The 144,179-nt window shown below is 39.1% G+C and overlaps 1 protein-coding gene across 1 annotated transcript; it reads right to left on the bottom strand.

The window, feature by feature from the left end:
• Window positions 1–11,044: 11,044 nt before the first annotated feature.
• On the bottom strand, window positions 11,045–118,646 carry brinp1 (BMP/retinoic acid inducible neural specific 1). Its single transcript, XM_022768066.1, has 8 exons — window positions 118,292–118,646; window positions 93,138–93,405; window positions 68,830–69,020; window positions 58,875–59,044; window positions 43,522–43,627; window positions 27,537–27,773; window positions 23,031–23,253; window positions 11,045–13,920 (listed from the first exon to the last, which is right to left on the bottom strand). Exons 2-8 carry the CDS (start codon window positions 93,353–93,355, stop codon window positions 12,780–12,782), a joined length of 2,286 nt encoding a protein of 761 aa, XP_022623787.1. The 5' UTR covers window positions 93,356–93,405; window positions 118,292–118,646; the 3' UTR covers window positions 11,045–12,779.
• Window positions 118,647–144,179: the final 25,533 nt, after the last annotated feature.

Raw genomic sequence — 144,179 nt, forward strand, 5'->3', positions numbered from 1 at the left:
GGAGTGTTAATATGAAGGTCTCTCACACACACACAGACAGACACACAGACACAGTTGTAGACTTTTGGACTTTTACCCCTAGGGAATAATGGATGTTCAAAAGCTTTATCAAAAAGCATAGTATAGTACATGCTGTTTGTACTATGTTTTTTGTACTATACTTTTGTCTTGAAAGAATTAAAGATTATATAAAGATTATAGAATTTTTCTTGCCATTTTGTCTTCTTCTAAGTGCCTGAAGCTCATTTGAAGCTCATTAGAACAGTCTCATTTGGGACTGTCCTTTAGTTCTGTGGCTTTGTTAACTTAAAAAAGATACGTCCAAATAGGCATAAGCTGTGATGGTTTTAAGTAAAATGGAGAAGGGCCTCATACTGGTCTTTGCCTAGGGGCCTCCAAATCACTACAACCACCCCTTTTCACCACAGCAGTGTTGGTGTTGTGGTGATGCTCCAGGTACTGAAAACAGGCAGGATTTGAAACAGCCACTGCATCATTGGCGCTTTACGGTCACAAAGAAACCCGCCAAGCTCAGAACTTTGAAGCAGTCCTCTAAGACACTGTGTCCTAAGTCTTTCATCTGGGTGATGAACTTCAAAATTCCTCCAAGGATTGAACCACAGCCTCAAACTTCAAAACAGATCTTTTAACACACTGAGCCATCTGGTCAGACACTTATGAGCTGTGTGTCTTAGAGCATTTGAGTGTTTGGGTGTTGGAATTTTAAATTCATACTAAGGACAGAACAAACATCTATTAGAAGATGGAGATTCTGACCATACATGTGTTCATATGATCAGCATCAATAGTCCGAGTGGCTGTGACATTTAAACAATGATTAATTGGTATGGAAGGGGCCCCTAACCAATAAAACATCCAATGGCATCCGTTGGAAGCTAGCTAGCTAGCTAATTCACTAAGGAAAAAAATTGTCACATATGTCACTGACATATGTTTGTAGCTATGTAAATCATAAATTTGACTAATGCCAAGGCAGACCCGGCAAGCTCCCAAGACACACCAGAATGGAACGGCCCACAGTTTGAGAACCACTGGTCTAGCTAGCTTGAACTCATTTTCATTTTGATTTGGAAAATGGGCTGATGATAGAAAGAAAGTGAGGTGACCTTCCTTTGCCTTTGTAGAATCCACTTAATAAGTCTTCAAGCCATGATTCATTTCCCCTGAAGCAAAATTATGAAACACAGCATGCCAGCAGAGTGTTTCACATTTTCTAATCTTATATTCAATTTACTGTGAAATAACCTTAAATTGGTGCAATTATCAGATGAAAATCTAAAGATTTCTGGGCTGGATTAGGCCTCTAAAATCCTAACAATGCCTCTGATTGGGTTCATGGATTCATGTTGACACCAAACTCTGCGTACCTCAGCAGAAAGCAGTATTCATCAGACCAGGCTTTGGCTTTCCAGTCTTGGTGAGCTTGTTCCCACTTCAGCCTCAGATATCTGTTCTTGGCTGGCCGGAGTACAACACAATGTGGTCTTATACTGTTGTAGCACATGCACTTCAAGGTTGGACGTGTTGTGCATTCTGAGAAGCTTCTATGCTCACCACAGTTGTAAAGAGTGTTTGTCTAAGTTACCGTAGCCTTTCTGTCAGCTCCATCCAGTCTGGTCCTTCTCCTCTGACCTCTCTCATCAACAAGGCATTTCAGTCCACAGAACTGCCACTTGCCGCTTGCTTTTTGTTTTTTCCATCATTCTGAGTAAAAACTCTACAGACTGTTGTCAGTGAAAATCCCTGGAGATCAGCAGTTTCAGAAATACCCAAACCAGCTACTCTAGCAGCAACAATCATGTGTTTTTAGTGACTAATTTAGATTAAGTAAAATTATTTCACTGCTGATGCTTTTATTTCAACTTTATTCTGATTGCTACACTTTCTCTTTTCTCACTTTTTAGATTTTAACACGTTTAATTCCCTCGCCTTCTTGTTAGACCTTCATTTTAATATAGTGTGAAGCTTGAAAGTAGTTAGGACAACCACCAAAGTAGGGTTTTTATGTTAGAAAAAGACAGTAACCCCCCCCCCCCCTCCCCCATTTTTAAGGAGGTTTATTACTTCAGGGTGTAGCCTGTTAAATAGCCCCCCTGTAGTCTGAAAGCCTTCCTGGAGCTGCAAGCCATTCACACTGTGGAGGGGTATGAAAAAATGACATTTCTTGGCTAAAATAAAAATAACTTCACCAGAGGTTTTTAGACATGATAGCACAATTTAAATCATGGCCAACAGGGGACCTCCAACATGTCCCCTGTTGGCTCAGCGGTCCCTGTTGGTGATTGTGTAAGGCCGTTGAGGTCCACTGTGAGACAGCTACACAAGTGCACATGCATAAGGGTCTGGGAATAGAAGTCTGCCCACTTGATAGATGGATATTTCCCTAGATTCTTAAATTTTATACATTTTGCTCTTAATTGTAGTTTTACCCATTCATTTACTATGGCCACTCATACGTATGGATGATTACATATATATTTCAGACACTGTATTTGTTAATTGGTGTTATGTCAGTTGTAAAAAAAAAAAAAAACCCAACTATGCCCAGTAAATTTATTTCGCACATTATTTACATTTTTAATTTTGCTTATGTAAACTTGTCTATTTAGTTATACATTTATATTGGTATTTGGTCTTGGTGTACATGTGTAGCTGCTGAAAAACTGTCAAATTTCTTAAATGTGTCAACATGCAATGCACAACATAAAAGAGGGTCATTTTGATTCTGATTAGTAACTATGAGACACTGATTGTTTACTGGCTACATCTTAAAATGAAAGCCTCTACTGAATGTTAGAATGTTCATTCATTCATAGTTACACAGTACAGTATTGTTTAAGATGAGTAGTGTTATGGCTGTAGGTCTAATAATGCGGTCCAGTTCAATGTACAAATTTCCTCAGGTCAACAGAAATCTCATTACCAGTCTCAGAGGTTTGTAATATGCTTGTCATATATGATTTAGGAATGTAAAGTTTAGTTCATTCATAGGTTCAGTTACCACCTGCGAGGACGGTCTTAACGGTGGAAGGAGCTCTTAATTGAATTTGGCAGGGAGCTGGTTTAACAGGTGAGATCTTGCTTTAGCAGCATGTTGCTAATGGCAAACGTGTTTGGTGAGCTTGTCTCTCACTGAGAGAATGTGCTGGGGGCACCAAAGCAGTAGGTGTGCGTTCTTAGAAAGAGCAAAGATTTTGTTAGGTAAATTGATCATTTAATTTCTCATTAAATCAATTATTTGTGATTGAAAAACATTAAGAAATCTAATGTGTGTGAATGTGAAGAAATCAGTGCCAGTAAAGATGTGAAGATAGAAGGGGGTCACTGAGGAGGTTTTTTGAAAAAAAAAAAACAAACAAACAAAAAAAAACTATGACTTATGTCAAAAAGAAATTAATGATCATCTTCATTCGCAGTGATGAGTTCTGAGGTTTAGCAGGGGGAGCTATCATTTGTAGCTCTCACTCAATTATCATGAGTTCATTTACTCAGATTGCAACGTTGCTCGGAAATTCAGAGAGCCTCTAGGCAGAGATACAACTATTTGAACTGCATGAGTGTTGGTGCTGTAAGTGTGGCTCATGTGCGGCACTTCATATTAGAATTCATGTCATAGGGATCAGATGCAGTGGCTGGTGAGGCGAAAGTGGCAGAAACATCAGAAACAGTGATATACGCGAAGATCAGATCCAGCTTGATACCATTACAATGGGTCTTTTCATGTACAAAGCAAATCATGTCTATTTAGTGGCAAGAAATCTTACCAAAGGGTTCAGACGCGATATCTATATGAATACCGAATATGCAGATAATAAAATGTAAGGGTTACAATAAAGCCGCTGAAATCCTTTATGATCATCAAAGCTCTTCGTGTTTCCAGTGTTACTGATGCTTTGGTCTGGCTGTGTGTCATCCATGGATTTTTCTAATTATGTGACACTGACATATTGAATTGTAACATATCATATTTGCATTTAATGAGGTGAAAAAACAACATGAACAATGTGCAAGCTCACAAGAATATGTTATGGACAGTGTAAGCACAATGAGAGTTGGGCAAAGACTGATATTTATGTTCTTCCACAACCACCCAAAATTTATCCGACCACATTTATTCACTGTAATCAAACTCTGAATGTTCCTTCTGAGCTTTGAATAGAAAAGTTCTTTGAAAGTTCTTGTTAGGGAATTGAAAGGATTGGGCACAGCTCCCATTCTTTGGGAAATAATAACCCTTGTGAGAGCATTTTCACATGTGCAGCAATGTGTTTGAATAAGGATACTTTCTTTTGTGTTCCTCTCTTATAAACAGGAACATGTCAAGGTGCGTGTTCACTGCTCTGTCTTGCCATTGCTTTAGTTTTGCAAATGCAAAGTCGGTGTCTGGCTGTGAGGATATTTTCATTCTTTCCCTGCTCAACTGAAAATTTCTGTGGTTCATCTGTGAACTCAAATGTGAAAGGGGATATTACCCTTAGAAAACACCTCTCCGTGCTGCACTATGCATCCCACTGTATGTTAAGGTAAACAATCAGGGGTTGTGACTTAGGATAACTGACACCTTGGATAGCTTATTCTATGACAACAGTCAGATTCGGGTGCAGTGCTCGTGTGCAAAGTGGCTTATCTACACATCATGACATTTTTCTTTCAGCTTACATACCAGGGTCTTCAATCTTAACGGTCTTGGATGCTGAAGACGGGCTGCAGAGGAGGCATAGCGTGGCGAAAAGCATCAACTTCCCTTTCCAACTTGAACACCTCCTTCCAACCTTACCACCCACAAGAGTAGAGTAGCACCCTAAAGTGACCACATTCCTCAGAAATGGCAGGACATTTGAAACACTGTGTGTGATCCCACCTACAGTGAGAAGAAAAAGGTCATGCAGACTGCTGAGCCACAGCAACAGTATGGCATAGATAAGACATCAAACACATACCAGGCCCGTTCATGTACTTGCTCCCACTTAGACATATGGACGCACCAAACATAAATGACGAGGTGCGCACAGATTGGGGAAGACTGGGTTACATGTTACCTGTCAATAACATCTGGTGTGCCACTGTAACATGGCTGTAACATGAAAGAGAAGGACAAGATATATATATCTATATAGATATATAGATACAGATATATATGGCAGCCAAGGAAATTTTAATGTTTTTATATTTTTTATGTAATGTAGCTATTTGAACAGATGCTTGGCTTTCTATTGTGTTCAAATTGAATTATCATAAAAGCTTTTCCTCAGTTTCTATGTAAAAACTTCTAAAAGTTCAAATCACAGCTTGAGATGACAGAACCATTTTCTTTGAAAAGAGGAACTCTGGGGAACTAAACAGTCAGTCATGCCCATCAAATCAAGTTTTACCCTTGAAAATCATTATGTTCATTCCTCCTTCATTCCAGAAGGTAATGTTTTTAAAAACCTTCCATTTACCTACAAAAATGTTTGCAATGCATACGTACAGAAAACAAAGCCAATCTCAGTGTACCCAGCACATAATGTGATAATATAGCGTAACAATAATTAACAAAATTTTGTATTTATATCCTGGTAGCAAAATCTTATGCAAAAATATAAAGTTGTTACAATATAGGCTATATACACTCATTCAGCACTTTATTAGGAACATCTTTATGCCTACTTATTCATGAAATTATCCAATTATTGTACCATGTGGAAGCAGTGCAATGCATAACATCATGCAGACACAGGTCAGGAGTCTCAGTCAATGTTCACATCAAACATCAGAATACGGAAGAACTGTGATCTCCGTGACTCTGACTGTAGCATGATCGTTGGTGCCAGACAGGCTGGTTTAAGTATTTCTGAAACTGCTGATCCCCTGGGATTTTCACTGACAACAGAAAACAGGCTCTAGAGTTCACTCCGAATGGTGTGAAAAACAAGTCAGCAGCTCTGACTTGATTTTCAAGTGAGCGGCAGTTCTGCGGACGGAAACGTCTCATTGATGAGAGAGGTCAGAGGAGAACGGGCAAACTGGTTAAAGCTGACAGAAAGGCGACGGTAATTCAGATTACCACTCTTTACAACTGCGGTGAGCAGCGAAGCTTCTCAGAATGCACAACACGTCGAACCTTGAGGCGGATGGGCTACAACTGCAGAAAACCACCACGTCAGGTTCCACTCCTATCAGCCGAGAACAGAAATATGAGGCCGCAGTGGGAACAGGCAAAACTGGACAGGTGAAGACTGGAAACGCGTAGCCTGGCTTGATGAATCTGGATTTCTGCTCAGGTGCGCAGATGGTAAGGTCAGAATTTGGCATCAACAGCGTGAATCCTCGGACCAAAATGTCTTGTGTCAACCATCCAGGCTGGTGGTGGTGGTGGATCTGAATCCGATGGAAGACCTTTGGGATGTGGTAGAATGAGAGACTCTCAGCATGAATGTGCAGCTCACGGATCTGTGAAAATTATGTCATATAACAAATTTCAAAATAAATATATAAAGATAATAAATAAATATATGTCTAAGTGCCTTCTGAGTGTTTCATTGACACATTTTAGAGTACTTACTTACTTACTTTGAGGACTGAGTTGAGTACTTAAATTGCTTGTGGGTATGAACATGGGTTTGAGTTTACAGAACAGCTGACATGCAGAACTCCAAAATCTGCTCCCCAGTGTATCTGACAAAATATGGAATGTCTGAGCAGGGAGGGGTAGTTAGCAGCTAGGGTTCAAAAACCTCGGCTATCATCACTTTGTCCTTTGCTTTGGCATTGTAAAAGTGATTTGTCTAAACACACCCAGTATTAACATGTAATTATTGTGTTGATGCGGTTTCAACATTGACACTTCCATTAAAAGAACTTAGATGTTTTTAATGATGCCATCAACACTTAAAATGTATGTACCACTGGATCTTTGTTTGTACAATATATGTCACGTGTATTTATTTTTCATAAAATGGCCACCAAAAATAATGCAACAAGAGCTCGGTGTTCTGAATTCCACCCACACAGCCCATGCTGCTGCAAGTGTCAGGAAATGGCTTACAAACCGCTCACATTTCACCATGGGCCCATAGCTTGGATGTATACACGTTAGACTTCTGATGATGCTGGTGGCCAGCACTGCTTTTAGCCACTTGAGTACAAAGACAAAAACAGGAAATGATGAAGTGGATGAAAGGATGGACCGAACTATTAGGTCTGTATGATACCAAATCTGGTGGTGATAAATGCCCCTGACTTACTTGGTTTGAATCCTTGAGCCCGAGCATTAGTTCTTTCTTTGCAGGCAGCAAACAATAAAATGTGAAGTCACAAAAAGAACTGGTTGGCCAGAGGAAGAAATCTTTGTTATCAGCAAACATCAGAGACAGGATAATGCTCATGGTGAGAATCTCCTATAGAACCACAGACTCTCGTTAAGAGAACGTATTTTGTCATACATTGACCAGGACACTAAAATTAGTTGGCTCTTAGGATTTGTCTACACAGAGTATGTACTGCTTTGTTGTGTGCTACATACTCTTGTAGTTCCTATAAAAGGGAAATGGTACAAACAAGCCTTGCTCTTCTTATTAAATATAGCCTTTTAATGAGAAATAGATTATAATATGAAACATTCATTTGAAATAAGCTGATATAATGATCCCAACAGAACAGCAAAAAAGTACATAGGCAAGGTATTAGGTGTAAAAATCTTCAGACATAGTAATGGATACATGTAAGCAACACTGTGGTAGCATAATGCCATACGAGTAAATGTGCTTGTTTTATGGACCTTGCAAGTGGCTCAAAACTAAATTGTAATGTACAGTATGTTTTGACAATATAAAAACAGTCATAAATTGTCATGAATCTAATTAGATACATAAGACATGGGTGCCCTGTACTTTGTGCTAGTGTACTCAAATAGAGGGCTTTTTTTTGAAGTAGTCTTTGTATTCCCTTTCAATACTGTTATATTTTTATAATATCGTTACTGTAGCAGAGCATTGTTACTGTAACAGAGTTAATATTTACAGATATATTGTACAACAGGGGACAAAAAAATAGCCACCATAACTTCAAGTCATCCTTTGTCTCTGTCTGGTGGTTGCATTCCCCACATGCACAAACCTCCTTGAAGCTTAGTCCTCAGGAGGAGATGAAAAGTGTGTTTTTGATCATGTATGGTCTTCAATTCTGAAGCAAATTCAGTGTCACTCTTCTGTGTAACATCTAAATGTTTTCTCCAGCTCTAAACATGTTAAAGGGATAGATAACAGGCACTTAATAATAATAATATTAATAATGAAAATAATAATACTAATAATACTAATAATACTAATAAGGTAACAATTCATTTGGATACTCCAATGTTGATGCTGAACAATCAATTCTCGTATTTACTGCATCTCTATTGATTACAGGATTGTGGCCATCTAGGTTTAGCACCAGTATGTCAGAATTAGCTCTACATCAGCTTAAGCAAATCCATTATGAGACACTGTCATGGCATGCAAATGTTAGCAATGGATGCTAACATATCTGCAAAACTGTAAAAGCACTACAATATTAGCACGAGCAAGCAAATAAGCTCAAAACTGAGCCTGACAAACTTCAGCAACACCACGGATCTTTGAAACGGCTGCCCTCTAGAGAAGTTGGCGTTTGCCTCGGCAGCAGCAGGATGTGACTCTGCGGCCACAGCTGCCTTCTACACCCCAACAGATGCACTAGTCACGATACAGTACATTTTAATTCAATCCACCCGTCCGGGCGCCCCTCTTTCCTCGCTGCTGCTGTTTACTTCAGGCCAGCGCTGTCATCCTTTCGCACATTTGAAACAATATCATACCAGTGATGACTGCTCACTCTTTGAAAAGCAGCTTCAGAGGTATTGAGCTATTAATCTGACAAAGATAAAGACTGATGAAAACTGTGTACGGTGAGATCAATTTAATAACATAGAGCTGAGCCTGACAAGCTGAGCCTTAGTCATCCTAAACTGGCCACCACATATGCACTAACATACAATGGAAATCAAGACAATTGAATCACCTGAAATCCATTAGATTTTGGAGTGATACATTATTGTTACATAATAAATAAGTGACTAAGTTGTTATTTATAAAGCACCTCTCAAGTGTTAAAAGACTGACAACAGTAAAATAAACTATAAGGACAATCATTGTCACACAAAGCCAGACATGATTCCGTTTGCCTACACCATGTCCAGTATGCACATCGAGAGACAACTATTAAAGTTGTGATTGCGGATGTAGTGAATTTTTTCTACTCTTTATCATACTGCAGATTTAACGCTAAATGGATAAAATTGCAATTTCACCCATCGATCTACACTCAATAACCCATAATCACAAAAATCTGTCTGTTTGTAAATCGGTTCTTTACAAAAGTATTCAGACCCATGATTCTGCACTTTGTGGAAGCCCCTGTGGTAGCAATTAACAGCTTCCAGTCTCTACAAGCTTTGCACACCTAGATTTGAGCAGTTTATCCCATTCTTCCCGGCAGATCCTCTTAAGTGCCATCAGATTGGATGGGACGCGTCTGAACTGCCATCTTCAGGTCTCCAAACAGATTTTCTATGAGGCTTAAGTCTGGGGCTTTGGTTTGGCCTCTCACTGACAGTCAGAGAATTGTCCTGAAGCCACTCCAGTGTTGTCTTGGCTGTATGCTTAGTTGTGCTGACAGCTGAACTGTCACCTCACCTGTACAATGCACCACATTTTCTTCAAGGACCTCACTGTATTTGGCTGTATTCATCCTTCTGACCTGTCTTCCCTGTCCCTGCCACTGTCTGGAGGATGGAATGAGCCAGATGATGAGCAGTGCCTGGTCTTCACCAGACATGGTGCTTGGATTTCAGACCAAAAACTTTTGTTTCATCACATAGGGTATCATATGCCTTTTACTCAAAGAAGCTTCCATGTAGCAACTCTACAATAAAGGCCTGATTGTGAGTTGGACATCCTTCAGGCAGGTTCTACAGGGGAGATGCTCTGTTAGAGTGACCATTAGGTTCTTGGTCACCTCCCTTGACCAAGGTCCTTCTTGTCCTGTCACTCAGTTTAGCTGGAGGGTCAACTCTAGGAAGAGTCCTGGTGGTTCCAGTCCTCTTCCATTTCACAATTACTGAGGCCACTGTGCTCCTGGGAACACTCAGAACTTGCCTCACCACTGTTTTATCAAGAAGATCTACAGAGAATTCCTTGGAGTTCATGGTTTGTGTCCTGACACGCAGTGCGAATTGTGGGACCCTGTGTGTGGCTTTCTTAACTATTTCCAACTCAATTTGCCACAGGTGGACTCCAATCAAGTCCTAAACACATCTCAAGGATAGTAAACAAGATGCACCTGATGATTTGCTGTCCCACAGCAAAAAGTCTCAATACTTTATAAGTGAGAGATTTCCTTTTTTAGCTTTAAATCGATTCACAAAAATGTCTAAAAGCATATTTTGACTTTGGGTTATTGAGTGTAGACTGATCAGCAGAAATGGTGATTTTATCCATTTAAAATTAAATCCCTGACACAATAAAGTGTGCAAAAAGTGAAGGGGTCTGAATACTTAACTAAGCCACTGTATGTCCCTAAAGTTTTGTTCCAGAGCTGCTGCAATTTGTTGTTTCAATTGTTGCCCCAACTTTGACCACTGTATTCAAGAGGTGTTGAATCCTTTGAGGAATTCCAAAGCTGGTTTCCAGTTTCGTTGTTGCCCCCCCCCCCCCACACACACACACATTTATGTCACAGCCCACAATTGTTATCCTGAGATATATTACATATCTCTGTTTACAGCTAACCCTGCAAGTAATCTTATCACAATGTAAAACAATTACTTAAAAGTACACAAAAATTAAACAAACAATACCAAAGCAACTGAACTATAGCAACATCGAGAGACCAACAGACACAAAGAAAACAAGAAGAAAAACTGGAAAAGTATGAGTTTTTAGATGTCATTCTAAAAGCTTGCAACTGGGCTGGCAGCTTTTACACTGGGATGGTGTTTGGGTGACATGGCGGAAAATATTAAGTCGCCTCTTTTTTTTTTTTCTTTTTTTTTTAAGTTTAAACCCATGTATGGCTGAGACAGTTAAGTTGTACAACATGGGGGACCTTGCCTTTCTTGTTAATGAACATGCAAATAATGGACTGGACCTACAAAAAGTCATCGGTAATATCAATGTTTCAGCATCGGATTACCCAAATAAAGAGTGACCATAAATAGATACTGTAGGTAGTGTTTCATATTTAACTTTGATGATTGAGGGTGTTAAACAAGTTGCAGCTCTGTTGGTGTTTCCAGCAACATGCAAACAAAAAGTTAAAATTTCATATCTGGAAAGAAAAACAGACATTTTTACATGTGGGCATAAAAGCTTACAGATTACTCACTGCCAAAAAGGTATTTTAAGCTTTAATATAACCATTTCTTCTTCTTCTTTTTTTTTTTTTTTCCTGTGACACAACATCGAAATTCAATGGCTTTCAACACAATTCGTATCCAACATAAATATGCCCTCTCTTGTCATCTGCCTTTTTGCTGTGTTCTTATCTGAAATCAACTGAGAGAATAAAACAAAAAAACACACAAATGGGACATTTTTTTTTCCATGTTATGAAGTAAGTTCTAAGTGAAACAGGGATGAACTTTATGTCTTACTTATGTCTACCTCAGGGAAGTGTATGGCTTTAAGTTGTCTTGCAAATGTGCCCGAACGATGAATGTTTACATTTTGCTCTTGGTGCTGAAAAGCTCCACAAATCAGCAGTCACAACATGTACATTTTGCAAAGCTGTACAAAATAGCATTGATTGTTAAATCTTCAGACCACAATATTGCACTCACGCACCAGGAGGTACTGCCTTGTGAAAAACACAGCTTGAATTTCAAACACGGGAAGAAGCGCTCCAAATGCAAGATTCAGCTTAGACTGGAGTCAATCTCAAATGACACATTCAATTAACGAACAGCAATAAGCATCAAGCCAAAAAAAGGTATGTGCACACTTGCACACTCACATACACACACATTCACCCACATATATATGTATATATAAACAGCTGGCTTTTGTTATTTGACATGACTATCCATTACTGCCCTGCTGTGTGCCTTATGTGTCAGAACAATGACAGAGTGCCTCATAACTCACAAAGAGCAATGCAGATTCACTGTGGGTTTGAAATGTAATAAAGAGTCTATAAGTAATGTGTTGACTACTTATTCTCTAGGGCTATTTAATCCTTACAATGTATAAACATCTTTAATATTAAACTGTCCATTATGTCTGAAATATTTTGCACATTAGCTGAAATAAAAGGATATCTGGTCTGCCCTTGTGTTATGTCATTATTCCTTTAAAAATGTTTTTTTCTCAGTAAAGAATGGCAGTTTCAGATATAACCTTTGATCCCTCAGAGTAAAATCAAGGCCTCTTTTTCACCAGTACATAGATTTAATATTTCTTTTTTTTTTTCTCTCTCTCTCTTTTAAGTTCTTTAAGGGAATGACAGACATGCTGGGACAAATATGATACAGTCCTTATAGTGGTTCCATTAATCTTCGTTATCCGCCTGAAATGCTTTTCATCACTGCCTTTTTCCTTTTTCTCTTTAAGAATTCTGCTTACAAAGTTAATATTACATCAAAAGGCAGAAAAGGTCCAAAAATGAAAAAGAGAAAACAAAATTAAGATTAATATCCCCTTATAGTTCATTTGTTGGGTTGTTTGTGTTTAGTTTGCTGTCTTGTTTTAATGTTATTATGTTCAGCAGAGTTTAGCAGTCAGGTGATCTGATTGTTTTAGTATCTCTGTGCTGTACATGTCCAAGGCATGATTAACTCGAATCATTTCGCTGTTGTTGAGCTTGAGCCTATGCTTTAGCATACAAGAGAAGAGGTCCAGCTGGGGTTTGCCAGGTGCAGATGGAGGGGCTAGGCGGTTAATCCGATCCCTAATGTCCAGTAGCAGGAGCATAACAGATGAGGATGAGTAGAACTGAGTTCCTTGAGTGTACGACTGGTTAACCTGCTGCACAGCACTACGGAGCAGGTCGGCATTAAAGCGCAGGCTGTAGCCGAACACTTGGATATCAGATATTTTTATGTAGATCTGGCGCTTGTTAGGGTCTGCAAGGTCCACTGGGCCCTGTCCTGTGTCATTGCGTAGGCCGGTTGGGATCTTAGCACGGCTACGCAGGTAGATGTGCACGGTCTCGAAGAAGGTCTTCCACCGGTTGCCAAGCAGGAGAGTCCAGTTGAAGCACTGGGAGTTCTGCAGTCGTACTTTTTCCCAGCGTGGGTAACCATGTTCACCAAAGGGCATGCTCCAACCTTCTGAGTGACTACCACTGAATGGGTTGACGTAAACAAAAAACATGGGGTCGATACTGCTGTTTCGCATCTGGCAGATCTTCATTGATAGACCGATAATCATGTGAAGGTAGTCCATCCGGTTTTTGTTACTTTTGAGAGTCAGGGACATGCGCTTACGCCATCGAGGGTCAAAGAATGTCTCTAGGCGGATCTCATTACTGATGAAAGTAGTATGAATGTACAGTCGGGAATCCATTTTCTGTAACAGGTATTTGAGTTCCAGGTCCTGAAAGTCCAGATCAGTTTCAAAGCTGATGAACTGCTCACTACGTTCTGAGTCCACATTCTGGGGCTCACAGCGACCACGGTACAACTTGTAGCCCTTGTTGCAGGAGCCGCATTGTGAGATGTTGGCCAGGCTGCACATGGCACAGCTGTTGTTGCCACCTATGACACAAGGGATGGGTCGTTGGCACAGGGTGACACCTGTGTGGCACACGCATGTCCTTTGGCTCTCCAGGAAGGTTCCCCAGAACCCATTCTCATTGCAGTAGAGGAAGGACTGAACCCTGTTGAGCCACTGCATCACAGATCTACAAAGAGAGAAGGAAAAAAAATGGATAGAGGCATTAACAGTGGTCAGATGGAAAGCACCAATGCTGGCAAATCTTCCATAGCATACCATGGTTTTTGTGCATTTTTTTCCCAGAAGACCTTTGGTTTTCATTCATCTCTGTAACAATGTATTGTTGAACTGTGTTTTAATTTTGTGTAAATGCACTTGAATAAAATGTCAAAACATTTGACCTTTTCCACTGTTATACCACTCAATGGTACAGTAGCATACAGTAACTGACAAAAATAAACCTTTAATGCAGTTAACTGGGGTAGATTACTGTAATGTACCTATGTCAAGTAAGATAAAGTGTGTGCAAGTTGACTTAACCAAATGGCTTCAAGGTATAAAAACATATTAAAATGTTAAAAATCAATGAAATACAGTGCTTGTGGCATTAATGTATATATAAAAAACATCTAGTCTAGATAGTGAATAGGATGATTTCTTCCCTTCAAGAAGGAGGAGTTGGGTTATTTCACACAAGTGGAAGACATTATTTGCTATTCTTATCTTGTCTCTTTATTTCCCCTAAGGCATCTTCTCTTGTCATCTTGACAGTCCTGGAACTTCTTTTCTGAGTATAGGAGGTTAATTCTGAATCCTGATTTTTCAGAGAGGAGAGCTAGTCAAGGTTAGCTTGACATGTTAATGAACCTAAGCATTAACTATGATGGATGACATTGCATTCTCAGCAGGCCAGCAAGCCCCCAAGCTATACCCAAAATGAGCCCAGAACAGATCACCTATAGAGGACAATGGAAGCACAGAGATGGATCCTGAGAACTCTGCCTTCATACTGATGGGATAAAGTGACGGTGTGCTATAATTTTCATGATCCCATATTCCCACACCTTTTCCCAAATATTAAGGCTTTTGAGGCCTGCATTTTCAGTGGTAACTGAATGGCTGGAAATCAGTTCAGTGCAGCCTGTACATTGTTGTCTTGTTAATTTCAAGGACTGCATGTAACAACAATAGCTTCTCAGCTGTGATTGGCCTTTCTTGTATGGCAGGCAAGAATGGTTTTACCTTTCTTTACAAATAATTCAATAGTTGTGTTTTAATAAATACTCAACTTTCTGCACGCAAAGTAACCTAACAAAGATGTAGTGTTTCATCTACCTTTCACAATTCAGGGCTGTATAAGTCAGTGACATTTTTGATAATAGTTAACACCAAGTTATCTGAAATGCTGTTAAACTGTTAAATGAAGGAAACTGAATCAATGCTGTGAAACTGCAGAATTTAAATTATGCACTCTTTCTGAGGTTAAAGCGCTTTGGAAGGGTTTGAAATGTATACCAATAAGTCATCAGCATAACATGATATTTTGTACTTTCTGGAGGGACACTGCACAATCTGAGATTGCAAGTTGCTCAATGATATGCATTAATTGGAGAGGGGAAAGGGGACAATCGTCTCAACAGGGTAACGTGACTAGAACTGATGCCCTTAAACTATACCGAAGAATGAGGTTGGGAATAGAGTAATTCCATTTAAACAAATATACTTAGGAACGAATCAAAACTTTAACAAGGACATAACAACTCATCTAACCTGAATGACTAGCTATGAGTTGTGCTGTAATAGGATATACAGTATACACACACACATATATATATATATATATATATATACAGTATATATAGATATGTGAGTGTGTGTGTGTTGGTGTAAACCGGTTGTTATCATCAACCTTTGGGCTCACTTGTCTGTAAAAAGATTTACTGAATCAGAGAGACACTTGCAAGATTAATTGTTGGGTCAACACCAACATATCAATTGCCATATTATATATATATATCTATAAGTAGATATAATTAGAATAAAGGAGATTTAATCACTAAAGTCTGGGAAAGAAATGGATACTTAGTGCTGCATATTATGTGCAGCCTGAATAATTTCCTGTACAGTGATAGGTTTTTCCAGGAACTTCTTTCAATGTTTGGAACTTTAGAAAAGGAAAAAAAAAGATGAAGCCTTGGTAATATTCCAAAGAACATAACTTTATATATGAAGATTTAAAGGTGTTATTTATCACCTATAGATGAAGTGTAATGTCTCTAATTAATCTACTTCTAGCCATTTCCTTAATTTAGTATGCTTGAATTTTGCCAACTGTCACTGGCAAAAATTTTGTTTTGCATAAGTCACAAGGTTAGTTTTCTCCATGGACAAAAGCAGACTGGAGAGGAACGCTTGTCTTTATATGGAATCTGATGACGGAGAAACAGAACAGATAATGCTGATCTCATTTTTATATTTTGTCAGACTTTAAGTTTGAATTTTCTTTTTCTCTGTGTAGTTTCTTGATTAAAGTGCTGTATAATAGAGGATGTCTGTGAACACATGCTTTGAGTGTCTTTAGTTTGTTGTTTTTAGATTTGCATTGTGAAAATGGCTTTTTTTCTATCTTGCTCTGCAAATATTTTGTGTGATAGAAAGTGCCACATCTTGGTTGTGTACTAAGGTTTTTTTTTGTCGTGATATTTGTTTGCAACATGGCATTACAGACTCTGAGAAAGCCTGAAAGCCTCTGACTCATGCCAAAAACATGAGAGCTGGCAGCCCTTAAATATAAACTACCCTCAGATGTGCATTTTTTCATGTATTTTGTTGTATTCGTGTGGAGCTGCTATTTCTTGAGCTTGTTTGCTTATGTGCACTAGTGTGCTGCTATCTACTTTTGGCTCTTCCTGAGAGATGAAATGTCTTAATCTCCTGGTGCAGGCAGTGTATTTGTGATTTTATATCACTTTCCACTGCAGTGTTGCAGTTTGGCCCAGAGTGTCTTCAGAGAGATGGATGTATCATGTTATCTTCCTCCAGCTCGTGTTTGCTGTCCACTCCAGCATAAATATGAAAAGGAGCTACCAAGTACAGACGTGCCAATACATTGGGTTTACTATATACCGTGGTGAAACATTTGAATGGTAACACTGCCAAGAATATCTGTTAGCGTTATTATTATTTTCAGGGGGCACCGTGAGCACACCGCAGAACTCCTACCTTCTTTTGCAGTTTTGTTTTAATTAGCCATAAGGGAGGCAGAGCAGCAACCATCCTCCATGACTGTCTAGCTTTGAGCTCTATAGGTACTCTTGCCATTACTTGCTAGGCTTACATTAGCTAGTTAGTCTGCTGCTAGTGTTGTAATATTCAGTGAGAGAGTGAGCATGCATTTTACATAACTGGAAAAAAAGAAACTTTCTGCCTCAAGGTTGCGCAGACTATGTTCTTCCTCACAGGTGCGCTACACATGCCTGTGTTGGCAAAATACACCCATTTGACTTTTCGATTCTTTAACAGCTGTTAGCATCTAAAAGAAAATCAGTGTGTATTGTGATGGCACATGCCCTGCCAGTGTGTGTGTGTGTGTGTGTGTGTGTGTGTGTGTGTGTGTGTGTGTGTGTGTGTGTGTGTGTGAAGCCCAGTCAGCTCTGGAGCACCTGGACCCAGTGCTCCACAGGACATGAAAAGACCCAGCCCTCAGCAAAAAAAGAGATGTTTCCTTGTGCAATAAAACCTGTCACGTGTGTCAGTTTACTGGAAAGCCGAATCAGAGCATTAAGCCAGCTCTACTGCAGCCTGTTCCCGCTGTAAGCGAACCACTTGAACATCTTATTGTAGACTGTGTGGCTCTAAATCTGGCTGTAAATATCTTCTTATGGAGGTTACAAGATATCCAGCTGCTTATCCACTGCGGTCAATAACAACTAAAGCTGTTGTCAAGGTGCTGTCTGAACTCATTTCAGCGTTTGGCATCCCGAAATTTATCACGTTTTCTAACGTTTGGCCAGGTGTTAAAGCTTTTATGCATAAACCATAACCAGACCCCTCACCAGCCTGTCTGTGTGGGCGCAAGTGTGTGTGTGTGTTTCCTTCCTTTTGTTGGTATCAGAGGAGCCTGATTGGAGCCACTCAGATCTGGTGCACCTGGGCCTAGTGCTCCCCTAAGGCCCTGCCTTCAGCGTGGCTCTCGCTCGGCCATGCCCGCAACCCCATTCTGTTTTGTTTGGCCTTTGGTTTATTTCTACACCTTACAACACCTCTCACTACATTGTTCACACACACATTCACATTTATACCACTGATGTTACCAACGCATACACCTAACATTCCAAACTACTTTCTACTACTTTTGTTTTTTTGTCACGGCCCACGACAGGGTGCACTGCACATAAAATCTAATAGACACAGACAAATTTTAAATAATTTGTAGTCAACTGTCAATCAGTCTAGATGTGTAGATGTGTCCACCAAACCTGCAATACATAACTCACTGTTCAATTTGTTAGGTTTTATCAAATTTTTTTTTTTTCTATATCTCAGCTCTAATAAACATTTGATACCAGTACTAGCTAATGCAAGCTAATGCATTGTGTATCTTTATAAGTAAGTAGATTTCAGTACACAAGGTCATGCTTTCATATTCATTTTACATTATGTAATTTGCAAATAGTGCAAACGATCTCTTGGCCAACCATAAACTTGGATGTGAGTGACACACTGGACATCTGTTAAGTCAGGATATTGTAGAATACACAACACATTTCAAATATCTTTTGTTTAGAACATAAAAATCTTTGCCTGACAGGAAATGGCACAGAAAAGAGATTGGTTTCAGAGGTGCCTCAAATACAAAAAGTATTCCCATTATTTTTTATTGGCTATTCATTATTGAATTGGACACAGGCCCAGTCATAATGATCCCTCCTTTGAATCTATTTACTCTTGAAATATCCAGTCTGAAATACTGAACTGAAATATATTCTATCAAAGAACTGCCTCCCTCAATAAGCTACTTGAGTGCACCATGCAGCCAGTTTTATTTTTGCCTTATTTGTTTCCATCTGAAGCAATGGCTTGGCTCAGATTCGACATAGGAAATTAAATGAAAACACACTGGAATGGACGCTGTTTGTTTTCTGTGTTTGCTCTGTGTTTTTAATAGGGCATCAAACAGCCCTGGTGTTCTGATAACATGCATCATAGCTCCTCCCTATCTAGGAGCAAGGAAAAGAGAAGAGGGAAAGAAAACATCAGAGCGGGAGAGAAGAGTCTGCCGCTGGAGGAAAACAGAAAAAGAAAGACAAGCAGATGAGGCACACAAATTTAAAGATGTACATTAATGTGAGAGAGACCCATACCCTTGATGATTCCATGTGCATTAAATACTAATAGTTGGTCAGGGTATGTATAAGCAAAAACTGAAAATGTAAGACCTGTAATTGTAGACATAGGCAGAATCATGTCAAAATCAATATAAATTAGGACAAACTAATTCATCATATGGAGGGTACAGTCATATCTGTAAATATGCTTGACTTTGAACATGAATAATTAAAGCCAATGCATAGCCAGAATGTAAATGATTTGGCTGGGAGTGATGCTGCTTCATATCTGTCACTATTAATCATTTATACCAAAGACAAACTGTTATGTTCATTCTACTTGAAGCAAGCCGCTATACTCATTACAGGAAATGCAATCGCAAATCCAATATAGTTCACGTATAAAGTTTCCACACAGTTATTGCAGTGGGTGTTCACAGCAGGAATTTACGATGCTTATAATGAATGGATGCCTTGTGGTGAGGTAAAACTAGAAAAATGATAAGGTGATATGCATTTGTAATTATGGACAGCCAACAATGCATCTGGTGCCTGTCTTTCATTAGCTGATGTAAATATGTTTATTGACTGACCTCATTTAATATGCAACAGTGAAGGGTGATTTAAAACTTAAAATCTTTTTTGGATAAGTTTGAATTGATAACACAAGTTTACATCATAATAATTGCACTGAGTAATAAGCAGCTTCCCCTTGTTTCATTTTGCATCCATAATTTAATTAAACTAAAATGCACCAGGACCGGCATAATATGGATGCCCTGTTAGGGTTGCATGTAAGAAATGAAATGAAACTAAAGAGGAACTGCTCTATTTAGGATGCATTATCTCTGAATGCTTAATACAGTACCTCTGGACAGTTCCTCTATCTTTAAATTAGTTATGAATATACTGTACATTTACACACATTCACAGTTATACCTGCCTGAACAGTGTGTGCGTGATAGACATGAGAGACACATTAAATTGCTAGCTGGTCACTCAAATGAAATATAAAAAACAAAAAAAACAAAAACACACTCACTCTTGTGCATCCAAACTCCATGAGTGAATTAGCTTTCTTATCTAGGTTGCCTAGGCAACAAAGCATAAGCAAAAGCTTTCCTTTTTTTTCAGGCACCAGACATCAATATAACGTAAATTAGATTGTGGTTGGGAATGAAAATTGGGTTGACGTCAAAACCCAGTGTTGACTAATTGACATTGTGATGTTTAAGCAGAGGTTGGGTTTTGCTCATGACTAGAATGTCGATATTGCCGTTGGCATGAGACATTTGGACGACGCTGGACTTCGGTTATGTAACAACACAACTTAAAATCAACAAAATATTGTCAGCTGTTGTCAGTATTCTATGTCAGGCTACGTTTCCAGCACATTGGAAAAGACTGTCTTGGCCACCTTGCAGCACCTTGGCAAAGCCACAGCTCTCTTAGAAAGATACAGTATCAGCCTTCTTTCCCCCCCTTCATTTCCCCTCTTTGTCTTTCATGTCAGAAATTGCAGTCCAAAAACTGATATTACAGTTTTCTTATTGGTTTTAATAAATCTGAAGGCTGACTTCATGAACCATTAGTACCTCATCCTGTTGTCTTGCTTCCCTTGACACCCTTTTCAGAGTCAAGGGAACCAATACAGATGGATGAAGTGTCTTAGTAAGTTGTTGGGCTGCCGCATGCCACCAGAATAGATTCAATGCACCTTGGTATTGATTTTACAAGTCTCTGGAAATCTAGTGCAGGGATGAAAACCCTTCTTCCAAAAGATATTCCCTCATTTGGCGTTTTGATTAAGGTTGGTGAAGATACCTCTCTGACATGTTGATCCAAAATCTCCCATAGCTGTTCCGTGGGGTCGAGTTCTCGTGACTGCAAAGGTCATAGGATATGATTCACATCATTTTCAAACTCATCAAACCATTCAGTGACCCCTTGTGCCCTATGGATGGGGGCACTGCCATCCTGTTTCTCCACTCATTTTTTCAGGTTTTTCCTTTATTTTGTCACCGGTCTGTATTTCTCCTTCCACCCCCTAAAGAGATACACTGCACTATCAACAAGTTTTCAGGGAACCTCTGAAGATGATTTTGAATGGCCCCTTAAGTGTAAGATGTAAAGTTTAAAGCAAGCAAGATAGTACAGACCCTGAGGAGATATTGTTTTTTCCACCTTTTGATCTGACACAGAGTTGAGTAGTGTTCAAAACAGTGGTACGCCAGTGAGGTAAGCTGTGATCCAAGTGACCACTGGGGCTTTTACATAGATAGCTCAGCGGATCTCTCCCAGTAGAGGAGCCTGGATGGTGTTAAAACCACTGGAGAAGTCAATGAACATGATTTTCACAGTGACTCTCCAAGTGGGAGTATGCAAAGAATAGCAGCTGGATGACAATGTCATCCTTCCCATTGTGGGCCTGATGTATGAACTGGAGAGAATCCAAATGGTCTCTCACAGGGGATCTGGCCTGCTGTCATTTAGAACCCTGGTGTGCCCATTCTTGGCCACTGGGGCCAGGCAAGATGTTTTTCACATCATCATCAGCACACTCTAAGCCTCTGCAGTCTCACTGACAGGTTGAAGATGTGCTGGAAGGCCTCCCTGAGGTGGTTGGCACACACCTTGAAAACACTTGGGCTGATGCTTTATGGGCCTTCAGCTTTGCTTCAATTCCCTCATCCTTTGATCAGCTGTTATAGGCTACCCAGAGGAGAGGTGGGACGGGGATTCATTCTTCTTGAATCAGGGACAAAGAAGAGGCAGGTAGACAGTAATGCAATGATAGCACAACTGACTGATGACAAGCACTGGGCAAACACAAATAAGTAATAACACGTAACCTTTTAACATCGTATCTCTCACGATACAGTTAAATATGAACAAATGACCATTTGTTTTCATTACACATGAAGATAAGGCATAATAGGGGGTTGATGTGACTTGGGATGGAATGACACTAAATCATATTCTGGAAAACAATTCATCATACTCATATGAAAACATAACAATATATAAAGTAGGAGGAAAATGAGTTCAGAACCCCTGTGTGAGCTATAGACCACTCACACATGCACCCAAAGCGCACTGTCACGCACAGAGGTGATGAAAACAAATAAGTCCTCCATCTGATGCAAAGCCGTCTCACACAAGCAAGCAAATAAACATGCTGCTCTTATTTCCAGTGCCATCAGGCACCCTTGATGTGTACTCCATGGAAGAGGAAGCGCATACTGCGGCTCTTTGATAACACTTCAGAACAAACCTTTGCCAACTCTCACACACAAATGTGGGTGTGCTCCTTTTCTGTCAGTGACAGTTCACAACTGCTCATTTTCAGACCACTTAAATGAATATTTTACGGATCCTGATTCCATTTACATGGTGACATCCCCTACATGGAACAGTTTTAGGGGGTGTTTCATGTGGCAGTCTGGAACTTATATAGCATATTTTGTGTAGTGTTTTCTGATATTTGCTAGAGCGAATGGGGAAATTCCTGGCATTTCAGGCAGTGCTGACACCACAGCACATCCGCAGCAAGGCTCTTAAGCTGCAACTGCAGTAGGTGGTGACAGATGTGTGCAATGACCTATCAAGAAAACTCCCACAGCTACATTTTCTTTTCAGACTGCAATATGAAATACAAGAGTGAGCAAGAGTGCTTTAGGCATGTGCAAGCCTCAGCACTAAGTTGACTTGATGGACAGAAACAACAGAACCATAAGTTGAAATATATAATGGATGACATACTTACTGTGCATGCTTCAAGAACTAACAATCAATATAAAGCCCCTACATCATCTCAGAGAAGAAATTTCCCTGAAAGATATCACTCTTCTGTGGGATGCATTTTCACATTTACTTTTCCAGCACTTGGAAAAGCAAACCTTTGGTTTATATTGCCGAGTAAATCCACATCCAATTTCCATCATGATATAGAGGTCGTATTTCTACCCACCTCTCCCTAGGCATCTGGTGGTTGGGGTTGTGGTGACAACGGATGCTGAGGCCAAAGAGCTTACGGGCGGTGCGCTGGATCTTGAGCCGCTGTATCTCCAGGGAACTCTGGAGGAGCCTGTAGCGGGCTTGCAGGTCCCAGTCGCTGCCCCACAGGAGATGCACACTGCCGATGGGCAGGAAGTGAGTGGAGGGCAGCCTCTTCAGGAAGGACTTGAACTCGTCTGGGTAACATAGAGAGACGGAGTGAGGGCATATTGCAAAACAGAGAGACAAGGAGTGGGAAGGGAATGTGGTGGTGTGACAGAAAAAGTGACAGATAATTACAAGTGTGGATTTATTTTACTGGAATACTTAGAAAGTGCTGAGTTAGTGAGAAGGGGCAATTACATTCTTCCACTTCTGAATAAAATTAATTCATTTCACTTCATATGAATATTTTTGTATTATACTTCCTAGTAATATAATCATAATAACAATAATAATCAATATATAAGCAAGACTTTGCCAGAGAGGTAAGTTACACTGACGTTTCCAGACCAAATTTGTTCAAATGAGATATAGAGAAATAAACAATCTCATGTGTGTACCTATGGATGTGTTTTAACCAAAGGCTAAGTGAGTAAAACATGAAAAAGTGGTGAGTGGGTTTGTTTTCCAAAAAAAAAACCACTCATTTATTTGTTCAACAATAATCTTGCAAGGCATCCTGGGTAGAATTACAAACAATGAGCAGATTGTTTTGCGGGAGTCATACTGGTGAGTGACAAAACTCTTGAATGTGTTGTCAAAAGACTTAGTCAGTAAGTTGTCATCTAAAATGGATGTTTACTGTAATAAAAATCAATTAACAGAGCAGAATGAACCTTTATTAACTGGTATATGAGGAACCAAGTTCTTTTGTATTGTAGCTTTCATGTATGTTATTGCTCTATATTCAAGCTGACCACTGTTATAATTTGATTAATAACTAAATAAACGAAATAAAATAAAACATCATACTCTTCTCTAGAAGTTTCCAAAGGTTTAGGCACATAGAGAAGACAATTGTCTAAGAAAATAATCACAAAGGAAAGTGCTTTCATGTGGATAATGTTTATAGTTTATACAGTTTATAAAGGACATAAAACTGTTGTCACGAGCAAAATGTGATAATCAATAAAGTTTTGCCTGTGTTGCACTGCAAAAGGATCAAGGATTCTATACCCCTCACATTTTGTAAGAAACTGGAGAAGAAAGTCTATATTTCTATATTTTCAAATGTGGCTGAGGTCAGTGAGCTCCCAGAATCCTGACCCAACTTCGTCAAAAGTTGCTCTTATAACATGTTGTAGAATGTCTCTGGTTTACTCTTTTGAGTTGCTTCTATTGTGAGGATTTTTGAAGAGAAATAAGACCTTGAGAGCAGTAAACACCCTCTTAGTCTGTACTCCCACACACTTGTTGAAGAGCAACAAATCTGTTCTCAGCCGTGCTGATCACTGTCCTTGTGTTCCTCTCGCTGCCTCTGATAATTCTTGCTTGTCTCCTCCCTGGGCAACCCGTGAGCCCAGCTCCCTGACCCTTGTTTTCAACACTAGCTCCAATTTTTACCATCAATGGACATGAAGATAATTTTAAAACTCCAATGGAAAACACACAAGGACATGAAATCTTTTATTTGGTGTGCTAATTAAATGAGTCATGACTCAGAGTTGCTCATTACTATCTCTGAAGATAAATTTAAGCACATCATTAGACATAATAAGTAAACAATTCAATGCCGAAAAGGTCCCCTTAGCAATAGCAGCGGTCAAGCTCAAAAGTAGCCTTATACAAACAAAACTGTCTCTACTCTGGCTATGAATTTTGTCTGCGTACTGTCCACAGCTATAATCTTAAAATTAATGCACCTAATGTTTAAAACCTCCAGGGTTAAACAATATTTATTGTGGAGGAAAAGATAACGCAAATATTCTCAGTGAGGAGGCAAAGCTTCTTCACACCCCAGATCCCCATATTGAAGACATGTAAAGACCTGTACAGTATGGCAGCACCCTCCTACAGACCTATCCAAGACAGTTTAACAGCATTAACCACAGAGCTCAGAGCTCTTTCTCAGCCGCAGCCGAGAAATGTCAGAATTTCCTCCACTCTTCTTCCAGGCGTGTCAAGAGTTCCCTTCCCCCTTTTCTTCACAAGAAGCCAGATTCCTTCTCCTCCCCTGTTTTGAATTTGCCATATTCCTCCACCCAGTTTTCAGAGATGTCAGGTGCCGCCCTCTCCCTTTTCTTAGAAAAGCTGGGTGTCTTCTGCACCCAATATTCAGAATAATCTGATTCCCCTCACTAAAAGAAAAAACCCATTATGAAGTCACTCCCCAATGCCAGGTCAAAAGCTGCCAAGTCCTTTCACATAAGCATTAAAGCCTTCAAGGATCCCATCCATGACATAGATTCCAAAGAGTCCACATAGTCTCCTTGAATGACTCTTATCACAAGTCACCCAGCACACCTTATCTAAAGATTACAGCTCTCAGTCTAACTCCACTTCACCCCTTTGTGCCATTACATCACAATTTGTTGGCTCTCCATACTCCTACCCTGTTTATTCACCATTGAGATTTATGTTGTAATTGTGCCAAAAAATATGCTACAAAGATAAATAAAAAAAAAAAAGAAATGAGGGAGAGATGTACAACCAAATCAACTAAACTAGCTGGCACTCTTGAAATAGCTAGTGCACTTTCTAAAAAATGACATGTGGTAATTTTCACTACAGTGGAAGATCTTGCACATTATCTGTGGGAGTGGAGGATGGTAATATCAGTCATGATAAATCAAACCACCTCTTTTACTTCCTTTTAAAAGGCAACGGACTAGGCCAAAAGTTTCTCCCAAGAGGAAACTGGGAGTCTTTGTAGGGGAGGTTCTGAACATAATTACCATGAGCAGGAGAAAAGTGTCTTGACATGATGTATCTCATTTTCTTAGCATTTTACTTTGGTAATAACAGTGGTTACTTGCCCAATCAGATTTGGTGGCAGTGTGAGTTTTTTTCTTTCTTTTTTTCCCCCGTGCACGAGGTTTTCATATCAGTGCTTACTTTGCCATCGTACAGTATGCTACTTAGACATTAATGGCCCACTCCAACGTTGGTGTAATCATAGTAAGTCAGCGGAATACTAAGTAGGCTGAGGTGAGAGGAAAAAAAGTGATTCCTGATAAAAAAAAAATGTCACTATGCAGAAACACATGTCACATAACATAAAAAGCTGTTCATGTCAATTTGGCAAGTCTACAGCACATCTCCCAGTAGTGCTTCAGTAAGTGTTAAATTTATAATCACCCCAGTTTTTACATGTTCTTATGGTCACATACTGTGAATCATAGAATAGAATATACTATATTTTGGGGTTTTTGAATCTGCCATTGAGTATATAAATCAAGGAAAGTCTGCTGTCCTGTCTTTAAACCAAAGACAAAGGATTAAGAGTTTAGTTAAACACTCCCCACACAGACTCTCTGGCACTGCGAAAGCTATCGATTCCTCTATTTCTTCTTTTGGTAAGAGTGTAAATTGCATTTTGGACCTGCAGTTCAGGCCAGTTATATATTTGGATAAATCCTTTTTTTGGCCTCTTTAGGCGCACTTCATTTTCAAGCACCGCTTCACAGATGCTGTGCACTCAGTGACCTCCATGACTCACATTAACTTTCTTTCTCTATGGGCCATAAATATATTTATCTGTTGCTGGCAGGTTTTATTGGGACACTTGTATATCACATCAATAATACATAGAGCAAGGTGCCTTGCCATGTACCAGCTGGGCACAGTTGTGCGCTTGTCTTCACTGTGTCCAATATTCTACTGTCTCCTGTTGTGTTTGCATTTGCAATCAGTGAAAATTTGCATAGAGGAGAATATTACTTGCCATGACATTCAAGCATCTGACGTATGAAATTTGTCTTAGTCATTCCTTATGTCCAACAAATCCTCATGCTGTACGTAAATAACAAAATAGTTTTTTTTGTCAATGCATTCCAAAGAAGAACGTTTTCTAATCTGTTTCCCCTTCAAAACACTCACAATGATGGTTAAAGAAAATCAATGTTTACCACTGGTCCAAGACAGGAAGTGAACCCCCTTGTCTTTGGTGTGGGAATAACAAGACTGCATTCTTCGCACATTCATGCACCTTGACCTTCACACCTTCACTTTCTGCAGCAAAGCTTTAGTTTCTATTAATTATGTAGATTTGTCAGTGAGCAAGAGATCTAAGATCTAAGCTGCCAAATAATGAAACATGTTTATTTAAGGATCCGAAAGCACAAAGAAAATAGTGAGACTGAGATGACCTTAACTGCCTGAGTTTTATAACAAGAATTATTCCTCTTCTACACCCCCCCCCCCAAAAAAAAAACCAAAAAAAAACCTATACATCTCAATTTTAAATGCAATGTTGCTCCTCACATAGTATTTACATAATTTTCATGGTAAATAAAAATTGGAGGGATTTCCGTCTTACCAGAGTTCTCAAAGTCTTTATAAGAGGCAGCCCATGACTCAGACATCCCCAGCAGGGTGTTCTCCATGATCTGGATGTCGGTGATGGGACAGTTGCACTGGGGATACTCCTCGGCGCACTGACAGATGCACTGGTTGTTACGGCACACGTACTCTCCCTCTCCGTTGCACATAATGTAGCTTAGAGCTGACTGGACAAATTTTTCCTGCAGGTATTCTGGGAAAATGACCTGAAGACCTGAAACCAAGACAAATGGGAGGTTTTAGTGAAACATAATGCATAAAAAAAAAAAAATCTTTACAGAATATTATATGAAGTATAATTTAAGAAAAAATAAAGTGCATTCCAGTGCTTTTTCAATTTTCTTCACATTAGAAATCGATGAAGCAGCTGGACACAAAAGGAATCTGAAAAGTGTAGCCGTCACGCTTTTTACACCATATCGTTCTTTTACAAAAGCTCAAAACAAGGTCTGATAAAAAATCATATTTTATTCATTTTCTAATTAAATGTATCGTATACTTGTGTTCTGATTAAGACCACAACATAAACGGTATCTCTTCACAAATATAATAAACACATGGGGTCCAAAAGTGGGATCCACTGTGTGCGAGAACAAGTTACCAGAAATGAGAAAAGTGGCTGTGAAAGGGTTGACTGCCCTTCCAAGATTGCTCTGTGTTATAAGCACTCATTTATTTTTCTAAAAGATGTGCTTCAAAGTTCGCCTCTGTTCAACTTCAGCTGTCTGTTCTGTGGCGGGTCACTCAAAATTTGACAAAGTGTAACAGTGATTGATGCCTGCTCTCTTGTGCTGCGCGCTGGTTTATTCAGCAAAGAGCGTTTTTTTTTTTTTTTTTTTTTTCATGTGCATGCATGTGTTTCAGTGTGTTACCGTTTGTATTTGCTTCATACATGCAGCATTGTGCTTATTATACACTAATGACAATCGCTGGATTTGTAATCTAGAGGCCAATTTAAGGCTGAGGCTCAAAGTACCTCTTCACTCTCAACACTGACAAGGTATTAATAATTTTTAGACTCTGAGCCAATCCATATCTCACCCTGGGGATCTCATAGAATTGAAGCTTGGAGAGCTAACAGTAAAGGCTTTCTCTTCAGACCAGGCCTGGGAAAATAAATCCCTAGCTCTACAAGCCACTGGATTGGAAAAGAACTAAATAGATTTTTTCCTTGTTGTATGAAACAGCATCTTGGCGAGGCAATATTTTCTTAATAGGTTTACTTGAGCACAAACAGTGCTTCAGCAGAAAATATGCAACCAGGAACCAGAACATAACATGTTATTGAATGATGAATGATTGCATTATTTTCTCCACTCACGTATTGTTTTCACCCAAAGGTGAAAATAGGAATCCATTTATGCAAAATCAACATAATGTTGCTGAAATGAAAGGGAAAGTAAGCATATAATTTCATACTATACACATGAATCATTTTCAGGGTGTTGTCATGGAGTCAAATGGTATCTCTTATTATGCATGTGGCAATTAATGCTCAGCAACAACACTGGCTAAATGGATAACTGTGAGTAATTTAAAGGAAAATGAAGGTTTTTAATATAGTATGTGCAAAGATTGGGCTCTGAAGACAAAAGACAACATCCATTGTCATGGCGACGGCCTCTGAAGAAGAGTAAGACATACCGTGTTTGTGTTATTAATCCAGCAATGTTTGCCAATTTCATATTCAATAGTTAAGTCATATCTATATATAATCATGATATAAATTACATTTTTTTGAAAAAAAAAAAAAGTTCCTCCAGTTCTCATATGAGACTACCACAAAGGAAATGTTTTACCTCTGTATTTACACTTTCAACTGTGCAAAGCTTTTTATACTAAACAACCTTTGCTTGTAAAACCTTGAATATCCGTCGGTTCCCTTCTCCTCCACACCTCATCAGAACCACTGCCCATCAGTGATGAAGGGAACAGACGGAGGGAGGGATGGGGGGAGTAAAGGGGATGGATGGATCATGTCTGACCACAAAAGAGTTGGGTTGCACAGGGCTTTTTCTCCATCAGGCCTGTCTGCGGCCCCTGGATCCAATATTCATTTAGCTTGATGTATTCCTGGGCTTGAAACTTTAATGTGATTTGTGGGAGAATCCAGATGGCAAGTTCACGGATCAACGCTGCTCACTGACAGTGCTGGTGCCAGCGGCCGGGTGCACAATAACACCGAGTGCCTCAGCCCTCCCTCTTTCTCTCTTCTGTCTTACCATACCTCATACCCCCTAACCCTACCATCAACACACACACATTTCCCTTTTTTTTTTCTTTTTTTTTTCCCTTTTCTTTTTTCTGATATCAATGTGTTGGTGCTGGGATATTGCAGAAGGAACCCTTTCATATGCTGACACTCTGGTCAGTACTATCAGTCCAGCGATCTCTTGTTTCCACTCTTTCTACAATGTCTCTGTCTCTTCTCTGTCCACGCCTCCCTCTCTCTTACCTCTGACTGTCTCTGTTTTCTGTACACATCTCGTCTGTCTCACTTTATTACACTCACTCCTACTCCCGCCACACTCATGTGCATGCCCCTTGACTTGCCCCCCCCCCCTCTCCCCATCATCCTTTGGCTCCCATTCACTCCATCAATCACTTTCCTCATTCCTGTTTCTTCACCTCTTCTGCTCTCCTCTACATTCTCCCACTGAGCACGTACGCAGCTATTGGAAATTTGATGTCTTGTCCACCCACTCCAGTATAGAAATGATGTCATGCAATAAAAGTAAATCCATCAACATTTGTTAGTGCAGTGGGGAATGAGTAAGAGAATTGGAGCCCTCAGGCCAAAAATGAAATGAGAACCTAATCAGAGTAAAAAACATTTATCTTGGTGACTTTTCCAGCTTCGCCATGTTAGTGCAGTAACATGTGAAAACACTGAGAATGATTGGACTATAAAGCTACAGTTTATATGGCTCTGAGGCAGGTTTTTGTTGGGGAAAACACTAGATATTGGAGGAGGGAGTCACACTTACCATCATTAAAGAGCTGCTGATGAAATGAAAGGTGCATATTGGAATTCCCGTGCAGCCATTTGATAACCTCCAACTTCATGCTCTGTCAGTGCACATAATTCCCTGCAACCCCTATGCCTGGCTTGCTCTAAATAAATAGCACCTCAAAATGGCAGTTAATCTCATTGCATACATCAGAGGCTGATATATTTTCTTCACGTATGCTGGAGGATATAGGCCCTCAAACATTCCATGAATACAGAAAACGGAGACTCTGCGACTGTGACTTTGCCTTTTCATTATGTGTCTTTCTAGAGTGCTCTATTTTTACATGGTGATAGATGGAGAGTGTAGGCCGCAACTGAGGCTTGTAACTGCCTTGGCAAGCAGTTGCCTGCTTATTGCAATGCCACGCTCCGCCTCATAAGTTACAGTTTCATTAAAGATTAATTGACCATTGTGTGGCCGCAATTTCGCAAAATAATCATTACTTAATCCACCGGTGCAATAAAGTGCATTACTTCAATGGGGGCATTAAATTACCATTGGAGGTTATCGTTGCAGCCATGATACAGAACCAAAGACCTCTGAACTGGAAGACTGCCTGTTTCTCCTCAGTCCAGGCTTTGCCCAGTCTGCCCTGCTGATCCCTGGATACTTAATACAGCAGGGGCATACAGTTTTAAGATTTGCTGCGTTGGCCCATTTCACGAGTGCTCCTCCTCCACAACTATGAGGTAAAGGTGCAGCTAAAGTAGCTATTTATCCACTTTTCATTTCTTTGCATAAATTGCTTTAGGTCTCTGACAGTGTGTGTGTGTTGGGCCTGACAGTGAATAACATGTTCCACTGGAGCTATTCTCAGCTCTCCGAATATGTTAGCATTTTTTAAAGTTCTGAATGAGGTGTACTTAGCATTGAAATGGAGAATGTGTTGCTGTGTCTGTGCTGAGTAGATTATCGTAGATTATCATAAGTGTTCTAAGCACTCTAGAAGGCAACAGCTTGTGTTGTCAAACAGGACTGTCGACTCAAAATGCTGTATTACAGTCTTATTTAAGAATTAGTGTGTAGGACATTTGTTATTTGAACTATTTAATCAGTGTTTTTATCTCAAATATCCTTCCGTGTCTTATGTGCAGTGCTTCTTTTTCTTCCATTAGTTTTCTATTGAGTTTTTATTTTTGGGGATTTTTATGGTACATGAATATTTAGACATGCATGAATTGGGAACAGCAAAACAACAGGGAAATGGAAAATCCCATTTCCTAGAACATATTACAACACGAGTGCTTGCATATGCATATGTGATACATCACACTGTATCTGTGTGCAACAGAAAGACTCGCAGATCACAATGGTTTTCGCACAATATCCCTATATAGCTTTGAAGAAACCTACTCATTGTTAACACAAAAAGCAGAAAGGATGCAGGTGCAGTAATCATGGTAAAAGCATAAATTATATATAAAAATGGTATTGGCATTCAGGGCTGGCGGCTCCTGCCTCATGAAAAAAAAAGGGAAGGGAATTGCTGAAATTGCACGTTGAAGCAGTTGCTGGATTGAGGAGGGCAGGCAGTCTGGAGAGGTAGATGAGCTCTCCATGGTGCTGAGTTATTGCCAGTTGTGTTGCACACTGGACACAGAGACACACAAGTTGAGTCAGAGTAAAAGTAAGTTAGTGATTACTTTTCTCCTTCCTCCCCTGTGCAAGATCACAGTAGGACAACAGCAATTTTGTATTTTATTTCTGGAATGATACCTTCCAAGTGTTAGTCTATGCAAGTTGAATGTAGTAATTTTGTTTTGAAGTTTGCAAGATACTCTCAAAACACACTGGATATTTACTGTGTTACAGATTATGGCTTCAGCATGTAATTATAGATGTGGTTGCTGTTGGCTGCTCGTGCTCTTCGGTTGCACTGTTCAAGCTGTTTCATCATGTGTTGCCATGTGTCCCTGCACAGCAGTAGCACTAGGGCCTCGGCTTGTGAGATTGTACTACTGTTACACATTCATGTGCACGCGCACACACACATACGCTCATGCATGCGCACACATACACACCCTTTGTGGGCTCTTGCAGAAATCACATGTTTTACAAGAACCCTGGAGAGGGGAGGAGAGACGTATGACAAGCTCTGACATTTCCATTTCAGCGAGAAAAGACACAACTGCCCTCAAAGTGTCAAGATGTGCTGTGTGCATGTCTCAGATCAAAAGCCCAGATTTATCACAGAAATTACATCAAACATCGCTAAATACATAAATAATGTTAATCTATCTGTATTGGAAAGCACATATTTGCTTTGCACTTTGTTAAAAACCGAACAATCCGCTGATTCACAAACAAACTGTTGTGCAGTAAGTGAGATCTTGTGCGTTGCCTATTTAGCTATGTACAGTGGCCCTGAGAGCTCGGTGCAGCTTTATAAAACACATGCAAACTCAGGAAACATCTTTTTGTCAATTTGACAACACGTGCGCCGCAAATACACACAACACAATCAAACAGACAGACGTGATACAAAAACACAACCAAATACAGAAATGTGCGTATTATTCAGATATTACTGCACGAAGCATTAAACAACAAGCGCGTCCGTGCTGGGTTCATCACTTTTTTTGTGTCCCCTGGAAACACTGTCGTTGTCGTCGCCTGTGCTACTTGCAGAAGGTGTGACTAACTGGTTGTGCTGTGTGTATTTGCAGCGTGTGTGCTTTCAAATTGATGGAGATGTTTTCTGAACTTGCACGTGTTTTCTTAAGTTGCAGTCCGTTGAGCTTTCAGGGCCACTTTAGGTTTGTGTGGTAACATGTCACTCAAATTGTCAAATATAAGAAACTGTATATCATCTTACTGGCACCATAAATGAGTCATAATTTTAACTGCCTCTCATATCACAAATACATTTTAATTCATATATATTACAGTCTACTGTAAATGGTGTATTTAGTGCTAAATAGATTACACATTTTTAATATTGGGCTTATGGTGCACTAAAGTTTTATAGGTTATTATGACTTTTTAATTATGACGTGCCACTTATGCATACATCATAACACCCAAATGATGTATGCACATTGATTTATCAATAATTTAAGTAATGAATTACACAAAGTGTGTGTAAAAACAGTTCATGCTACTGAGATTTCAAAGCTGCAAGGACCATTCTAAATACAAAGCACAGAAAAGTAAAGAAACCCCCAATCAATTGATGACAGAGAGTCTGTCAGACAGAGAAAAAAGACCGAGTGGAAAACCATGGCACTTGCAGAAATGGCAGCCTGCAGCTGGCAAGAGTGAGTGGGGGAAAAAGGAGATTTATGGTCATGCTGGCCCAAATGGAAACTCACTCTTGATTGACCACTTCCAATTGAAAGCTGACCTCCAGGTCAACATGGAAAGATTTCATCAGGTACTGGGGTTTCAGCATGTTAGAGAGAAGTGAAAAAATATGTGCAGCCATCCATCTTGAAAATGATCCAGTGTTATCAGTTCTCTCAGCAAAAAAAAAAAAAAAAAAAGAAAAAAGAAAAAAAAAAGGCACATGTTTTCATGAAGGCCTCCGTCCGACGCCACGAGCCTGTCCGAGAGGTGGTTCAATACCACCAGACCACCACTGTGACAATCCATGGCGTACAGCCCAAGTTACCCCATTATTTCTAAGTATGATCATATAAATATGGATCTTTTGGTTTTATAGTGTGTCCATGTTTGTATGAAAGAAAAAGAGAAACAGTAAAAAGGCCAGACTATGTTTTTATGTTTCTTGTGTGTGTGTGTTTAGAGAATGACGCAGAGCAAGAGAGAGAGCTGGGTCAGAGAGAAAGATGATTTAGAAAAAAAAAAAAAAGCCTCCGTGTGTTTATTGCTGCTCTTCCAACATTTGCTCTCCGTGTTTTTCATCAAAGACTTTTCTTCCGTAAACGATTCTCTGGTTACCAAGGACGCTGTGTTTACTGATATACTTGAGTCCTCAAATCAATTTCTCAACAAGTCCGTCCTCAAAAACAACTTAATTGTTCTGTATGTTTGTTTGTCTTGCCCATAATGTTTGCAGCTTTTTCACTTGAAAAGAGGGACAGGCATCGAGCGACAGAGCAATGAGTATCTAATTCATCACTCTCCGCACGACTTGCCTACAGGGCCAGTTTAATTTATTTTCACTTCACCACTTTGAAAACTGTTGGCTCAGGCTATTCTAACATATTCATAAATCTTCCGAGATAGGCTCATGGCTCTTCCAAGATAGGCTCTTCAGGAAACAGGAGAAAGAGAAAAGAGAGAAAGCATGTGGTGGGGGTTGAAAGAAGCAAATTAGTTTGCTTTTGTTTTGGTGCTAATTTATGACAGCCATATTGGAGGTGATTGGGTCCTTGCAAGGTAATGGCTTGTGCAGGCCTTTCATCTGTCTTTGGCCCAGTTAATATATGTAACCAATTAGCTATTTTCAGTATACAAATTACACGAAAAATATTCCAATCTTCTTCCTAATATACCAAAAGCCCCTACTGTTTCCTATAAAAAAAACAAAAAAACAGAAACAAACAAATTCAAATGAGGACATCAATGTGAAATAGTGACAGACGGCAGGGAAATAGGATATGAAAAGAATATAAAAATAAAACTGTTTCTCCCTACAACCTGAAACATACTGTATAATAAGAGTTTAAGTAAACAATGAAAATCCTGACAATTTAACTACCACATGCTAATTCCCTCTTTCATTCAATTCTCACCCCTCAATAAACTATTTTTACTTCTAGGTCTCAGTGGAGGCAGAATCCAGCCAAAACCAATATTGTCGGGTTTCTAAGCTTTAGCCAGGAGAGAGGACAAACAAATAAAGAACAAATTAATGTAGGAGAACAAAAGTGTATATAAATCCCAACTGCAGTAAAGCTTAATAGTGTGGATCTTTCATTCAGATTAAACTTGAGAGAATACACAAACTAGAGTTCTTAAAAAAATGAATTAAAAAAAGAGTCTGTTCCAATGATTCACAGGAGCCATTAAAAATGTGAGGTTCTCATTTACGTTTATGGCTTTCTGCTACAGATGCAGAATTCGTCTTTTGTCCAGTTGCTAATTTGAGACACAAAACAGGGCAGTTATATCATGTTCATAGTCATCAGTGTGTGCAAGGGTAAACTGTAATCCATGTTGGGTGACAGGGCCAGGATCAATGAGCTCCTCTTGCATGTCCACAAATAGTCTGGTAATGGCACATTCTGATGCCCACTTGTGATGCACTTGGTTGCCAGTAAAAATGGTGCATATAGCATGCGCCTTGAAGCTAAACATGCCAATATATATATATATATAAACTGAAACCTCCACAGTCATATTAAGTTGGAGCAAAGGAAAAGTTTCATGTTTAATAGATCAAAGCTTTGCTAAGTCATGCATGAAATCTAATGTGAAAAAAAATCGTTCCAGTGCCATCTTTAATTCTGATCATTGTTGGGGGGAAAAAAAGGGTGAAAAAAAGGGAGAAAGCACAAGGTGTTGGTTAATTTGCCAAACATTTTACAAAGCAAAACTGTGGGAGAGAAGCAGACTGAGTTTGGGCTTTGATAGGTAGCTCCCTTGATGTCAGATTCCACTACAGCATTCTAATCTAAATCTAAGTAAAGCAGAGGGAATATCCAGGGAGTGTCATATCCGCATTGTGTTATCTGTAGTTCGCAGCCCCACCAGCTCACAAAGAGCAGACCACAAGGGTGAGAAGGAGAGAATAATAATAATAATAATTAAAAAAAACGTTTCCTTTTAAAAATTCAGCCTAAAGTGTCTCCAGGAGAAATTTGACCACAAATAAATTCACTAGCTTGCTTATTTTTTTGCCTGTTAATTCAAACCAGGATGCTGTCTCAGACCATTCTAAAGCTAATCTCACCAAACCCAATCACTTAAAAAAAAAAAAAACCCAGTGAAAATGTTTGGTTACAGGCTTGTAGTTAATTTCGTGTATATATTTTCCACCCAAAGTTTTGCAGTTACATGTTTGCCTCAAGGTAGATAAAGTGCTGAGGTCTGGAGTGAAAAAATAGAAGTGCAAAAGAAAAAGGCACGATTAAAAGTTTAATTAGAAGAATGAAATGGAGTGGGTTTTCTATTACTGCATCCTTGTTGTAACTCACATGGTGCTGCATACTAATATGATCCCCTTATTTAATTCATAAGCAATTAAAATAGCTGGTCTAGATCAAGGTTTTTACAAGTTTATTCATTTCCAAAAGATGGCGTGGGTGCAGCAGAATTATACATTAAGGGGTTTTTGTTCAATATCTAACAAGTGGTCAAAGATAATCAAAATGACATGTTTAAAGTGTCCAAAATATGGATCATATTTAGACAACAGACAGAGTGAGAACATGCTGTATGGAGAGAAAATGCCAAGTAGCCATATGAAAAACATAATGTTTTGATGGGAAGCGGAGTTAAAAACAGAAAAAGAAGAAAAACTGTGCTGGAAAGAAAAAAAACTAATAAAATAGGTAGAAAAGTCTAGTATGGGATAGATAAAGCAACATGTTGGAAAAGTTTCCAAAAGAACAATTATAGAAACACAAAACTGAGGTAAAAAAATAACTGAAAATCCTGACAAAAAGTTCTTTGCATGGTTTGATCTTGGCTCACCAGAAATGGCTCCAGCAGGGTGGGAGATCATACACACACACACACACACACAACACACACACACACACACACACACACACACACACACACACACACACACACACACACACACACACACACACCCACACTAACACCAGTCTGACATGCCATCTGGTTCACACAAATAGAAAAAGGAGATGTGCATGAAACTGTACTGTATGCGAATCTGCAATTGCACTTTCTAAAAGTATTCAAAAAATTCAGAATTTGTTTGCGATCTTTTCATTCCCTTACTGGCGGTGATTTAGACAGCCTGTCTGAAAAACACTTTCCCAGTCAATCTAAATGCAGGCAGCAGAGGAAAATACATGGAGGCTACATGGAACTGCCATAAAAACCTGAATAATGGAAGTGAGAAAAAAAACAAACATTTTGTGTATGTTATTTTCAGTCAGATGACGCTGCATATTGTACTTGGTTATTCTCACTCAGCCAGGGTTAGGTAGCTTATTGTATGCTAATCTGTCTATTTTTTGTTAGCCAGCAAATATTTAGTTTAGGGTGAATTTGACAAAGTGGCCAGAGGCATCCCTTTGTTTGAGAACACACTGAAGACTCCTCGGGCTGAAAGCTAAAACCTTTTTTCTGCTTTATTTTCCTGTGCTGATAAATGAGAAGAATGAATTTGGAGACTTGAGGCAAATTCAGTGAGCACAGACCTTCGTTTCTACATTTTGTCAAAACTTGTTTAAATGAACCAGAGCAAAGAGGACAGAGATGCACTTTTATGGCTTAGATGCAATCTTGTTATTTCAAATACTGTGAATCAACACTTTTCCTCCTCAGAATCAAAAGCACAAATCATCTGGGTGACATAGTGTCACGGTCCTGTGAAAACCATGCATCTCCGCAACTCACACAGCTGGGGTTAAAGATGATTTATTCAGCTTAAGAAGTAGGAGAATTTCAACAAATCATAAAGGCAACGTTAAGTTCACCTGACAATGTTACTTTAAATGCCAATAGTGGAGATACGTGGTTTTCACAGGCTAGTGAAGATGTGCAGTGTGCGCGCAGCACAGGTGATTCAAATCAGTGAGCTGACAGGGCAATCAAAGTGAACATAGAAATAGAGTTCATGGAGAGGTCACTCGTTCAAGACGGGCCTAGAAAAACATTCAAATTAAACAGTGATTCTGTAAGAAATACAGACAGAAATACATGAAGGCATGTGTAAAACCCAGTAACTCTTCCTTTGTTTATCCTGAAATACCTCAAGTGCCGCTGGGACATGTTTTGGTATTCATGTGCTTGCTTAAGGCTCAATTTAAATTTATACATCAAATACATTTATTCATACATCAATGTACATACATCAATGTCAACTACATTGAGATTTTTACTCTTTTGGTGGTTTTGAATCAACTGGTTTGGAAAATGAAAACATAAGATTAACCTTTCTATTGACCCTGTTTCTGCGATTGTGAGCTCATTCATTTGAAGCACCTGTCCTACACAACATATATGTCGGTCACTATGGATGTTTAGGATTTTTCATCCAAACAAACAAAAATAAAACCCAAAACAAAACAACGAAAAAATATATCTATAAAAATAGTGACTGCATCAGAGTTAAAGTGTGCAGCTCTCCTCCTTTTTTAATATCTACCTGTGAGCTGTTACCTCCAAGGATAGGTGTGCATTTCCCCTCAGTGCCTTATTGACTGAACGCACCAAAATTCAGTTTAATGAGGTGGTTGAGCACTGTGGAGATGTGCAACACAAGTTCAGTGTGTTTGTTTTTTCATATGAACTTGGATAGAATAAACAGGTAGATATCACTGTAGAGAAAAATCTGCAGTAGCTTTGGATAGAACTGTCAAGGATGTTTAATCTTTCTTTAGAGGTACATCTATATTGGGGTAAATTATTAAATTTTTTGGCTTGGCAAGACAAAATGTTGCATTCGGTAATTACTATAAAATATAACATTGAATCTCAACTAAAAATGTTGCATGGTGTGCATATATCATATCAGACAGTGCTACCAGTTATCGTGATCTTCCGTACTAGACAGATGTGACTCCTCCCCACAGTTTAAATACCAAAACCTTGCATTTTAGCTAATTGTCTGGTAAAAGGTCAACAGGCGTTTGAAAATGAGCCACATGGTGGGTGTTCATTAGATGTGCTGAGAGCTGCTAGTGCTTATTAGAGCAGTCCTGGGCTCAGCCAGCATCGCCTTCCTCCAGGGATGGCTTGTGAAGTCCATTTGCAGCGCGCCGTCAAAGGACACAATGATGTTACAGCTGTTACTTTTTGGGGCGCTGGGATACAGTAAATCAGTCAGGAAATAGAACTGTGCTTTGTGTGAATAAAAAGTGATCAAGCCACTTTGGGAGCTACTTTGGAGGTTCACAAGTTGTTCTAAATCCCTCAACCATTAACGCACAATTTTCTCCATATGCAGTTTTTCTAAGTGCACCCAGATAAAGGAGTGTATGTGCTTTTCTAATCAAACAATTGTCACTTTCACTTATCAAAAATCCATTTCTGCTCCAAACAATTGATCAGTTTAATTGGAGGCACAGAAAAATAGAGGAAGCATTTGTAGCTTGGGACCTGTTGGTTCCAGGAATTTATTGTGCAGCGTGCAGCAGCGCACTTGGTGGTGTTTTTATAGAATACGTATGGCACACTCAGAAAGTGGTGTGGGATAAGAAGAATCCATTATTATACATACATTATCATTGGGTTTGTTAAGGGTTGGTAGGGGGCTGGCATCAGTCGTGGCCAATCACATCAGCTCTTCTCCCTTCATCCCTTTAAAAGCAGTGTTCTCCCCACCATGAGGGCCTGACAGTCTGGTTATAGAGTGACTTATCCATTTCCACTAGACCTACATGAAAGCACACATGCTGGGGAGTAAGGTGAAAAAAAAAGGTGTTCTGTCTGGCTACTTCCCCAAATATTCCTTTGGTCAGTCATGTGCATCTCTTGATATTTTCTTACACTGATTTTGTGGATTTACCCCAGAGGGGCTCAATAAAATCAGAAAAAGGAGAACATCACCAAGGAGTACACTTCCTTGTGCCCATTATCTTATATTATCTACATGTTCTGGATATGCATGCTCCAGTTAAAAAAAAAATCTTTTTAGCATGCTAATTATTTGAGAATATTTTAAATTTACAGAGAAAGAGAACACACTACAGGATTTCCTTGGTTTGGATATTCCCCAGTTTGTCTGTGTGTGTGTGTGTGTGTGCGTGTGTGTGTGTGTGTTTGTGTGTGCGTGTTTGTGTGGACTCACTGGGTGTGGCCTCCTGCTTCCTGCTCTCGCCAGTTCTCCAACACACCTGCTCCTGATCACCTCTTCATCTCAACAAACTGCTGCAGTATATTTACCCTGGCTCTTCACTCCACTCCTCGCCAGACTGTCTGTTCACCTTTGTGGTAACAGTACCACAGCAAAGCTCCTAGTATCGCTGCATGAGTTTTCTCTTTGTTTGTTGTTTTTCAGGATTCTGACTAACTCCTGTTTGCCTGTGCCTAAGGTTCATCTTGTGCATATTGTCTACAAGCCTTGACTCCAGTACCTGTACACTGCCGGCCCAGCCATCCGCAACCACCCACCCTGGTCTGGTCCACTTCTCTGCCTGCCTGTCCCTCTCCTCAACCCGATCCCCTCTTCAGCTGTACTTTGATAATAAATCATTCCTGTGCACTGTTCAAACTGTCTCTATATCTTGAGTTCTATGTTTGCGTCCCAAAGAGAGACCTTTTTTGAACATAATGCTACTGTGGAGCCAAACAGACGACTCACTAGTTGTGGCGTATGGTTTGAATGTGACTCCATTCAGACCGATACTTTGTAAAAGGGTGGTGAGGAGGCAACAGTCTGGGCTACGGCTCCACAGTCCCCATTTGTGTCACTGTGATACTGAAACAGTCAAACTCAATGTTCTAATATTATTACTGCAACTTGGTTGTTGACTGTTGCACATATGTAGTACACCTTAGCCTCCAATACTTTTATAGCCCCTTAGTGCTTCCTTGTAACCACCCCAGATCTCATTAGCAACCACGTACAGACAACGCTGTGACACCATAGCAACCAATCTTACTTACAAAGGAACCAGACTCAAAATTACTTTAGGGAATGTATCAACTTCTAGTGCATGGAAAAACAAGTTTCTTTTTGTTTAAAAATAATTAAATGCTTTAATCTTCTCTTAAAAAAAAAAAAAAATGTACACACACGACAAACACACCCTCCAATGTTGTATGAACACTTTCAACTGCGTGTCATTTTGCTATTTCAAATGTTGTTTCATATGCTGGCAGTACTGATAAACATATCAAAGTAAAGACTTTGTCTGTGTTTCTCTGTCATCTGCTTGTTTGTTGACACAGAATGGGGAGAAAAAAAGAAAAAAAAATGGCCCATGGACATCGCCTCATGTATCTTAATGTAAGTGCATATTTTTCAAAAGGAGAGAAGCCTAATGATCAAGAATAAAAAGCAATGGCTCTATAATGTACTTTCCAGTATAGGGTCAGAAAAAGTAGCACTGATTCTGAAGCTGACTGATTTGCCTGGGCACAATGGGGGGGGGGGGGCATTAAGCATTAATCCCACCAGCGTGGGACCCGATGCAAACCAGAGCCCATGACCCAAGTGAATGGAAAAAATTTAACATAACAGCAATTTTATATGCACAGGGGGGCAAATTCATTTCTAAATGCACATGGCTGGCTTGATTTTTAGAGAAATATGCAGTTCACTAAGAGAAAAGAATTCTAACTGTTACTTTTGCTCTTGTGTTAATGACAGAATGGAAAGTGTAGGGTGACTTAAATGATTGGATCTCATTATAAATATATTTGCGCAGCACAGACCTTAAAAGCTCTCCATTGACTACATCGCCGCTTCATGGGCTGTGTGAAGTGCCATCACTTTGAAGAGCACTGTGACTGTTTGAAGAAGTTACACCATCAGCTGTCTGTCTAATTAAAGGCAGAGACCATAATTGCTCTTAAAAGAGTGCACTTTCAGGAGAACTCTCAGCACCTCCGCGCGCCCTTTGACCACACACATAAACACACACAAGCACAAACTCACCTATATAATTTGGCCCATAATACGAAAACTCTAAGCCGGAAACCAATCATAAAAGCTTTTTGATTCTTTTTTTTGGGGCTATTATCAAGTCAAAAGAGAATCTCTCTCAGGCCTGTCATCTATCAATCAGGTGACAAAACAGTCTTCAAAGCACAAGGCTAATACATTTGGAGCATGACAGTAAAGCTTTTCTCAAAACCTATAGAGTCCTTTTGAGTAAGCGGCAGTAGAGGACTTAAAAGTGTTTCTTTGACAAACCACTTAGTTCTCTGATTTTAGAGCCCGAGTTATGGTTCCTTCAGTGGGGAATGAGAGAGAGAGAGAGAGAGGGAGGGAAGGAGGGAGGGAGGGAGGGGTGATAGGGATTGGATTGAAAATATGCCTCTCTGATTCTCAAACCAGTTTTAATAACCTGCGTAAACTGGAATAAATCAAAGAAGCAATCACTCTATTCAAACACTTGACCACGGTGACACAGTCTTTCATCATTCCTTTTCCCCTGGGTGACTGTCACTGCGAGCGATTCCTTCTCTTAGGCTAATTATTACTTGTGTCAATGTTTTAAGACAGAACTATTTTCGCTTAAAAGAACATAACCACTAATGGATAAAAGTTGCTATTTGAATCCACTGATGTGTGATCCGTGAGTGAAATGCTAGTAGATTCATTTTAGAGGAAGCAAAATAAAAGTGACTCATTTATGTGTTGAATACATTTCTTAAGAAATATATTCCTTCTTAAAAATCCTGATGGATGACAAATAAATCTGACCTTAACCCTAATAGGCCTATTTACCTTTTTTGTATGCTGTTTGTAATTGTGTCATTATAGATTGTACTTGCATGGGGAGAGCTAGTTTCTGCTTTAATGTCTGAGTAGTTTGCACAGTTCATGCAACTGGTTTGAATTAGGCCCGTCTTTGATCACAGCCTTAAGAGAGACTTAAGAACACGATCACGTTAGAACATGAGCAGACATCTATAACCACAGAGGATCATATCACAATCCCCAGAGGGGATAGCGAGCCAGATCCATCCCAGTCCTAGCCCCAATTAAAAAATGCACTGACATTCAATTTCTGTGAATACACAAACCATTTCCGTTGTCCACCTATGAGCATTTCACATACGACTAAAGATCTCCTTTAATTTCAGAGACCAAAATGGAGTTTGACCCTGCTGCCGTGTTAGGTCGAACATCGCGGGACAGCATATGGGAAATATTGGTAGGCTGGGTTTGTTTACCTTGCAGATGAAGCTTGCTCTCAGGGCTCTGCAGAAGGATTGAGCTAACTGAGTCCAGATTGTCATAGCTGCTGCATCCCAGTGGCCCCGTCCGTGTCTCAGTCACCTGCAAGAGAATTATGGCTCAAATGAAAGATACATTTGAGAAGCGAGCAAATGCACTCATGGCATGTGTGTGTGTAAAATGTGTGAGTCTGTGCAAATGTGTGCAGTAATGGTGTATGAGTATGTAGCACTCTGTTCTGATGTATTCCTATTACAGAGCTTCACACAAGGCGACAGCAAGGGTTCTCAAGACCAACCAGTCATTAACAATGTCACTTGTTAACAGCTGTTTATTACATAACGGTTATTTGGCAATTTTCTGATTTTGATTGACTTAGACTTTCACATGTGCAAACTGCATGAGTTCACACTTGTATATTTAACACGCTGTGGCCCACAGACACTGTGCAGTGACAGAATGTATGGAGACAGGTTCTCACACACAGGAAGCATGTTCTACTTATGAACCAGCCATAATGTTAGGACAAATCGATTCAAGGCTAAAAAGAAGGCTTAATTGCATTTTAAGCAACACCTTTTTATGTAGTACGTCTTTAAAGCAGCAGCTGGTGACATGTCCAACTTGTAACAAGGATGAATTCTTTTTCTCCCTTCTTTTTAGAGGCACTTTAAAAATAAAGGCTTTTTGGAAGACAAAACATTAATGGTCGTTTTTCTCCAACCACGTCCTTGTTCTGTTCCAAACAAAAGCAATGAGACTACAGCAGCGGTTCCTGCTGCCCATCCTAAACCACTGTCAAAAGAAATAATGACGCTATTCAGATGTGAAGAGGCCGCTTTTTAAAATATACAGCCTCAACAGCTGAGACCTTGAAGAGGTTGCACTTGAAAAGAAAAGGAGTAAAATCTCTCCTCTCTTTTGTTGCTCTTGCTCATTAAGTTCTTCCAGTTGTTCCGATGACTACTTTTTACAAGATTCCAAGAAAACAAAGGAGACAGTGCTCAGCAAAGAACACTAAAGGAGACAATGGATGCATCTTGTCAATAACCTCAAGTGTTTTTTTTTTCTTGCGGGTCTTTGTTGAGCACAAAAGACAAACCATACCAAGTAGCAGACCTCTGTTTTGAACAGACCAGAAAATTAAGAAATAATCCAATAGGAATTGGAAGAGTACTGGTTGTTCCAAACATCTTCCATTTAAGATCTGATCTGAGCCTTGACCTTTGCTCTGATATGCATTGTCAGCTTTGAGACTTTATATAGACGGGTGTGTGTGACTTTCCAAATCATGTCCAATCAGTTGACCACAGGTCTAGAAACATCTGAAAAATTGTCAAGAGAAATGGGAGGCACCTGAGCGTGAAGGGTGAATAGCAAAGGCTCTGAATACTTATACCAATGTGATATTGCTTTTTAATAAATTTGCAAAAAATTCAAAAGTTCTGTTTCCACTTTGTCATTAGAGGCCATTGAGTGTAGACTGCTGAGGGGGAAACATGATATCTTTGGCATAAGGCTGCAACATAAAAAAAATGTGAAAAAACGGAAGGGGTCTGAATGCACTGTATATTGTCTTTAGCAGCAAACACAAACTGTGAACACATTGACCCTTTTTAGCTGATATAGGGAATTTGGTAGCAAAGAGTTGCTTATTGATGTGTGTAAAACATCTGGCTCTTAAGCTCTAATTATGTTCATCAGCTTGTTGCTAACTTTGTCCCTCTTGCAGTTCTGAACAGACAGCGTGTAGTGGTTTTATCATAGCTTTTTGCTGCCAGCAGCAGGCCCGAAAACCAAAACAATGAGCTCAAGGTTGCTGTAAAGCTCTGTAGAGTTGAGGGGCATTGTAGAGACGGATGTGAGACTGTCAGCCATTAAAAAAAAACAAAAAAAAAAACAACCCCATAAGTCTTTTGTGCAAGCAGCTTAGTCTGAACTTATGTTTTAGCTTGTCGCTTAACAAATCGTGTGAGACAGCATCAGTTTATTCGTTTCATCAAATCGAATGTCAACATTGTTTCTTTTAACCATGACTGAAATCATTCTGACCTTAACCACATTTTTTTTTTTTGTAACCATGGCAAAGAAAGTTCTCTCCCTTTCATTAATTCATCCAGTAGTTATTTTTATCCAAACTATGAACTTTCCCTAAACCTAACCAAGTTGTTTTTGTGCCTAAACCTAACCAAAGCTTTGTCACAAGAACATTTTTGTATTATCACCTCAAGCCTTAGGGGCACTAATTCAGGAAACTCAGGGTCATATCAGGAGGGAAAAACAACTTGTATGGTTGTTTAGGTTGGAGGACTTGTTATAATTCTCTGTGGATTTGTAACTACATGCGACCCCTTTCACAATGATGATGCATCCATTTTGAATAAAACGTTATAGTGCTTTAAATGAAACCCCACATGGGAGGGTAAATGGAAAGGATAAATAAATAAATAAAAAACTGTTGGTACCAGTACAAACTGAAAACCTTACTAATGAGTCAGAGGAATGAATTTTTAGAAAATAATAACTTTTGTATAAGAAATTACCTTTTTACGTTAATATGATTAGAGAGCTTGGATACAGTTAGATGGTGTTCCAAACTGATCCACAGTACTGGGAGGGGGCTGAATAATCGGTTTTCACTGCAGCATTGTGCATCAACTGTCCAAACACTCCTTTCCATTCTGTTAAAACACCAAATATATCAGCTACTTTTTAATTGAACTTAATTCAATGTGCTTAAGACTGAATTGATGTCTTGAGGAAGGGTTTAACATCTATACTCACACTGAACCTGACAAAGCATCACACTGATGGATAAACAAAAAATACCAATTTGTCTGTAAGATGTCCACCACTATGGCCTTAGTAATTTGTGCATTCCACACTAGTGTGAGTGTGTGCATTTGTCTGTGATTGATGGTATGATACCATTTTCCCTGTCTTAAATGTTGATACTGCACCAGATGGTGGGCTGACAAGCAAGAAATTAGATAGATGTATATCTTACCCTTGGCATCAGGCTGAGGGGGAAAAATGGAAAATAAGGGGAGAGACAGAAAGGAGCAGACTCTGAGACTATACAATCTTAAACTTCAGTGAATTGGCTCCAGAATAAATCCTGCTACGGTGATTTGTATCATGTCTGGACACATGACAGTGCTGTAAATTCATAACTGTGTGTTCTTTAATCGCTTCCACTGTTCAGGAATGTCTGAATACACTGCACCGAATATAACTGGCATCTAATCTAAGGGTGGTAAATTGGCACCATCAATATGCTACTGTGCATTGGAGTGGCATTCTTAATGCAAATTAGTTAAAAAAAAATAACAAGTTTAGGCTGGAGTGATGGAGAAACACCATCTAATATAGAAAAGCTCTTGTTCATATCACGGAATGATAATGCAGTCTAAATGACACAGTATAGGATGTTTATGCTACCAAGTTCCTAATGGTTGGTGAGATGGCATTTTTTTTTTTTCAAGCAGTTCTGTGTATATGGAAATTTATGCATAATGAAACTGAAACTGAATTTGTTAAAACCTAGAACTATTTCTTAACAACTTTTAGACTGTTAAAATTGTTTACTAGATATTAATGATCATCTCATCTGCATTTTTCATCTAACTCGTCCACACTTCTCAAGCATGTCCCCTTTCTTTATTTTCTTCCAGCCAAGCAGCGGACTTTGAAATGCACCGCATGGCCTTGCATAAAGTGCATGTGCAGATTGATTACAGAGCTAGACTTCCCTATCACGCTCTGCCATCTTGATGGCTGCTGACAGTGCTCTTTTCCCTCCCTTTTTGTTGTGCTTATCGCGGAATGAATTACTTCCTTCAAAAGGTTGTGTTGCATGATCCATGGTGACTGAGCAAAGTGAATATCTGTCCTCTGTCGCCTACGGACATCTTCCCAGGTGGCGAAGCAGGCAAATGCACCAGCTAGCTCAGGCACATTTACATTAATAGCTAACACACGTCACACACACACACACACACACACACACACACACACACACACACACACACACACACACACACACACACAAACACACTCAAATGCATGTGTATACACACGAGTGCAGCTTGCCACAGCCAGTTTACCATACAGTCATTTTTCTCCAAGAATTATTTTTTTTCCAAATTGGGCACAGACATACCCAGCTTTATGGATTAGAGAGTGGCCCTTGTAATCTGAATGACCTTACTGGAGCAGTATGCAGCACTTGTTAGGTTGTCTCTTTTCTTTCTCTCCAGCACACACCATAAGAGTGCTGTGCACCAGATTATGAAAATGGAGTATAACGTAATAAAAATACAAGGAGCAATCAAAGGACTGAAGTGGGCCGAAGGGGATTTAGAGGATTTGGATTATTAAGCAGAACACAACAGTGGAATCCCACTGGACCGAGACTGTATCACAGCCCACAGTCAGAAACCACGGTTCTGGAACATCCCCTCGAACTGTCATCTCTCATCAAGAAAATCATCTAACCAAGTAAATAAGAGATGATGCACATGAGATCCTAAGTTTCCTCTCTTTCTGTATTTTTTTTTTCTGTTAGCAACCAAATATACATGTACTATTCCCCAAGCCCCCAATGTTGGAAAACCAAGCTTCTCTTGTCTGTGCAAAGTTCTTCAAAATGAATGTTCATCCTGGTGACATGCATACAGCTGCAGCTGCAGAACATCAGGTGTGTGTTGGCGAACGTGTGGATACTGGATGTTTGTGTGTGTGTGTGTGTTTGTGTGTTGAGAGTCAATTAGCCCATATTGTTCCTTTCTTTTCATATTAAAATTAATCCTGTGTCTGTCTTAGTTACATGCATAATCAGTTGCTAAGTGTGGCAACAAAACACTGTGACCTTGAGCACTTTTGTTACATGTTTAAGTCTCATGCCATGCAGTCATTATAAATATCCCAAAAGTTAGAAGAGAAATAGTTTGTCACTTTATTTGATTGGAAGCGGCCTTGTTGACCTACTCTAATTAGGCAGCTGAAGCAAACAACATACTGTATTTATCTTACAACTGATCCCAGCGCTGTCTGTGTGTTTCCAGCCTATTCACTTGTATGGTTGACCTCTCAAACGCACGTGCCATTTTAATAAAGCACCAATTAAAAAAAAAAAAAAAAAAAAAATCACATTAGGGATTCTGGAGCTTGACAATTTACAGTTTCTTAAACACAATAAGACAACGTGGAAAGCACAGCCTGGCTCATGACGGGGGAAAATGCAAGCTATTCTTACACGAAGCAATGCAAATATTGTCACAGAGGGTAATTGCAAAACAGACTTAAATTATCATGGAGCACTGTGAAATATCAGGGATAATTGTGGGCTTCTTAGAACATCAATTGTAAAGTAAATGTCGTATGACTTCCTCATGCCTAATTAGAGAATTAGGTCATTTTTAACCAAATGAAAGGTTGTTATCAATTCCTCCTAACCATGTACAAATGAAATGTTATAATTTTAAGAGACTGCATGTGAGTTCTGCACATATGGTCTTATCTAAATCCCCATGTATCGATTGAAAATACAGTAAACATACATTCCTTTTTATTTGCAATACATAACTTAAAATGTATATTTCTATAGACGTCATTGGTATCAGCTTTACATTAGTACAGCAGCCCTGTGAGAACGGAGATAGAGAAATCATGTGCATTAGATAGGCTATCACCCTTGGATGTGTCTGAGCGGTTCACTTGTGCAATGAAACCACTTCTCACCAAGTTCATTAAAATTATCACAGCATATGGAGCTCTCATTATTTCTATAATTCCTGTAACTTGTCATGGGAACAGTGTGTTCTCATTTCTGTTTTTCAAACCACACTGAGAGCAGTGAGTGTTATTCGCAGAAACCAAACTTCACATTATGCTGTGTCCCCAAGTTGTGTTTCAACTTGAAAGGCCGCGGAGAATAAAAAAAAAAGGTGGTTTGAAGCTATGTGAGATAAGGAAAACAAGGGATGAAGGCAATAAGATGGGTGAGTGGGACAGGGGAGAATACTGTAAGGTTGAACTGTCTTCATTACATATCGCCTCTGCTGAGCCTTCCTAATCTGCCCATCACCTGCCATTCTCTTAATGACTTGCTATTTCTGGCTACGCAGAAATGAAGAGACGTGCTCCTCAGTAATTCTCCAAGCCTGGTAGTGGAAGATCTCTGAGGACATTTTTTTTTTTTTCCTGCCTCGTTCAGATCATCTCACATATGGCTACAGAGTTACTGTAAGTCACATTAGAGAGACAACCATATTTTGCAGAACTCGTATAGTAGCACAGTTGTCTTGTATATCTAACATCCATTGTATGAATATTTAAATAAGCATTCTTTGGAAAATTCTGAATGTGTCAAGCGTAAAAAATCATTTTTAATGTAACTCATTTGTTTTAAGTGATACTGAGAATTATCAACTTTGGGGCATTTCTAATTATAACCGTGGCACCCTCAAGTGCAAAACTCAAGCAACACTGCATATAAAATCTGTCATGCTCGCTTGTGGCGAATGCAAATGAGATGTGCACGGTTGCAAACTTGGCTCCTGCAGACGACAAAAATCTGGGTCATTTTGTTTACATGTTAAATTTCCTTTACCTCACACGGGGCACACATGACTGGACTGTGAAATGAGAAAGAGGATAGTGTGGCTGTGGGTGCTACACTCGCCACCGCCACCACCACCACCACTACCACCACCAGCACCACCACCACCACCACCCACAGCACTGCAGCATCATCAGGAAATATGCATATTGAACGCTGGTGTAAATCAGCCCAGAGTCACTGTATGGATAGGTGACCTTGTGAGGGATGCGGTAAGCACACACACACACCCCCCCCCGGCAGGAATGCATTCTTGCACACGTCATGCATGAGTGAATATACAGTAGACACGGCACAGTCAGACGCTCATACCGCATGCACACTCATAGACATAAACACGATAGCGTGCGGGCACGTATACACACAGTCCAATTCCTAATCATAATTCTTCCTGCATAATCACACTTTTCCACGGGAAGACACTCACTCGTAAAATTGACATTTTCTTTTCATTAAAACACTCCATTGGGTATCTTATTTTCATTCCTAAATGACCCTCCCTCCCCGCTGGAGTCCTAGCTTGCAGCAATCAGGTTGAGCCACACCAAGACAAACAACCACATGTCATTTATTTCTATCAGCAAGGTATGATATTGTTCACAGTGGGAAGAGACGTCTATTTGGATTGACTATATATTTTTTGTTTTAGAACCCAGCTGATGAATAATATAAGTGGAGAAATATGATCATGTCCCTATTATTAAAAGATTTATAAGAATAACTGCATGAAGATAGAGAGAAGTAGTATTGGTATCTGAGCTGGGCAGCCTAGTGGTTTTGTGTGCATGGAAGTGTAGAGTATGAAGATGATAATGAATACAGATTTTGGCACAAGAATGACTGACTGACTGACTGAGAGATGATTTATGAACCAGTAAAAATGGATAATACCTCTATACTAAATGGCTTCTGTGATATTTTTTCTGTTTAATAAAAGAGCAGCGATACATTCATGGAGATAAATGTTGCAGCCTGAACCCCCCCCCCCATACTGTATGATCTCATTACATCGTAACCCCAGGCCACATTGTTCAGTCCTGTGGGTGTACTGTGTGCTTGTTTGTTTGTCTGAGTGTAGACATGTATGCTTGCACGCTGCCATAGCTGTATGTGAGTCTGTATATTTCAAACAAGGGAATGACAAGACAGACGAAGGCAGAGAAGTTATTTTACAGTTTTGTACCATCAGTGATGCCATTTACCACTTTGTTGTTATGTCTACATTTGTTCACTGCCTTTTTGTTTTAACTCTTACTTTGTGGTCTTCATTACACCGCTGTGGTTTAGGGTGTATTTTTTCAGTGCATGAGTGGGTGGCAACTAAAAGCATTTCTTTTCTTTTTAGCTGATGTTTTTCTGGATAGGTGGGTCTCGGGTAAATAACAAGACTAAGGTTCTGCTGAGGGCGCCAGCAGCACAGTGGGGCTATGTCTTGGTTTTGATTAAAGTTCCCATGTAGCCAAGACCTCTAAAGCAGTGCAGAGGCTCAAAGAGACAGAAAGGGGTATCAAGAATGAAAGGTTAAATACATTCAGCCAGCCACTATGCACGTAGTCCATCAGTCCTCACTTTTATTGGCAAGCAATTGGATCTAGTCTGCACAGAGCACACACACACACACACACACACAAACACACATAGAAAAAACTATCATTGCTGTTGAAAACATACCTCATGATACGTTGGTTATTACTGATCTTAATTACCACTGAATATTATTTAACAATAAAATCAGTGCTCCTCAGGGACCAATTTTACATCTAACCTTTAATAGTAATGTGTTTTCAGTATTCCAACCATTGCTGCTTGCACAGCATGTGAAACCTGTAGGAGTCCAATAACAATCAAAGAATTGTTTGTATTTCTTGCTGATGAAACGACAACTGTGTTTATAATGAGAAGTTTGCATTAGCGTCTGCACAGATGTCTGATGTCATCAAAGACTGATTGCTATATGTCCTGCTGGCTGCCCTGATGTTCACGTACTGTTCTGCTGCCTCATTAGTAGTCTGATAATGACACACTTAATCAAATAATGCTTTTATACACAGCAAATAAATTATACACAGCTGAAGTTGTTTTTTATATACTGCAGATATATATTTATTCATATTTTCATTTCAATTTTTTTTTCTTTTTTTTTTTTAATTTTTTGTGAACAATTGTTCATTAGTTTTTAAAGTACATAGCACAATGCAAACCTGAGAAATAGAGAATATAATAATGATAATAATAATAATAATAATATATAATTAATAAATAATTAATGAAATGAAAATGAAAATATGACAATATGAGTCAAGTTAAATTACAGAATTCCTTCAAATCAGAATGTTTCAAGAATATGTGCAGTTGATTTAGATGTAACATGAATTGTTTGGTAACAACAAACTATTATTGGTATTATTGGTTTCAGATTTGCCATTCTATTTGTGAGTTTTTCCCATCTTATATAAGCAATCAATGTTAAATTTCTACAAGGGAAGGTAACACTTTTGGTTATTACTTTGTTTTGGTCCTAGGATAAGTGCTATGCACAGGAAACAGTTGTGTGATATCAGGCAAAGAGCCAAACGAAAGTTGGCGGCAAACCATTTGGGACATTTTGTTGAATGGAGGGGGCATTCAGCAGCTTGTCCCTGACATCTGCACAATATGCAGCCATCTTCAAATTACAGCCTCTTTTATCTTCAAAATTCAGATTGGAACATTGTAAAACTACTTTTCTTTATTTGCTAATGGATGCTCCCCAGGATAACAAGTGTTTAATCACCAAGGTTTTCTGACCGCATTTGTTTGCCTGATATTGAAGTCTCCTCTGTTTAATCTTGTTGTAGACAAGATAAGATGAATCTTACACAGTACAACAGATGCAAATAAGGTATGAAAAGCCATTTGTTTGCAGGTGTATTTCCTAATTAAATGTATTATATAACCATTTTAATCTGTATTTTGTTTTAATCCAATGTTTTAGGTTTTCAAATAAATTAGTTTCACTATTGTACTACTAGTTTGTGACCTCAGAAAACCCTATCACTGAAAAAATAAATCTTGTTGGATCAGTTATTGTAATTTGTCTATAGTTTAGAAAAGTGTTATCGGTAGTTTTTGGGGTGTTTGATAATCCATTTTTCAAAGTTAAAATAAAGTTAATAATATAAATAATAATAATTTCAAATGTGAGACAACCTCTACTCTGATTGGCTGTAAATCTCAGGTATCTTTGATGGAAGAAAACATAGATACATGTCAATGTATTAAGTCAGGGAGAAAAAAAAATCTAAATATTCAGCAATTTTATTAATGGCGCCAGTGGTTTTGCATGAAGCCATCTGCATACATTTGCTTATTAAATTCTGACCATATAGAAATGCTGAACAAAAGGAGGCTCTTCTCTCTTTGATCCTCATGGGATCAGGGAAATGAAACGCAGAGTATTGGCAGGAAACCACAAATATGGTACATTGCTGACTTTTAGTGTATTGTACTGACTGATAACATAATATAATTATTTTTCTTTTTATTTCTTCAGAATTATTCAAAGACATTCAGAAATTTCATTGAAAGTATTCGTGTGTGTGTGTGTGTGTGTGTGTGTGTGTGTGTGTGTGTGTGTGTGTGTGTGTGTGTGTGTGTTAAATCACAAATGCTATAAATGAAGTGGGTGAACTGTTTGGCAGCTGGTGAATGAGCTAATCGTGAATAAATGAGTGAAACGCTGAATCCCTGAGGCCAAAGTTACAAGCTGCCTCACAGAATATTTCAGTGAAACAAAGTGGACCTGACTTTTAACCTTCTTACTTGCAGACACAAAATGTCTAAAGCATTGCTGCTGTATTGACACGTGGTTTTCATCCTGATTGTAAGTTTGCACTCCAAAGCAGGTCTCGCAGCCATACTGAATCAATATTGGAGGAGCAAAGCCCTTGTTCTCTGTGTTTATAGATCCACGCCTTCTGCTGGTCTTTGCTTCCTCTGCACATTCTGATCACTGTCTGTCTGCTCCCGACGTGACTGGAGAAATGCAATTTATGCCGCCTTTATCTATGGTCGAGAGATACGCAGAATGCAGTTCTGCCTTGGATGATTTTTGGTCATAAAATATCAGACAATTATGCACATTGTAGAGTAGCACTAGCTCTTTCAACACTAATTTCTGTTACATTTTATGCTATTCAAATTCATATGATGGTGCTGTCTCACAACATAATGATTAATATGTGCATCAATATAGCGCCTTTAATTTTTAAGGGGGTGATATTTGCATAAAGTACTAATTGTGTATGCCACTGTGTAACTTGCAGTCATCAACACAACTAGCACCAGACTTCAAGAAAGTTTTTTGTGCACATTAAAACCATAACTTACAGAATACATGGATACAGGTCTCAAGGTTTATGCAATGCAAATTATTGCATTAAATTCAGGTGGTTTAGTTTGCTTTTAGTTTGTGGTAATTTGATGAAATGCAAATGTACCTTATCAATATGCATCAAATGAACTATTGAGCTAAATGTTGACACTGGGTTTCTCTACAAGACAAGACCTTGAGAGTATATAATAATATCATTTCAGGGAGCTTATCACTGACTTTGTTAATCAAATTACCACAGAGCAATTACACACACAGAACCTGGAGCTTTTAGGGCCCCTGGGGTGGTGGATTGTTTTGCCCAGTTGGTAATTAAGCTTAAAACTGTGCATCATTACACACAGAAAACACAATATGTCCCAAAATGTGGCTTCAGTGTATTGTGAAGCACCATAATAGGTATAAACATTATGTGTTCTTAAGCTACCCTGCCCAAAGTGTATTACTGGCACACTGTAACACCAAACAAAAAACAATGTAAGTTTACAGCCATTCCTACTTTACACTACTTTACGCCCCATTTCTTTCACTTGATGGAACAAACCTATTAAACTTCAATTTTATCCTGTTAGAAGGGCAAGACACATCTATTGGGAGTTTCAGAAAAAACGTTGCTGAGTCTCAGAGGATGCAATATGTGATAGGTGAAAGGCAAGCTATCTTGCATGCACCCACCCCCTCAATCACCAATCCATTCGCAGCTCTTCTCCAAACTCAGACAAAGCCTCACCTCTTGACATATGCTACAGGTCCATCAGTCTTGATCAGCAGATATGCAGTTCACTCAGCTTAGCAGTAAGTTTGTGTGTGTGTGTGTGTGTGTGTGCGTGCGCGCGCGCTTGTATGGATACTCCTCGCCTCGCAACACCTCCTGCCTTCCTTTCCTGAGAAACTGACTCAGCAGCCTCTGTCAGGTCTGCTTAATTTTGTCATGGTTGACTTCCTGCTACCTGGAGTCTCATCTGCCAGAGCCCCTTAATCCACTTGTCACTCACGACAACAAAAAGCTAGGAAGGTGCTCCTTGAATGAAGACAGAGAGGTGGAGCATTGGTGGGTGTATGGGAGAGTTGGATTGGAGGCTTTTGTGCGAGTGCACAGGTGCTTGGCAGCAGCTGTGGCAGTGCTGGAGTTACCGCATGGAAGATTTCAATGCTCTTACCACTGATCAACAAGCAGCCAGTAAATCCATCAATGGAAATTAAAATGCATCATCCCTCCATTGAGGCAAATAAAAAGTCTATAAACTGTCATAATAGTGTTTATAATATTAATTAATAATTAGTTTCAAATAAACAAACATCACTCTGGTTATTGCAATTAAAAATGCATTTTCATCATCACTACTTTTGGCAGACCTTTTGGCAAAGAGGGCATTAAAGTTGTAGTTGTTGCACCCCAGGAACCTAAGATGAAGGCAGGAATGGGCAGTCCTGAGGATGGATGATGATGTACAGTGGTGAGTTAGATTTGAATTAGTTTTCATGGATCTCTGTTCTCTGTGTGTGTCCAATATGCCTCCACGACGCCTACACTCCTGCTGATCTTTAGCTAGAACACCTACAATAACCAACAAAAAGCTTTTTGATGTGCAGAGACTTTTCTGTGGTTATTTTACAGCAGTCTGGCTCTGATTGTGCATGATTTAAATGAGCTAGGCATGATAGATTAAAGTTCTGTAACTGTACTTTGTTTGATTTGAGCATGGATACATATTTCTGTTGCATTCAGATGGCTGTAGGAATTATATGAAGTGAAAAATAAAAGCTTCAAGGAGCCTACATGCAGTTATAGATAAAATATTCTGATATAACCCATTAAACTTTATCTCAGACACGACTTTATTGGCAATTTTGCCATATTCACATTAAAGTTTTTTTAGTGTTGAAAGTAGGAAACATCCAGTCGCCAGATCAGGTGTGTCAAATTACATTAGACAGATTTTTAACCACATGTTAAAATGTTATTCAGCTCACATGAAAAAAATTAAACCATCTATAATCCATACTTAATTGTATCTATACCTTTTTACAAAATTTCAATTACGGTTTTGTGGAGCTTGGTGTGAAAGTCATCTCATAAGACAGTGGTTCACATAGCGTGGGCTCAAAATCTTGCAGGCTAAAGTTAGACTTGAGTATTGAAGTTTAGAGAGTGTGTTTGTTGCAAGAGGTGATGCACTGTTGCAGGATGAAAGTCCATATGATCATGAGGCATTCCAATTTCTCCGTGGTGCAGCCTATTTTCACATCTGCAATCTGTTTTCTGCCAAGAATTGTGTGATTGCAGACCCATGGAAAACCAGAGAAGTCTAAATAATTATGATCACCAGGGCTTGAAATTAACACCGACTAACCCACTCAGTGTTGGTAAAATTTGACTGTGGCAGGTAGCACAATTCTACCTGCACCTTTTGTAGACTGAGGTTTTCAAACTGTTTGAGAAAATAGAGGCATCATTCCCATTGTGTGTATGTTGTTGTTGTTGTTTCTGCCACGACACAGCTGTAAATATATCATTTTTGTTTATCTGTTTCGATTTGCAATTTTTACTTATAATTGAAAAAAATACTCAGGTGGAATAATACTAGAAACACACTGATGCATTTCACAGTCTGCACTCAATGCTCCGTTGTTCAGGGTTATCTGGGTCCCTACAACTATACTGGGAGCATAATAGAGGCAAGCAGTCCCTGCTGCTGAACTGCAAACATGTTAATCAAGTTGACGTCCTCACACAATAAAACATCCCAGAAGCAGTGCTGCACACTAAGGTTCACTCCAACTTAATTTTTTTTTTTTTTAGTGGTGGTGCATGTATTGCCTCGCAAACTAGGTGCATATGAGCAAGGTCATGGCAAACAGGGGATGTTGTCCAAGGCCCCTGGGCCCGGCAGTATTATTTATTTGTTATACAGGTATACACATGGAATCATAATGCTTATCGCTGCCAACCTGGTACGGGACTGATTCACTTTTAGACACTATGTGGGGCCTGAGTTGTTGTGGTCAAGCTTCTTTTCAGTTCTTTGTTTTTCTTGCAATAAAATGTTTTGTTTGAGTAAGCGTTTTATAAAATGTAGCCTCTGGCAGATACACATGAAGAAAAAAAAAAAAATGTAGAAAAACTAATTACATTTCTGACATCACATTCACAAAACTGGGTGTAATAAACAGCTGACAGCAATACTTTGATCTGTGTGTCGGCATGCCATTTGATAGTTCGCATGATTTAGTAAGTATAGACTAAACAGAAATGTATCTGGAGAAAATAAAACCTCAAGCCCTGTTGCGCAATGCATTTTTATCATTATTATGATTATTAATGATCATAGTTATTATTTGAGACATTTTGTGTTTTATTAGTCGGTATTAAATTTTAAAAAGTAAAAGTAAGCGGAAATTTTGAAAAACTTAAAAAAAAAAAAAAAAAGTACTTGAAATGCATGAAAGGGAGTTTTAATACAGAACCTAACCTTAAGCTGATACTGCCTCCCTCCTCCTACGTGAAGCAACTCGGGCTAATTACTGAAACATGGTCACGAGGGAGGGATTTTCCAAAAACTCTGGCTTACTTGGTTTTGCTTGATGTTATTTATATTCTACAATTGCTTTCCCTAGACCACTCTCCTCAGTGTCCCTGGATCCAGGTCCCTGGAAAGAGCATGTGGATGTCTAGAATTGGCAAGCAGTTGCAGGAAGAAGGCCTCGTATTTTTCCTCTCGTCGTCCCAGACAGAAAGAGGAGACTGTCATTTGCTAAGATCAATCCACGTGCCCTGTTCCAGTTTCTTAATGTTCACGGTTAACTTACTTCCAGAGCCTCCCACAATCAAAATGTTATGTTTTGAAACCGTTGTGTTAAAAACCGTTCTCATATGACCCTGACACATAATGAATATGGATACAGGAAATACGTGTTTAGAATCACAGAGACGCATATATGTAGGTAGATGTACATGTGTAACAGTCTGTCCTTGTCTGCATTGGTTTATTTTCACTACGTTCATCTACTTTGTAGTTATCGACCATCTGTCTCTGGACAAAGTGAAAATAAGGTGTTTATCTGATTGTCAAAACACATTGTTCGTGTGGGTGCACAATGTTTACGTTTTCCTGACAGGCAACCACTTTCTAATAACTGTTTCCTCTCATTACCAGAGGTAGCACAGCAGAAATTCTTCAGGTAATACTGCTGTTTACAAGATGTAATGTGAAAGTTTCCCTTACCTTAACCAAGAGGATGACCTTTCCCTTCTCTTGTAGTTTTAGTTATTAACAGTGGCATTCATTTTTCATTGCACAAGAAAAAAAAAAAAAAAAAGTATAGTACGCTAATGTTTAATATGCAGCACCAACCTTGATGGCATTGGTGGAAATCTGGATCTCATGCAGCTTCCTCATCGTGCCGTCGCGGTCAATGAAGTATGACGAGGCCAGCTGATGGAGGGCTTCCACGTTCTGAGTAGCGTTGGCAAGCTTCCTGTCCAGCTTGTTTTTGGCCAGGTACATAGTCAGTGCCTCCTCTCCTACAAGTAGCACAAGGAAATGGAAATATGATTAGGATTATGCTCCACGTGTTAAGTGACTAAGCAGGGGGGAAATATATACTAAAAGAGCGAGTATCTGAGGTCTCAATTGAAGAAATTATCTTTAGTTAAGGTGCAGTGAATAAATAATGTGAGTGTACTGTCGATGTCTTCATTTGTGAGAGTCGTCCAATTCAGGCTTATCTCAGACGCCAATGGAGCTCTTAACATGAGAGATAAGTCAGAGGCCTGAAAACCAAGGCAAGCAGTTTTAGCTTGAGAAACCAGATGCCCCACTTTTCCAGGAACCGTCTCCATATTTGCTGCTTTATCCCCAGCTGGCACCATCCCCAGAAATGTCCCCGGATTTACCCCTATTGGGATGGCATTATTTCCATGAGAGGTCTAGTGATATAGAATTTTTACTTCGATACCACAGGAATTTTTTTCCTGTGGAGAACAAATACAGTTCAGTCCATAAATCTGGGACCACTTTCCGACTGTATCTCACATCTAGCTATCTTTATTCTCAGCTACCCCATGTAGAGGAAAGACAAATAGAATATGAACACACAAATAGAAAATAACATCACTGATTGCAGAGATTTAATTAGTGCCAAGAAAATTAGCAAATAGGGATGAGTACAGAAGCTGCTGCAGCTGGTGTTACAGCTATGTGGAGCCACTTGAGGATTGTACCTTTTTATTTGTGCTGTGGCATTGTTTGGCATCTTCCCGGAATTTTTTTTTTTTTTTTTTTTTAATTTTCATCTGGATGACTGAGTAAAATTACTCATGTGCATGGCCAATTCAAATCACTGACCCTGTCTGGGGATACAGACACTGCCTGGAGAGGTGTTAAATTATATCTTTCTTTTCTATTTCTTTCTCGTTTTACACTTTAAATCATAGAAAAATACCTTGTGTGTCAGGTTGTCATAAATCAACTAGGCTGCACACAATAAACTTTCAGCAGCTAAAAAATATGTTGACATATTCTTAACTGGTCGTAAGATTAATTTGGCTCGTATTTTCCTGACGTAACAGAATGAAGCCAAACACTCCTGATGAGCCATTGTTGTAGCTGATGGTGGTGTTGTTCCCCGAGATGTTCAAATGTGGACTTGGGTCGACCCTGAAATCCTCCATTTGCCGGGTTAGAGATAGATTTCCCACCTCTAATGTGATGTGAGTTTAAAATCACATCACCACCACTGTAATAAGGTCACAACTACTGTGAATATAAAACTGATTATGCACACACACACACAAAAATCAGCATGTCTCTAATCTCTCTCCATAAATAGAGTCCTATGCCCAGACTTAAGATCTAAGAGGTGAGAACCCAAAAGCCCATACAGGACCCTCATCTCTTGTGTGTATGTGCTGTATGTAAAGTTTGACGGTCCACAGGAAATAGAGGGAGGCTGGTTTTTATACAGAAACCCTGACCTTTCGGTAAGTGTCTGAAAAGGGGGATGAATGTGAACGCTTAGAGCAGCAATGGGACCAAATATTTGCAGAGCACCAGACAATCGCTCTGATTTTCATGGCATATGTTTGTTTGTTGATACAAAATAACAGGCTTGAGCTGCTCATTCTCTACACATCATATTTCTCCATCTTTCATTCCTACCAGCAGAAACAGATGCATAAAAAGCAAACACAGATTCACTTCCCCAAGCTCATGCAACCTTTCCTTCGAAGATTACTGCTCAAATGGCAAACCATATGCCTGGAACTCGTTCGAGAGCATGTCACATATGTTCAGGTTTCCAGTGCTGTGAATGGTTAGGTGGCCCCGAGCGATGCATTGGAATTGGTCACTTAACTTGTGGTGACCGTGACTAGGGGTGGGTAGCAGTCAGGGCCAATGTCTCATGCCTGGTTAGAGTACAAGCACTGAGGGGACAAGGCCCCATTCTCTGACGCTGCCATGCTCTCTCTCCCTCGGGGGTTAGCAAAGTTACTTACACACACTTGACTTACACTACTGCACAAGAATAATGGTGCCACATTAAGCCCTTGATCTGCCCTTTTTTTTATTTTTTCTATCCCTATTGCAACTAAGTGTGGCCTAATGGAGGTCTTTTGAACATAAATATGTTGTGGCTATTGCGACTGGTCAGGCAAAATCATTACCTCTGTGGCTTAAAAAAATTAATTTGTGTGCACCTTTCTGTAAGTAATACAATGTGGTACATTATTACAGGGCACCTCCCTGACACTGCCAGAATTAATCAGCTCATGCAGAGCTTATGTGTTTAAGCACTTAAAAACACTGTACTGTTTCCCCTCAAAATCAGCAAAAGTGGATGTGCAAGGGCATCTACGATATAATATACAGTATACATGTATAATATGTATGTGTGTGTACTTGTCTGGTTATTTTTGTGACAACTAGTTTGAGTTTTATACCTTAGGTATCAGGACGTTTTGGGAACCTATCCTGATTTATTCTTTTATGCGATAAAGGAGGTCTTTGTAAGTTTTGCTATTGCTACATAGGCAATGTTAGCATTAACAACTGTTTACTTATCAGTGTAGAGGAAACGTGAGTTTAATATTAAACTTCATTTCTTTACTTGCCAAGAGCAGTCTCCAGTAGTGGAAAGCAACACTTTTGTTTTGCTTCTATTTCTATCACTTCCTTTCATTTACTGAAGTTAGCATGTTAATCAGCTTGCCCCGGCCTGATCGGACTGTCTCGCCACTTTCCGATACAGAGTCACTGTAGCGTTCAGGCTGCTCTGAAGACGTAGCGCTGCTCAGAGGGCATACTATTACCTTGTGTATTGTAAACACAGCAATGGCTGAAGCTCTTGCCAAAGTAAGTAACACTGGCTATGTAGCAATAGCAAAAAAATTGCAAATAACTCCTTTTAAAGCTGTTTTCTTTTTGTAATTTTTGGGGACCACATCCTGCAATAATAATAGTCTATTGTTAAGCAATTACAATAAATTTATGCATTTTTATAGATATGACAAAAGTAAAGAAAATGGTGACAGTGGTTAATTGTGAAAACATCAGAAATATATGGCCACTGGTTGCTGTTATAATTACTTCTTGGAAACTGGTGGATAGGCTTTCTAAAATAAAATGTGTAATAACTGCATACATACAATACATCCAAATAAGCAGAGGAATGAAATGAATCAGTTTTATCCTCAACCATAGATTGTTCATGGTTTATGCAAGAGATATATCAATGCCAAAAACAGCTACAAAAAGTTTCAAGCATGATGTGGTAAAAGCTTCCAGTGTTGACAGACTGTGTATTCTTCCACTACAGCCAAGGGCACAGCCGGAGTTCTGCGTACGAACTCTAGCCTCAGGCTTCAGTGACCGCAAGTCATTTTAATAAACTACATCTTCCTCCTCAGTGCTGAACGCATTAGACTATTGCAGTGAAAAGGTTTGCGATCCAGTCATAGGTTGTGTATTCACTCGAGAGTAAGAGGAGCACAGATGCAGTCTCTACTACATGTGAAGTCTTTATCTCATCAATGTAATAAGAAAAGAAAAAAAGTCATCAGACAGAAAAATTGATACATTTTTAGGGCACTATGTAACCCTTTGAGAAGAAAAAAAAACATCCTATCTCATATAAATGAAATTCAAATGATAAAATATAAAATGCAGCCTTCCACAATTGAATACAGCCAATGACCATAACCTCTTGTGGTATTGTTACACTGTGTATAGCATTCACCATTATCTTACATATGTCACTTGTAGCCACAGTAGCCTCACTTGGGGGTGTTTTTTTTTTTGCCCTCCTTAGCCCTGTATGTTTGTACTCCTGCTCTCCCATGAATTTTTGCAATTGCTTCTCTCAACACTAACGCTATAGACCTTTCTGTGCAAACACCAACAGATTTCACGGTGAAGCAGCAGTGCCCTCACTCAAAGTAGAAAACTGATTTCAAACATATGAGGGAGTGGAAATGACAGATGTGCTGAAATATGTCCCTCACAGCTTTAGCAAAATTCAAATCTGTCCTTCACACTTTTCTTTTTTCTCAAGATCAATACCAAGAGCAATACCTTTCTATTGCGTTTATATACAGCCTTGGTTATGCAGTGACTCTGTTGCCCAATCTTTAAGCCTTGGGCACTTAGAAATGTTTGGGTTTGTCAATAAACTTAAATCCCCAGTATAGTTCTCTGCGGCTACAGGCAAATCGGAGATGTTAAGCATCTATGTCAAACTGTTCTGATGTGTTTTTCCATTTCAGCTTCAGAGCTTCAGTTAAATTCTGGAGCATCGACTCACAGTGGTGGTGTCTTTTGTTGGGAAATCTGAGACGTATTTGTTCTGTTAAAGCTTCAAGTCTCCCACGCGCAGTGTGCACCCAGGATGCAGTCGGGTCATATGTTACACTTCAAAATATACATCCCTTGAAGCCTCCCTTTTTTTTTTTAAAACATCCACATATCCCAGAAAAGGCAGCTCTGGTAGGTATGTAAAATGTTCAGAAAGGAAAAAGGCAGGGGATAATTGATAATTACTTTTCATAATGTCTTCAGCAGACGGTGTCAGTCAGTAGTATTGAGAGAAAGTAACCGACAATCATCGTCTCTTAAAAGCTTAGAATGGAGCTTACCCAGTCATTACTACAGTACCGTACTTCTACACATTTACTACTGAGAGCTACAGTTTGGAACTAACATGGTCCAATTTCCAAAGACAGCTAAAGTTAAAACTGGTGTCATTATTATCATCATTCCAATTATTGCTATGATATTTGTAAATAAATCCGATGTGAGCCCGATCAGCTCCTTAACCATCCTTTTAATCTGATTAATCTCTTAAAATATAAGAACCACAGAACAGTTAGTGCATGATTATCTCACTGCACCCTGGGCAAGTGCCTCATCATAGGTACAAAAAAAACAAACAAGATATATAAACCATAATATTCAGTGAAGACTGTCTCCATAAATCCAGACATAAACAAAGGGTATTGTCACAAACAGTTTTTGTCCTCTAAGCACTGTGTGTTGGCGCCTAGTGCTTCCAGACACCACAGGCAGCGTTGTTGTTTTTGCCATGAAAAGAAGCCAAAGAACATTTACATACAAACAAATAAATAAAATGAAAGAAGAAGAAGAAAAAAAAGAAGGTCACGCTTTATTCGTAGCGTCCAAAAGTAATTCTGTTCTAAACTTAGACATTTAGTTTTAAAAATGGGATAAGAGACAGTGTTGCATAATCAGTTGAAATCATTCAGTGAGTGTCCTCGCTGAAAGAACAACACAGGTCAGCTGTAGTGGCAAGGGCAGAGTTAGTGTGAAGTTTCACTGTCCACATAGTCTTCAAGAGGAGGTCAGGGTGAATGACTGGAGATTAAAAAAAAAAGAAGTGTGACATCAACACAGGAGACTGCGGTACTTGCGTCATGTTCTGTCATGTTACCATGGACTTTCCCTAACCAAAACCAAGTGGTTTTAACTGCCTTAAGTTAACCTAACATTAAAGGTGCCATGTGCAGTTTCCTAAGTTCTGTTTACATCCAGTCTTACTCATCAAAACATATTAAGTGTGTCCTCGAAGCCTAAAAACATGTCGTATGCATTTTCTTCCTCAAAAAAACATTTGTAAAGCTGTTATATTAATATATTAATTTGTCCATTGTTTACTAGTTCTTCGCTGTCTTTGGATGCACTGACTTGCTTCTTTACACGTTACTGCCACCAAATGTCAGTAAGTGGAATAATGTGAAACCACAGTCCTGGTACTGGACTGTGTATCATCAACCATGTGATCTTGCACATATATGTACATCCTTGTGTACATACACACTACAAACAAAACAGGAATCCACTTGCAAATGTTGCTCCATAGCACTACACTACTAGTAGTCAAAAACTCTACAGGGTTCCTTTAACTGTGTGGGCACTAGGGCAGAAAACTGTCATAAGACATTGTTGAGAGAGTATCTTGTCATTCCTGAATGGGGAATTGCTGGAATTAAATATGCATGTGACACCATGTATTTGTCACTTCAGTGCTGCATCAATCAATATGGACAAAAGAATAAAATAAAAATAAGCTAGAAAGTTAGATAAAAATGTGACTTTCATATTAATATGCTTCCAAAATACATAAATGTGATTACTCTATATTTTTCAGTACTTATCAGCTCAGTATTTCGATCAGTATGTGGCACTTGACATGACTAGATCATCCCAATAATACGCCTTTGTTAGCCTTACGCAACCAGTAGGCTCATAACAGGAAAAGTACATGTTATAGCTATATGACATTGGTTAAGCATTGTAACCATTTCTATTGAGTTCACAGGAGGGAAACTCTAATGGGGCTCTTTACACTTGACCACTCAACTTCACGTTGCCTGGGAGAAGAAGACTTCACTTCTTCCCTCTCAAGTGTATAATGAATCTTGAGATCACAAGGAGTAGGTGGCTAAAGAGAGAATTGGCTTCTTCTTACTTCATCACTAGTCCGCTGTGCACCTTTATTGGTTCGTATAACTGTGTTCTTTAATGGGCAATCACACGATTGAGATAAGAGTGTAGTGACCCATAACATGAAACAAAATGGCCTCAAGGTTAAAGATAATATGGTGATAAGTCACAGGTAGAGAAGAGGAGCCAGAGGTGAAAAAAAAAAGAAAGGCCAGAAATGCAAAGCACAGGCAGCAAAAATATATATAGCGATGCAATACAATGAGACTGCCAATGATTCTGTGGTTGAAAATGATACTGATTATTTCTGTGACTCATTTCTTTTTTCCCAACTATTCTCCAATTTTAGCCACCTGGTGAATCTGTGGCAGTGTCTTTCCTCCTAGATTAGACACGCTTAATTACATTTTACCTTCATATAATGTTTCAGCCAAATATTGTATTTCCAATTTCCAAAATAAGTGTCAGAGCACGAATCTCCTTACAAAGTGGTGTACTTGATCTTGCAGCTTTCTAACCCTTCTTAAATGATATTGCTCTGCACTGTTTAGCAACATTATTCAGCTTTGTCTTTAACATTAAGTGGACTTCAAGCTTTTTAAATGAAAGGACTCCTTTCTTTTTTCTTGTAACCGCTTAAGCATCAATGGCTCTAATTAAAGTATCAGTACCGGCATACCAAAACTGTTTTAATTTGTTCTGCAATTACGAGACAAAAGGACTGGACAATACCGGCTGGCTCTGTTCCACTGCTTTTCTAAATACAAAGAATCTCCACTGAATTATAGGTTTAATAGATGTTTTAAAAATTGAAATAAATATACCCCAATTAAACCAGCTTAACGTGCGTTAAGATCCTGTACAGTGTTATATGAAGGAGAGGAAAAAACATGACATGAAAAGTATCATGAATATTTCTCAAAGGCATTTGATTGTGAGATTACAAAGCTACAAACCTCATTTTAGAACAAGTGGAGCGACTACTTGGCAATATTTCATGCATACAATTATATAATACAGGGTTTGAGGAAAAGAGTGGATTATCTTACTAATTATATCTTTAAAATGCAATTGGCAAAGTAATCACAGTTAGCTGCCTCCATGCATCCCTCCGAGCTCGAGATAAGATAAGAGATTTGAGGGAGAAGCCATTTATATTTAGACTTGGACAGCAGGGGTGCTTAACTTTTATTTTGGGAAGTACATTCAAAATACCGCAATCATCCATTACATAAATTCATTCCTCTTCCCGTGGTGAGTATTCCAACTGGACCTTTAATGTGCATTTTAAAAATATATTTGCTTACAATTGTGGGATATTTTTGGGGGGTTATTATTATTATCATTATTACTATTATTGCCAAAAATAAGAGCCTTCATAAAATACCAGCAATACACATTTCTGTTCATGCTCGTTTCTGACAGTGCTTGTTCTGTAATGTACACTATCTCAAGGGTGCTAATTGTTTCTGATATTGTTCTATAATTAGACAGTGCTTGTAGATAAACCACAGCAATACATATGATAATCATCCTCCTCCATTTACCTGAAAGGGCCATAGGTTATCTACAGGTGTAATTACCATGTGTATGACTGTAATGGTCTTGGGATGTTTTGAATGAAAATGGAGCAGTGTTGTAGATTCTTGTGCAGTCAGGGAGCTGATTCAGAGGATGATTTCTTATCAATTTCATACAATTGGCACGTTTTTTTTTTTTAATCACATTTGATCTATCTATCCATTGTAGGAAAAGAAGCATATTGTGTTAGGTAAACATACTGATTTAAACATGGCTACGGGAATTCTTTTTTTTTTTATAGTTGTCAATTTTGAGTTTTGACTGCCAGCTGGTGAAGAGCTGAAATAGCTGCACACAATATGCTCAAAGTCAGTTAGTCATCATGACATGTTTATACGGTATGTAGATCAGTTGGCTGGGCCACCATGTAAAGCTAGTCGTTCTGTGTCTGAATCTGGTTTGTCATACTTTAAGTATATTTACCCAGTTTTTTTCTTAAACCTGTTCTTCATCAGAAAGCGAACATGCATGAGATACAATATATGTATTATTCTAGATAGCAGAAAACTATTCATTGAAAGTCTGACTTCTGTATTTTGGTGGGCAGCTCCCAGCAGCTACAGCTCGCTTCTGCATTTTTGCCGAACGCGAGAATTCACATTATTTCCATGATGTTACAGTATGTTTCCACTTTTCAAATCTCCCCACACATGTTCAGCGGGGATGAGGTGCAGCGATTGATATCAGATAGCCCTGTCATAGCTTTGATGCAAGCTCTGGGTCACTGTCCTGCTGGAAAATCCACTTAAGCCAGACGAGATTGAAAACCTCTGCAGAATAGAGTGGTACTTCTCTTTAGTTAGTGTGGAGCTGATCCTGTGCAGGCCACCCACAACAGACGGCTGACAGATCCACAAACCTGGGCATATCGAAACGTAGGTCGTACATGCTTTTAAGTTGTCATACACTCTCAACTTTTGTTGTTTGACTAAAATGCTGAATGTTTAGACTTGTCGGCGAAGTAATGGTTTGGAAACTGCTACTCATGCTGGCTTTTCTTTTTTCCGTTTGGCTTGGCTTTACGGATGCAGATGTTGCTGTGTCTCAAAGATGTCTTATAAAATGGTTCAGTAAATCTGCTGGTCTTCCACTGTGGTTACTTTAAGATCACCCAAATCTTGCTTTGGCAGAAAGTTATTTGTTTTGAGAGATTTTCTCCAGTCTGCTTTGTCCTGCCCTCTTCCAGTGTAGCTGCAGTTTTACTGTAGTTTGAGTTTTTCATCACCTTGGAGAACAACACGGCCCCAAACTGTTTCACTGAAGCTGTTTTTGACACTGTTGCAAACAGGCAGATGAATAATCCAGGACACCATGCTGTTGCGGTTTCACAGTATAATCATATGGGGTCATTGAATTGTGACATTTATTTGTACAAATATACAGAGAAATATTTATTCATTAACTTGCTGAAAGGGATCTGTCATTTTTTGTAGTATGTTGCATTTATTCTCTATGATTGATAATTATCAATTCAATGATAAATGAACCGGCTTTTAAAGGATTTATATTAATTGTATTTAATTATTAAATTTCACATTAAATATTCATATCAAGAATTAACAGTTTGGTACCTAGTACAACTTTTAGATACACGTCCAATTTGCAGCCTAATAAATTTATTTTCTGAGAGGAGCCTTTCCAACCTCACCTTTAATTGACATGCATGTAAGCAAACCACAAATCATGTGTAAAAAAAAACATTTAAAACAGAGTGTAAAAAGTGGTAATCAAGCATGGGAGTGAGCAAATGAAACCAGTGAACCTCTCTTACCTCCCAGGGTGGCTGAGATGAGAATGTGGGTTCCATATTTCTTAATGATGGTGTCGATGAACTGCTGAGTAGTGGGTCTGCGGCCCAGCAAGCGGACGCTGCGCTGGAACTCAGGCATGAGTGGCACGGGGTTCCGGATTAGGTCCCTTCTCTCGATCGCTGTGTTCCTCACCTTCCAACGTGCAAATTCCCTGACAATCACAGGAAAAAACAAAACAAAAAAACAAATAGCTGTTTACACCACAATTGCTACAGTTCCAGTATTACATTATCAACAATGATAGTAAAACAGCATTAATTCCAGTGCGGTAACACAATAATTAGCCAGACTCTATCTAACCAAATGCATTTGTGGGAAAACAATACACATCTGCCGGTGCACGCTGTGGCCTAAACTGTCAGATGATGTGGATGATAAAAAAAAAAAATACTGGAATATCCTTCCCTATGTACAAAGCAGCTTTGAAAATTCACATTAAAGTTACTTTTGTTACTGGAAAGAACAATAGCAAACATCTTTAATGAGTGTGGTGATTAAGAAGCTTTATATTCTGCTGTGTTGACTGAAAATGACTGTTTTTCGGACTGTAATTTGACCAGTGTCTCGTGATGTCCTGTAGGATAATTTTCTCTGTATGGTGCTCTGACTTGAATCTCATGGAAGACAACACAAAAACCAACAAGGAATCATATTAACCGATATTACAACTTGTTCAACTGCGCCTCATTCTACCCTTGCTGTTTTTGTCTGCAGTTAAAGATGTACTTCACAGCACAGATGTTAAAAAGACCCCTGCAAAATATCTGCGTGGATGTTCATGATGTTTGCCTCCGTACCCACTGAGAAACACATCAAGAAACCATTTTCACAAACAGACATTACAGGAATCTCTGTTACTCTGAGGGTTACAGGAAAAAAAAAAAACAAATCACCCTGTCCCTGAAAACACCAGGCTTTCTTGAGCTGTGTGAAATGCAAAAGAAGACACTGTTATTGAGTCAGAGGCTAATGCTTAGCATATCCAGGAACTGATAGTCAGGGATTAGGCATTCATGGAAGTAGGTTTCTTTTTGCGTGGTGAAATTGTCAGGATAGACAGTTGCATACAAATTTAGATTTTGTTATTGTTATAAGACAGTTCATACATGTAATTCTGTATATTTGGTTGTTCTGGGAGACGCGCAGCCAGAGAGAATTTCTGATATATTAGATCACTGAAGGAGGCATCATTTCAATGCTAATTTAATCAGAAGCTGTGATTTTCATCATCATCATCTGTTCTTTCTGTCAAATGCAGACATGTTTCTATTTCCATACAGATTGTGCAGATTCCCAACACTTCAAACACCTCTACCAAACATATATGTACGTGCACGGATGTGTGATATATATACGCTCGCACTTTGAACTAAAAGGTGTGAGTATGTGTATATTCAGCTGCACACATTCAAATGGAATGAGTATAAACAAGTGTGCACTCTCCACACTACTGAAATGACTTATTTGAGTCTATTGACAGGGGGAAATGTAATTTCCTAATTACTGAGTGATAGTTTTAAAAGGATTTCCTCAGAATTAGATTTATTTTGAATTTAGGTATATTTAATGCAGACTTTAGTACATGGAATGATGAATCCAATTACAGTAAGTGTGTGACTTAAAGTACAACAGACACTCCACCACATCAAACACAAACAAAAGGTTTCATCGTCTCAATAACGCCACCCTGAAAGCCTGCTCTAATTGAAATCCGAGCTCTGCTCAATAAAGGCAGATACATTCAACATAAAGATCATCCAGTACAGAGACGCAGATAAATATATGATGCAAACACACACACACACACACACACACACACACACACACACACAGCACAATTCACACCAGTTTAGAAGATTTGACTTGTTCTTTGAGCTTTACGGATATTGCATTTTAATCCTACTAAAACATGTATTCAAATCATTCTTGAAGAAAGAAAAAAAAATGGAGGTTTGCTTGCTGTCCACTTAAGTTCATGAAAAATAGAACCATAACAATCCAACAAGAAGATTGAAAAAGGGATTTTTCCTGTTCTTGTTATCATCCTAAAAATAGAAGTCAGTGCCTTTTTTTCAGGCAGAGTTTCAAGGTTGTTTTGTCAACAAAATATCCTGCAAACCACTCCAAAGTTCCTCACAATAATTACTTGTGGAAAAAAAAAAAAAATCAAGACTGGTAAATAAACGACTGTTATGTTGTTGCCAACATTGGGTATGTCACAATAGCAAAAATTACAAATAGCTCCTTTTAGACTAAGGATAACTAATAGGATAAAATGATGAAATGATGATCTTCTAACCAAATCTGCAAAAACACTTGTTGCCATTATTCCAGACTGTAATTCGAGGAAGGAGATTGTGACCATATTTCCTGCTACTGGAATGGTTTGCGGCAACATGCATACATTCTAGTTTCTCACTGATACTGTTGGTATGCTCATACTAAGCAACTTTCAAAATATGCAAAGACTCCTGCGCGCTGTCTCGATTGCAATCAAAACATACCAAAAAATACACAAGAGGCTAAAATAAAAAGGCATTGTGGGAGTTAGTACAGGCACATAACATACACACATCGATTGTAAAGGTTTCTTTAAGACACTATGATAGACCCAGCAGCATTATTATCACCCTAAAGAAAGTGATTTTTTTTTCCCAATTCTAAAAAGTAAGCAATTTGGATAAAAGTCACAGCAAAGTGCTTTGTAACAGCTTCATTCAAAGCTTTCCTCTAAGTATTTTTCTTCCCAACCCTCAAGGGCTCCTCATAATGATTCAGCCATGAATAGGTGGGTCCCCTCAAATTGATTGGTTACTTAGTTTGAATTCTCTGACACGCAGTCAGCGATGTGTCAGTCTGCCTGAGCACAGCTTGACGGCAGCACTTTTTAATGCTCTATTCAGCACTCTTCAGTAGCATTTAAAGTTTCATTCCTCTCTGCCAGTGGACTGTTACGTAATCACACAACTTTATAATGTAGCCCGCATTTCAAAAGGTAATGTCTTCACAGCGCCCAAAAAGGAAAGCAGGATGAAGTCAACATAAAGTATTGGAAGGAGTTAATGAATGCTTATAATTTGACAATACGGATTTTCACAATTGCAGGAATGTCATTGTTTTTTTGTTTTTTTTTTTTCAAGCAGATAATCAATAAACGCTTTAGCGGCAGATTTGCAGAAGTCTTCCTTTCTGACAACTTTGCAATTCCTCAACATTGCAGAGACACAAGTTCTCATCTGGCGGGACAGGGCTCACATCTCATACTTGTACATGCTGATTCAGCCTCCACTCCTGTTCCATGGCTTAGCTTCGGAAGAGGTACACGATGCTGTTCTGAAATCTGGAGCAAACATTCAAGCCAAGAGAACTGCGAGAGACTTTCAGATTTCAGCAGCAGATGTACCAGAGTTTCTCTCTTTTCATTCCTTACCCTGGCTCTCACTGTATCCGCCTCTGCCGCTATCTGCGGTTCTCTTAGATATCAATTCATTTTCATTGAATCCTCCTCATGGCTCCGTCACTGCCAATTATTATATAAAACTTTATGTGGCAGCCATATGTACTTGGACCCCTCTGCCCCAGATTAGGCATGCCAGCAGATGGAACCTGCGACATGATTCAGTGCTTTACTTCACAGCTCCAAGACCAGTTTAATGACCTATCAAAGGAAGTTAAGAGGAGATAAATGGCATTGCAGCTGCATAGGAGGAAAATGGGAACATAGGTGATTATTGCTTTATGGTGTTCAAGTAACTTGCGTGGGAGGGTGGGTATGTTACATTTGCCTGCGTGGAAGTGTCTGTGACCTACAGAAAATACAGGATCCAGGATATGGATGTGGAGAGCCATGAATAAATACTTTCATTTATGTATACTTATTGTAAATGACACTGACGACCTTACAATTTTGCTAAAGCATTTAATGGTGAAGCCTTATACTGCTGTATGGTGGGTCCTTATGCAAGGATAATACACTCCTTGCTCCCACACATTCATGTTCTCTAACAAGCAACATTTTGGCATTTTGAACAAAGAGTTTGCTTGATGATGGAGGATTTTTTTTTCTTTGAAGAATCCGCTAAAGTCGGTTAATCCCTCAGTGCCCTTATTGAGACCACCATTTTATCTGATTCCCTTCCAATGTTTGTCTCAGCACAGTTGAGTCAAGTAAACACGGACAGTGGTTGCTAGGAAATACATTACTGTAATCATACGGCCAACTCCCTCATCTCACGTGGATCAGGACGAGAATGTTTTTCACCAGAGATCATTTGCTTTAATGAATGTACCAATGGCCTTATCATGTCTGCTTCTATTTTAGACCTTAATCAAGAAAAGGCCTGAAGAAAAGTAATGTTTTGTGCACACTGATTGTAATGAAACGTAGCTTTTTCCCCCACCTGGAGCTATCACTCTATACCAGACTCCCTCATTACAGAGCAAATGCAAGATAAATATTAAACTCTGCAAAGAGAGAGTATATGAAGGCAAGCAGAAGAAACTCTGTCAAAGTCTGTCAAAGTCAACACCTGAACAATAAAGCCAATAAAAGAAGCTTTGATTTGCTTTGGACTTTTCAGCATGAAACATTGATATGAACTGTATATCATATCTTGTGTCTTCGGTTCTGTCTGGGAACGCTCATACTTTAAAGTTATCTTTTGAGGATCAACTGGATGCAAACATATAACTGAGATGGCGGAATGAAAACATATTAAAAATTTAATAGAATGTATTAACACATTTCTGCCAGTGTCCCGGTTTTATTATTTTGGATTAATTGATGCTTACAAGGGGTGTAACGATTCATTCATTGCATCAATGCATCAACTGTAAATTATGCCAATTCAACTGCATCATTCTGCTAGAAGAAATAAACATGATGAATTACTCCGACTTCAGCAATGATCGTACTTGAAAGGCTTAGAACTCAAATATTTGCAGTTTCAAACGGATGATCATGGTCTCGACCAGGAGATTAACATTTTGCTGCTAATCATTAAAGTTGTAAAAGTTTATAAAAATCAAATGTTTCTGATACTGTTTGGCTGACTTTTTTTCCTCTGCAATAGACATTCAGTCTATATACACTCGGTAATTGTACGCTTCTCCAGGAGTTTGGATTGGTTATTCTTTGTATCTCAACACAGCTGTACTGATAATGCAAACTGGACATTTCCTATTGACGCAGGTTCACATTAAAAGCGTTCACTGGAAAACACAACGTGGCTTTTATTGTAAAACTGTCTCCGGAAAATGCAATGTATTTGTCATTCAGGTTAGCGCTGACAGTGAACGTTTATCAAAATTGTGCCTGCTGAAAGGAGAAAACTGTCATTTTCTGTATTTTTTTTTTTCCTTTTTTTTTGTCAGCAGATCAGTTTTAAATATAGCAGACAGTAATAGAACAAGACAAAAGAGCCACAGTGAGCCGTGAGATGAAGAGTTTCAGGCGACAGGCTGCACACCTCCAGCTGCTCACTAACGTAACCATCTCCATTACTTTGCCCTGCTGCTGCGTGGGAAACTACTCACGCTATACGCAGCAGGAAATCAGTTTGCGGCAGGTTTGTCCGGCTGCACTGTAAACAGAAACGCCAACTGTGGTGGCACATTTGCTTTTCTATTGTATTTTTAGTATATTCCAAAGGGGTATTTGCTGCCACCAGAAATGTGACAAGTTTAGTATCAAACTGCCCTTTATCCACTTGTAACGACTGGTGTCGCCACGTCAAGCAGGACTCTAAGTCTAAAATAAGGACGGGGGAAAAAACAAAAGAGCCTATGTGTACCAAATCACCAGCTTGTTTCATTACTTGTTGATGACCCACTAGACACAAACTGCAGCAGTATTACTGTATGTTTAAAGGACAACATTAAAATACTATATGACCTAGTCACTCTGTAAACTATCCACTGCCTGCCCGTATGAAATGTTGGATTTCTATGAACCCCAAATGCATAATACATTATAGTGCATGTGATTTCAAAGTGCATAAAGCTTTCATTACTTCATCACTACAAATCTTTACAATGACAATCATGTCTTATAATAGTTTCATGGCATTATAAATCTGATCATCATACTTTTAAATGTCAAGTGTTATTTTGAATTGCTGTATAATTGCTAGTGTTGCAGTATTTACTTCACACAGATTGTACAGTATTAGTTATCAGGGGTTATGAATATCATACTGTCTTTATCCATAATGGATGGAAAGTGTGAATATGGCATGTCATAGCACCTTCCAGGCAGCGTGTTGTCTGCTTCAATTAGAGTTAGGCTGTATCGACATCCAGTGAATATTCCCTAACCGCTCTGACAGGGGCAGGAAGTGACCATCATAAAGTGTGTCACCACAGGCACTTTGTTGATCCTGACGCTGGGGCCCAGATTAGAAAAAAACCTTGAGAGAGCATGACAGACATTCAAAGTGGAAGCGCGGCGGCACAGAGCGAAGAGAGGCACAGTCTCGTTGAAAGAAAATCTCTAATTAAGTGAGCGGGAAACTGGCTCGGCAGGATGCAGAGACAACATGTTCTTGGGCGAACTTGTCATTCTTGGCTTCTTGTTTACCTCTTGTCCTCCTCTCATACTGTATCAAAGTCCTCACAGTAAAATACAGTACGTATTCAGAAGGATATGTTGTTCACTTACAGCTTGACCTTTGACAGTCTGTGGTAAAAAAGAAAAAACAAAAAAAGAAGACATGTGACAAAAAAAGAAGCCTGTGCCATTTTCTTTTCACTTGAAGCAAACTACAAGCATTTATGATGAAACAAGCCAAATAAAAAATGTTACATCTAGCTATAAACATGTTAGTGTTATCAAAACACCCTGACTTTATTTGAAGCAGACTAGATGTTGTCATAAAGGGCAACAGCGTGACACTCAGCATTTTACAAGGAAGATTTAAAGGATGCACCTGCTGTAGAAAAAATAGTACAAGAACAAAAAAACAGGCCAAAATAAATCTTACATTATCGTACTTTTTTAGTTCAAGTTGGATTACTTTGTGCTCATCTCCTTCAGTGACCTCAGATGCTTAGCACTGTAATGTAGGGCATAAATCAGAATATCGTTAATGAAGCTTTGTTTATTTACAGCTACCCTTTGTACACAGTGCTTTAATTTGATCTTTCTCAAATGCAAAAGATATTTTACTCCGTCATTGCTGTTAAAGCAAACACTCATAAGTCCTCTGGTATTTTGTACAGTTAGTTGTACGATGGAATATTTGATAAAAGTAACAGAAACATTTCGATCTCTTGAGCCTCAACTGATGAAAGAGTTATGAGTGAACACAGCTTGTTGCGTATTTTGGGCTCATTAGTTACTGAAGTGAATCATGATTTTAGAAATTGTAAAAAAGAGAAAATAAACTTGCTCTTGAATCAACCTCTCATGTTCTATATATCCTGTATGCTTGTGAAGCTTATAACGATGTTTTTTACACAGACTGTGTTAGAGAGGTGATGATTTAAGTCTGTTGTAATTGAGGAGTCTGATGGTTTATGATGAATTATAGATTAGTGTGAAAACCACACGTTAGAGATATAAAATTATAAAAGATACAAAATCTGTGTGGAGCAAACCCTAAGAGGGTATTTCTTTATTTTTAGCCTCACCGTTTTAATTTATAGATAAAGATACAGTATTCATCATGCTGGAACTCTCACTATACTCAAGGATACAATATTTATCCTGCTGCGGTCACACCAAATGTTTAATTTAGAGTTACATTATTTGGTTGTTATTCCATTGCCACTGAAAAGCCTCCACATCCATGGAGGCTAAACATACTTGGTGGCTCTCGCAACTTCCCATTCATTCTGGAGTCTCTCTCTTCTGCATGCCACCTTCCACACAGTACATGTTTCATCTGGTGAGTGACTCAGCCCATATTCCCATGACAGAAATTTGAATTAAAAGACAAAAAAAAAAAAAAGGCCTAAATGAGAGAAAAGCTCATGCTTGCACACTGGATGGTTGCCAGTAACTGTAGTGTATGAATGTGGCTTTGCATGAATCTGAAACCTAATGCCGTAGGCTAAGAGAAGAGTCAGTGGAATCAGCAGTGCAATCACTAAAGCCGGGCTCAGACTACACGAGTTTTAATATCCCAACAAGTTTTGAAATCGGGTTGCATCACGCACATAAGAAGAAACTTCACAGATGTTCTTCTCTGTAATCTCAAACATGCTCACACTACAGGATTTGAAAATAGTGGCACATCACATGCTACAGGATATTATTAAGATTACTGTGCCAGAGGAGCGATCAGGGAGGGATGCACCACCTCACATGATCTCATCTAGAGTGATCTCATGGGGAAGCAAATGTAAAAAACAAGGAGACTGTGGTGCAACAACCTATTGTAATGTAATACTTGTAATAAGGAAATGGTTCGGGAGACGCAGTCAACACAGGTTTCTTCACATATCAAACATGTTTGATATTAATCGAGGCGGCCCGATGAGTCTGAGAGCAGTTCAGAAGGTTTAAGACTGAATCTGTAAAGTGATCACATTACCAGATAACCTGGGCTGAACGTCGGTACCGACCAAGGTCCAGGATCACAATTCTCCTCCGATTGTCAGGAGGCATGACTCAAGGTTAAATCAGCCCAAAACTCCTGTAGTCTGGCTGGATCGGGCTTAACAGGATGCTCACTTTGACATGTTTTGTAAGTGACACATATGCACACACACACACACACACACACACACACACACACACACACATATAATATATATATATATATGTATTATATATTTTTTATATATATTTTTCTTTTCTAGCTTTCTTTCTAGCTTTTACTAAGTCAGATAAATGAATCGTTTTAACTTTAACTGAGGAAATAGTGTTTCTGCTGCAAGAGTCCAGGTGTTTTTCATAGTGCCTGTGAAATGCAAAACTTCCCTGAGTAATCTGCGTGTGTTTGGTGCCACTGATGTGGTTTTGGAAAAGTGTCTGCTCCCACTGATGTGAGAAGGAACAGACAGCATTGGTTTTCATGCTTTGATGAGGGATGAACCTGTCATTTTTAGTCATTTGTTCCACTACTTGTTTGTCAGGGATGACTTAACTAATACTTCAATTGGTGGTTGAAAAGGATACAATACAACAAAATCACTTTGAACGATATACTTTAGTCAAATTCATTGTCACATAACAAAATACTCCATTTCCAGCAGCCAATCAAAGGAGCAGAGGAATCAGCTGCTGTCTATCTAATCCTCGCCCTCAAACTTTAAATCATCTCAAACTGAGCTCAGGGTTTGTGTGCATGCACAGTCAGTTTTGCATGTAAAAAGGAAATGCTCTCTGTGAGGGAGGATTGTGGATTGTGACACATGCATGCTTACTGTTCCTGCAAGGTCATTTACCAACTCCACAGTTTCTGTATTTATAAAACTATTTTTTAACATAATATAATGGCCCAGAAGCATCGCTTATGGTAATGGGATATTGCTCTGATTAGCATAGACATAATGATCCATCAAACCCATTAAAAAAAAAACAACAACACACAAACAAAAAAAAAAAAAGAATGGAAACAGCAGTGAGCTCTCTATCCACTCTCAGTGAGAGCAGATCATGACATGGGCGTGTCTGTTATCGCTTTTGATTTTTTTTTTTTGCAAAATCAAATCACAGCAAGAGAGTGAAGCAGATCCATCTCATCAGCTCCTGTGTTGTATCACTTGCTCACTCTACCTTCAACATATTTATCAACTTCCTTTTTTAAGTGTTGATAAAAGAGATTAGGAAGTAGGTGAATCTGGCTTCAGGATGGCGTGGATTTGAAAATGAACAAACAGTCTAAACATTCGATTGATGCAACTTCTTTTTTGAAAATGAGAGTTTGGTAAAACAGTATGAGCCAAATGACTGGGAGTTGACAGGGATCATCTTTGCCATTTCATTTGTCTATGACCATAATACTATCTTATTAAAATTAATTAGAAAATTATCCTACGCATGGGGATTTTGCATTATAGCATCCTACATTATTTACAAAAGCCCACTAAACATCCCTGAGACATCATTGATTGAATCTTTGCCACACTGTTCTTTACAGAGCCATGCTCAGCTGACTGATAGCCATGAGGGTCTCAACAGAAAACGCTGGCAAGCTGCTAGGACTGGGGGAGACTTTGATCCAATAATGGTAATTCCCCCATGAATGACTTTGTGCAGCTATTTTGTCTTCCCACACAGTATTGACTTATTCCCTTTCATTGTGTACATGGTGTTCCCACACAGAAACAGCGCCGCGTGATCTCATCTACTTGGATATCTTTTTTTCAGGGATGTAAGAAAAATGTTATTACATCTAGACCGCCATGTGGCACAGCAGGGTTTATGAATGTCCATGTGTGTCGCATTTCAGGGGCTGCATCCTAAAGAAGAATAAGTTGTCAAGGCTACCAACAAGAGGTTGCCATGATTTACATCTTATGGGAGCTTTTTAATTTGTCCAGTTCATGTGATTTACCAGTGACCGATGGGCACCAGAGGGCAAACACCTGCTAAATAAAACTTCATTCAGGCTGTCTTCGACTTTACGAGGACAGACTGCACCATTACCAAATGGCAGGCTATTGATCCTGACATACTAAGCACTGCAAAGGGTACACTTTTAGAAAAAGCGTTGTTTTTCGACTGAATTAGAATCTTTGTAAAGGTTAAGCATGATATTTTTTAATATATTAGTTCTTAAAAAGTAAAGAAAAGCAGACTTTGAAGGATATAGTCCGTGAAATGGGACACAACCTCTGGCAGAGCTATACATGATTGAATCAATTCTTGTTTGATTTAGTTTATCACTTAGTGTATGTCCTACATTGCTGTGAGAGTTAATGCGTGAATGACATTATATAGATATACTGTATTTGGTGTAAGTGTGCACAGTGTGCTAAGTAGCCTGTGAAGAGCACACAAGCCACACAACCTTATTTTATTTAGATTCAGGATACTTTAATTCAGAATAAATCTACATTATATAGCATTTAGGTTGGTTATTTAAATGGTTGTATTATATATCACTTTACTACAGGCTGTAGGCATACCTTTGTGTCTATGTCATTTACTCTTGTCACCATTTTGGTGTCCATTTTTCTGTCAGTATTTTTCATGGATTAATCTAGGTAACTAGCTAGCTATGTGGGACGATGACGTTATCATTCTTAATCCCATCCCCAGTCTTCATCACAATGCCCTGATTGGTTAACTGTTTTTTTCAAGCCAGTGGAAACAGCTGTCAGTGGGCACAACACCAAACCTATTAACATTGCTAAACAAATCAGAGATGTGGGTGGTGATTCAGGGGTCTGGAAGCAGGCAAGCATTTCCTACCTCAGCATTTGTTTTATCTCCGGGGGCCTTACTCAATCATGGTTCTGCTCTGAGCCAGTGTGAAAAGCGGGATCAGTACCATATCTGGACAGAAATTCATGGTCTTTCTGACAATCGAAGTTCACTAAAGGTTGCAACCCTGTGATTCAAATGAACAAGGGGCAGATATACTATCTCGGAGCAACCAAGCGACTGGATTACTCTCATCATTTATAGTGCATTACATACTGCAGTAATAACATTATTTCTTTGGGAAAGGCCCCCATAATCTGAGTCCTAAGAATCCCTGTTCCTGTGCTGCTACAGTATTATGCAGAAGCTTGACAGAATGAAAGGGTAAAAAAAAAAAAAAAAAAAATCCAGGCCTTTCATGGTAATAAGGAGGCAAAGCACAGTAATAAATCAAACAGACAGAGATACAATTGAAATCCTGTAAGAATTTCAGCCACCGAGAACCATTCAAAATATTACAGAATGAATCTTAATCCTATGCTCCAGTGCGCAGTGAAGGGCTAGGCAGAAAGAGGTGGGATGTTATTTTGGTTGGCCCAAGCTGTTTGCTTGTGCTTGTTTTATTTATTTTCACTTCAATTCTGGCATGGGCCGGATTTCTGAAGAGGGCATTGTAAATAGTGCAGGAAATCAGAAGGGCTATTTTGAAATTCTGTTATAGTGCTGCTGCTAAAAAAAAAGAGTAGATAACATCAGCACAGCACAGAGGCCATGTAAACATATCCAAGCTAATGGGTTTAGATAAAATTAGATGTGTGTTAACAGTAAATCGCGTTACATTCACTGTCAATGCCCCCACATGTCTGTCAAGTTGATGATGGCAGTGTACACACTCTAACAGAGACAGCTGCATATTTTTCATCAAGTATATAAACATTCAGTGTCCCTATATACACCTTAAAAACATAATCTCATACATAATGACTCTATCTTATAGGTGATAGTCTCACGGTTATAAGGAGCTACAAGTATGTATTTGAGGAACTGGACTGTATAATATAGTTGCTATTCCTGCCAGAATTACAGGTTCTTTTGAGTGGCACAATCTTGATGTCCAAACTGTCCTAGTGTGTAGCTTTAACAACATCTTCACTGGTTGTGACGTCATGCCTGACGCCTGCAGAGCCCATCTGTGTAAAATGGAGGCATTAGCCTGGGAACGACCATACTGTTATCAGAGCAGAGAAAGAATCTGCTTGCGTAGAAAGGATTATGTCAAAGTAACGCTGACGCACAAAAAGACACACTGCTTTTAATCTTACAGTGTGATATTTTAGATTTTGTATGGGCTGGCAGAGCCCAATGTTACAGTTCTGCTTTTGAAAAGGTTTATTGTTTTATTCAGTAGACAAGATGTAAAGTACATACAGAGGAAGAAAAAAACGTGAAAAGAATGAGACGATTCTGTGAATGAATTTTCTTTCCATTAACTGCACTGTTGTTGGTGTATCACTTTTCTGAAAATCTCTGGGCTGGGTCATCATTTTATTTAATTTTGTGTCTGCAGAAAATGGACTGACCCCATAAGAAATCCTCAAAAGGCTCAAGCGAAGCCAAAGGGGAAATAAACAGCATAAATCTAATTTACTTACTGCCATGATGACACAGTTAATGCAATAAAGTATGCTCAGTGGTAGCACAGCACAAACTACAATACTCTATCCTCAAATATCCAAGAACTTTATGTAGCATAATACCTAAAAAGATTCTACTAACTTCACTTTCACTTCTAAACATCTTAGTTATTAACCATTAATTGGGGCATATCAGTAAATGGAACGTGATTGCATAAATGGAATATGATTGCTGGCATAATAGCTTTGTTAGTGCACTCTGTAATTGTGATGAGGCAATGAAACGAAAATGGATCTAATCAAAAACAATCTCTTAATTTACTTTAATCTCAAGAATTTGATGGGACATGGTGCCGGAAGCAAATGCATGGGTGAGTGACATGAGCATGTGTTTGAATCTAATTAACTGTGTAATGTGAGAAGTTGTGCTGATGAACTAGTCAGACTGTGTGGGCAAGGGCTGAATGGAAATTATTATGAGCCTACACAACAAATAATGGGATGAGAGACTCTGAGTTGCATTCAAGTGAAACCCAAAATTATATGGAATCTCAAAATATCTTGAAAGGCTTTGCTTTCAGACGGGAGAACATATGGACGAGCGATTGCCTCGAAAATATTGTTTACATTACATCCACCAAAGCCAGAGCAATTCAGGAGATAATTCCATCTATACTAGCATGTCTCTATCTCAAATGTAAAGCCTTCCTGTATTCTGGATATTGTTTACAGCTGATGAAACACTTCATCACCTACTCTGTACTGTAATGAAATCACAAACAATGCTCTCCCGTTCTACATATAAGGAAAAACCACCAAGGTCAAAGCATTCACGCAGTAAAAAAGAAAGCACTGCTATTGTTAGCGCCTGAGATTCAGCTTATTGTATATCACCCATTTGCTGCTGAACTCAATATGCCCTGTAATAACTGTCAGTCATACCCCAAATAAAACAGCATTATGTTGATGATTTCTATGTATTGTATTCGCTGTGAGTGTAATGACTAAAATAAAAACCAGCCCTTTCAATTCAATAATCCCCTTTTATCTTTTTATCTACCGGAAACAACGCTTCTTACGATTTACTTCACTGTCTTTAATTTAAGGATATCTAAATGGCTCCTGCACGGCCATGATACTAGTATTGTATGCGGCTCTGAGATCGCATCAGAAAAATTAAGTTTGTTAAATATTGCTTGGCAGTCAGATAAATGAAATAATGTGTTTTGTCAACTTGTTGAGAATTGCAGTATAAACTGTGAAGAGTGCTAGAGCAAATACTATGCTTGATTTCAGCACCTTGGACAGAGATGGTTTCCTCACAAAAAGAAACCTTTGAGAAAGTGCTATTTAGGGGAACTGTCTTTACAAGCTGTATTGGAAAGCACCTCACAAAGAAAAAAACAAAACAAAGGATGTCCCTTTCCAGTTTGAGATTTGCTGTTTGCTTAAAGTCACACATTCAATACAAAAAGGTTGTGATGCACTTTTTTTTAGGTTGTATTTGGGGTTAACATTCACTCTTAAGGCACAATATAGTGCATATAGAAGGTAAAAGAGGGCATGTGTAATTTTTTGCCATGTTATATTTTCTTCTGATCACAAAAAATAATCATAATGACGGTCGAAAACTCCAGATGAAGTGAGTAAGTGGACTTTGTGTTGTATTTCTATCAGCTGTTGATCAGTTTTCCAAAGACAAGCTCTTATTTGTCAGTTTTCTTTTGATTAAGTGAAACAATTATTTAAGAAACAACATTTATAAACTGAGATGTGATACAGAATTAAGAAAATCATCTGCAGTCTCCCACAGACACTTTTGGACCTCAGTTGGTAAGAACATTTCCAGACTATCTCCCTGTGTTTTGAAATCTTTAGCTGTTAGATATCATGTCAGAAGTGCTGTAAAGGACACAAGCATGCACAAGTCAGTAATAATCTATAATATCATTTCTGCTTCACTGCTCCAAGTCTGAAAATTAGAAACATGTCATTACTTGTTAAACCCACTTATCAGGCCGTTGCTGTGTGAGCCCCGAGAGATCAGAACAACCTTCCAGAGGATATCAGGCCGGCTAACTCTGTGCCCTCTTTCTGAAACTCCCTTTATACACACAATGCACTTTCCCCTGAAAGAAAAAGGATGTAATAAATCTTTTTTTTTTTTCAACCAATTACCATGGCATGTTCTTGTTATCTGTCAAGAACCCACAAAACAACCCATTTTCACTGAGCGCTCATGCTTCAGCCTCCCTATAAATGTATGTCTTTAAACTGATTTTCATTGGGTCAGTTTGACCTGAAGATCCTTAAATGACACACATTTTTTCTGGCATTCTAATGCTCCATTATCCATTGCACAGACAGTCAGAGAAAGACAGAGAGAGGTTGAAGGCATTTCTAATATTCTCTGACCTCCATGAATTATAAATGGGAGTGGACATTAGAACATTACAAACACCTATCAATGTAATGCTTTGACTAAATCCTCAAAAATTACCATAGAGTTGAATCAACATTTTCTGGCACACTGAACATTATAAGGCGGCACAGAGATGGGATTTACTGAAGAGCTGCTGTATTGGTTCATGTATCCTCTATAAACCTCTAACTCAGTGCATGTTTGTTATTTTTGTGTTTTTAATATTCACAAATCCATATTTGCTTTGTTTACTTTATGGGCAAGCTCCCAATATCTTACTTGTTGGTATCACTAAAGGTGGCAAAAATATTTTTTAAATTGTTAATGTATTTAGGTGGGATAACCATTGGTGAGTGTCAGCTCCATTACTGCAATCAGCTCATGATGTTAAGCACCCACCACAATAAATTTGCTCTTTAAAGCTGGCTGACAAAGATTTGAGCACTTATCTTATCTTATGGTATCCCTACGGTTTCATGAGAATGTTAGCAGAAAGAAATACAGGTCATTTGTCATGGAGGGTTTAACCAACACCAACAATATGTGTTGATATGATATGGTTTGCATATTAGAGAAGGGAAAATGTCTCTATTACTTAAGGTATCTAATTCTATCTACAGGCTATCTTATCCAAGTAAAACAACATTAATACATTTAAAAAAGTGAATATTATATAAAGCTTAACACTACAAATGCCAATGGTGAAATTTAATTCTAAATTGTGCTTACAATAAATAGCCGATTGCATATATTTACATAACTGTGACTTTATAATTCTAAATGGAGCTATGTAGCAAATAAATGCATACATCACATCGTTGTGTACCCACTGGATCACAACACAAACTGGCAGACTTCCAAAATATTGAATTGGATAGCACATAAAAGACCTACTGAGATTAATTTTGGACACATAACCTTTCTGAATTCCCACATCAGAGGAGAGCCTGTCTACACTACGTTTACAACACAGCTAAGACAACATGTCCAACATTTTCAGTGTTTTGCTGGAAGTGAACTGACTCAGATGTTCTGCAGGAGGCCTGAAAAAAAGGAAAAAAAAAAAACTTTTTGTGTTTGTGTAGGTCACACACAAAGGCGTGCACGGACTGCAGGACAGAGGAGTGGGAGAGGAACGACACCTCCGCTGAAGTGTTTAGAAGAGATGCTGTGCACTGACTCTGGGGCTGGAACATATTCCCAGCTTGTGTATTTTTAGACCTGTGAAGACTATGCTGGAAATTGTTTGTCTCTTGTTTGTTTATGTGAGTAATTTGACCTTTAATTATTTAGGCGTATGCGTCTTATTTTTCATGAAATGTATTCACTTGCAAAAACACAATTCTTTGACATGACATCACATGGCACCTTTTCCCAGGACTTTTAAATGTAGCTTGACTGACATCTCCCTGACCCCTCTATGTAAGTTGTGTTGTAGCTGTTCGGGCAAACAAAACTAACAGCTTTGATTCCGTTGAATAGATGGGAGTTCGGGGACCTCAGACCTGCTCTGCACCAAACCTTAATCTGAAACAGTCTAATCAGCTAAAATGAAAAGATCTGTGTGGGCTGACAACATCTTTAAGACATAAAATGTGAAATAAAGAATAGTATAATTTGCAGAGACCAAGGAATGAGTCCTTGGGTTTTGCTTTTGTGGATTAAAAGTCAACAGCAGTTCAGTGTGCTCAAAATCAGTGTATGCACCTTTCGGGCAATGACTCACTTTAGTGGAATACTTAGTAAATATTTAGAAGCAGTAATACAAGACATGGCTGCTTCAGCATCTTCTCTTCAGCGCTAGTTGCTCTTGTGGTGACGTTGCATTGCCTGTCTCAAGGGAGAGTGGCACAGGCATCCCACGCAGTGAATTAGTCAGTACTTAACCCTGACAGTTTCTTCTAGCCTCCTGTTTCTCCTCTAATTATCATCCCTTTCTTGCCAGTAATTAAGTCATCCCACAGCGGGGGCTTTTTACCACTAGGTTGGAGAAGGGAAGTGGCATCGAGTCCCTCCCCAGATCAGCCCCCGTTGATTCTCCCAAACTTATACAGCTGAGAAATGCAGATCAACACCCAGCATCAGCACTGCTCCAGTGATTGTAATTGCAGTGTAGCCCCAGGATAACATTGTGTTTATTGTGTGTGTGTGTCTGTGTCTGTTTCTGTATGTGTAAATGAAAAAATAAAAAATAAAAATTGAGTAAAGAGAGTAAATTGTATTTTTATGTGGAGTAATTTTCCCATCCTGCATAAATGCTGTTGTATTATTACATTTTAGATTTATTTTTGCCTACCTATGTGCCAGCGTATGGCACATATTTTTATGTGCACATATTTTTATGTGCCATACACCAAACAATACTTGATAAGAATATTGATAGCAATAAAATAATTTTGTTTTCACATGAAAAGTAAATGCTCAGCTGCTGTACAACAGCGATGATGTCAACTTGAGATATTTTAGCTGTGATGTAATTTCAGATTTCCTGATTGGCTAAAGCAACTGTTTGAAATCCAAGTGTTGGTAGTGGTTATTGCTTCAGTCAGCAAATAGGAATTCACATCTGCTGCCAGAAGGTGCAGAGCAACAGCCAAGATCCTGTTTCAGTGACAGCCTCCTAATTTTCTCAATCACTTAGAAATCACTTTGAAAATGTGCAACATATATAGATTTTACAGCAAATGTCTCTGCTGTGATATTTATATATTTTAATGTTTAAATTGCTTACACTATTATCAAGTTATACAAACTAAAATCTGGTGTCATGTCAAGGAAATGTCAATCTCATCACTGTCTTCTTTTTTTATTTTAAAGTATATTTTTGTGGGAATTTTTGCTGACAGGAAATGAGATGGGATGACTTGCAACAAAGACCCCCACCCCCGACCTCTATCCCCCACCCCCTGGGTACATTTAAATTGGAGATGCTGCAATTACATGGTCAGCATCTTGAACCCGAGAGCCACCAGGATTCCCTTTTATTGAGTTCTGCTCAGTGACAATATAATAGAACAGGTGCCATATAGCAGACTGAAATTTAGCTTGTTTAAGATAATGTCAATGTCAAAAGTTATAGCAACAAAGTGAGTTTGTATTGTAGATTGGTGGAAGATGAAATAATACTAAGGCATTTTTCTTCCTCTTGCAAGCGATATTGTTATTTAATCTAGTTGTATTGCAGCAATTGCCCCTGTTATTATTCCACATTTATCCTGACTCCACCACAATGTTCAACCTTAAGACAGTGCCTCTGTCATCCCCTCACTGCTGAAAAATAAATAAAGAAATAAATAATAAACAAATAAAATGATGTTGTGTCACCCACTGAGCCTTGGTAGATAAGAGAAGGGAGGACTGAAAAAAAAAAAAGTTAAATGGTATGCAGTTTTCTAGAATCCTGGATTTTAACAGATGATGAACACGTGATTTTGTAAGTGCAGCTATGATAAAATGCAGGGAAGGCTTTAATAATAGATGGGGTTTGTTGTTTTTTGTTTGTGAGAGAGAGAGGTGCATTTGGGTATGTGGTAATTGTGACTCATCTGAGCCACTCCAATGCCTCAGCGAGGCGGCTTCTCCTCACCTTGACTATGACCTCACTGCCAGTGTACCTGTCTGCTTCCCCATCCTTTGTTTTGATGCTGAACTCACCGGACCCCCCTTCTATGTCAATAGCACTCCTATATGTTTTCTTCATCACACACTTTTAGCACCTTCCTGTCTCACCGCCTAATGGCATCTCAGACCCCCTCGATGTCTCTGTCCTCTTTCTTCAGTCTGTTTCATCCCTCCTGACTTCCTGACTGCCGCTCTCCCTCTCTTCCTTTGGCTACAGCCTGCTGAATTAAACATTGCTGCAGCCTCTCTCAGCAAATCTGCCGACTACATCAAATCCGCCTTCCCTCGCTCTATCCAATTACAGATGGCTCATCCAAACTAATTCAAGACCTGAGTCGGACAAATGTTACACCTTGTTACTGTTTAAAACAAATGGGGCCCAGATCAGCACTGACAGACACATCCACACTGAGCACATGAGGAAAGTCAATGTGTTTTTGTCAAGTTGTATGTTGGCTAAAATTGTATGTCGTCCTATGTGTATGTAGTAAATATGTTAACATATTGCATCGCTGCAACATATGACGTTCTGTTTATGACAAATTAAAAGAAAAATGAGATTTAAAAAAAAAAGAAATAAAATTGAGAAGAGAGCCTCAAGACGCAGGGCTATCTGATGAACGGTTTAAATTAGAGACTGAATAAAAGAAGTTGTTTGCACATGCAAATTGGAACTGCAGATAATTCATTCAAGGTTTAATGCTGATCAAGTGGATGTCTGCGGACTGATTATAGTTAGAAATAATTAATTCATGAAGGAAATGTTCAGTTAGAGATACGCATTATGTGCTCATACAGAATATAAGCATGTCACGCCTGTCAAACTTTACATCAAACAATGGTTTTAGGTAGGAGTGGAGCTATAGTTGGAGGAAAAAGGTCACCTTGGATATCCATGTTATGTATAAATATCATATTATAAACACATTATGAATTTGCGCTTATTTAAAACTTTAAAAATACAGAAGGACATATGAATTTGACGTGTCCTTACAGTGAAGACCAACTGGAAGTAAAGTACCTGCGCAACACTGCCTGGCTGGTCAACATGCACAAGCTAGCTATTAGCCTGCTTGTTAGCAAACATTGTGCAAATAAGCAACTGACAACTTTCTCCATTTATGTGCCGTGATGTGACGCATGTATTTTCATATATATATATATATATATATATATATACCGATTTTGTCCATGTCATTTTGTGCACAGTTCTGCATGAGTGTGCAGAGAGAAGAGGCTCTATAACTTGACTGCTTACCTAGCTAGCCACTGGCTTCGTAAACCATGTTTATTTTTGTGCTGGGAATCAGAGGATGTAACATTAGTCATATAAATAGCAGCTTTTACTACTGTATCGTCCTGACAGATCAAAATGGAATAAAGAGGGAAAGAAAAGCATGTAGGTCGAGACAGACTCAGATACGAGTGAAGCTAATATAACACTCTCGGTTGTGGAAGATCTGTGTCAGATGAAGAGCAGCAAGTGATAAATGTGATTATTTATTATCTTTTTAAGTGGATACAGCCATTTTAGTAACATATGTATGTGATAGTAATCTCGAAAGGTTTTAAAGAGTCAGTAATTTAAACAGTGATAACAGATATGATAACCATGGCTTTGCAGTTATCTGAGACAGTGTAGTAAAACATACAATGGCTCAATTTTCCCTTTCTAGTATAAACTAAATGCCACTTGGTTTATACATTATGTTATCATGCTTGCAGAGCATAAAGCATAGTTGAAATTGTTTAAAGATTCTGTCAAGACTTTGCAAGCAACCAAATCCAAAAATGCGTCAGCTTCTGTTATTACCATTAATAACATCTTGGTCTTTATTGAATTTAGTGGTATTTTTCAACAGGTCATTACAGGCCTTTGTTCAGTTCCTTGTACAGATTTTGAGGTTTTGATGAGGTCTGCTCCAAAGACAAGAGCAGCTCTATCAGTCCCCTCTATTCATTCACTTCAGCATGGCTTTTAAAAGTGTGATCAATCAGAGCTATGCATTTTCATAAATATTTTTATTCTAAATAACAACCCACCACATCTCGCTTCTTTGATTACAGTGCAATTCTGATTTGAGGCCTTTAAAATGCATTAATGGCTACCAGATTTGCATTTATATTGGATTTTCACTCAGGCTCACAAGAACCTGAGATAGAGCTCTGCGAACAAAGGCCAAACAGAGAACACGCATCATCTGAAACACATTCAACCCCCATAATAGAGTACAAGCGTCAGAACGAGAGATGCTAGTGTGACCAAAACAGGCCATCGAATTTCGCCCCTAACTGAAACACACATTGATACACATTATTGAGCTGTAGCTCTGATACAAGAGCAGTGCACAGCCAGCAGTGAAAGCGGCTTTCTTGTGACTGATGAATACTATACAGGAAATGTACACTCATGCATACAATAACAGGAAAGAAAGGAAAAAAAGGGATTCAGTTTGAAGATTGCAATCAGCAGTGACACAGAAGTGAAGATTGCTTACTTCAATACAAAACTCACTCCAATCATTTCTTTAAGAGACATAAGTCTAGAGGGAGAGGGTAATTGGTGCCTTGTGGTGTGTCTTTACCCTTCAAGCAACACTGACCTTTTCAGAGCACTAGACAAGAAGCTGGCACCTCCTAAAAATCTGTATTTATCCTTCAAATTAGGCGCAGTGCCCATGTTATTAAAGATGGGGCAGATTTGTTTGTTGCTGATCAGGTTGGCATTGTCCACGCAGCATGCCTCCGGGGTAATCTCTCTTGATAAGAGAACCCGAATGGAATGGATGCTTTGTCTCTCTGCAAATCTGATTCAACCACTTTCCACCGCTAAATCGTCGAGGCAGAGAAAGTCCCTGGGGAAATTTACAAGGCGATTCAGTCCTCATTGCTGGTTAGAGTAGAGCACGAGCTGGGCAATCATGTGCCGAGGAGGACTGAGGGTATGTATGATTTCATTCCAACTGAACACTACACCAGCTGATGTCACTTATTTCCTCACCCTCTCTGGTTGAAGATGTACTAATCGTTGAAATTAACTGCTGGTCCATGTTGGGATGAAAATCCTTGGAAAACACTTGGACCATTGGGGGAAACGTTTCTCACCCTTGCCTCAAATAATGTACATGATTAATATAAATATATAGATATGTATTCCATGCTCAGAAGCATCTCTCATCCAGTCCATTCTATATACATATACTCTATGTGCTATAATGCTGCATAGAGAATGTTCTCAAAGGCATATTCTGAGTGAAATCACTCCGTCTTCACTCACTCTGACAGGTCTGCAGATGTCTGACAGATGTGAATGTGCATTGTTGATTGTTGTCATTTATTTTTTAATGAGAAATACATCCGTTTTTTTGGGGTTTTTTTCAGACTCTCAATGCAAGATTTAATTGTCTTGTCATGAGGAAAGGGATATCTAGCACTGATGGGCGAACTTGACGCCACTAATGGTTTGTTAAGAAGGAGAAACAACAGGAGCCACCTGGGCCCAGCGACGCTCCCAGCAGCACCCAACATCCAAACACACACACTCTATTTTAATAAATCACCGCGGCATCACAGACAGCACTCGACAGCTGTACAGTGTCTGTGGAAAGCGGCTTCAGAAGTTTTGCCTCTGAGATTCATGTCTCTGTGCAACATCCCGCTCTGTCAAGTTACGCATTATGCAAATGCATTGTTTACTGTTCATGTGACAATATCAAGGCATGAAAGCCAGTAGGGACCGGGGGCTGTGGCAAGTTACCAAGAGAGACGGAGGAGAGGGAGAGAACAAACTCTGTGAAAGAACTGCCAAAAGGAATGTGGCAAATGACTCTCTTACTCTTTCTCAGTCTTTCTATAGTTCTGAGTTTGCAGACTGCAGAGGGATGCAAGGGAATCAAAGCACCTCATTCTGAGAAAGAGGGTTTCTAGCCACCTGATTTCTGTACCTGCATCTCTGTATGTGAACTATAAGGAGATATGCAATTCAAAGGAAAGTCTTATTTTATTTATTTATCTTTTATTTGGACAGGAAGGTCCCATTGAAATACAAGTTCTCTTCTTCCAGGGAGCCCTGGTTGAAACGACTGTACAAAGTATAAGGTGGAGAATATAATCAATGCTCCAATTATTGAACATCAAACTGTATTATATGGTCACAAGTACGGAAGCAAAGATGGAAGTTTAGTAAATCAGTGATCGGTGTATTTGTAATGGTCCTAATACAGTTTAGTGCTGGGGTTACCATGAAAAACTGAGAACTAATAGTTGTCATTATGTATTTTGATATGTGTGAAATTCAAAAGCAGGAGGACAGATTAATCAATTTAGTTCTTAAATATATTTTATCCCTTCCAGCTTAATGTGACTTTATATATTTTAGTCCCTGGATCATTTTGGTGGTGAATCATTTACACATTTTTAATGTGTCATACTATGACGGTGTCAATTCAACAGGGTTAGACATTGTTTAACTAATAAATGTCCATGTAAATGTGTTTTATACAGCTTTTAAATGCTATTTTTTTCTCCACAGTTTTAAAAGGGGCATTCCACCAATATTAAACATCAGTTTACCTGTGAAAACGACTGCATAATGTATTCAGGTAGAAAATAACCCTTGTCTAATTTATAGCAGAAAGTCTGTGTTACAAATCAGGAGTGTATACTGTAGTTGTGAACGACATAATGGGAGGTGGTGGATGCAGTATTTTTGGGTGTTGACACACACAAGGGAATAAAGGTCAGACTATCTCAGTCTGTGCTTTACCATTTTTCCTCTTTTTTGAAATCTGTCTCTCTTAAGTTGCCCATCTTTTTGGAAGTACCTCGTTATCTGTGCAAATTTGTCCAAATATTAATAGTGAGAAGTGAGGCAGCACCTGAGTACACTGCACCTGCCAATACTATCTTTCTAGCGTGCAGAGAGTCTATTACTGACCAGTAGATCACGACAAATGACAAACGTTCGCATGTTTAGTTAATAGGATCTTAGAGGTATATAATGACCATTATTTTTCTATTGTGTGTCTGTTTGGGGGGAATCAAATTCGTCCAAAAAAAAGATAGGAGAGCAGAAGTCCGAGCAGAACACTTCATTAATATAACAAAAAGAAGTTCACAGTGTTGAGAGTGTATATAAAAAATGCACACTTAATAGGTTAAAAATGTACACAGTGCTGCTTTTTGCAACTAAAACCTCAAAATAGAAAAAAACATTAAAACAGACAGTCTCTTAAAAAGCCTGTGTGGCATCAGTACACAGGCTGAAAGTGAACTCACCTATAAATTTTATATCTGGTCGTAAATCCTTGGCGGAATCTTTCCACAAAGGACAGATAACTCCGTGAGTGGTGGAAAGGTCCACGGTCAGAGATGAGCCAGTCATATTGCTTGGTGACATGTTGCTCAGTGGCCAATGGGTCCTGGCGGGAAGACTGAACTGTTATATGGTCCCATATAAACAGGAAGCAGATGACCTCAATAAACCTCCAGTTCATGCTTTTTTTTAAGCCGCTCTCTGTTCATTCTCGCTCCATTATGTGGAGACCTGATGGGAGACAAAAAGAAGAGGAGAAGGAGGGAGAGGGAGACAGAAAAAGAGAGCAGTTACGTGACAAAGTCTATTTTAGTAGTACAAGAAAATGTCATAGAGTTAGGTTAATTGTGTTGTACTGAACAAATAAGATAGTGCCCTTGTCACTGTCACTTTACTGTGACATGATGTGTATTTATTTTCTGCTCTTCCTCAGACTGTTCACCCTTCATGCCACCCCAGTGTTTTTTATAAAGCCGCACACATTGTGCCTCTCCATACAAGATTGTTACCCTTTTGCAGATGAGCATGAAGTACACCCTGAGCCGCGTGGCTGTCTTTTTTTTTTTTTAAATCTAATTGGTGTCATGATAAATTCTGACAAGGTTAGAAGGCTGCTTTATGATATGTTATGACATCCAGCCACTAATGTGGAAGAACACCATCTCCCTTTACCCAGTGGTGTCAATTACTGTTCAGATTACAACTATTGACTTGCGACTTCATGAATTGTTAAAATAATGTGCTACAAAATGTTGCCTTTTTTATCAAACACAAAACAAGACCTCACTAAAGCTGCAAGGGATAGTTAATACAATTGTAATGTTGCCCTTAATATTAGACAATGGCACTATACACATAACCCAGTGTGATATGAATATTTTAGAGAGAATGGATTTAAAAAAATTGGACAGATGGGGCGCTTTGCTTTGGTAGCTGAGTGGTTACAGCGCAACCATTCAGCTACGGCAACATCCACCGTTCAATTGCAGCCGGGATCTTTGCTGCATGTCATGTTTCTTGTCTGACTGTCAAATAAAGGCAAAAGTAGCAAAGTCGGAACATGTCATCTAAAAACAGATCTGAAAGAAGCCAGATTTATGGTGTTTCTTTACTTAAAATATCATCGAGACAGCAGATAATAAACACCTTACCCTACATAGATTGGGCGACTTAAATGTAACTCAGGCTAAGAATACAATAGCATGACTACTATTCTTATATACTGAACAGCACTATATCCTTCCCTATTTGTTTCCAGTTACAATAACCTTGCAGTATAAAGCCAGAATTCCATTACACTGAAAGGAAAACACAATACTTAACATCAAATCTTGGTTAATGGGAAAAAAAAAAAATTACCATTTCAAACAAAACATTAAAATGACTGTGAACATTATTATCAACTTGCCAGTGAAATTGTGTGTCTTAGTTACTGATAAAGAAACGATTTTCATCAGTAATTGCATTTAAGAACTTTGGCCCCTGGCCGTGGAGCACCCAACAGTGTGCTATCAAGTGCTAGTGTATGCAAAAATTCTCCCCCTTTTTCATGGTTTATTAGACAATAACACATCATAAAAGAGCAGAGCAAATTTAATGGGTCTAATCCTTTCTTGTTAAATAGATGATGAACTACTTGATTGCAAAAGTTAAAGTACTCACTGTGGCATTCTTAAAGGGAGAATTTTCTTCCTTTTTTTGTTTTTTTGTTAAAATTAGTGTGTCATTTTCTTATGATGCCTTAAATTAATTCTGCATTTTATTATTTAAACACTGCTTCACCTACTTGCCAAAGTACCAGGATAAATCTGGACATTTTGAATATATCTACTTGTGTAACTTATAATAATTATGCTGCCATATTTGAAGTATCGTCAGTTTTTAAAATCTGATTGTAATGGAACTTCAACTATCAACTAAGAATACTGCATTTCAGCTATAATTGGATATTTGACAGGCAGAAAACAAGTCTTGTTTTCCGCCCATCAACCAGATACTCAGTGGCAATGACAAAATATGACAGTGTACTTAACAGGCCTGTTTTAAGCTAATTACGTTAGACTAATTTGAGTTTGGCTGTCAAAATAAAACAATACATAATCTGATAGAGAAGGAGGATGCTGAGCAGGGGATTGATAATGATACGTCTTTGTACAAAGATGGGGCGTGAGTGTTTTATGTGAAAACGAGACATGTATGAGAAAATGTGTCAGTGGGAAAATGCATGTAAAAAACATAACCACTGGGTCATAATGGTTACTTTATTTGACGAACGTTTATACAGCAGCAAATGTTTTCTTAGAAAGAAAATAGCCGCAAGCTACAATTAGAAGAATTCTTGCACGCTACGCCAATACATGGTGAAGATGACACTCAGGCGGACAACAACAACAGAACACGTGTCTTATTTTTTGCATTTATAAACATATGTACATATGCTCACATCAAGGTTTACTGTATGTAGGCAATGGAACTGACATATGTTACTACATAATGATGTGTGAATATACGCAAATGCTACTATTATCCCCCTAAGCATTTAATATTGGCCATTTTGAAAGTACAGCACTACTTGACTTAATTGATGATTAATTAATTTCAATGAATAACTTCACTCGATGACGACAGAGTTGACTATAAAATTGTTATAAAATCGTATAAAACAGTTATAATGAGTCCATAGAAGGTTGGAGGGGTTTTTCTTATAAATACAAAAGTGGTGTACATTTTGATTATTTATTTCCATCACTCATTCTCATATTTTACACTTTAAATAAACCAAATGCAATAAATTGAAATGGCCCTTGGGCAATTTGTGTAAAATTTTATCTAAAAATCCATTATAAGTTACTTGTATTTAAACTTCATTGTGGCCCTTAGGGGTAAACCACCAATCAAACTTTGCAGGACAGGAGCAGTCACACTTGGTGAAATCCCATTTTTGTCAAATTTAGTTACACTAGCACACCTGATTTTGCCAGTTAATAGTTAGCTGCACCTACATGGGGTATTGAGTGTAGATTGATTGCAATTGCAGGAACACAATACATGTGCTAGACAAGTTTTTGTTTTTTCGACCATATGACAAAAGATTATTTTTGTTTTGGTTGCCAGGTGTTTGAAAGGATAACTGTTGCACATGATCATGAAATTGTGTACTGACAGACAGCCATGTTTTTTGTTTTTTTGGTCGTTTTAGGACGAAAGCCTTTCACATACAGCTGTAGAATCAGTTCTGCAGTTGACCCAGAGGCTTAGTCATTTCCACCACCCGAGGCGTCGCTGCTGTCTGAAACCCTGAAACCTCCTGCAGTGAGTACATTTACATTCATATGGCCACATGATGAGAATAAATCCTCAGTGTCTATTCATACATTAAGATCTCTCTGTTTTGTACTGCCATGAAAAAAATGTTCATCTCAAGCCAGATTTTCTGCATGTCTGCTTTGTGAGTTTTGCATCTCAGCATTCTCACACCTGAAACAAAAATTCATTTGCTAGAAAGAAGGGACTCTGATTGAACACTTGGCTCTCATGATGACATGTATGTTTTCGTGTTAAGACCCCATTTGTTTTGATAGTGACAAACGCTACTATGATAAAAGAAAAGCCCTTATATTGAGGAAATATAATGGCTTTTTGCTGTTATGAAACATATCATTATGAGAAGGCTGATGGATTGATCAAAATGAATGGACTGTATGCCCCCTTCACAGTTTGAGGGTCTCACTTTACTGAATCAATGCACATTGGTGCAAAACCCTGTCCACATGGGGTGAGGTGATGGACTTTTGGTATTTTGGGGGTTGAAGTCATGTGGTGCAGTGCACCAGCTGCACAGTTGGAAATGGACTGTGATTTGGAATCAGATACACTCTTATTCTTCCCTCTAAAAGATGCTGCTCTTTCAGTTTAAATATGGAAGCTACAGAGAGCTGTCTGGAGTATTTACCAGACACACACACACACACACACACACACACACACACACACGCACTCACACATACACACACACACACACACACACACACACGCACTCACACATACACACACACACACATACACATACACACACAAAAAAAGTTTTTCTCAAGTATAAACCAATGTTCACGTGCAGGGAAAAGCTGACTCACCAAAACCAAATATCCAACCCTGTAAACAAGCCACTGAGGGCAGATGATGTTAAATTAGCTTGGGAGGAGATAACACATTTGGTTAATAATTGTTGCCCAAGTCCTGTGAGAACTGATGCAGGAAACAGTTCAATGCCATCACAAGGACAGCCAAATAATTTGGCGGAGAACCACAGGGACAGTTTAACAACTGGATGGGGGCCATCTACTATAGCCAGTCCCTCACTGGTACTGAGGATGTGACTGCATCTGCAAGCCAAGCCCAAAGTGGAAAAGGTTTAAGGGGGTTGGAGGTTGGCATTTAAAGACACACTTATAGCCACTTATGTTGATGTTTTGGGGACATGATTCCCAAAATCAGTAATATCTTTAAGGTGAGGCACTACAAACTGCATATTGTCAAACACTGGTCCAGTAATAGGGACAAAACTTTTATGCTTGGGTGAGACTTTCCCAAATCACACTGAGGTTAAAAATAATATATAATTAAAATAGTGTCAGTTATTATTGAAACACTGCTCATGAAACACAGCGATGACAATATTGTATGTAGAGTGTTGAATAAGTCAAACTTCAGATAGAAGCATATTTTCTCTATGTGTTGATAAGAATACTCCCAATCGCTCTGTTACACATGCAGAGCTACAATAGCCAGTGTCAAACCTACATCAAGGTCAGGGTAGGTTGTAGACAGAGGAGCAGTGCGGCATTGAAGTGATGCTGGCACCCTGCTCTACCCTGTTCTCCACTGAAGTGGATTTGATATGTTCAGAAAGGAAATGGCTTCCTTGAGAGCGATGCTTAAGGCCAACCTCACCATGATGGGGAGAGATATATACTCACAGGACCTGCTTGCCATGAGAGAAAATGTAAAATGGCTGAGGCTACAGAGCAAACATCCCCCAGGGGAACTACCAAAGCATCCCATGCCAAATTTATTTTATTTTATTTTATGTTATAAAAAGTACACCTTTCATCATAAAACATAGTCACCCTAACCAAAAACCTAAATGTGCTGACAACTCCATCCTGATATCAAGGACCTAATTTTGCAGGGCTGGTTCAATCAATCCCTTCTAATGTGTTATAGTGCAACCAAATGACAATTTTTTCACATTTAAAGAGTGCTTGTTTGGTTACTCAACGAAAAAAAATAATGCACTCCACTCCAGTGTACTCTCATGGTAACATATTATTTTTTTCAAACTCTTTTTCCAACCTGAGGTATATGTGCCCTGCTGTTGCATCAGAACATTACATAGCCTACCCCGATCCAGAAATTTTAAATGTGTCTCACAAATGTGCCTGGTGGAATGAAAGAAATATCCTTTATTTTCTGTTATTTGCAGAGTGGATTAGTGAAACAGAGAGAGGAAGAGACAGAAAGTGGATCACGTTTACCCTTGAATAAGCAGGGTAAAAAGGGGAGGATGTCTGCTTCAGGAAATCACAAGACAGGACAAGGGAGGCTTGTTTTCTCCATCCTCTTTTTAAACAGCCTTATTCATGCTGCAACTCCTCCTCCATTCTGGTTCATTCAAGGGGATTCAATCTCCATTCTGGTCCTGTCACTAGCTTTGCCAATCAATTCCTCTCTCCCCTGTGTGGGGCCCTTAGTGTCCCTCTTTATTCTATAAAGTTCATAAGAATGGGGAGGCTTGTTCTCCTTATTTGTATTCTAAATCCCAGGGAGGCAAGAGATCAGGGAAGAATGAAGCCTTTTGCAAGGGGACAGGTAGACTTGAGGGAATTAGAGCAGATATACTGTATTCCCCAAATTATCCATCCATCCATTGCTTGTGCATGACACCAATGGTCACCAATATGTATTATTTATTTCCTGCATTATTTGAGTTCTCTCCGAACTGTTATCAACAGGACCGCCTCAGAGCAAATTCATTCCTAGAGATACAGGTAAATGCGTGTGGTGAAGAAAAACCTTTGACTTAAGGTTAGGAATGGCTTGCAGCCTAAAAATGAATTTTATCCTCCTCTGGGTTATTTTAACTTAGTTCATATTAATATGACTTCATCGGGACCCAAGGGTTATATGAGACTGATGCAAGGGAATGACAGAATGAGGCGAGAGAGAGAGAGAGCAGGGTTGCATCTAAATATGCCAAACTGGTGTCATCTGAGTTCTGAGAATTATTATTGCACAGCTCACAGCCATGTCTGAAAAGGCGTGGTAATGGTCTGCCACTTGCAATTGCTGGGAAGCAACAGAGGAATGGGAAGGCCGGCCGTGGCTAACTTCATTTGTACTGGATTCCCCCCCACCCACCCCCCAAGTCTCTCGCCTTGGTCCTGTTGTGTCTTTAAAAAGGACTGCAGTGGCACCCTGACCTTCAGAAAACATGGCTGAGCAAGCAACACTCCTGTTTGATAATTAAATTCTCTGGTTGGTCAGCAACCAATCAGCTCGGCTCGGGAATCAATGGCTGATTTTAAAGAGCAAACTAATTCACTAATGGTTAGAGTTATTCCAATTTACCTGGCTGCTGAATTATTGTGTCCAAATCTATTCTGGGAGGGGAAGGATCAATGCAAGCCGGGGAGAGGAGCGCCAGCGGGGGAGTTGGTTGCATCTGTCATGTGAAGCGGTGCGCGGATTTTCTGTGAGGTTTATTTGATAGCTGCCCAGTTGAAGAGCAAGAACGTGGGGGCGGTTTATGAGATGGTTTTAAACAAGCACCGTCTCTGTCATAAAGCAAACTAATTAATAAGGTTTCAGGCTAAGCAGGAGCGCAAACACTGTGGGTGGTAAAGGTAGAATGTTTTTGGTCATGTGATTCAGGTGAATGAAGTACACTGGCTGATTGAATTGAGCATGAAATAAAAATGAAATTCACTCGCTTCATGGGGGATTCTGCAGCAAGAGAAACATTGTGACGCTTGAATTCTTCTTTTTTTTTCCAGGCAGATTTCCCCCTTCAATCTGTTATTTTCATACACAGAGCTCACCTTTTCATTAACACTGTGGATGGGAGAGCTGAAATGATTATCAGTAACATATGTCTCTTAAACACATTAAGTGAAAAAGAGCATGGCGCCACTGATTTACTCCAATGTTCATCTCATTCCAGGAGAAGGTGTTTTGAGCTGATAGGGAAAACAGAAGCACTCTCCCTCTTTAGCCAAGCATCTGAGTCTTTCAGCAAAGAGAATGAGATGCTAGGTAGAAAAGGCACGCCATTTGTCACCACATCCACCACTGCTGCTTTATGCTACTGTGGCTGCGTTACAGATGAAGATTGATCATTTGTCAACTTGCAAATTGGCTTTCAAGTGCTTTCTCTAATTACTCTGTGGTTTTATTGATGAGAAACCACTGACTGCTTTCCTTCGATTTACCTCACTGGGCACAGTCTTTGTTTTGAATATGTCGTCTCTCACCTTTCTTTCCAAAGGCAATAGAGGGTCAAATAAAATGGGGCTAAAATGCTCCAACCTTAACGGATTTTGCATGCTGCCTCTTGTTCTAACGTTCCACTGAAGCAATGTAAGCTTAAAGGTAAAAATGGCAGAGCGAATTCCATTCCCGTAGCTGGTCACACTCAAAATGCACCCAGAGGAGCCCCTGACATGAATCAGAGGCTGAATAGGAGTTGCTGGGAGGATGTAAATGACACTGTTCGCACGGCAGTTCCTCCTTGCTCATGCATGTAAATGTCAAGTGATGTTATCCACTGTATGGTTTCCACTGACTAGACTCTAAAGGTCTAGACCAAAGGAAGGGATGAACAGGGAGAAAAAGGAATGTCTCAGAGGGAGTCTAAATGCGTTTATCTCGTAGAGAGTGCATATAGTACAAATGTCTCTAAGATAAGTATAATATAAATACACCCAACGTCCTATGATGCTTCTCTCTGAAATGCCTGCATGCATGTACACTTTTGTTCTTTTGTTTTTTTTTCTTTTTTGCATTTCCAACTATGCAATCTGAGCATTCAATAAAGGAAATAACCCCAACATGCATTTAATGAGCCTGCAGTGAAGCTCACATCAGGGCCCCTTCATTCTTTTTTTTTTTTTTTTTTGACTGTAATTACCAGCAGAATTAAACAGCAGATCCTCCTTCCTCTTTTCTCCCTTCTGTGACTGATCTGTCATAATTGCTTGTGTCTGTAACATTTTATTCAAATCTCACTATCAGCGCCATGGGTTGGGGTGCGATGAAGTGTTGTTGCGAGGCAACTGTGAGACTGCAATTGGATTGCAGAGCTGCATTTTATTTTAGAAAGACATATGTGAGGAAAGTATCACCTTATCAGGGTGAGGACTTGATTTGCTCATCCTATTTCATTATCTGAGGTACAGGACTATGGTAGGGAAAAGAAATGTTGCTCCACTTCCCATCCTGGATTTTATCAGCTTGTGCACAAGATGAAGCTCGAAGAGAACAATGTGTTTCTCTCAAACCCGTCCCTCCCCCCTTGCACTCCTAACGACCATCAATTCCTACTGCCAGATGTTTATATATCACACGAAAAGAAAGTGTGTGGAGAAAAAAGGGAAGGATAAAGGAAAATGTTTTGCCAGCACATTTCTGAGGGTTAATGCTGCTTCGCCTAACCTTTTCATGACAACCTTACAGTTTTACCCACTTTTAAGGAGGGGGTGGTTCTCTGACAGAAATACGTAACAGCTGCTGCCCTCTCAAGGGACTGGACCACTGGCATTACGAGGAGAGAGGTTTTGTCCAGCTGCAGTGGGTTATTTTTGTTTGCCTTTGCTCCTCGCACTCTGATGCGATGCCATTCCTGAAATTTACTGACCTCATTTCCTTCCCAATTTGATGTTTACTTTCCTGTTCACCCTTTGACGAATTGCTAATCACCGGACTTTGGCAAGAGTTCCCTATATCTGACCAACCGCCTTGCTCTCCGGCAGCAGGAGGAATGGGGTGTTAAGGTGATGGTCACTGCTCCTATTGTTCCTAATTCAAAGCCATAAATTTGTGAAATAGAAGAAAAGCAGAGGAGCAAGCACAGACTCAGTGGGCTCAATAAATCAGCAAAATCTGCAGAGACGCAGAGCAGATGGTGAAAAAAAAAAAAAAAAAAAAAAATAGTGCTCCCATCTCAATTCCTTGCAGATCAAGCATTGCAAAGCTAAACTACTCTGTGTGACGTACGCTTCATGTCAAAGCTGTGTATGAATATCAATATTCTATGGGTGTTTAGTTGAGTGCCAGGCTCAATCTCCCTCACAGTTAGAATGAACATACTTAACTTAATGTCATCTATTAACCTACAATATGTCATTAGTGTTGTAAAGTACATTGCAGCCTCTGTCCCACAAAGACTCATATAGAATACCTTGATATTTTTCTTTGTTATGCTCAAAACTAGACTACATCTGCAATATTCTTTAAAGGATGAATTGTTTATTTGCTGTAGTCACCAGTTGCATTGGATGCATCTGCCATTCAGCCCTGGGAGCATTTTTAGTGATTACGCTGCAGTGCCAAGGACAATGACAATGAAGTCCCAAAAGGGATGGAAATAGTTCTTTTGGACATATTTAGAGAGTTTGTCACTGTCTAATCAAAGATGCAAATACGATTAGCCAATACATCTGAAAGATATATCTCAATGCAATTCAATTATGGTAAAAACAAAACAAATGGAGGTCAAAGCTTTTTTCATAACTGTTTTTTTTTTTTGTGGTAAATGTTGTCATGTCATGACTTTCACTGATTTCAACTGAAAGCTTCAAATAAGGATAGTGTCTTTGTATCTTAGAACAGAGATGAAAAGGGTGCAGCTTCAGGGAGATGCTCTGTCGAATAGCATATACACAAGCATGCTCACATGCACGCATACAGTCATTGAGTACATGGATCCACGTGCGCAAAGGCATCCTGAGCAGACATTTCCAGGCCTGATATGACTAAAGGGATTGTGAATTTTTGCTGAGAAAAGCGTTTTTCTTTTCTGCACCATATTCCGTCTCCTCTTCTTGGGAGGTTATCGTTTGCAAAAATGTGCCCTTGATATGGGTTATAGCAGCCAACTTGTACCCATTCCCCATGTTAAGATTGAAAATAGAGTGCTCTTGACCTCATGCCTTTAAAATTCTTCCACTGTCGCTGTATTCCTCCCCTAAGCTGTCCTCTTTTTATGCCATTGCTCAGAGGTTTTTGCCACAAGGCTAGCATTTTCATTTCCCATGCTCCAGAGTTTCTTTGGCCTCCTTCCTATACCAAGATGGAGGTAAACTGAGTTCAAATCATCTATGGATATAAGCACAGAGTAAAACACATAATAGCCAATAACAACTCGGCTTTAGCTGCTTAATAATTTACAGGCCAATTTTTCCAAACCACAGAAGACCAGGAGTGATTTTCTAACGTCTTCCTCTAATTCTTATGTTGTAATAAAGACAGCAAATGACTCTTTACCATTTATAATTTAATGATGCAATTTTTATACTATAGGTAATCCTTCCTTTTCCTTGGGTAAAAAGCTCTTACTGTACTTCAAATACTCACTAAAACTAGGTATTGTGTCGAATTTTTGACAATTTTGGACAAAAAGGATGGGCTTACAAACAATGAACAGAGCAATCATTTACAGGCCATATTACCGAGTATTCTTTCTAAACTTAATTACTGTACAATACAGTAATATTCTTTAAAAATATTGAAAAAAAAACATGAAAGGAAAACAGATTGACGTGGATGGTCATGAGGGATGAGGGAGGGAGGATTTGATGCAATGCTGTGAAATGCTGTGAATCCTTAATGACTGAAACTGCTGTTTCAGAGCTACCTTTCAAGCCTATAGGGGGGTGAGAGTTTGATGATCAAACAAATACTTTTTTCAGTGGAGTACTCACAAAAGGTATTAGAAATGATGAATAGACAATTCCATAAATGGTTATCAGCAAAAAAAAACAAAAAAACATACGTCACTCTGATACTGCCATATTGTGCCAAGCAGTCAGAGTGAACAGAAGACTGTTCTGATGGTGGGTTTATATACTCTAAATCCAAATAAGTAAACCATTACATTTTCTATCTATTTGGCTGGTTGTTAGTCTGCTCCAATTATAGTGTGTATTAAGACGTCAGTAAGTTTTCAAGTTGGCAAGCTAGTGTGTGAACTCTAGGGTGCATACCAAGTGTTGGCTAATTTTCAGTTAATATTAAGCTTTAGTTTGTGTGGGTCTGTATTCTCCTTAGTAGGGGCAGGGTGGCCATGACAGATCAAAGACTGCTTTCTTGAGTTTTTTTATAAGAGAAAATGAGGAGATAACTTAAAGCAATATTATGCTGTTCAGAGAAATGATGCCTAAGTGATGGTCCCAATAGGGGAACCATTTTTGTTTGGTCCTCCTTTGTGACAAGGCTCTGGCTTTGTGTACTCATTGTTTAAGCGTGATGTGTGTGTGCGTGTGTGTGTGTGTGTGTGTCTGGTTCAACTCTGGATATAAAGGTGGCAAGATTGGGGTTTTTTGTCAATGTGGTAAAGCCACTGCAGACATTGAGAGGCAGTGAGCCTCAGAAGCAGTTCAACGGGTTAATAAAGAGTGCGCTGATTAGTGATTAGCTCCCGTGTAGGCAAGAGAGAAGGAGCAAATTTTCGGCTTACTTGATTGGATGATGAACTAAGAGGAGGTTGCCTCTTGAATTTTAAACTGATAGGATAATGGAGGGAGGCAGGAATGAAAGGATGGCAGACAAGAGGCATGGCTCAGAAGAAGTAATGAATGAAAGAGTAGCCTAGAGGTGAAAGAATTAAAAATGAAGTAGTCTTCCTTATTAAACTTTCGCTAAGCTCAATTACAGTGATAAATGACAAAGATGACAAAGACTTGTCTGATGAACCATTCGCACAAAGGGACACTGGAACAGAGCATCAAAGTACAAGCACATTTTGCGGAATCTCTACTGGGCTCAATAATACATTGGCAGAATATAATCTGATGTCACTATCCCTTTCTCTTTTAAATGTGATCTGTTTTCAGAACTACTGTTCCTTGAATGTAGACAGACTGTTATCCAGCCAAAGGCTACTACCATTGCACTTTTTTTCTGCTCACCGCTGTGACTTGAATGTGCCACGTTGCCTCTTCTCTGTCCTACATCGGTGTCACATTGGTGTGCTGAGTGTGCAAACACACTGGAGAGGATGCTGCTCAGGCTAGCTTCACCTGCACTGGCCTTTCCATCATTAAAACTAACAACACCAGCTCCAACAGCAAGGCAGCACAAAGGTCTCTGGGGATGGTACATGCATGTTTGTGTGTGCGTGTGTGTGCTTTTCGAACATGTGTGTGCATATGTAAATGCCAACTAGTCCTTGTCCCCCTAAGATTCAATCAATGCTTTTCTCTTTGCAAAACATGACACAGAGTACATGTATTTATGTGGTTGAGTGAGCAGAGATACAGAATCAATGGACAGGATCAATGTAACACATATTTCTAATGTGTCCTATTTTACAGAAGACTACACATATACTAATAACCACATGGGTCACTAATGGTAAGATTAAGTAACAGTATGAAGATTTAAACATTGTCTCATGAATAAACAATATCAAGTTGTTGCAACAGTAATTCTATTACAATAATGATCATTTTATCCCTTCAGCTGAAGTCCGGTTCTGAGACCAGTTCCTCAGTTAAAGGTCACATATTTTACACTCTCCCACTTGCAGTTTTGATATCTGTAAGAAGATATATTTGTGGTTTTAAGTACCAAAAACCATCTCAATTAAGTTTTACATTTTTCTCAGGCTTCTCTCTGAAGCCCCAGTAACAACAGGTCTGTGAGCCAATTAGATGGGAGGCTCTGAGCCTCTCTCTCTCTGATTGGCTGACTGTTTTTTGAGTGATCGAATAGAAATATAGCAGATTTCAGGTAAACACTCCTTCAAGGTTGGGTGGTGGCACCAGGTAGGCAGGGCTTGGGGCATGGCTAAGAGTAGTGACTGCTTTGTTGTGACATCACAAAGTTACAGAAGTCCTGACAGCTCGTTTTAAGGTCCAGTTTCTGTATATGGGCTGCGTACATTCCTCTGTGGACTTAGCACTTTGATACTTTCACAGTATTAATATAGCACCTAGACCTGATTTATAATTAAAAAAGACATTGGAATCTTACTTTATACATTATGGGAATTTTAAGGAGACTGTCCATGTAAACACAGAGAACAATGAAACACCACACAAAGAGGACCACGGCCAAGATTCAAACGCAGCACCTTCTTACTGTGACGCAACAGTGCTAACCACCAGGTAACCAAGCTGCAAAATGTATTTTCACCACACAGCAAATCTCTAACAAGCATCATATTAAAGCACGATGTAACTTTAACATCAGACCGGAATACCCACATCATGGTAGCAATACATCCATAATTAATTTGAGGGGAATTAAACATTGCAGAACATTTTCGCAGTAAGTCACAGCGTACAGTGGCTGATTAAATCATATATGAGATGCTTCTGTATTTACACTGCGCACCGTACATCTTCCCCCAGTCAGCACACTGTCAGCAGTTTGATTCAAACACAAATCACTTCCCCCGTCTGGCTCAGGTGTGCTTGTTGGATTGTGTAGGGTTTTCGTGCTAAAATGGCATTTCAGAATAACAAATGGGCCCACTATGGCCTGATTTGTGATTCTTTATTCACAGTTCAAACACTTAAGATCTCTCTTGTGTGTCTGTCTTTTTCTGCATAAAGAATAACATATAGGCCTGATGGAAATTATCTTGGCACTAGGTGATTTCATGTTACTGTGTTAATGGAGTGAGGTGCCAAGGTTGGCGCTGCATGCTGTTCAGAAAACAAATTATTCATGTTAAGAGAGTCAATGAATGTGTGCTTCCAGTGCCTCTGCTTTTCTGATAGAAGGCAACAAGTGTGTCACCAACTGATGTGTTGAAGAATTAATGAAATTGGGAATATTTTGATGTATTATTTCTTGCACATGGATTGACTTAGCGGAGGTATCCAGTTACCCAATTAAAAACACAGAAAGAATGAACTGTCTCTATTTGGCTTCGTGGGTCTGGATGTTGCCTATCCATAGAAAGAAAAGGGACTTTTTTTAAACATTGGTTTTTAGTCTTTTTTTTTGGCTGCAAGATATAGACTCAAATCAAAAGAGGCACTTAAACATAGCATTTGGCCCCACTTGCATCTTCATCAGCTGATTTATGTTATCTGATACATAATCATCCCAAAGCATAATATAATTACACCCGACATTTTCTTGATTGTGTTTGACTCAGTGAAAAGCAAACCCGGGGGGAGCAGCATAAAGACCTGTTCTGCTTTACAGCTGAATTTCACATCATTACGGTTGTTTTAGTTCATCTAAAAAATCAAATTAGTTCACGTGTCCTCTGGCAAGTCTTTCGTTCATAGAAGACAAGCTTACTGAAGATTCCCTAGATGGTCCCTTCACCCCACTTCTGTACACGACCTCTTGAGTTTTGAAGACCAGTTCCATAATTGTCCCAGCTACTACCTCAACCTCCATCTCTTGTCGACCTCCTTCTCCCCTCACTCATGTATCCCCGCTACTCACCATCTCTGCCACCCCAACTCCCTTTTAAAGAGGATCAGGAGAGAGGCCCCCTCCAATTTCGCTGCACCTCTAATAGGCACTTCCTTGTGTTACATGATCATCGGGTGTCAAGATTAAAGAATGGCTACTGCTTCCCAGGGCAGCCATAGATGGGAGACAGAGAAAATAGCACTCCATAATTACTGATAAATCGAGCACACTGCCTCCTCTCCTTCCACTTCCTCCCTATCCACCTGGCCCTGATGTCAATGTGAGGGGCTGAGCAAGTTAAGCCGGGAAAAAAAGTTGACCACGCCAGCCACTTTTTTTGCACTGCTGATATTGCAGTTAAGTTCAGGCAATTCAGGGCCAATTGACTGACTTGGAGCTTTTATTCACCCTCCAATCGTCTCCTCTTTGAAGTGTGACTCGCAGTACTAGGCTCGTACAAGGCAGCTGCAGCCAGTGCACAATGGCACAAGCTCATACTGCAGCAAAACTACACCACACTACATTCTCTACCTAACACAGGTAAACTGTCATTATAAACATATAACAGTACAGCTCTTGCCTTCAGGCCCTGACAAGGTTATAATCTATAGATGATGATGGATGCACAACAGAGCAAGCACTCCTCTCTACTGAACACTACACATGTGCAGTGTAAGAGACAATGGCTGGCACAAGTGGTAAAGAATGGCCAGCTGGCTCTATCTCCTCTCTCCATCAGGCAATCACGAGAGGTGGCCAGGTGGCAACCCACTGCCATTGTTTATTAGTAATCCCAACAGCCTTGATGGAAACCAAAGTGGTGGTGAATGGAGTCCAACAGTGCATGAAAGCCTCCGCTGCAGTGAGACTGTTTTGGTCCGTCCTGTCATGAAGGAGAATTTGGATGTTTAGTCAAGTCGGCAAGGAACCAGGTGGTGATGAGGATCTGGATATTCACATCACACACACTCTATCTGTGAAATAATAGGGTTAATATAGTGTGTTGTATATCTGCCACAAACCTTCATCTTTGTTTGTTTAGATGAGCTAAACCAGGCATAAAAATGGGCCATATGTATATATTGTATTAGCCCTATAATCAAACTGAATTGCCGTCTCATTTCACTTCATTCATTCAGCTTGTCATTGTTGTCATGCAAGCCAATTTCTGATTGGGAAGGGGGATTATTTTGTTTTGTTTTGCCCTAACCAATCAGTCATGAGTGGTCTCCCCACCAATGTCATTTTCAATCATAGCAGAAGCAGCGCAACCTGTTCCCAGGCACATTTTCTATTACAATCCAAGCACTATGTCGATTTTACGAATTTACCTAACTCAACTTACTTTCATCTTACCATTTTGTGCCCATTTTTGTTGTTGTTCTTTTTCATGGTGAAACTAGCTACATAGGACATGCTACGTAGGAAGATGACACCCCCATTTTTAATCACACATAAAAACTCTGATTGATCACTTCTTTCGCCAACCTGCAGGAAACAGATGTCGTTGAGCACAACACCAGACATTCATGAATCCAGAGGTCTGGAACAAGGCGTCTTTTGAACTCTCAACTGTGCCAGGGTTATATAGTTTGTTTTTTATGAATCTGCCATAGTTGACTAATCCTAAAGTTCAGCAGCAAATCCAATTTTTTTCTTTAAATTAAAAACTAGCTCCTGCAACTGGGCTAAAAAGTACTTACACTGGCAATTTAACTTAGAATTCAATATGAAGTTGTGTCCCATTCTTGCAATGACCCTCTTCATTGCTATCGATTTTATGCCATGTGAAAAGCTGTGCAATGGATCTGGGGAATATATGACACTGAAAAGAGCAGCAGCCATCTTGAAGCATATTTCCAGTTATACACAACATGACCTGAGTGTTAAGGACTTTCATGGGCAGACCAAATGATAAAATTTTAAACGAGGTGAGAAGAATTACGAAATTACATAAAACAATAAAAGAAAAATGTGTTTGGAATCTGGTATTAAGTTCAGTCTGTCCTGTAAATTTGTCCCACTATGTTTTGTTTTATTCTTTTTATTTCATTTTGTCTATTTTTAATAGTTCTCCGGCCACTGTTCCCTCTCGACTGTTAAATATGCAATGTGTGATCCTCTTTTTCAGAAACCATGCTGGCAGTTGACCTAACCCTCTTTGCTGTAAACTATGAGCGCTTTTGTAGATTGACCTTTTTAATCCTGGATTTATTTTTTATTTTTTTTTTTTCATAAACGTTTAATAACCCAGCTGGTATTCTTTATGGGCGAAAATAATATCTTGGTATTAAGTGCCCTACAATGAGACTGAAATTTTTCTCTGCAGTGTCCCAAGATTGAAGAGTGATCTTCTTTACTTACTGGGGATTCATTTGTATTACAGACTGTAGCTTTTCAATAGATTTCTTTATTAGAGCTGGTTTAAAGCACGCAGTTCCATCTGCTTCAGTATCTTTCAGTCAGCATCGGCCTGCTTCCTTCATCTTCAGTGGACATTGCAGAAGGGATTTGGCTAAAAATCTTGGGTAATCTGGAAACACAACAGCAGAATCTACAGGCCACATCCACCCATCTTTGCATTTGTCACGTTAATTTCAGTAATTCCGTGATTTTACCGGCTCCTTCCAAAGCACATACAACTTTAATAACTTCAAGACACATATGAGCTGTATCGCAGGCAGAGGCCCTCAAGCTGCTCGCTTTTTTAACACAATGTAAATGTGCATAAAAACAACAGAATTTGTTTGTTATTGTCAAACTTATGCATATTGATGCCATGTTTGCTTTTCTATGCATGTATAGTTTCAACATAATCATAAACACAGAATTTAAAACATTAACCAAAAACCAAAAGACTATTTAGAGGCCAGGCAATAACAGCAACATTGGACACTGGGAGCAATTTCATATTTTAGTCATTACCTTTTAATCATATTCTTCATCCTGAGGCAAATCTAGTTTATATTCAATACTGTCCAGAACAATATTACAGCCTTTAGGTGAAAATGTGCCTTTTAAACACAAGTGGTTGTGAAAATCCAGCTGCAGCAATTGAATCCACATCATCTGAAAAGACAGGTCATTCTTTTTCTCATAATTCATTCACTGAATCAATTAAATAATAATAATAATAATAATAACTGCATGAATGATAAGGAGAAATTAAGCAAGACAAAAAAAGGAACCACTTGAAGATGTGCTACAAGGTTGTAAGAGTTACTATAGCAACAGCCCTGAAGGCAGTGTTAAATGATCAGAGATATGCATAGATCTGTAGTCAATCAATGTTCCTTAGGTTATATGTGACAGGACGCAGTGCTTAGGCAGTAAAACTAACATACTAGGCATGCAGATGTACTAATGGTTCACCCATTGGGACATGTAGGATTGACATTAGTGCACATGAAGGAGCTATGTTTAGAATTCTAATTAATATACATGTCTGCTGTCGTGGCACATTTCCAGCCTCAGCCACTCAAAAGATGCTCAAAGTGCTTGAGAAACACACACACACACACACACACACACACACACACACACACACATATTCTGGCACCAGCAAGGTCAGGTACATTAAAAAAAATCTATAGGTTTGTACTTCTATGGAAGTGCTGTGTCAGGTCATTCCAGGTGCTACTTTTGGAGTCAGAAGTACAATACCTAATACAGCAGTAAAGTTGTCGAGGAAAAGAATGCTAGGCTAATCAACTGTACCTCCTACAAATGTGTCTATTTTGCATTAGCATTAGCATCTTAGGGGAAACACACCGCTGCCTTGATTGTGTTTTCCTTCCACAGTTTATTACTGTATTGTACCGCAAATATCCACAAAGCATTCACTGCCAGTGATTTTACAGGACTTATCAACAGCATAAAGCATTGTTAATATATGTATAGGGATCAATGTACAGTCAATGCCATCCAAAAGGTTAAAATTTGAAAAATAAAAGGTTGTGTTTAAACTTACATTTTTCAAAACTGTATTGACATGAAATGAGATGTACTTTTGTATATACTGTAGTTTTCTGAATTTTGTCACATAAACACATTAAAATGCAAGTGCTCTGTACATAGAAGAGAAACAGTAAATATATACTTTAATGGACAAAGATTAGGACATCAAACAGTGGTGAATTGAATAGGCTATGATATGAAAGAGTGAGTGTTTTCTGTTTTCTCACATGTTGCATGACTTCTGGATTTTTTAAATTATTTTGTTGTTGAAGCCAACATGAGGGTCGCTTGCTACTCATATGATTTTGCAGTAGTTTAATTGATATGACCTAAATATTGTCACAAAATCAGGTCCAAATCCAAAAGGTTCCTAATCAAAAATCAAACCAAAGGCAAGAATCAGAAAAAAGATACTCACACTGAGCTAACACCTCCCTGCCATTTCAAATGAGCAACGTTTGAATTTAGCAGAGATCTTCTTCAGACTTTGTCCAAAAAAATAAATAAAAGTGCAAAGTAAATTTACATAATTTGTGGCTGCAGGTTGCAATCAGTGTCAAGGAACATACTCACTTCACAATTAGAAACCAAGTGAGGTCACAAATTACTACTAATAGACCAATCTAAATGGGTACACACATGCTGATCCAATAGCATTTTTTTCTTTGCAATAGGACTATAGAGTAAAGCTAAAACTGTGGAGTTATTGTATGTATCCATAGCAGCTCAGCCACACTTTGACTACACTCGACAATATTTTTCCACTAAAATGTGAATTTTCAAATCAGATCAGTCATTTGCTGTCGCTGCCCTGAGCTGCAATATAGGTCATTGATGCTGGGAGCCACTAGCATGAGCCAACAGTGCATTGACTCACCAACATCACATCGGTCACGGGTCAGTCTATGAATCTCCTCTCTCTCCCAAATGACTGCTCCGCTGTTTAATTTTTCAAAATTGGGACATACTGTATGTACTGAAAATAGCAGCTTCTCATCTCCTCCTGGCTTCATGTGATAAGTCCCAGAACTATTTGAAATGTTTTAGCAAATGTTTCTCTATTCTTAAAGAATAATTGAGGGTACCTAAAATATTCCAGTAGGGAGTGCTTCTCGCTTGCTAGTCAGCACTAGGAAGATTGGAAAAGATTAAAACCCTCTCTGTGAGAGGCCTAATTAAAATTTTTCAGAGAGATTATCTTCCCATGATTGTTCACATCTTAAAATGTGGCTTTTTACACAGGCAGACTCTTGGCTGACTCACAGAAATGAGCAATGTTTTAGGTTTGCTTATAAACTATAACAGTCGAGCCCAGAATTTGACTAACAATAAATAACTTCACAAGTTTTTCAATCAATTGCAAAGAGAATTTGCACTCAGTAGGTGAATGGCTATATCTGCATGCATGCAATACAACACTCATTGCTAACTAATTGAAGTAAGGCAGGCATCTACAAAAACTCTGAGCTATAACCAACCAGTTGGATGTGTGCCACAGAAATGTAAAGAACACGAACTTTGTACAAGCACAAGGCAAGAAGCAAATCTTTCACACAAGCTGCCTCAAGTGGATTGTGTGTGTATTATTTTGTTGAAAGAATGTGTTTGAATGTTGAGCGTATACTGATCATAATGGCTAAGATACCTGGGTTGGGGTTTTCTTCAACCACTATACACGATAATTTACGTGTAACCAATTTACAATGTTCATCGGCTAATGCAGGAAGTGGTGTCTGCGTTAATAGATCATTTTGGCCACTCGGGGGCAGTGCAACAAGCAAACAATGTCTTATTTATACAGTGAGCAGACACAGAGTAGCACTCGCATTTGTGTTTGTGTCCATTTTAAGAATGTATTCACTCTTCTAGCTTTGTTTTGGTCTCCAATTTACTGAAGGAAATATCTGTTAGTTGTTTAGTGGCTAAATGCTACACTATGTTGTACCAGAAAATCGCAAACTTTGTCTGTCTGCTGTTGTGTGCTTGGTGCTGGGCAGGTAACATCCAGAGGGTTTATCTTTTCTTTCTTCTTTTTTCTGACAGTCTGCTCCATCTGTGATGATGTATTTATGAGCAGCAAGAGTGAACGGGAACATTAAAGTTGTGGGCCCTAAAACCAAAGCAAGGAGCTGAGGTGAACTGCAGAGAAGAGTGGTAATTCTCTGTGGGTTCATCACTACTTGTAATCCCTTTCACGTAACACAGTCATTTGATCCATTGTTAATACAGAAATACTCATTGAAGCAGCTTTAACAATAGTTAAATGATGCTTCACTGCAGCTGCTACAAGTGGATATTGTACTGAAAAAGTGAGCAGTATGCAAAAATATGTTGTTGTCGACAAAGTTTTAGTTTAGTTTAGATATATCAACATGATATGGCAATATAGAACATAATCCATACAGCTTTATATTTCCCCCAAAATGTTTTTTATACCATGGCTACCCACAAAATTACGAAGCAGATGCAGGTGAGGGAAGAAATTCACCACAAGAAACTTGCTAATTGTCAACTCGTGGTCACAACTGCATTTCATCTCAATACAAATGGGGGTCCTCGGATATTTTACAGCTGAGAGGACTTTATTTTGTTTGAAATAGCTTAGGCACAACTTCTAGACCAGATGGAATCTAGGTATACTGCTGCAGGGAACATGGGTGGCAACAGTTCTATGTGTAATCGCCGCCCAGCGCAGACCCGTACTTTTAAGCGTGACGTAAAATACCACAGCAAATCAAAACATCTCTTTCCTTCACCTACTCACAGACACACTGGGCAGAAAACTCAAATAGATGTACAACCAGCGCTGTCACCAGGCCAGCAAAGACCAAGGCAGTGTCAAGAAAGATGAATTGCTGTAGTTATTAGTGTGTTGTCAGTGAGTTATCATATTTTTTAAAGAGTAATAACTGAACTCCCTGGCAGCGCTTAATGACACAGGGGTCAGCTCTGTGGATGCTCAATTTAGCATCACTTTTCTATCCAGTGTCTCCTCCCTGGCAACCACTAAATGTAAGGTCATGATGCATAGTTTGCAGAGAAGTATGAGTGCGTTATCAAATTATGCAAGGTCTGCTGTTTTTGCACATTTGAAAGCAAAAGTCTTCAGAACAAGTAAATAAGGAGTATTCTTTTTTTTCTTTTACTAGGTTTCAGTCACAAACCCTCAACAACCACTGATGATATATACTAGTTAAAATATTCCAGTCATGCCAATATCATTTAGGTGTTTCCTGATACTGTCATGTTTGGTTTGTCTCCAAATCTAAAGTGAAAACACAAAAATATATTGCCAATTATAATCCAATACAAAACTCTACACAACTACAGCTCCTGCAAATAAAGTTTATATTTAATGATTTTTTTGACATAACATCCCACCCAGGTTTCTTTCAGGTGCATATATATTTGTCTAATAAATAATAGATTTCTGTTTTCTTGCTATCTTTTAATGTCCAATGTATTTCTTGGTTGTATCATAAAATGGTGCTCATGTTCACAAACATTCAGACTGGGGTCTCCTGCTGTGAGAGAAGAAAGAGGGGGATCCAGGGAGACGAGCGAGAGAGGCCACTGCATTCAGATGCAGAATTATGTGGATAGAATGCCTAAATAGTTTATAACAATAAAATTATCCCTGTTGTGAAGATTTTCTGAGCCCAGTTTCAGCTCCCCTGAGGCTTCACACTGTGCCCAAATTTTGTGGCTGCAATAACTGACAAAGACGGCGAAGAGGGGAAGATCCAGCTATGAATTTCAAAACGTCCCTCATCAGACAATAAGTCGGTGTCTTCCTACAGTTTGAATGTATGCACTGTACAAGGAAGGTAGGTTTTCTTTGAGGGCCATTGTGGAGAACTAAAACAAAATTTCCTTCTGCAATTGTTAATCAAGGCTTAAGATGGTTTACATTTTATCATGTGCTAGACAGCAATTAATTACTTCTGATCAACTACCAACTCTTTAATTAAGAGCCTCGGGCTGAGAACTCTTTTTTTTTTAGACGTAAAACTGTACGAGCAGGGTTAGACCCATGTTGTCTTACGGGACTGATAGCAGCAGCATACAGGTCAGACGGCCCCTAGTGGAGGTCAAATGATTCAGCTGCCTTTCCAGAATATTGTAAGCTCGCCAGCAATTCTGTGAGCTTTTGTCACATGTCATTATGTGACCCTGTTGTTTGTTTCTGATAAAAACAGATTTTTTTTCAAACCTCTTGGGAGACAGCCTTCTGGCCACTACAGCTGCAGCCAGCACCCACATAAAAACAATGCTGTGCCAGTACAAAAATACAAAGAGAGAGACAGAGAGAAAGAGAGAGAGAGAGGTGGTGGGTTCTGCCAATACAAGACTTGTACTGTTCTCTATCCCTCACAAAGACTGTTTGTAAATGATATCCATATCTAGGCACAATGGGGATGTGGCAGCACTGTGTGCATAGGGTGAATGCATGAATTGTATCATCCACTCCTTCTAATTAAGGTGATGAGTGTTTATTTCCGTGCATCTTAAGAATCACGACCACATGCTTTGCACACAATTCAGCAGGAAGTTGCACTGCCAAGGTCTGTCAAAGTCCCTCTGCTGCCGAAAGTTCTCCTTTCAGGCCCTGAAAGCATCATCAACATCGGGTCATCTAAAGCCATGACACAAATACAGTTTTAAGCTACTGCTGGCATTTTCATTTTGGCAATGTCATGTGGAATGCTTTCCCTCAGAAAATGATTACATGTTGCCAGCATTTTGCCATTGAAAAGGCCACCAGATTGAATGAGGCATACTGAATGAGGCAGCTCTTCTTCTGCAATTTCCGCCGCCAAGGCAATTTTCTACTCTGCACATGCGGAGAAGAAGACAGCAGAACCATATCACGGGATGGATTGATTTGCTGTCAGTGTAATGTTAATTTCAAACAGTGAAGCTTAATTTGAAGTTCAAATTCAGTATTGGGGGATTATTCACAGCTGGGTGCCGCACACAGTTTCTTGCTCTTTAAAGAGCAGGCTAAGCTAAACAGTGTTTCAGTTAGATTCAGATGTTGCGTTGTTCATTGTGGCCTATTCAAATGTTCTGAAATGAGGCAAATATCTTGTACTCTAAACCTGGCAATCATGAAAGCATAAAGTGCATTTATTTCTGGATATATTTCTCAATTCTACACAAATGTAGCTAATTAGCCTCAAAAGAGAAAACAATGACGAACAAAACAAAAACTGCAGTGGCAGTCATGGAAGTGCAGATGAATGCTTCCAGACCAATTTGAAACTGAAGACGCTTCTCTATTTTCATAGAGTTGGTATCAGTATCATACACAGTTATCTTGCCTTTAGCCACATAATGACACCTAGTCCAAAAGAGCATGAGCTCCCCTCGCAGTTAGTCAGTGGAACAGCAATCAAAGCAACTTAAGGGAACACGGAACGGCAACTTTGCCTCAGTGGTGACACACACATACACACGCACGCACACACATACATACACACACACACACACACACACACACACACACACACAAACACACCAAAATAAGCATGTACGTGCTCGCTTTCGTGCACGCGCACAGAGCACGCGTACAAAAGAGACCAGCACGTACACATAAACACAGATCCAGCTGACTATCTGCTTTCACAGAATTCATTACAGGCAGCAATTCATCCATAACACGGAATGTAGAAAAAAATAATAATGACAGGAAGCATGACTGCAACTCATTCCATATCCAATATCCAAAGCTGGGACGACACTCACTTTAAGTTAATGGATCTTGCAGTTTCCGGGATGAATTGATCAACATGGATGTAAAAAAAAAAAAAGAAGCCACCACAACTGGACTGCAAACGGAATTAGCTTGAATACAAATATTGATGCCCACTGCACAGTGATCTGCAGGCCTGCTAATACACCTTCACTCTGAATGTTGCCTCTGTGGTGCCATTCAGCGAAGCCGCGGCAGGTCTGCGTAATGTGCGAACCCAAAATTCTGATCATTGTTTCTCTCAGTGTTTAATGCTCCTTTATATCCGCACTTCTGCAGCATCACGTCGGGAAGATGCTGTCTCAGACCGTGCAGGGGGGGGAAATGATGAGCAGTCGAGTGCACTAAATGCGAGAGAAAAAACTGGTTTGCAGAATGTTTGGAAGATGATGTGTTTATAAGACACTAAGTCGCATGATATAATTTTTAATAGCCTCGGAGCGCTCCGTCGACGTTCAGTCCGGGCGGAGCAAGAGAAGACTTGCGGACCGGTTATGTGTTATAAAAAGGTAGCTTGACAGTGAGAAAGAAAAAAAAATGCCTCCATCCTGCAAAGGACACCAGCGGCCACCTCAGTAACATGCTGACCACGCAACATCGCCATAATTGTGCCACAATATAGCCCTGCCTACCCAACCACTACCTCGTGGTCAGTGATACACAGAAGAAAATTATATATATATATATATATAAATATATAATATACACGTAAAGATACCTTCAAATCTTATTAGAGGTCCAAGCTGCACTTACCTAAAACTGACTCTCCCCTCTTCGCTGTATTTGTGGTCCAAGATTTGTTAGTTCTCTAGCCAACAACTTCTGCTGGAGCATATGTATCCAGTGCTCATGCTGGTGGCTCAGTCGGTGATGTTGGATTGCGGATGATTTGGCAATCCTTTTCATGCTCAAGGGAAAAAAATCCTTCGTTTCGGCGTGGTCTCGGGCATTGGCGCGCAGAGGAATAAAGTAATGAAGTCCGTCAGGAGGGAAAGGAGAAAAGGGAGCTCTGAATGTGAGATTTATGCCGACGTGTTTGAAACTGTTCCGCTCTCTTTTTTTTCTCACCGTAGGAGCCGTTTGCGGGTGGAGAGGTGTGGGATGGATATCTAGGAAGGGAGGCTGGGATGCACAGACTGAGGGCGAGAAAGGGGAGGTACAAAGAATACAGTCTCGTATTGTAGAGGACGGTCATGGCAGACAGTAAGGGGTGGGTCTGGACTGTATGAGCGGAAGGCGAGGGAACTGAGGGTGGGTGAGGATAAGAAGCCGTGTCGTGACTTTTCTTTGCTGATAGGTAAATATTTACACCAAGGCTATGGTTTGACCACCATAGAGGGCTTGGCCTTTTACTGAATAAGGGGGCAAAACTGAGGAAGATCTAATAGCTTAGAAGCAGATAGGGTGTATGGTTTAACAGGCATGAGAGATTTTGAGAAAACTGAAACCACTACAAAGTGAGAAGGCGTTGAGTTGCTCAGAAGGTGCCACACTATGCCATGTGTAGGCTGTGTACTTTGCATAAAATACAACGTGACTGTATGACTGTGTTCATGTGAACTTGGAAAGACTTGCTGCAAAACTCTTTGCTTTTAAAAATCCCCCATAGCCTAGGGTCTGTAGAGTATTTTGCTCTACCTGAAAATGAAACACTGGTGGTTGCTGTCCATGGTGCTGCAACTCAATATAAGAATGAAAATCTGGTGATTGCTGTCCATGGTTCTGAAACTAAATATAAGAATAAAATTCTGGTGATTGCTGTCCATGGTGCTGAAACTCAGTGTAAAGGTGAAAGTGTGGTGTTTGCTGTCCAAGGTGCTGAAACTAAAGAGGCCTAGATGTACTATACATGTCATGTCAACTGAACATGTGACAATTGTACTGCTGAATTCACTGTGGGACATACATACAGGACAAAAATCTGTTTGTTGGATGACTGACAGGGCCATGGCTCCATAAAAAAAAGCTTCTGTATTGTTTCTTTGGATTTCGGGGGTTTAATGAAATGATCAGGACTTTTACACATTTCAAGTGGTGAAGGTTGATTCTAATATTAGTGTCTATATTCTTAAATCTGATTGTTTTAGCCTTAAGACATAATTAGAATAAAGGGATTTTGTATTTCTTAACCAAACAATTATATTTTTGGCATTGTAGGGAAGTCTTTGAAAAAGCATTAAAATCTACTTACGGTGTTGTATTCTGTGTCTACTGTGTTAAACATGTACTCACAATATTATCAACTTGCACTACCATTGATCACTTCATAGTTCTAATGGCACATGGTTGCACATGCAAATTATATGAATATCTGGCATAATTTCAGCAATTTATGAATCATACATTCATCATTTAATTGTTGCTTAATGATATGCATGCATCTAGCTTTTCAATATCTTAGTCATTAGAAACCATTTGGTTTACTTAGGGTGTCGAACTTGCATGGTGGCAATATCACAAGAATGTTTTTATCCTCAATTAGAGTTTTAAATAATGTAAATCCATATAAATCAAAACTCTAAACTAGAAGTTTAAAGTCCCAACAGAATGCTTTTTTAAAATTTTGTTTTCTTTTTTTAATGTAGTTATTTGAGCAAATCCCCTTACAACAAACTATTATTACAAAACTATTGCTATTAATAACAATAATATCACCATGTTGAGTTAGACTCTTCCAGAGAATTCCCAGATCATGTGTGCATTTGAGAAGGTCACAGTATGGACTGAACAAATCTACTGTTATCGACCGGAGAATGTAAAAAGAATGAAACAGAGTGCACACTGTCTCTTGCTGTTAAATATTTACTTCAGTCTTAACATGAAAAAAAATGACAAGTCCTGTGACAACTCCTCTTCAGGTAATCATGTATCCCTCTAAGTTATTGTTTATACTTAGTACAACCTGCTCCTTCCTCTGACACTAGATACTTAAGAAACTATATCCCACAGCCTTTTCTGCTGAACCGCAGAATGTGTGGATGAATACTAAACTTAATATTAAACCATTTTTGGTCAGATTGACCAAGATTGCTTAAAATCTAAGATTGCTCCTGGGCAGTTTTTCCCCTGTGAAGTTTAGAAGCTGTGCTAGTTTGGAGGCTTCGTGCTGATTAAGTGACACAACACGGTACACTCCGATGAACAATGGGTGGGCTTATGTCAGTTTAATTTAGTTGAACCCATCAATGTCTTTGTCACATTCAGGTTTGCCCCTCCTCCCATACTTCAGAATAATCGGTTTCAGAAATGCAATGAAGAGACATTCTGCTTATATGATACAATATGATGAATAGCCCTTGCAGTTTTTATACCTCAACTTATTATTTAATACCACTATTATAGTTATCAAAGGAAACCAGCTAATTTCCCCATCTAGTAATCCAACAGTTGAAGAGGATATGTGACAGTACCTAAAAATCTTCATTGTAGATCAAAGTCCCAGCATGTTTTGAACTGATTTTGACACCACTATATCCATTGCAGTCACAGACAGCTTTGGAACTCACCAGCTCTCCAATGGTTCACTCGCAGTCAAGTACTTGAAGCATCCACCAACGGGCAAAGAACCTGGCGGGCCCAGCACTGCATAGAACTCAATGAGGCTAAATGGATAAATGGTGCCATTACAGAGTCATTAGCCCTGAAGTGGTGGTGACACGTGACAAGTTCCCTTTGCAATAGTAGACATATTATTCTCCAGGGATCATTGAAGTTGTTATATTTCATAATTCTATTGGTCATAGAATTTAATTTGAAACTTTCCTTCTAACTTTGTTCATTAGGGTATTCTGAGATTTACTACTACGGTAGTGAGTCTACAAAAATATCTTACATGGATCTTTTGATAATTCTGCTGCTGTTCTGCCAACATAGATTAATTTCATCTCCACAATTTTCCATTGTAAGCAAGACCAAACAGCCAAAAATGATTTTAAAAAAAAAGGAAACAAAAATCAAAACACCTTTTGTGGTTACTTAAATACACCTTAGAATAAGCCTCATGTCAGCTGGGCTACATTACACAAGACAATATATGAGACTGGACAGACTGGATTCTCAATGACCCTTTCTGAAAATTTGTACTTGCATACTATCAAACAAGCCTTCATCAAACACACCAAAGAAAGCAAAGTACATCAAGTGCATTTTTAGGTTGTTAGTTTAGATGTTCTGTCTGTTACTGTGGTGGGTTCAGGAGTACTGAGGATAAAAACTACATATACTAGCCATGAATGCCATAGCCATAGCAAACCATCAATACCACTGCAGTGGGTACACCTGTCTGTTGAAATGTGCACTGCTCTCTCTGTGTGTGTGTGTGTGTGTGTGTGTGTGTGTGTGTGTGTGTGTGTGTGTGGTTGGGTGATGACAAGCAGAGTGTTGGAAGGATGCATATTTTACATTCCCCCATCTCCAGAGGGGAAGTGCTGGTGAGGAACTGTTGGCAAACTAGAAAGAAAGAAGGGGATTAAAAGCGGAGGCAAACAGACTGAGCAGACAGAAAAACTGGAAAGAAAGCAAGGTCTATAAATTATTTGAATTTATATACATTATTAAATTATTTGAATGTTATCTGAAGTTCATTGCATAACGCACATTCACAATTAAATCTAAATGCTCTGTATTTTAAGGCCATCAAATGCCTTCTGAACAGGTAACTACAGATTAAGAGCTCAAGATCTTCCATTTTGATTGCTTGTGTTTGTCGATCGTGGACGGTGATAATAAAACTGGTGAGGAAACAGACTTCTCTCAGACTTGAAGAGATAAAATAAGGTATTCTGTTGTTCTGATTCCATACCTCAGACAGGTTAATTCAGGGACGGTGTGCCTCAGGCAGAGCCGACAGGGACGGCTGATTTACAGACAAATGAAGGTCTTATAGTGAATGTGGACTCAAATCAAAACTTTTGAAGTCCAACTGGAATTAGACTGCAAGTTTTTGTTGGGTTTTTTTTCTTGTTGTTCTTGTTGTTGTTTTCTGCTACAGCATACAAATTGGCTCTCTAAAAATCTCTAAATGGGGTGTAACCATTTTTGAATAACGTGAACACTTCTAAGACAGACTTGCAATAATTTCCAACCCCTTTTTTCCCCACTCTGTCAACATTCTGCCAAAATTATTCAGTAGACATCAGCAAATCAGCAGCTGTCAGTAGCGCACCGAACAGTTTCAAAACGTACCTGCAAATGTCAACACCGGTCTGTTTAGATGCTAAATAGTTTGCTCCTTATTCTTCAGTGCCACCGCTAACAAACACTGTTTGTCCTTAGGGTGTAACCTACATCACAGGTTTGTTTACATTGCATCTCAATGCCATCGCCTGTTCTGTCAGAGGCTTTGAGGATAAAGGAGGTTTTCTTCTTCCTTTCAGTAACAAGCAATGAATTTAAAAATTATATTTTGACTTAGAAGTAACTGAAATAAATACATGTCTGTGGACTATTTAGATGTTACTGAGTGAACTATATGCCATGCTTTGGTATGAAATAAGATACAACTACACTTGTGTAACTAGATGTCAAATATCTGAGAAAGGCTGAAAATAAACACAACTTCAATTCAGAATAGTAAACAAATTGAACTTGATTCGGGGATATTCTGGCACTAATAAAACTAATACATACGTTTAGTCGTAACAATGAAATAATTAAAAACAAATTTTACCAAGGTATAATAAGAGTCTATCTGAGAGTAATACCTTATTAGTCCTATACTTGACTGTGCAAGAAAGAGATCCTAATTTATAGGCATCAACTTCTTAATGACTTCTTGTAAGGAGAATTAAGGACCAATATGCTAATATTCATGGCATTCAGCATTTAATTAGCATGTATTCCATATATTACTTAAATTATATCATTGTCAAGTATAAATATACTTTTATACTGTGCACATTTGCCTCCATTATCCACATGACTACAGTAATTGTCCCATATCCTACATCAGCTCATACATAATACCCTTATAGGAGATAAATTTATCTGCCCTGTAATGATCTCAAATCTACTTCCTTGTTGGAAGCCGTGGACTAAATCTTCCTCCTAGCTGCCCAGAAGACTGTTAGCGCTTGCTAGATTGACAGCCTACTAATGGCTGATCTCTAAGGCTTCAGCCACAGAGATGTTTCTGCCCAGTGTTAGTACATGCAGAAGCTTGTCACACTGTACCCAGACCTCTCCCTGCCAGAGTTATGAAGGAGAAGACAGATGTCCAAATAGCCAGCAGGTCCATCAGTCATGTGGGTTTTTTCTCTCGCACGGCAACGGAGGGAGGGTCAAGTGGGAGAAACACAGATGAATGAAGATGACACCATTTCAGCCTCTCTGCTACTCTAATGAAAAACAAACTCATTTTCAGGAAGTTTTCTGGGTAAAAGGACAGATCTGAATGTAGAGACGACAACTTTTAGAAATCTTTGATTTCAAGCCATTAGGCAACCCCCGAGTATTAAAAAACACGAAATATTTTAGCATGCAGTGTCGAGTTCAGTAGAGATTCATGCAATTAAAAGGACAAGGATCAGATTTTTTTTTTCATTCCTCATATAAAATGGAGAAAAAAGAGACAAAATACATTCAAAGGTACAGCCTAGGTAGAGTTGTTGCTAAAAACACTCTGATACAGTGTTAATTCAGGGCTGTACCCTGTTTGTACTATATATCCTTGGTTGAGGTATAGCTCAATAAAGCAATAGCATTCCTTGTTGACATCCTTGTGACACTGGTCAAGGTGTCATATTCACAGATACACTATAATATTTGATTTAGACTTGTGAAGTTGTGGTAAAGTAAGCAATAAACTTTATTTTAAATGTTTGAATTTTTCTTTTCTTTTAGTCAAGCTAAAAAAAAATAGTAATATGTGTATGTTGATAATTCATTTATCAATTGAAGAAAGCCCTACAGTGCTTTCTAGTTTTTCATGAAGGTGGATGTTGAAACTCATGAATGTGAAGTGAATGTCAACCTATTGATTTTAGACATATGCAGCTTTTATAGCTGAGAGATGGAAAAACTGTCAACCCAAACCAGAGCTAATGTTAAAAGATACTTGTACATTAGTTTTCATACACAATATGCCTAGTATCCACTTTTTTTTATTTTTTATAAAAGATAACGATGACTATAGCTTAAGTACAATCACTCAGTGGCATAACTGGATCCAGGAAGTCTTTGCAGAGGCTTTCTAAGGACATAATAATGTTGTGAATAAACCATTTAAAACCTGCTGTGAAAAGATCACAGATTTCATCTTTTGTGTACAATAGACAGAAAGTTTTAAGCTTATTGACAAGGACCTTGAATGAGGTATACTGTATAATATGAGTAGTGCTACAGGTAATCTCACCACATGCGGTAATGTTGCAGTCAGTGTGTGGGTGGCCGCTCAGCATGCAGTTACCATATTTCTAATAGCCCATCTGGCACAAAAGCAAAGGACTGAGCACACTGAGGTTGCACACCTAATCACAAAGTTTAGCAGAGCATTAAAACAAAAACAAGTTTGAGGGCCTCTCTGAAGACATTCTTGAGAACTGCGTGAGATTCAAAATTCTGCCACTGCTTTTGAATGACTTTGCTGAATTCTTAGCAGAGGAGAGTACTTGTCTGCGGAGTGTAGCCTCTTAGGTCTCACTTTCACTTCACCATCAAAGTTTTGTTTAGTCATATCCACTTTTCTTATGTAACCTCTGCTTCATTCATTCATTTGTGATGTAAGTCGCATGGAATACAAAGGATAAATTATAACCATGGGCTGTAAGTATGTGATGCCCTTGAAAAACAGGTTGAGTTTTAATCAGTGTCTTTGCATGGAAGCCGCTGTATCTTCTACTATGGTAGGTTTCATTTACGTTTAATTTATCCACTGAGTGGATGAATTTATGTTGCAAAAAGCATATCTCGAGTCATCCATTGGCTCATACTAGAAAAAAAGTGTTATTTTATTTATTTTCCCATTCAAGTGAATCAGGTCTTAGACTTTAGGACTCGACTGTATAGTTCTATACTCTATAATAATTCATTTATGTCTATTATAGTATAATCACGTAAAGCTTGTTACAAAGGGAAAAAAGTCATCGTAACTTTGGTGCATTGTAACTTGTACTGCAAGAAGAAAATGTGTAGAATACTGAGTAACAGCCAAGCAGTTTGGACATCACAAATGCATTATTATGAGCACCCTGGTGCAGTGTGTTCAAGGGTAATTCAGCTATGAATCACTGAGGACAGAAGAGTGCTGCTGCAATGCTCTCTGTAGGTCAAAACTTTCAAGCATGTTAAGACCTCTGCCCTTATAAGTGAAGCCACAGCGTAACACACATATATATACATATACATACATATATATATGTATGTATATATATATATATATATATATGTGCCAAACATCAATATACATTTGGCTGTCTCAATATCTAATGTGTTCTATAATGAAAAACAATAACCGTTATCACATGAAATCTCCAATAGAAATTTAGGTCAAATTAAGGAAGACTAAGTCTTGTAACTGCTGACTATGGGGAGCTCTCTCTGCTTTTACTGCTCTTGGCAAACCATGTAATTTCAACAAAAAAGTAGGCCTTGTTTGTTTCTCACTCCAGACAGAAGAAAAGAATAAACATATGCAATAGGATTACAATGGAAAAGAAAACAAAGCAGCCTTAAGAGCAGTTGTTCAGTCTAAATAATTAAGCAGTGATTAGGATGTGGCCAAAGGCTGTCTGATGGGCTCAGTGGCAGGCTGTGGACTGGGATGAAGGTCTCCATTCACAAAATACGCATTATTGGAGCCAGCAGTGAAGAAATCTCATGCCTTCCACTTTTCCATTTTCCACTTGACAGCAACTCTTACTGTCCTTACCAATCTCTTTCTCCTTCTAACTCTTTGTCTACACATCTTTCTTCGTTCCTTTTCAGATTATATTTTGCTTCTCTATCTTTTTCATGTGTGTACCCACTCATCATTTATGTATTCTGCATCAGCACTGTGAAGACTTGCATTCCCCAGCTCTGAGCACGTTTTGAAACATATCACACTCATGATACTTTGTTTTTACATTCAGTCAGTCATTTTGAAATTTATTTCTTATAACCCAATATATTTTTTGTTTGCAGAGAGTCTTGGCTGCTCCATTGTAGAATGACTGGTTTTGCTAATGAGGTGCAAATTTAAGCTGTGATGATATTTTAATCAACCAATGCAAAAAGGGGGCTAATAGATGCCTGAGCTTGGCAGGAGTTTAGTACATGAAGCTGAAGCTTTGGTCCCAGATATATAATAGTTTTAATAGATTTGCAAGTAAAATATACATATACAATTCCTTGTCCATGAGTAGCCGTGTCTATTACAAACCACCACATACACCTGTGTCTCATTATGAATCACAGCATGAAGGCAATCAGCAGAACAGTACATCTGAGGAGAAAATCTGAAAGCAACACAAGTGAAGAACAGCAACATTACTGAACGTGAGGCTAAACCCACAGTAAATGAAATTGAAAGAAGAAAAACAATATTGTTTGGAGGACTGAGTTCTTGGATCTGGGATAAAATACATTGCAGAGTCACAGAAGGTCAGTGAGATGGTGGATCTTGCCGGTTCAAAATTGTGTACTTTTAACAACGTAAAAGACAACCCTGTCTGATTACAAAAAAGATGATGGAAAACGCTTCAGCTGTTTCTGTACAGAGCCAGTCTTAAAGTGAGTGGGGAAGGTGAGGGGAATTCTTTCCAATTGACACAAGCATTGTCAGTGGCATCATGCCTGAAACAAGGGTGACAAAAGGCCCAACTGCAGGTGGAGTTGGCCAATTGAGTCTATGCCAAATTGATTACAGCATAAATCAAATAAATGGCAAAACAATATCCCATGGCATTGCTTTACTGCAAAATATATTCAGCCTCGTGACACTTGTTAAATTTTTGACTTCATTTAGGACTTGTTGGTGGTGATGTTAACACCAGTCTCATTGAGGAAGGTGCAGTTAGGAGTGTTTGTGAGTGTGTGTGTGTGTGTGTGTGTGTGTGTGTGTGTGTGTGTGTGTGTGTGTGTAGCAGTACAGGAAATCTGCCTCACAGACTGCCAGCAAATGTCCTGGTCCACAGGGCAGATTCTAACAGGTGCAGTGTTGAGAGCGCAGAGGGGGGAAACAAAACAAGCTCTAGTGAGGCATCAAGGCAAAGCCATCTCCCTCATGGTCTGTTCAGCTACAAAAAAAAAGAAAAAGCCATATGTTTTGCATTGTAGTGTGCTTACTGTGCGGACTAAGGGTCTGGCACTTGAGTGTATTGTAAGTATCTGAATGGGGCTGGAAGATGGAACTGACCCCAGACATTAATAAACCTGTAGTTAAACCAGCTGTAAATTTTTATAGTAGCGGCGAGTCATCGTACACGACTACACCTTTAAGTTTCTCCCTCATACTATTAAAAGAAATCAATCCATAATGTTTTGACCTCTGGTTTACACCAAGAGGGGCTTGTAACTGGAAGGTCACTGGTTCGATCCCCTGACTGGTGGGAAAATTGTGGGTGGAGAAAGTGAGAGAGCATCACTTACTCTTCCCTCATTATCCTGAGCAAGGCCCTTAATCCCCAACTGCTCCAGTGGCAAACACATCAGATTGTCACTCTGCTGGGCAGCTTCAAGGTGGGAATGTGTGGAAAGTAACTGAGTGAATATGAACAGGGTCATTTTGAACATGCTGAAAGGAAAATGAAATAATTACCCACAGTTAATTTGATTTTACAGGCTTTCTAGATTCTATTAGCTGTGCTCGATAATGCTGTGTGAATGTGCAAATAACTAAAGCAGATGTCTGAAGGAGAAAGGGTTCACACGTAAAAGATAGCAAACAGCGTGTCATAAATATTGACATCTCACTATGACAGCTACAAAATCCGAAGTTCCTGTCTGTACCCCCTCGGCAAACACAGACACAGACAAACACACACATACACACACACACACACACACACACACACACACATACACACACAGACTCGGGCACACACAAACACCCTTTTGTGTCAACAGAAGATTCTGAGTTGTGTTGAAAGCTCATACAGTAGTAAGAGCGACACTCTGTCTTCTAGGGAAAAAAAAAAACTGACTGCCACAAAGAGATGCTGGATTTGTTTTCTGGGACCTGATTGAGCCGCCTGGTACTCCTGCAGCTCACTGTGCCACACATCTAGAGCAAAATCTAGTGCAGAATATAAACAGATGGCATTTGCATCATGACAATGACGATGATGTTTAAATGGCATGGGGGAAAAAAAGTGAAATTTGCAATGTGTAAGACAATACATTTACATTCTACTCTTTTTTTATTTTTTATTTGATCCTTGTCTGATTTGATTAACTCACTCAGTAGCATCGGGCTCATCTCCTGCTCCTCCATTGCAGCACTCATGTTGGTACGGGAGACTATAGCAACATCTTACATCTGAATGATGTCCGGATGACAGCTCAATCTCATAAACAACTGGGATGGGCTTGAAGTTATACAGCGCGGTCTGTGGGGCTGTGAGTGGCCAAATCACTTCATCGCATGTGCCAATCTTCTTCTAGCTCTAATGTAATTAGTGTGGATCTCCTCTGCCTGCTCTGGCCTTTTGTTGTTTGATAAATGTAATTAGATAAAATGAGCATCAGTAAGCTAAGGCCTCACTATGTCTGAGAAATGTGACGACAAAGTCATTGTCGTTAACTAAGTGGCTGAAAATGCGCTCGGCTCACTTCTCCTTGAAGTGAGGTTAAAAATCGTAACGGCACACGCACACACACACGCGCACACACACACACACACACACACACCCACACACACGATTGTTTTCCATATGGTACCATCTTTTTTTATGCAGTTAATTTTTTTGCATGTGCTTCATCTTAGAGTTTTTCATTTGTTGTCTAACTTCTCCTTTTGTTTTCTAAGTGTGTGCTTTCAAGAAGGATTAACTATTGACTTTGCTAATGACATCCCAGGTTTAGCAGTTAGGATAGGGGGAGATAGGAGAGGTAAAAGAGGACATTTTTTAAAACATTGCAAGGCCCATTGAACATTTTGGTATATAGTTTGACAGGAATAAACACTGAAATCAGCTAATAGCCATTTTAAGCCACTTGGGTGGCCCTTGAGCTAAAATCAGTTCAATCCATGATGAAAATTTATAATTTTTAAGTGTATTGCCCAATAGTGTAACAAAGGTAAACATACACAAATAGAAAGGAGTTTGGATACTTCAACTCATTACAGAACACACTATGAGCCATTAGGTGGCACCACACTTGAAAACAATCAATAAAACATTCAAATGTTTTTGAGGGGAATCTTTGGACTCAAATGGCTGCATGCAATGAGGAAAAGTACAACTGGAAAGGACTCAATTTAACCATTTAACTGTGCCAGATGTTGGAAGAACAGAAGGCTGCCTTGATTATAATGGTGGAGACTGACATGGTGCCATTTGAGGCTGTGTGAAAAAGACTGTGTAAGCTGTTATGTCAAGCTGTAAAGGTGCATTTACCTCCATGAGTGAGGAAAAGGAAAATAATGAAGGGAATGATTATACAACAGATTAATTCAATTTTCAAATGTATCACCACTGCGATATAAAGATGTGGGATTGACTCCAACAGTGAGTCAAGTGGTATTAGAGATATTGATGTATTTGACACCATTAGGTGCCTTAAATATGAATCTATCCATGTAAGCTGCTTTTCAATTATAGGAACTTGATGACCCTGAACGACTGATTGAAGCTGAACATAGTGACAATATTCAGAAAAAAGGTGGTTGGTTCTGTCTTGCTTTTTCACCGTTTTAAAAACTGGGAAGGATTGGATATATGTTCTTCACTACAGCCCATCCCCCACACTAGACACTAGGGATGGGAATTTTCAGTAATTTCAATATTTGAGTACCCTCATTACCTTACGAATGAGTACTCCATTCCTCGCAAATTAGTACTTGATGACTCGCAAATTATATACAGTTTTTTTTTTTTTTTTTTTAAATCGTAAAAAATAAATACGGGAGGTCCGTGTCCAACTGGAAACCCAAGCAGAATGTTAAGCTTGTGTTTCAAGTCGGACATGGACCTCCCCGACCAAGCCCTCTGTTTGGCTGTCCAAGAACATGATATGCAAGTTTAACACCACATATCTTGCACTGCACGTTACTGTCGTCTTTTTTCTCAAAGTGTTTCCAGACATCACTTTTCCTGGTCACAGCTGCCATGGTGCATGTAATGCCAACTGAGTTGAACTATTGTAGCCAAAAACAACACACACAGATGTGCAAGTAGTCAAATTACTAGCTACTAGAATAATGACGTCAACAACGAGTACTGTCTTGTTCCTTGCATGCTATCAGTACTTGCTGTCTTACTAGTGATTGCCTTTTTATAGGAGCTTCTGCCAAGAGTCCTGAGTATAAGTGTAAAAGCTAGTCAGAGGAGATTGTACAGGTAGTTGACATTGCTCCACTCGTTTTTTGTGCCTCACTCGGGTGGAAAGCTAGAACAGAAGTCCTGAGTTGTTATTGCCATAGAGTGAGGCAGCACTTTTCACAAAATCAGTAAACAGCTTCATCATTCTTGGTAATTTTGCCATCTACGGTAAAGAACCCAAAACACAGACATCAGATGCTTCGGCGTTGTCATTGTGTTGTCCAATTGACATGGCTTTGTTCATTAATGTCCTCCATTTTTATGAGTTTAGCTTAGTTGGTCCATAGGACATGCAATAGCCCAAGCTAATAGTGAATTTCAAGAGCGCCCTTAACTACTTCAAATGGCCTATGTGCTTATAGACTATAAATATTGATTTCAAACAAGTTATTACAGTTTGAATATTTAATTTTTTCAAATAAATGTTTGAAGTTCAAAGAAAAAGTGACAGCTCTAGTCCTTGTCGATGAACACACTAGCACAATCGTATCAACTGTATTTTCATATTGTTATGTTGTCATTAGAGATCACCAATGGCCCGTCAGCTTTCTTCATTCATTTTAAATGTCAACATAGCCTCACAGCACAGATGCTGTCATTCACATCTATTTTGTTCATTTTATCAGACAATGTAGTATTAAATTAATAAGCATGTCTGCAGCAACAACTTGCATCAGAGATTATTTTCCTCCCACCTTGTCAGTCTTCAGGTGTGTCTGTCTCTGTCTATTCACAGGTGATTTTTAGGCTTCAGATAGAGATTTGAAAAAAAGGAACCAGTGGATACACACACGCACACACGCAGAGGCTAGAATCAAGCAGTAGCATCAGGCATACAGAGAATGGAGATCGCTCAACACACTTGTCAAGATTATCAGATGGACGAAGGAAAGCAAATGGGCACAAGCAGGGCACAGAGAGAATTGAACTGGTGGTTACTGCTATTTTGTTGTGTTTGCATCCCACAAGTACCTGGAACTTGATGATTTAGTACCACCTCCTGAAGGGTGCTGAAATTTAGCTCTCAGAACCAGTCTCCAGTGTGGGCGGAGGCCAGTGGAAACAAAAGCAGACCCCAGGTCAACAGGCACAATTTGACTTACAAGTCGGTAAGTTCCTATGGTGGAATGAGTTAGAATGCACAGAAGAAGTGAAGAAGTGAAGTCTTTACTCCACAGTAATTTATGCAATGTCAAACCATATGGATAGAATAGGTACTTCAGAAAACCATATGGGTAGCTATGGGCAGAAAAAAAGACACATTTATCTGTAAATGACTGCCAACAGAGGTCTGTTATTTCCCCCCGAATGACATTTTTCTAATGTGCATGTGCCAAATCCAGCAGTGATACAGTAGGTTCAAAGCTGCTCCTGAGGATTAATTTGACTGGGTGGATAAACCTGACTGTGCAGTTGCACAGATAGCCAGCAGTGATGTTGGAGGGTAAACACTGCGTGAGGGATGAACTCAAAATGATCCCCAAGTAAGATAGTACAATTATATCCAATCAGAATTAATGCTATGCAGGATTAACTGGAAAAAAGGTTTATCCTTCAGTCTAACGCATGCAGCGCTACATGATTAGCATTCGTGTGATCTCTGTATTAATATCATTGATTCTCTTTTTTATTTTCTATATATTCCAGATAATTACTTATCTGTATCCATGCTGGGATTGGCAAGGTAGCAAAAAGCTAATGGAACTGGCTACGCTCATAAACAACATGATCACATGCAGTTTAGGCAAACCTCTCAAGAAAAAAATATGTTCAACTTTTTTAAACTGAAATGCTATGTTGGAAAGCTCTTCAGTCTGGTTCTAAAGAAATGGGAGACACAAACGCAAATGCAACTACTGTTGTGTTTGATTGACTGGAATCTGGGATTTAAAATCTGTGTGCAATGCTTTGTCTCAGTACTAATGAAGCTAGCTTGTCTGGTAAAACATTGGGACATTAAATTATACGGCAATGAAATCAAAGTGTGAGACCATCTCTTAGTTTTAAGTTCTTTAGTCCGTACATTTTTTTCTTCATAGCCAATTTGGGTCCTTACTTGAAGTAAACACCTTTTTTTCTGTAACGTTCCTTGGGGCACTGCACAATTTATACCACTAACAAGCATAAATTACATCGGGGACTAGAAACCATTTGGCTCTCCATGAATTCTTGCTTTTGCAGTATTGAAAAGAGAGAATTGCAGAAGCATTTCCTTAGCCATTTTGCATTTTGAAAGGTAACACTCGAGGATGCCAACACCGTCAGCATCAAAAGGCTGAGACTAGGAATGTTGAATAGTCTTATATGAGACACATCATTTCAATTTTCCACAAATAATGTGCGTAACAAGAGTGATGGATAATTCCCCATCTTCTGGAAGTCTTTCATGGGAAGACGCTTAGTCAGACCTAGCATTTAACCAATCCAGTGGCAAGAAGATGAAGACGGATGAGGCAGCACGACGAAACAGTAATAATAACAGAGCTGAAAAGTTGTAGTTTCTCAATTCATGGAAAGTTTGGAAGAATTCATACTGACAGTAAAAGAGACTTAATGATAACTTTGATTTCAACCACACAAGACAATCCCAATAATCACTCTAAGAGGACTTTATCAATCATTATGACTCAACAGGCTTGTGACTGTAAACCACATTGTCATACATGTTTGAAAAAAATTTTATCAAAAGAATGTCTAATTTATATGCCAATTGCCTTCAATCCAATGTTCCAATCTCTATTGCTCATCTTCCCTACGGTATATCTAAATCCCTCAAAGCCTTTGTGCTACCTGCCTGGTAGGAAGGCAAACATCCCATCCTTTCCATACTGTTTCACAAACTTGGCAAGTGCGGTGTTTGTCATCTTACGTGTGCAGAATTGAAACTCAGAGATAAGGCAGGGGACATGAAACACTCAAGTCCAGCCTTGGCAAACACCTGATCGAGGTTTTTTCCCCATTTGCCCACAGCATCTCTGCACAATGGTCAATTTGATTGTCTGTGTGCACTTTTGACTTTGTACATCATTAAGTATGTATTATCAGTTTAATTACAGGTTAATAAGCTGATAAACAGATTCCATACATGAGGTAGTATTCATAGTCTGTACAGTACACTTGAACAGTTTATTCAGGGTGTACTGGCATGATATTTTGTTATGATATTTTATAAAAACCTGACAATATGCACCACTGAGCTAAAAAATGGACTGTAATATCAACTGAATCTTATCAGTTAGCTGTGTAAGCTGTATGGCATGGAAGCAGAGCACCATGCGGTGTTTTGTTGAGCTATGGTGGTCTCTCTCAGTCCAAAATAATGAGCAAGTTGTAGATACCAAGAGAATTTTCTTCTTGCTTTGATTTGAGTGGCTCTTGAGTATTTTTTTTCTTCTTTTTTGGCTACAAACAGTCAATGGCGTTTCTCTGACTGGCGTTTGCTATGACAACAAGTCATGAACTTGTGATTGTGACCAATTCTCATGAGGGGTGGTAGCTTTCTTTGCTGTGAGAGCTTGACACAACCACTAGGAGACATCGCAGTCAGAAATTTCCAAGTCCCTTACATAAGAGCATTAAGTGGGCCTTTTATTTTTTCATTTTGCACTGAAACTTATAACATTATTTTAGAAAACTATGAATGGTGAAATTTTTGCACATTTTATCCAATAAGGAGCAATAAAGAATTTTAGAATAAAATGAAGAATAAAGAATCTTTTATTTTCAGTCAGACGCTGGTTCAAGTATCATGCATCAAACACTGAATGCATTGAAATTCAAACCTTTGAACAAATTTTTCGTCATCTTATTCACTAAAGTCTAAACCAATATTTCCTCCCAGTTAACCTTGCAGGTTTGCTACCCACTTACATCTCAGGTTATACTGTATGTCATTATCCTTGTTTAAGCCCTCTATCATATCTTACAAGACAATTTTGTTACTGTTACTTAATGAACACATCTTTCAAATTATTATAAAATGTATAAAGTCTAGGTTCACAAGTCTTACCAGTCAAAAATTGATGCTGTCCCAAAAACAAATTAGGTTCATTTCCTAGAACTCTGTCATCACCATCACCCACCCACACAGTGTGATGTCTGGCCAGGTGGCAGAATCGTTCTTCAGCGACAGCTTTGAAAAAATCTTTGGATCTGGTCCTCATTTTCTGCATTTACAAGAAACGTCAGAGCAGCACGATTATGCTGTGGTACACACATCATTTACAATGACAGTATTTTTTTCACATTTAATGCCTTTCTGTCACTGTATATCTGCAATTAACCTTGGTAATCACTAATGTATATGTGGTGCATTCCTTAGCTTATAAATTGTATTAAAGAGACCTCCAGTACACTGTCTAATGCCATCCTTTTCACGAGACACTGAACATGGTACCCCTCAAATCATCTGCAGCTGTCTACAAGTACACAGTGTACCCGGTGCCCACCCCACCCCCTTTGACTTTAGTAGCAGTAACAATCGATTTATATGATCCATTCTGCTCATATGCCTCGCTGCAGAACCAGTCTTCATCATCCAGAGGTGCATGTTCTGGGTTTGTGCATGACAGATGAAACCCGGGGACCTCCGCAGAAATTGCTGCAGCATTGCACCATAACCACCACCTCTATTTGAAATGAGAAAATTACCGAGGTGATTTATATGACAACACAACTGTTGTTGCATTAATTAAATTACATGTTGCATCACTTAGAAGCATCTTAATTTGAATCGTCTCATATTCAACTGCAAAACCTACCTTGGTCGAAAACAATATGGGAGTGTTTTGTTCCTCTTGTTCTATTCATGTCCTCTTTGTCTGGGGTATATATGTGCCTATACCCTGCTTTTCAGTAGCCCTGTCATTTGTCAACTGTCCTCTTCAAGGAAATCCTCAGCTGTTTATTCAACATCTTTGACATTGTGCAGTGTATCATCAGTGTATGCAACATACTCTGCAACCTACGCCACTGTAACAAGCTTGAGGGAGTAGAAGGTGGACTGCTGTTCATTATGCAAACACACATTATACATAATATCTTCATTCTTCATCTAGATTGAATATTGGTAAAAAAAAAATATCCTTTGTGGACACCTTGTGAATTCTCTATCTGTCCCTAGCAATGAGTGACACTGAGCGTCTAAAGGTAATAATTTGTGTGTTTACCTGCTGGAGGACAATTTCATTTTGGAACTCAGCAAGAGCATCCACCAACTGATCCAAATACAGAACAGGAGTTGCACCGTTGCATCTGGCATGAAAATGGTGGACCATGTGCTCCATGCTCACGCCATCTCCACAGCAGAGGACAGGCTGCTGAACATTATGGACAACCAGCATGAATCCCTGGCATCCAGCTATGATTTCCAGAACTCCGGCGTTGGTACTGGGGTTTGACAAGACCACACTAAGGCTGTCCTATTCAGGGAGGAAAGGCCAGTGTGACTGAGGTTTCTCAAGAGAGAAAAAGCATGTTTTCAGTGTTGACAACTTTCCCAAAGGACCTGTCTGCTAAAGCTTGGCCAACATTTCCTTTTTAAAAGGTTAATCATAGTAAAAATAGAGCTAGATTGTATGGAAATTATATAAATTCACTAGCAAAGAACACCTTAGTAATAACAACAGTCTGGCGATAGCTTTTGTGTCTCTCCTAGAAACTGGATGAAAGTAATACACCTGTCCGCACATGGATGAGTAAATGAAATTATAATTAATCTCAAATTAAAAAAATTAAATAAAAAATTAAACCGAAAACATGACCAAACTTAAACTTTGAGAAATTTGATCTGACTTGCTAGTGATCAAAATCCAACAGATGTGCCTGGGTGTCTTCTGGATACATGAGAAATCCATCATTTTTCAACCGGTGCAAGAGAAACAAGCCTCCCTGAAAGTTACTTGCCAGCAACGAAGGGGGCTCTGACCCAAAAACAAAGGGTCAAAATACAGTTCAACATTATCTGGCAGAAAACTTCACTCCCCAGTCAGATACGTGCAAACCCATATTTTTTGGTCATAACTTGAATAGTTATTTCTACCACTTACCTCGCGATTGCCGCAACAAAAGATAAAAATGATTACCACCAGGGTAATTTTTTCAGAGCAGTACAATCCTCCTTATAATAGTCTTTCTTCATAATATTACAAACTGGTATGCAGTGTTTTGGTGTCTGATAAACCGTCAAACTGATCATTTATTTCTCAAACTGGACTTGTGAGATCATATTTCATTGTCTCATCAGTAGATGAAGCAACACATTCCTACCAGCAGAGCCCCTTTAATTCTCAATCACCTATATCTTCTTACTATGAGTAATGTATCCCTGATGAACACAGAGTTGTCTGCCAAAGTTTGGGTTTGGGTTATTTCACATGAGAGATTTCTATTTTTCTTGTTTTAGCTGTGTGGTTTGAAGTAGGCGAGGGAACACTTAAACCAAACTGTGATGACATTTCTAAGCCACTGTCAATCCAATCTGATGAAATCATACCCACGCAGAGATGATAAAGCAGATTTGTTGAGTACTGGAGTGTTAAATAAACCTAAGAATTAAGGAATATTTAATGTTTTAAAGAGGCTTTGTGGCACTATTTGTAGCCATGCTTCTTTACAACAGTCATTACAAGCAAAAACTGGTTCCTCTTAGGGAAATGTAAAAATAGGATGTTTTAAGGATTTGAGGAAACAACCAATGTCGTCCTCTTTTCTGGTGGGGACAGTCTTCCTCAGAGATATTTTTGAGGTAATATAACCATCTCTAAAAACAGTGGAGACCAGTCACACAAAATTAGCACCACTGAATGCAGTTGTTTGGCTGAACCAGTTCTAAAGTCACAGCTAAGCTAACCTTAACCACTCTTTAATTACAGCCTCTGATTAATTCTTACACTCACATACAGATTAATTTTTCTGGGGCGAATGAAGGATCGACTGCCTGTTGTGTTAAAAGACAATGAAGCCTTTCACCTCAGCATATTAGAGCATTTGAGACACTTAGTGACACAGTATTACCCTGATATTCAGAGACTATTTTCAATGTGTTGCATAAGCCCATTAGGTAGCAAAATGATTTGTTTGTTTGCGTCTGTTTTTTTTGTTGTTTTTTTTCAAAAAAATCCAATAACTAAGGCATTAAACTAAGCAGCAGTATCTGAATTTCACTGCCCACAATAGATCCAGCACCGCAGTATTAATTTGCTTAACTGCTCAATTAAAATGCATGTTCTGTTTTCATTGTTGTGTTTGGAACCTACACAAACATACACCACTGTCTGGGAAGAAACTGAGTAAATAAAAGGGGAGAGAAAATGCAAACAGTCTGGGTGTTAGACGGTACACAGCAAATCCGTCCTGCAGACTCTGCTTCAGGGGTGCTTCGCAACAGTGGAACAGACACATTTGTGACTGCAACTATGGACGTATCATGAGAATGTGAATGCTTAGGGGAAAAAAGTCTGCTTCTTGTTTTTTTTATTGCATTTGTGGATGTGTTTGGGTGGATTCATGATGGTGGAGATGTTTGCATGTGCACATGTCTGTTACTGAATATGACAGGCATATGTAAGAGTAAACATCTGGGTGCAGACAACAGGAAAGAATTTAAATTGACAATGGTGAAAGCTTTGGCTATTCTGGTTAGGTATTCCTTTCAACACTCAGGAAGAACTTGGATGGTTTCAAGCCCAGTGCAGTAATGCATTTTCAAGAGAAGCATCTGTCATAAGCTTTATATCTTTCTGCGACTGCGGCCCATTGAGCAGCATCTCTGCACCACAGCTTGATCCATGGTCATTCCTCCCCTCTTTCTGTTCCCCGTCCACCCCACCCCCCACCTTTTTCTCTACACCTGCCCCTCCAATCATGGATGATCCTGGTTGATGGTGACTTCACCAAGGCCAGTATCGAATGCATTACTCTTAGGGTCAGAGCTAAGGGAGTTTTGGCTGGTCAGATATCAGCCTCAAGTAATATAGTGTGTTTTACAGCACAACAGCTTCTTGAAAATACGAAGACCTTGCAGTCGTTCATGGAGGATAGCAGTTTTTTAAAACTGAAAGGTAATGCAAGTCATGGATCCACTGTGACATTTCATTATCGCTTTGAGAAATATCACAGTAATGAAAGCACTTTGTCTTGATAGAGTAACTTGGCTGGTGTAGTTTTATATTTCACATTTTAAATACATACACCTTATGCTTTAAGACCATCCTATTCTGCGTAATTGTCAGGCATACCCTTTAGATAATACTGAATGACCTTTCACATACTGGCAAGCCTTACTCTCTGGGTAATCTAACCCATCAACATTAAAATCATTTACCAGGTGGGGGGCTGATAAAGCTTACCTAGCTTTGATGATACCACAAGGGCAGCAGCAAATTTGCAGATACAAATCAGAAAATGATTTTGCATTAGCAATCATCCCTGGGTATTTGCAAATGCCCAAGGGGGGGGGGGGGGGGGGGGGGGGGAGATGCAGAGGAAAAATATGATTATATGCCATATTCTGCACTTCAGTCAGTTTTTAATTGAGGGAAAACTGGCATTTAATTAACAATTGACCAAAAGGAAATGAGTTTTATTGATTTGTTTGCTAAGGTACAACATTCATCTATGCATGTGCAGCTCACTAGTTCAGTCCTCAGAGGGAACAGACAGAAACCGAGTTGTTTATCAGCAAATATTGTAGCAAACACTTTGAATTCTTTGGTGAATATTCAATATACAGACACATGCCCTCAGGGAAGGGAATGAGTGGCCTGAATAATGGGGGAGAGTCTAACAAATTTATATACTCAACATCTTGACATCTACTAGGACAATACATCGAGCAAATTCAAGTCCTGCTTTTATTGAAAATGGCTTAATGTTCAAATTCGGGGACAACTATCTGAGGTCTGTGGCTTTTCATCATGTTTTATTAAAAACATAAAATTCTGTTATGTTAGCTGTTACATGTCCTCCGACTTTAAATGATCTGATAAGATGAAGAAACACTGATTTAACATTTGAAAGACAAGCATGACCATGGCCCACATGCTACATTCAGTATCTAGTTGCTCTTGCTCTTCATCAGTAGTGTCAGATACAGAAACCACAGTCAGCAACAGCTCTGAGGACTCAAGGTCACACAGGTCCCGGTGAAATTGCTATATTTTGACAATATTTAGAGGGCTGGTTCCAGCAGTCAAAGCTATGATATGTTATTGCATCATGATGGGAATTAGTTTTTGTTTGTTTGTTTGTTTGTTTGTTTTTTTACCAACTAAATGTATGCATTTTAAGTAAGACTGAGAAGCTACCTAGCAGTTTAAATTGTCTGTTTGAAAACACTTCCAGGAATCTGTCTCCATCAGGAATTTGTAATGATATTTTCTTAAATATATAATATATGAAGTGGTGTTAGGAATAGATATAATCGCCAAGACTGAAAATAAAATTGTATTTGGATCAGACTGTTGACAGTGTGCAGTATACAGTATGTACAGTATATAGGACATGTCCTACACTGCATCGTAATCCGTGCATCAGGCAGAGCCATCCGAAATTGCCATAGAAGAAGAATACGAACGCGCTGGATTTTCTGCTTGCAGAAGGAGGCGGCGACCTGATTTTGCAGCTATTCAAACATGTGAATATTATCTCTTTTACACCCAAGCACAAGCAGCTTCTTGAAAAGTTTCCCCCAAATTAACGTTACATCCCATCGTTGTATGTTTTTTTATTTTGTAGAAAGGTCTCGAATCACAGATTTTTTTAAAAATAGAGTTCACGAGGAGGAGAATCGTGAGTACAGGTGAAACAGTTATCATCATTAGTTTGTTCTAATACGGGGAAAAAACTGAATTCATGTTACTGACGAGATACAGTTAATTTGTCAGGACTGAAAGTAGGCCTAGTTCTCAGCCACAAGTGGACGGTGCCCCCCCACCCCACCCCCCCACCACCTAATTTTCAGCCAGGAAAAACCCTGTGATTATAACACAGCCTTCTTTTTTTCTTAGTTTAGTTTGTCTCATTTCTCAAGGCGAAGTAATATACCTGAGTTTTTAGTTTGTATATTAAATGCTGCTTTTTACAAACTACAAGCAATTTATATACATAAAACATTTTCTTTACTCTGGTAAACCACAGAAAATTCGTATTACCTTCTTGGTAAGAGCATTGTGTCAAAATGGTGAAGCAGTAAGCAGCTGAAACAATGTAAATGCAGAGGGCAGAGCTAAGATACAGAAACACTGGGTAAAACTGCTGCAACTCCAACTGTGCTTTAACTTCTAGGGTAAACGAATAGATTTTTGATTGCTGTATTTCAGCGCGCACACACACACACACACACACACACACACACACACACACACACACGCTTGACAATTACTTGTTAGAGGGCTGGTGGTGGGCGGTAAGAATGGTTCATTCCAGATCTCCTCACTAGCAGAACTGCGTGGGTGGAGGAGCATGTCTGGAGTATGAAAACAGTGCCAAGGTTGTAGCTCATAACACTGGGCAAACACATGGCAGTGACACACAAGTGCTCATGCACCTACACACACTCATGGGTACACAAACTGCCCCTCAACACAAACACGCACGCATATTAGCTCGCGCACACACTCTGCCTTGTTAATGTTTGTGTGCTGGCAGGATGCCTGCCTTGAACAAGTGGACAAAAGCATTTTCACCATCCAGCCCCAGGTCTGATCATTACAGTCAAAATTAACTTAACATCCCGTGGCCCCAAATCTCCTGTTTATCCTCCCTTTAATTTCTTTTACCCCTCTCTCTATCTACGCTCCATCTAAAGTGCTTTGAGCCACACTGAAGTAAAAGGGTCATGAACGAGAACAGTGCTGAAGTGATAATAAACCTCTTAGTGCTTTCCTTCCTTTTATTACTTCAGCCACATTTCATGACATTAATATGTTGTCTACTGCACAGGATTAAGTAGAAATACCCAAAGGAGAGTGAGAGTAAACGCAGCGCATTAAAAGTAAGTAAAAATGACTGATCTCTCGTCTCTTTCTTGATGGGTCTTGAGCTTGTGTTGACTGCTGATTAGACTGACAGAGAAGTTCTGACTTGGTTTCAAAGCAGCCTGTGTGTGCAGGGCTTTTGTGTGTGCATGTGTGTGTGCTTGGGTGCTTGTCTTTTATGTATGAGTGTGTGTGTTTGCATAAATGAGCAGTCCAGTCATTCATCATGGTTTCATTTCTCAGCTTCATGAATAATGTCAGTGTGTATGCATCTATTTGATGTCTCCGTGTATAGGACTGCAGTGCAGCTAAGGAGATCTCTATTCATTGTAAATCAAAATTAATCAATTAAACTGAATCAATTTACTGCACCAAATGCCATGTATATTTTGTTTAACAGTGCATCCCACTAATATGGAAATTGTCAAGCATGTGTTTGAATACTTATTAATAAAACAGGAGGACTGTTGGCAAAATAATTTGAATTTTCTTTACTCATATTCATGTGAGGGTAATGGGCCGGTGAAACTGATAAAAAAATGTGCATGTCAAATGAATTTTAAGCAAAGAATAGTTTTATAAAATAGTTGTTAAATAGTTTTCACTGCAATGGAATAATAGTTGGGTGTTAACAGTAAATCAACAAAAAACCTGGCAATAGGTGGAGACAGAGCAAATCATAGGCACATAACATATGGTGTAATAGGAATATCTAGATATGGAGCACATAAATATGATTTCCTGAATAAATAAAGTATCATTCATTGTGGATTGCAAGAGAAATATGTAACCAGAAAAAGTTTCACTGGTCTTCATATTTAAAGACATCTACGGCACCAATATGGACACTTTATTACACCAACCCTAGACAACACTGCACTTATTCCAGACACGACTATTCAAATTTCAGCAGTACTGGAAGAAGAACTCTCTATTTTTCCCCTCAAACACAAGTGTCTGCTACCACTGAGACTGAATAAAGATTGAAAGCATTTGAAAGGGGCAGTTTTCATATGTCCTTAGTAAAGAACAATACCACAACTTTGAAAATATCTTTGGCCTCAATGTGAATTTTCAGGAAGCTGAAAAACAAGACAACCAGTGTCGCTGTACAATCAGCATAAAGAGACGACAGACGGATGACAGCCCTCAGCTGTCTTCAATTCCCACTTATCATCATCCTTGGATTTGAAACCAAACAAAAAGGGACAAAAAAGATGGATGGAGTTCAAGGATGTCTGACAGATGGACAGTAGAGATGCAGGGCTAGCCCCTAGCAGTTGTAATTAAGTTGCGTAATTGCACAGATAATGATTCAGTCTGCCTTCAAGTCAAAACACTCCATGACACACAGCAAGAGAAAGACTTTGTCATCTGCCTGTGTTATGCAAATGTCATTCAGAGAAAAAAAATTCTTTTAGTGGCATCTGCAACCAATGAATCAAGACTTTACCAAAGCAGGAGCAGGCTCCATTGTTAGACTGGTGGTTGATACAGTCCCCACGGTTACCACTACCATAGGCCATTGTAAAAAAAAAAAAAAACTCAAGGAGTGTAAAAAACTGTTTTATAGACACTTGCCTTACAAGACGAGAAAACAGGCAAAACAGTTAAGGCTAGCCACAAAGAGGCCAACAACTTAAAAACACAGAAATAACGGTTTAAGATTTGTGGATCCAGAAGCAAAAAATTATAGAGTTGAATTTGTCAACAATGAGTTATACACAGCAATACATCTAGACACTGTGTGCAGTGACTTTGTTAATGACTGGTTCCCGTCTAATGCCATAGATGCCAGGGCAGGTGCAAGTTGTAAAAGCAAGAGATGCAGTAAATCTCTGTCTGCATTGGTAGTTTATTAAACAGACAGAGTGTCACATTTGAAAAATCTGAACTCATGAGATTATTATTGATAATGTCCGAGAAGAATTGTGTGCGGTGGAGAATAATGTGGTGAGGTCATTAGCACACTGGCTGCATCAAACCAAGAGGCTGCAGAGTAACTGTGTGTGTGTGTGTGGATCAATCAAAGTCAAATCCTCTATCAAAGATAACCTGGCAATGAACCCTTCAAATCTGGATCTGATGTTTGTATGGTAATATTCTGATGAAGAAAAGATGATGGAGATGTAGAGTGTCCCTAAGATGCAAAAATCACAATATCCACCTTTCTTTGTGTATTCTACGGTGCTCCCCAGGCCAAAA

The sequence above is a fragment of the Seriola dumerili genome, unplaced genomic scaffold (genome assembly GCF_002260705.1).
Source record: "Seriola dumerili isolate Sdu_G_001 unplaced genomic scaffold, Sdu_1.0 BDQW01001389.1, whole genome shotgun sequence".
NCBI lineage: Eukaryota > Metazoa > Chordata > Actinopteri > Carangiformes > Carangidae > Seriola > Seriola dumerili.

What these genes read in the sequence shown, in the direction of transcription:
- brinp1 (XM_022768066.1), bottom strand. Translation starts at nt 93,355, where the DNA reads ATGAACTGGAGGTTTATTGAGGTCATCTGCTTCCTGTTTATATGGGAC. An exon ending in CATCTCAGCCACCCTGGGAG is followed by an intron (nt 59,045 to 68,829) that starts GTAAGAGAGGTT and finishes TGCTACTTGTAG; the next exon opens with GAGAGGAGGCACTGACTATG. An exon ending in TAAAGACTTTGAGAACTCTG is followed by an intron (nt 23,254 to 27,536) that starts GTAAGACGGAAA and finishes TATGTTACCCAG; the next exon opens with ACGAGTTCAAGTCCTTCCTG.